Source organism: Salvia splendens, chromosome 12 (genome assembly GCF_004379255.2).
Source record: "Salvia splendens isolate huo1 chromosome 12, SspV2, whole genome shotgun sequence".
Classification (NCBI taxonomy): Eukaryota; Viridiplantae; Streptophyta; class Magnoliopsida; order Lamiales; family Lamiaceae; genus Salvia; species Salvia splendens.
The window spans coordinates 30,710,745-30,814,003 of record NC_056043.1 but is presented as its reverse complement, the minus strand read 5'-3'; the positions used below and the strand labels follow the sequence as shown (position 1 = coordinate 30,814,003).

The following is a 103,259-nucleotide window of genomic DNA, read 5'->3' as shown; positions in this document are numbered from 1 at the left end:
AACTCGTCCGGTGGACCTCAACCGGACGTACACGGAGGAAGAGAGTTCCGCCACACCGATGTCCTCCCGGCGTCCCATAGGCGTCAAGGCTGTGAAGAACAAGGGGAAGGCGGAGGCGACATCCTCCTCGCAAGCCGCCTCCCCATCGCCGATCCCCGACCCCGACCCCTACCCCAACGGCACTTGCCTACTCGGAGTTGGCAACGGCCTCGATGGCGCGGACGTTGTTGGACATGCACAACGCCCTCATGAAGTATACGGATCTGGTCAGAGCCGAATACCTCCAGGGGTTGATTCGATGAGCTGCGACGGAAGTTGGGAATTTTGTAGAGTAGAACTTTTTTTTTATTTCTAACCCGTGTAACTTTTTTTAATCAATGTAGTATTTGTCGTTTTTCATTTAATCGTTGTGTTTTTTAATTAGTTTGCATTTATATATTTGAAATTTTTTAAATTAATTAACAAAACAATAGCAAAACCTATAGGGCGCCCCACTGCACGTGGAAGGGTATGAGGATAAAATGCTGAAATGGCGGTGCATAGGGCGGGCTTTAGGCACTGCTGAAGCCATAAAGTAAAGAAAATAATATAAGAGAGAGTAAAGTAACAAAGAGAAAAAAGTTACTCCCTTCGTTCCTTGTTAATAGAAGCATTTCTTTTCGACACGGAGTTTAAGAGTAGTGTGTTAAATGGATGGTGGAAAAAGTAAGAGAGAGTAAAGTAAGAGAGATGGAGAGAGAATAACGTACAAAGGAGAATTACTTTTTGCCAAAAATAGAAATGACTCAATTAATTTGGAACTTTCCAAAATAGAAAAATGACTCTATTAACATGGAACGGATGTAGTATTATATATGGAAATGACTTAACTATGGGGGAATTTCTCGAAATGGAAAAATGACTCAACTATGAGGGAACAGAGGGAGTAGATTTGATAGAGAAAATATAAATTAGAAAAGATGGTTGTGTTGCATTTGCTAAAATATATTTTAATTTTATAGATTACCTTAAAATTAAAAGATACTACTATAATTTAAGATCATATCTATCGAATATCATTTAAGGTTAGCAATATCTGATCTGAAGCTTGAAAGACCAAGCAATCCTTTGAAGCTTGAAAGACCACAACTAACTTTTTAGCTTTGAAACTTTGATCACCATCATGCTTGGAACAAGTAAGTCTATATCTCGTGTGTGTGAGTTGATCAAGTGATAGAAAGATAATACACGAGTCCAAAAGTCTTAGATTTGAGTCCTTTGGTGGCATGCCCTTTAAATTTATATTCATTTAATCATAAAATAAAAGAAAAGAAAGTCCATATCATACTTATGGGCACCATTTGAAGCTTAAAAGATAGAAAGTCATTTCGAAGCATCATCTCATTTGGCGTTGATACGATTATATCTGTAAGTGCTTAAATCTATATGATCTAAAATTTGAATAGTACTCCATAACTGAACATCTTCTCATACATAGTTAAGACCATAACTCTAATTTTTAAGTGGTTTTACTAGTTTTTAAATGTAATCATGTCCATTTTAAGGGTTTCCTTGTAGGGATGGATTATGTTGAATCACACTTAATTTTTAAGTGGTTTTACTAGTTTTTAAATGTAATCATGTCCATTTTAAGGGTTTCCTTGTAGGGATGGATTATGTTGAATCACACTTGAAATTGTATGATCTTATATCATCTTGAACTCATACGACTAAATATCTATTATAGGGTGTACTGACTACTTAACCATGTTGGGTTTTGTAATTTGGTTGTAATTAAATGCACTTTATCCATTTCAATTGGTTTATTTTCAAAGGACCGATCAGTGGACAAAATTCATTGTAATTCTTGTGTATTGAACTTCCATGGTTAATAAAAAACAATGGTACACGATTTCATCTTATTATAATTGAACAATCTATTTCACGAAAATAAAAAGTAAAATAAGAGATATTATAATATAGAGAAGACTTCTATCTATATTATTATTTTCTACTTTACTCTTTCTCTACTTTAACTGTTGATTATCATTTTTCTAAAATGATGGCATAAAATGAAATGATTCTACTATTGTGGACGACTGGAGTAGTATTTTTCTACTTAGTACTTCATCCGCCCCGGCCTAAGCAAGACGTTTCTATTTTAACACAGGAATTTGGGTAGTGGTGTTTAGTGAATTAAATTATTAATAGTAAAGTAAGAGCATCCACAGTGGGGCGCCCTAAAGCCCGCCCGATGCATCGGCCGCGCCTTAGGGCGCCACTGCAACTCCACGCCCTATGCGATTTCTTTCCTCCGCCCTATGGGATTTCCTTCCTCCGCCCTATGCATCCTCTGCGGACGATGAACCATTTTTTGCATCCTCCGGCCTATCCTCCGCACCATTGCGGGGGTAAGGAAGATAGGTCCGGACGATGCACACATTTTCATTTTTTATATATATTTTCTTATATATATCACCAATTTGTTTTACTTCATTTCTCACCTTTCACTCCACTCTATTCTCCATCTCAATTTCTCTCTAAATTCAATAATGAATTCCGACGATTTACCATATTTACAAGCATAAAATATAAAAAATAAATAATGACAATAGGATTTGCCTTTAATTTGTGGTATTTTTATATTTATTCTTGCTAATTGATATATTTGCAAACATAAAAGATAAAAAAACAAATCAAAATAGGAGTTAAAATTATAGAGCGGGCTATATAGGGCGCCCCACTGCAGGTGGATGGATAGGAGGATAAAATGTTGACGTGGCGGAGTATAGGGCGGGCTATAGGGCGCCCCACTACTGATGCTCTAAGAGATGGTAAAGTAAGAAAGAGAAAGAAAGAAAAAAGTAAAAGAGAGGATAAAGTAAAAAAGAAAAAGAGATAATAAAGTAAGAGAGATGAAAAAGTAAGAAAGAGAAAGAGAGAATAAAGTAAGAGAGAGAAGTGAGTTGATTGTTGCCAAAAAAAGAAACGTCTCACCTAGGTTGGGACGTACCAAAAAGGAATACGTCTCACTTAGGCTGGTACCAATGGAGTAGTTTGTTTTCATTATTTGCTACTCTAGTACTTAGTACTACTGTGTTTCTGTCCAACAATAGTATGACTCTTTCCTTTTTAGTCCGTTCTACAAGAATATGCGCTTTCTAAATTTTGAAACTCTTTTCTTACTCATACTTTACTAATAATATTTTAATTATTTTTTCTTTCTATTTCTCTCTTATTTTATAAATTATGTATTAAAACTTATACCTAATAAAAAATGCATATTATTATGCGATTTGAATGGACGTATTGCACGACTACTTTAGAAGTCGTGTTATTGTAAAATCGTGTTACAAAATAAAGGGCATTATCGTCTTTCTTCCTGTTTAAAGCACGCGTCTATATAATCCTTCAACTACAAAATATAGGGTATAAAAAGCCCCAATTCTCCTCCCTCTCTTTCTCTCTCTACTTTCCATCACTCTGCATCGACGCCCTCACAGAACTCTTCTACATTATCCAAACAATCATCGATCAAAATCATCCGAAAAATCAAGTTTCTGTATGCTTGATTTTTTCTTTAATTTAATTTGGACGGTTTGCGTGTGTGAATTTGCCAGTTTCGTTAACATTAATTTTACATCTTGTGTAGGGACAGTGGTATCGTTAGGGGAAAATGGCGACTTTCGAGCTGTACAGGAGATCCACGATCGGGATGTGCTTGACGGAAACTCTGGATCAGATGGTTTCTAGTGGAGTGCTGAGCCCAGAACTCGCCATTCAAGTTCTTATCCAATTCGACAAGGTTCTTATTTTCGCTGTGATTAGTGGTTCAATTTCTGCTAATTATAATTCACCTACAATGCGTTATGCTTGTGTCTAGAGATTATTTGTATTGATTTGGAGAAACCGATGATTGTATTGTAAATTTGTGACGCGAAGTTGGAAAATATCAATGAAAGGCTGAAGTTAATAAATGACGGAGTAATAATTGGATCCCGATTTGGATTAGAGTTGTATGTTGAGAGAGTGAAGATGGAAATTATAAAAGGAAAATTTACATTAATGTGCTAGAGTGGAAAAGATCTGTTCAAACTCTGGCCTCATGGAAATTGTCACACAAATGGAACACTTTCCTACCAATCGAATCTAAGACTGGAAAAGTGTACAAATGGTATTGATTTGTGAACTTAAAATATTCAGGAATAGGCTTCAAGGTAAATGGTTGATATGTTTGGTAAAATTTTCCTCCTGCCCTCCATGATTGTATAATGGTGACATTTATTATCAGATGGTCGAGGTAAAGGGATATAAATATGTGTTTGTGACTTTGTGCACATCGACACAATGCATCCTTATGCATGTCATTGACTAAATATTTCTTTTTGTATTTTTGCCCCCATGATTGCAGTCAATGACAGACGCTCTGGAAAATGAGGTCAAGAACAAGGTTTCCATTAAGGTAGAACAGACGAGTTTCGTTAAGTCTTTCCAATATCCATCCCTTTGTTATTCTGACATTATAATTGAAGCTGGGTTATTGATGGGAGGAGTTGATTTTGTGATGTTTGTGTGTCTGTGTTTTCATCTATTTTTTAAGCTAAACTTGTTGGTTTAATTCTCGCATAGCTTTCCCTTGTGTATCTTTATTTTCAATGTGGATGTCCATGCTTGAAGGGTTTCATAAGAGTATAGTTGTTTATAAGATCATAAACATTTTGTGTCGAGAATTTGGTTAGAACATGAAATTTGAACAATGATTCTGAGTTTTGCTAATCTATCAAGATTCAAGAATGAGCTGATTCTGTGTACTCTCCCCTAGATCTAGTAGGAGCAGGAAGCTGTTCAGTTATGTTGCTCCTCTAGTTTTCTGGGTCAGGAGTGCAGGTTTTATAAACCATATCATATAACCTTATATTGAAGACTCAAACTTTGTTGAATTGTTGATCAAACTTGATTTAAAATGCTGGTCTTCTCTTTTTGGCATGATGAGGGATCAAAAGTGAGAATGGTGGATAGGAAATCAGAAGTAAGAGTTGTGTTTAACAATCTTTATTCTATATGAGTTAAACAAACTCCCGTCATTACAATCGTAAGCATAACAAGCTAACATTTATATAACACGTTAAAATAGGTCAATGACTAGGTTTTGATGGAGATAAATGTTGAATTTGGCATTACCAGTACAACCTGTTAACACAGTTGCCTACTTGTCGATTTAGTTCATTGAGTTTGTGCGTCTTTCTTGAACTATTCTTGCAGAATTAGTCCTGAGAGAACAAGTAAATAATTTTACCTCCTAGGGAGCATCACAGTTGCACCTTTGCTTGGGCTTACTTTTTCGAGTGAACTACATAAATAGTCCATGATCTTTCGGGAATGAACAAAATTAGTCCATGGACTTTAAAAATAGCATGGGACATCCCTGAAATTAGGGTGTAATCATATTTTTGGTACTTTTTCACTTTTTTGACATATTTTGCTTCTGAAATACCCTCCAAGACATGAAGGGAATTTATGTGCATTTAATGTCAGTTGTTAATGATTGAGCGCCACCCCCTTCCACGGCACTTCTTCTTTACGTTTTTTATTCTATGACTTTCTCTCTCCTTACTTCCATCTTCTTCTTCAAAACCTAAGCCTAAAATTATGCAACTGCAATTCCGTATTATTTGTGATTGATCACTTTCCTATTTTGACTTTATCACATTTTGATTGAAGAAACACACAAGCAAATTTAATTAGGACAAAATACATTTATTATTAATCCATGATTACAGGTTTTGCAAATCCCCGGGACTGATTTGGTTATGTTATTGTTTTTAAAGCAAAATTACGAATATCTCGAGTGTGTTTGACTGTTTGTTCTATAATGAGTAATTGTATTTTTCCAATTGCCATGTATATTTAGTTGCCGGCCTTATTTGTTCTATAATGAACAATTGTATTTTTCCAATTGCCATGTATTTTTTAGAATTCATAGAATGAAAAACATAAAGAAGAAGTGACGTTGAAGGGGGGGTGCTCAATTATTAAAAACTGACACAATTATAAATGTACATAAATGCCCTTCATGCCTTGTAGGGCATTTCAGTCCCAAAATATGTAAAAAAAAGTGAAAAAAATACCAAAAATGTGATTACACCCTAATTTCAGGGATATCCCATGCTATTTTTAAAATCCATGGACTAAATTAATTCATTCCCGAAAGATCAGGAACTATTTATGTAGTTCACTCTACTTTTTCTGTCTTTTGCCCCCTTTTTTTGGAGTCCGTATTTTCTCATTTTCTAGTCTCATATTTTCTTCTGATTTGCTTTACATTCTGTTATGGATATCTCAAGAATCTAACATTATCCCTGCCTATAAACTTTTGCATCAGTTTTTGTTATTTTAGGAAATTATTGTTGTTCTGAAAAGACTTGAGCTACGTAGGTTTTAAAGAAACATGTATCATAGGCTGAATCTTCTGAGAAGTGATTTTGCTTTTTGAAATTATTTGGCCAGTAGCTGTTTTTCAATTTATCCAATGACCACTGAACTTTTCTTGTCAAATTTGTCTTCAGTGATGTTTTCAGTTCTTGTATAATTTCTGTTTTTTGCTGTGTTCAGTATAAGTTGAAACCATCTGCCTGAAACCTATCCATGTTATAGTTTTCTTGTCTTCGAACTACTTTTCCTTCCAGTAGTCCTAAATTAAGTATTGTACTGAAATTGCAATTTTTTCTTATTTGGTCAGTTGTCTACAAACTCTCTATTTTGATTGATGATTTTTAGTGTTGTTGACGGCCTGGGTTCGGAATTTCTAACATATTTTCTTAGTACATTGCTATCATTGTTGTGGTCAGCAGTACAAAACTTGGCACCACCATAGATTGCAATGAATTAGGTTACTAAACTTGAGCAGTCCATCCTGACGAGCTTTATAGCTTTAACGTATAAGGGATGATTCCAGTTTTGTAGTGTGTTCCAGTTTGATGATTGTTACACCGTGGCCATATATATATGTTATATGGATTTTTGTCCAACAACTTGGTGTCTGTGTCTTCTTTCTTATGGAACTAAAAATCTAAAACTGCTGATGTTAAAGTATGGGTACATGCAGTACAGTTTTCCATTTGTGACGTTCGTCATGTTTTACAGGGGCATCTTCACACCTACAGATTCTGCGACAACGTCTGGACCTTCATCGTACAAAATGCTCAGATCAAGAGTGAGGAAGGCCAGGAAACTGTCGGGTCTGTCAAGATAGTCGCGTGTGATTCGAAGCTGCTGACTCAGTGAAAGGACACAAGGATGGAATTCTTATGAAGTTCCATTTTTATCTGCTTTTACTGATGAAATGGGCCTAAAGAAACGAGAAACTTACAAAACATGGGAGTTATTAGATGGCGATGACCGCGATGGTGGCGCCGTGCAGCCATAATAAGATGTACGCTGTAATGGCTCGTGCCTTGTTATTGACCCCTCTTTGCTTGGGGTTAGACTTCTGTTTTCTTGTGTGTGTTTGTTTTTATTTGTATATCTTGTGAATTTCAGGTGTTATCTTACTTAGATTGGGAATTAAATGCACCTTTCTACTTGATTGGAAGATATTAATGTTAATTGTGATTAATTGGTTGATTGAAAAATGTTATTGTTAATTACTTAATTGTGATGTGTATTGACACGTATAGGAAAGACAGATGAAGGGCCCTGAGTAATCGACAAAATTGTGATCTTACCTAAAAAACAATTAGGTATGTTTCTGAATTAAACATTAGGATTGACCCTTTTTCCACAACCTTAATATTAATTTATGTATGCAAAATTGCAAATACTCTTCTATAGGCTTCAAGTAGAGATTATGACTATGATTTGCCTGGTAATCAAACTTATACTATTTTTTTTATTAATTATTTGAATTTTCCTGAAAAAAACATTAATGAATGTGTGTTTTTCTATTACGTTAGGAAAAGGCTATGTGCTTATTGCTACTGTAGCTATTTGTTTTAGACTGTTCATACGCATAACAGCCTTTTTATTAAATGTCACCTCTACTTCGAATTCAATTTTGTCTGTAAACCTAAAGCAGAAATGCAGAATTATTCTACTTATTTATTTTATTTCTTTATTGTTTGTTGGTGGATAATCATATGAATGTCTCAGTCCATGGAATATTGGATCATATTTATTTGGACAGTGCATTAATTGAGTTAAGAATTTACAAATTTAAGCCTAAACTTTCGAGTTTAATGCTAGCTATCAGATTAATAAGATTAAAAGCTACATAAATTTAATAGTACTATATGTCTTTTTTATTCCTAATGGTGCTTACACTAATCTTGTAAAGTAATTACACCAAATCATTAGTACTAGTAATAAACAAACGTTCAAATAATCATATTTTTTATGGAACATGAGAACTCTAACATTAACTTAATAATTAATTACCTTACACTAAATTTAAAAGTAATTATACTTAAGCTATAACCAATGTACAATATTTGTTGAGTATAGAGTCCAGTAATACAATTGTTTATAAATTCTATGCATGAGCTATCACATTCTAATCGAAGTTATAATACTTATATCATACGACTCCCTTACTAGATGAATGCATAACTTATAAGTTCAAATTCTAAAAATGATTTTTTTATATAATTATTTTTACTGCATATACAGTTACTTTATAAATAAAATATATTGAATATAAGTGTTCTCATAATCACATAAATCACTATAGTTAATTGTCACATGCATTAGCGGTGTGGTATGGGTAGCTAACTTATAAAATTGGGAATTAGGAATAATGTAGTCAAACTACATTAAATGTATCTGCAGATATCGTTTGAAATTTTAAGACTTGACCTTCAGATCTATTCCCTTCAATTTTTATTAATTTATTGTACAGCCAAAATTTCTTGGATTTGGGATTAATAAGTTGTGCAGTATTTATTTTTATTAATTTATTGTGCAGTATTTTGACCTTTTATTTATGCTAATTTATTTATTTTATTGACGTCTAGGATTTGTAGGAATATCCCTACCAATACCGTTCGTAAAATACTCATTTTTAGTGGGAGGAATATCCTAATAAATTATACTGATGATATAATATAATGTATGGTATATCGTAAAAAAATAACATCCATAAATTTTGACTAAAATGGTCACAACTCACAAGTCACACAACAGCTCCAAATTTACTAATTTAGCAAACTAGGGTAATAAACAATTACTACATTAATTGATGAAAATTATTAATTAGATTAGATATTTAATAATACTATCACCTAGAAATATAATACGTGGATGAGTCAGAATTTTGTTTAACTTCATAAATATATGGTAATAATTAATATACATGTGTTCATTCATACAAGAAAGAATAATACATTGGAAAAGTAAATATGATCATGATAAAAGATTTTTTTTTGACCGTTGTGATTTTCTAATGATCAAATCCAACATCCAATCCAAAGTGTTTTAAATTTGTCGTTAGGGTGTACAGCGTGAAGATCAAGCTGGGCTTCTACCATTAGGGCTCGTTTGATTAGATGAGTAGAGTAGGAAAGGGATGGAAAATGCTGACGTGGACCTTTCTAACCATCGTTTGTTTGCATTTGTTGTTTTTATCAAGCCCGTTTGAAAAAGCACGGCCCGTTTGAAATTAATGTTAGCTACCCATATTCAATTGGTAACTCTAACCCCCAAAAAAGAAGGTTTAGTGAGACAGAGTTTCATTGTTTGAAAAAGACTCCCCCTCTTCTTCCCCTTTTACCCTCTCTCTCCATCCTCATTGTTGCTCGAAGGCCACTGCAAAAACGCAGCAAATACGCCATAGCTGCAAAGAAAACTCCATACAGGTCAGTAAATCCAACCATTTTTGTTGTTGCGTAGACATTCGAGCTCGACGCTCTCCGTCGTGGGTAGATGGTTGTTGTCTGCAACATCTATGAATGACCCCCAATTTGATTAGACATGCAAATGAGATTAGATTTGAATTATATGGTGTTTTATTTGGTGCAGGTTCTACAGTTCAATTGTAATTAGGATTGTTACTTTCAGCCTATAGAATGATAATTTCAGCCGATAGAATGATCCTTTCAGCCGATAGAATGATAGGTATTTTTGGTGTATAAAATGACATTTTTGTTTAATAAAATGATACTTTTACCTTATAAAATGATAATCTAAGCGGATAAAATGACAGTTAGCTTATAAAAATGATAGTTTAGCTGGAGAAATTGCATATAAGCTGAAAAATGATACTTTAAAGTGACAAAATGACATAAAACTGATAAAATGATACTTTTGCCCGATAGAATGATACTTTCAGCCTATAGAATGATACTTTCAGCCGATAGAATGATACTTTCAGCCGATAGAATGATAGGTATTTTTGGTGTATAAAATGACATTTTTGTTTAATAAAATGATACTTTTACCTTATAAAATGATAATCTAAGCGGATAAAATGACAGTTAGCTTATAAAAATGATAGTTTAGCAGGAGAAATTGCATATAAGCTGATAAAATGATACTTTAACGTGACAAAATGACATAAAACTGATAAAATGATACTTTTGCCCGATAGAATGATACTTTCAGCCTATAGAATGATACTTTCAGCCGATAGAATGATACTTTCAGCCGATAGAATGATAGGTATTTTTGGTGTATAAAATGACATTTTTGTTTAATAAAATGATACTTTTACCTTATAAAATGATAATCTAAGAAGATAAAATGACAGTTAGCTTATAAAAATGATAGTTTAGCTGGAGAAATTGCATATAAGCTGAAAAATGATACTTTAACGTGACAAAATGACATAAAACTGATAAAATGATACTTTTGCCCGATAGAATGATACTTTTAGCCCACTGGTCGTCGTTGCATTCTATCTTCCAGTCGCCGTCTGAGTTTAACCCAACACCGCTACGGTCAAGCATCATATTCAATGAATTGTAGAATTTCTTCCAAGTGTTGATCTTGGAGGAAATATGAGGTTGGGCTCTCACAGTTGTTGTAGGGATTTCTCGACGGACAAATTCTTCAACGCGAGTGAGGAATCCTGCTCGGAACCCATTATCGGCCTTCCAACGGTTAGTCACAAGGTCCTTCAATGCTAGTATGAGGACTTCCTCCTCACGAGGAGACCATGAGCGCCTAGACCTGTCGGGCTTCAGTCCACCAGATTTACCACGAATAACACCACCTTCACAACAATAAAAGGTTCATCAATTACTAATCCTTAAAGTTCATGTTAATTGCAGTGCATAAACTAACCATTTGGGTTGTGGCTTTTTGATTCCGGCAGTATGTGAGAGTCAGACATCATTCACACAAGAATATTTGATCTAAGACTACAAAATCTCCAACAAAAAACAAAAATAATGTGACAAAATTGAAGTAATAGCAGAGGGAGCACAAGGTAATCAGTAGTCGACAATGAATCATAAACGACTTTGGAAGGCGTGACGATTTATGAACATACGCTGGAGCCGACGATGACTGATTAAGCAATACAAAAATGCAACGAGAATTAGTAAGCAAATTTACCTTGGTCGTGTGCCAAGTCAAAGACGTCGGCTTGTGCTCGACGGTAATTATTTGCCGGCCAAGAGGTGTTGGGCGTCTCCTTTTGGCGGGACTGCTAAGCATATTTTAGAGAAGGCGGTAGTGAAAAATTTGGGGTAGATCCAAATTATAAATGCTACTTTTGATAAAGGGCAAATTGGAAATTAATGTAATGTGTTAGGGATAAATATGTCATGCAAACCAATAAAACATGCTTCCAACTAATCCAACCAAACACTGATGTTGCCCACGTGTTCCAACACAACTCAACGAACCAAACTCCATTATGCATAATATACACTACCACAAACATTAAGTTAGCAACACAACCCTTCAAAAAATTGTATTTGCTACTCATCTAATCAAACGAACCCTTATTGTTAAGTTACATTTAAATTAGATCAAACATAGTAGGAGTAATAATATCCGTGTTCATTAGAGCATCCACATCCGTACTCTTTGACAAGAGAATGGATGTGGGCCCGTCTCGGGCCTTCACAATGTTGAATCGGGCTTGAAGGACCCCAAAAGCTCTTTCGACGTCTTTCCGAGCAGACTCTTGACGCTGCACAAAAAGAACCCGTCTCGGGTCTTGCGGATTGCTGAACGTCTTCACGAAAGTCGACCACCTTAGGTAGATACCATCGGCGAGATAGTAACTCATGTGGTATGCATTTCCGTTGACGATGAAGTCAATCGTCGGTGCTACACCATTCAAAACATCATTGAAGAGTGGTGAAGAATAGAGCACGTTCAAGTCGTTGTTGGACCCGGCAACACCGAAATATGCATGCCAAATCCGTAGGCGGTAGTCGACGACCGCTTCAAGGATAAGCGTTGGGCCGCCGCCTTTGTGGCCGCTTAAGTATTGCCCCCTCCAAGCAGTCGGACAATTCTTCCACTTCCAATGCATGCAGTCAATACTGCCAAGCATACTGAGAAAACCCTGGACTGTTTCGTGAAGATGAAGCAACCGTTGACAAACTTCGGTGGTGGGTGCCCGAAGGAATTCCTCACCGAAAGCAGAACGAATGCTGTCCAAAAATTTTTGAGGCATATGATTCCAGTTGACTCACCCACATGCAAATACTCGTCGAAGAGGTAAGCCGATTGCCCAGTAGCAAATTGTCGGATGGCACAAGTACACTTCTACAATGCCGAGAGACTTTGCCGACCGGTTGCGTCTCTACTTGATTGAAAGTATTCAACACGGGCGGACAATGTGTTGACAATACGCATAAACAACCGTTTTAACATGCGAAAACGGTGCCAGAAGTAATCTTCCGGAAACCGCGGATGGTCGGAAAAATAGTCGGCAACGAGCCTTTCATTGGCTCCCTCCCGGTCACGAGGTATGTAGTGGCGAATTGATCTAGTTGGTCGAGGAGGAGGGACGGGGGTGGTGGCGGCGACATAGGCTTCATAGGCTGCACGATATTGTTCATAGTATTCTCGTTCTTCGCCCTCCACTTCAGCCATGATATCGGTGAAATCCATTTTTAGAGAGAGTTTGAGTAAGAAAAGAAGATGTAGATAGGTTGTATGAAAAATGGTGAATGAGAGATAATTTGATGTGAAAAATGGATGTTGAATGTGTGTATTTATAGATGATTTTGGGGTTTTAAAAAATTATAAAAAAAATCCAAAAAACGATAATAAAACTGCTATATTTTTGGGAATCTGATTTTTTTTTAATTTTTGGTATTATTTTCGGTATTATTTCAATTAAAAAAATAGAATTCCAACGGATAATCCGTTGGCCAATAGAAACGCGTCACGTCGCCTGCTCAGCGGCACGGACGCCGTCCGTCCCAGCGAGCACCGCTGCGGATGCTCTTAGACTTCCTTGAGAAGCATTTCCATTATAAATTTATAACACTTCGAAACAGTCTATTATAAATAAAAAGAAGCATATGAAAAGAGAACTTGTTAAAAAGAATAGTACAACTTGCAAATATATATGGATTTCCAAGCAATATATACTTAATTAATGAAGCATATGATAGTAAAAAATGTAAAAGAATAATCTAACTAATTCAGCTAAAGGACAATACAAATTACTACAACCGAAATAAGAATCAAATCTTCTTTCCCAAAGCTCCCATCGTCATGTCTCTTTAGTTGCATTTGTGGTCGTTTTTATGACTAGAAATACTTTCTCGTTCACAGCACTAGTAGTATTTTCTGAGCAGTCATTTATAGCTTGCCTTCTTCATTCAAATTCTGCGCATGCACATGATCAATTGCCTTTTTCATTTTTTTACTTTGTTCTCGTTTCTATCTCTTATTTTATTCTCTCTTCTAATTTATTTAACTTATTAAACACAATTTTCTTTAATCTTGTGCCGAAAAGAAATGCCTCAAATAACGTGAGACAGAGGGAGCATAAATTAAATAACGTGAGACAGAGGGAGCATAAATTTTTGAAAACTTTACTATTTAAGTGAACAATCACTCTAATATCATAGAGTATTATGAAGGCCATTTCAATAACTTATTTCACTTGGACTCTATTTTAATAGTATAAAATTAGATTAACTCATTTGATTTAAATTTCAACATTTAAAAGTGGAGTTTCTTATATGAGTGGGCTACTACTGTTGAGGTTTTTACCTTTACCTTTTCACTTTGTCCTTGCTCATAAATGAAAAAAGGGTAATTCTGGGGAAGAAAGGCTTATTCCAGCAAAACTGGTGAGCACATAGCCAGCAAAATCTTTGCTTTTGGGAGTGAGCATTTCCCAGCCCATTTCTGTAAAAAGAAAATCTCCATTTTCTTGATTCCTTTTCTTTTTTGGTGTCTGTGCTAAAAAGATTCATCTTTTCGGCCTAGAACTCAGTTTCCAGCACGCGGCCTCATTTATTTCTCCTCACATTTGCTAACCACCGCATCTTTATTCCAAAAGGAGATACTGAGTGTGCTTCACATTTTGATTTGATTCATTATTTGAGGTGGGTTTCTTGTGTTTCTACCATTGGGTTTTGTTGGGGGTTTACATGGAGAGTGCCTTTTGGGTTCTGTCTGTTGACTTCATTCTTGAAATTTATTTAATTTAGTATATTTTGGATTCTTGCATGATTTTCACACCACATGGTTGATGGCCTTCTGATTTCTTCTGTTCCTGAGATTATTCTGGTGCATTGATTTATCATTAATAGAGTAGTATTGTTCAAGAAAACCTATGTACTAAGCGATCTTCCATTTTTTATAATTACAGCCTCAGTGAAATCTATAAGGAGAGATGCTCATTGTCTACCGTTTTGGTGGTTGATTCATCTGATACCGAGATGCTGTTTTCCGTTGCAGGTTTTGAACTGTCACAGTAATTATAGTGCACATGTTTTATGTTTTTTTAAATTTCTTTATGAGATTTGGAACTTGAAGCCTTTTATGAGCACTAGGGTCCCTTGTTGTTTGTTTATGCATATTTTTGCCTGTATATCTTTATGCTGATTAAAGAAATAGGGAGAGAGAGAGAGAGGGAAAGTGAAAGATAAAGAAATAGTAGGAGGGTGGCTGGGTGGAGTTAGATTGGGTGTTAGTGGCAGCTATCTCTGGTTTTGGGGAATAATTTAGTGTGTAAGCCTGTTGGTGATGTCTCCTTTGCTGACTAGGTGCTTCCGGACTCCGTGGGCTCTGCCGCCGACCAAGGAAACAGCCTCCTGTGTAGCTCTCTTCCCATTCAAGTGATCCATTTCTTTAAAAACTCTGAATCTGTATTAAACCCCCATTCCATATCCTCTCTCTAGAAAGTGAATAAAAAGTTGCTTCTTGCCCGGTTGGTTGTCAAGATTCGGTCGCACGAAGCATTTATCTTTTTCGCCTCTTTTAGATCCCATCACTTTTTCCCCTCTAGAACTTCAAGAAATTGGCTATATTGAGAAAATTGGTCCCCACTCCTGCATTTATCCATTTCCAGGGATTCTCTCCTCGATTCAAGCCCTGTCGGATCGTTGGAAATGCTCGAAAGTCAATCCGGCCTAGTGCATTTTGCTGTATTCAGTTGAGTAGTGTGGAAGCATTGTGGTGTTCTTTCCCCGTTTTTCTTCAAGTATTTGGGTGAGAATAGATCTTCAAGTCTGGCAAGATGAAGTTTATGAAGCTTGGATCCAAGCCTGATATGTTTCAGACCGATGGGAACTGTGTCAGGTTAGATCTCTGTCCGTCTTCCTCTTATGTTCGATGTTTGTATCTTCCTTTGAATGATTTTGTATGCTTGCTGAACTTATGTGAATCTCTTATTTCTTTTCAATTGTTTGGCTTTGTATTATATGTATTTTCCTGTTATCTTTTTGCTGTCTCCACTTTCTATCTTTTAGCTTTTTGATGGAAGGTGAAAGTATGAAACATTGAGCTAATTCAGTCGCTATCACCGGATTAGTAAAATCATAATGGTTGTTGGTCAATTTCCAGCCTCTCTCTCTCCTTTTATGTGTACACAGCAATATGTTCGTCTAAGTCGGCGTTCTTGCTCCGAGAAGCTCTACTCTTTCTTTTTGATGTTTCTGTCATTTTGTGCATTTGCCAACTCGAAAAAGATTGTTTATGGGCTGTATCCCAAGGTTTTAAGCTCTATCTTCGTCCCTATTGAGTTGAATGATTTATTGGCAGGACTTATTTCATGGCTTTCGACCATTTTTTAGGACAAAAATATGTAACTTTTCAACTGAAGCTCTCGACCCATCTCTGGAAAATGCGTACACAGCTGAATTATTTGATGCATATGAAACCGAATAATGATTAAGACTATTTTAATAGTACTCCAAGGCTTCTTGAACCGTCGTGATACAGTCACTTTCCTTTTGTGAGTGTATTCGTGAAGGTGGTGATCGACTTAAGCATGTCCTAATGTTAAAACACTCTTGTCTGCAGATATGTGGCTAGTGAGTTGGCTACCGACATTATCGTTCACATTGGCGATGTTAAGTTCTACCTTCACAAGGTATGGTGATCTTACGAATATGCGAATGGAAATTATGTCTGTAATTTATTCGTTAATGCTTGTATTTATCGGCCAATCATCTATTTTACATACTACTATTACAGATAACTATGACATCAATACTGATTTTTGGCTAAAATGAAATGTGCAGTTTCCTCTTCTCTCTAAATGTGCACGGTTACAGAAGTTGGTTTCTTCGGGTAATGATGGAAATGGCGATGAGGTCAATATTGATGATATTCCAGGCGGCGCCAGTGCCTTTGAAGTATGTGCCAAGTTTTGTTACGGGATGACTGTAACCCTAAATGCTTATAACGTTGTTACAAGCCGTTGTGCTGCTGAGTATCTCGAGATGCATGAGTCGGTAGAGAAAGGCAACCTCATCTACAAGGTCGATGTTTTCCTCAACTCGGTGATTTTCAGGAGCTGGAAGGACTCCATCATAGTTGTTCAGACAGTGAAATCCACGTCCCGGTTGAGTGAGGAAGCGAAGATAATCAGCCAGTGCATCGATGCTATCGCTTCCAAGGCGTCCGTTCATGTATCTAAGGTGGACTGGTCCTACACTTACAACCGGAAGAAGATATCTGAGGAAAATGGGAACGACCCCAGCTGGGACGCCCTCAGAAACCAAATGGTCCCGAATGACTGGTGGGTCGAGGACTTGTGCGAGCTCGACATAGATTTGTTCAAGAAGATCATCATGACTATTAAGAACAAACAGGTTGTATCTTGTGAGGTGATCGGAGAGGCTTTGAAAGCGTATGCTTACCGTAAACTACCCGGCTCTGGCAAGAACGTAATCCAACAGAATGATCTGGCCAAGTATCGCAACATCTTGGACACCATCGTGTGGCTGTTGCCCGCGGAGAAGGGCAGCGTCTCGTGCAGTTTCTTGCTCAAGCTGTTGAAAGCGTCCATCTCCGCTGACTCGGGAGAGACGGTCAAGATGGAGCTGGCAAAAAGTATAGGGCGTCAGTTGGAGGAGGCTTCCGTCTCTGATCTGTTGATCCGAGCTTCTGACCGGGAAGAGACAATGTTCGATGTCCACGTGGTCACAAAAATACTCGAGGAATTCGTGACACGAGACAAGAACTCCATGGCCGAGATGGAAGATTGTGGTGAGATTCAAGATATGTCTAGTCCCGTTAGGCCCGGGATTCTCTCCGATGCTTCGAAGCTGATGGTGGCAAAGCTCGTCGACGGCTACCTTGTTGAGATTGCAAAGGATCCTAATCTACCACTAGCTACCTTCACCGGGATTGCAGAGCTCGTCTCGAGCTATCCACGACCTTCCCACGATGCTCTATATCGCGCTGTCGATACATATCTCAAGGTAAACATTAAAAAAAAACCTTCGCTTCGTTGCGATTCGATACATTAGAGCGAGTTGTTGAAATTCTTGTGTGGAACGATGGCGCAGGTGCACTCCGGGATCAGTAAGAGTGAGCGGAAGAAGCTATGCCGGTTGATGGACTGCAAGAAGCTCTCCGCGGAGGCATGCATGCATGCCGTGCAGAACGAGAGGCTCCCTCTACGCGTGGTGGTGCAGGTGCTCTTTTTCGAGCAAGTCCGGGCTTCTGCTTCCTCCGGGAGCAGCACCCCGGACCTGCCCAAGGCAATCAAGGACCTCAACTCCAGCTCCTACGGCAGCTCCCGGTCGCAGACGACCAACACAGACGAGGATTGGGACGCTGTTGCTTCATCGGAGGAGCTCAGAGCGCTGAGAGGCGAGCTGGCCTCCCTGAGGGTGGGCAACGGAGCGATGCACGAGAGGAGCAACGGGGAGAGCAAGATGAACGGGAACTCGGACAGGGCAGCCATCAGCAAGGTGAAGGGTCTGATCATGTCGAAGAGGATCTTCTCCAAGATTTGGTCGAACAAGGCGGCGCAGGCGGAGAACAGCGGGTCCGATTCATCGGAGAGTCTCGGCTCGGGCATCCACGACGAGGCGAAATCGACGCCGACGAGGAAAGGGAGGCATTCCGTGTCTTAGAGAGAGGAAGGATCTGGTTTTTTGCTTTCTTTTTAATGGATCTTTACTACTAGCATGTTACAAGATTAGTTTGGATTCTGTCTTTTAAGTCTAGTGCAGTAAATGCCGTTTATTACTACTACAACTTGTGCTCTCAAACAAGACAAAACAAAACAAGCTAGAAAGTCGTTTTTTTTATAAAAAAATTCTTGTAAAAATTTCTTCGTATAAACTCTTTGCCGACTCAAAGTAGGACATTTTATCGTGGACTAAGGAAGAATGAATTTTCAACATTCAAACTACTTTCGCAATTAAGCCGTCGTTAAATCAGTTGTAAAAATATTAAAGTAGGATCCCGAGTATTAAAAACTCATTTCGTTTAATAATAGGAGTTTTATTTTGTCATTTTAATATGGCCATAATCTCATTTTATTCAACTCATATTTTGAATCACACTTCTTCACATTTTTTAAAATCTATGCTGAATAAAGTAGGATCCCGAGTATTATCTTTATTTTATGAAATTTTGGTGACATGACTAAAGTAAAATTGGATTAAATTATCTTAACTTGGTTTACATATAAGAGCATCTCTGATTCCCCAAGGGGTGAGGTAAACTAATTTAACTATCATATTTATCTTTTTTTCATGAAAAATCATTCTTCGAAGAGAGAGATATATGAGAATGTATTATACATTTTCTCATTTTGAAGAGGTATCTTTACCTTCCCATTGAAAATTTTATAACTACCATATTTGTCTTCTTTTCATGAAAAACACTTCTCCAAGGAGAAAGGTATTTGAAAAAGTATTACAATTTATATTTTTAATGCATTTTGGACTATAGTATTATTTTATTTTAAAAAAATAATTTACCTTTCTATATATATTTTTCATTTGGAGTGTGTTATTTTTAGAAGGGTATATTTCACTTTTTAAGAAAATAAATACATAATAGTATCTTTTTATATATACCTTTCTCCCCTGAGAGATTTTTAGAATGGGAAAACTTAAGGTAGGGAAATACAATTGAAAATCACAGCGGTAAATAGTACTGCTACTATTTACTTTTACAGTTTTAGATTTACTCGCTGCGGTCAAAGTAATTGATGCTATTTTTCATGCGCAACGGTTGATGAAAACTTGCGCGAAAAAACCCCACAAATTCTTCGGCGGCTAAATTTTTTCCAGAAATCGCTGTCAATTCTTCGCATTGTGGTTCAGATTTCTATCGTAATGCACCTAAACAGATACATGCAAAACATTGTGCGGCAAATTTCGAGGTAGATCCTTTTTTGGTATTGATTCCTCACTGTGAAGCTTCGCGGTTCCAACAACACCGTTCAGGTGAATTTCCAGTTGGATTTTTTAATGTTCGTTCTATTTTGATGTTTTCTCGCTGACTGATACTGTAGATTTCGGTGATTTCCATTTTGAAGAACACATTGTGATTTTTTTCCGTGTATGTAGTGGATGATTTGATTTTGTGATATATTTAAGCACGCTTGCTCAGCTCAATGTACCATTTTATTTTCGATTGTCGCATTATGCAAAGGCTATCTATCATAGACATCCTTCTACTGACTTTAGCCAATAACAGTAGGCCTACATTTATCGATTCTGATTGCTTATTTAGTCGGTGATTCCCAAGCCATACTTGATAGTACTCGTCATATTTTGCTCTCTCTTAGATGGAAGAGACGAAAAATGGTGCAACGATTGATGCCTCTGCAATAATTTTAAGCATTGATGAGTTCAAGGTGAGGACTAGTTTGTGTTTTGAGTGTATGTGTCTTGATCACTTTTACGTGAATTGCAGCTGATTCGGCTGCTCTTCTATGTGCTTGCCTGTATAATGTAGGGTGACGTTTCATTTGATGTACTGTTCCGGAAGTTAGTAAATCAGTTCTTACCATCGTGTTTAGAAGAAATAGATGCTTCTGAAAAAGCTAGTGTAAATGATGTTATGCCACGTGGTCATACGCGAACTCATTCAGAAGCTGTGAAATTCTCGGTAGGAATATCAAGCCCGTTGTTTCCCGAAGTAGATGCTCTGTTATCTCTATTCAAGAATTCGGGTACGCAGTTGATTGATCTTAGAAAGAAGGTAAGTTTCAACAAAGTACTAGGTTATCGGTTTCTTTTACTAGTTCTCATTTCTAATATTCATGTGTGCCCAAAGATTGATGGGAAACTCAACAATCTCAAGAAGGAAGTAGCAAGTCAAGATTATAAGCACCGTAAGACACTTTCTGAGGTCAGTTGTTCTTGCTCTTTTATCGCATGTATCACGCATGTCCTTTTTTTGTAGAGTGGTGGCTCTTTAACTTTGTTGCTTAATGAAGTGTATGGCTGCACTTTTCTGTTTTTTGCTTCTTTCTTCATGCGGCACACAGCTCGAAAAACGTGTTGAGGTCCTGTTCGATAGTTTTGCAAGGTTGGATTCCCGCATATCGAGCGTTGGCCAAACTGCTGCTAAGATTGGGGACCATCTTCAGGTGAAACCATATGCAACTCTACATGTATAGATATTCGTTTATAATTTTCATTTGATGATTGCCATGTAAAGCTAATCTAACACTTGATGCTACTTCTTCTATTGCTGTTTCACTTACTTCATTACCTATATATATATATCTTGGCAAATCATGTCTGAATTTCGGAAATTGATCTTTTGAATTCTGTCATTCTTATTGTCAGAGTGCAGACACCCAGAGAGAAAATGCCACTCAAACAATAGATCTTATTAAGGTAGACTCTTTATAAGAAGGTTCAGATGTGCCTCTATGTGTCTACTACAATTGTGTAGCCATAAAAGCCTCTCTGCTTATGATGATTAGCAATGTCGACACCATCTTGAATAGCGCTAAGCGATCTTCATCCTGCAGTACCTGATGGAGTTTAACAGCAGTCCTGGTGACCTAATGGAACTCTCACCTTTATTCTCAGATGATACCCGGGTATCTGAGGCTGCATCAATTGCGCAAAAATTGAGTAAGATGAACCCCTTATAGGAATCTTAGAATTAGCAGTTTTTAAAAAAAATCTGAGAATAGAAGTTCTTGGTATTAGTCTTCTGTAAACTGAAAGCCATCTCCTGTAATTTAAATCATGTTCCTTTCTTCAGAAATGTGTCATATGATTTGAATAAATCATGTCCTGGAACTGAGATAAACCTCTTATTCATGTACTGTGATTTATATTTCCTTCTTGATTACAAAAGTTTGAAAATTCTGGTAACTGCTGTCAATATAGGATCATTTGCCGAAGAAGATCCTGGAAGACAAGCCATGACTGTCTCAGGAAATGCAACAGCAAGCAAAGGATTGGAAGTTGCAGTTGGTAATCTCCAGGAATATTGCAATGGTATGATTTTGTTTTTAGTTGACTGATCTACTTTTGGCTATATGAGCCATTTAACTTGAAATTACCGAGGACTTTTGAGCCTATGGTTGTAGCATATCCTAGCGTAACTGTGTTTCAGAATCTGGTTCGATCAACAAAGTATATAAATCTTTAAACGAAGCTCACCGCTTCAATTCTGGTTCTCGAAGCACACATTTAATTTGAATCTAATATCCCCCCTTTGCTTAGTTTTGATTATTGGTTATTGTTCTAAATTGTGTGCAGAACTGGAAAACAAATTGCTGTCCAGATTTGATGTAGCCTCGCAGAAAAAGGATCTGTGTTCAATGGCACAATGTGCAATTATTTTGTTGCAGGTGATTTGTTCAATCAGGCGGGCAGAATGTTTTGTTGCAATAGAGCATTGTCCAAGATTTGCGCTAAGGATTTTCATCATGTCTGTAAAATGACAAAGAAGCTGAAAACTTCTAAAGATCAATTAGTGCAATCTGTTATCTATTTATATTTTTACCTGTTATGTGCTATTATCACCATCACCTTCATTGTTACTATTGTCATCTGTTTCTATGTTTTTTTTAAAGGATTGGTCATTGGTCTTGTAGATTAAGATATGTGCCATTAAGCATGTCTGCATTGTAGGGTGTTATCTTTGCAACATATGCATAACTTATGTTGCTTGATTGTGTAGCTGAAATACTACTAGTGATGTCTGTATTCAGTTCAACAGGGGTACTAGTGTTATGCAACATTATGTGGGGTTACGTCCAATGTTTGATTTGGAGGTCATGAATGCTGATGTCCAAGTGGTTCTTGGTGACTCTGGATCTCAACCCATTCCTAGCAATGTTGGGCAAGGGCTCTCTTCATTGTACAAAGAAATTACTGGTATGAAAAACTCCACCTTGTCTCATGAGTTGTGTTTGACAACTCATTTTGCTTTTGTTACTACTTTCTTGCAGATACTGTAAAGAAAGAAGCAGAAACCATAACAGCAGTATTTCCTTACCCCAATGATGTCATGTCGATATTGGTTCAGGTATTCTGGTTTGATTGATTTTTCCATGCATTAACTAGACCTGGCTATAATTCTGGTTTGATTGAAGTCATTGATAATTTCAAAATATCTTGCATATATTTCTCAAATATGCATAGATCATAGGATATTTGGTATTATGTTCTACATTATTGATTTTTTTTATTTTGTTACACATGAAGCGTGTCCTGGAAGACCGAGTTCCTAATCTTCTTGAGAAGCTATTGCTGAAACCATCTCTTGTTAATCCACCTTCCAAGGAAGGAGGGCTTATATTAGTGAGTCCCTTATGCAGCTAGCAAATTCTATTATGTTATGAGTTCAGAATAAAAAATATTAACAATTTCCTTATAACCCTCAGTATCTGAGAATGCTAGCAGTGTCATATGAGAAAACGCTTGAACTTTCTAAGGACTTGCATAGCGTGGGATGTGGTGACTTGGATGTTGAAGGTACATAATATAAAGTTATCAAGAGATTTTCTACAACATCAACTATCTTCAGCCTCTGACTTGGGAACATATTTTTTCTGTTATGTGCACATATAGAATTCTATGTAAATTCAGGAAAAATAAAAAAAGGCTTGATGTTCCTTTGATTCTTTCATCATGGTATTTATGCTTGTGTTGAATCCACTCTACTAGATCACATGTAAGAAGATAATAATTCAAAGTAGAAAGCCATGTTCAGAATATTATAAGAAATCAAGCAATCTATTTATCACTGGAGACAACTGTATACTGGTATACCTTTTCTTAATGACAGAGACATAATACGATAAGATACAATGTCTAACTGAAGGAAACTTTTTATGCAGAAAATGCTAGCATAAATTAACTGTTGGAATCTCTTATCGTGTGGCATCATGAGAGATATTAATTGGAAAAAACGGTTGCTTCTGCTGAAAGATATTATCTGCTATATTAACAGATTCTGTAGATAGCACATTGATGAATTTATAATCTTCATCTTATCTTTCTGTGCAGGCTTGACTGAGTCACTTTTTCTTCCCCACAAAGATACATATATAGAATATGAAAAGGTTTCTCTTAGGCTACTCTATAAGGAAAAGGTCCGTCCTAAACTATGGATCTCCATCTTTGTCTTCCTCTCTTGCTTTAGAAAGAGAGAGCCTTCTGACCTAGTGGCTATTATCACAATTCATATACTCACTAGCTTAATGCTTTGTTTTTTCAAATGGCTGTGAAAATGAAAATGCTGCAGATGGAGGAACTAGGAATTGAGTCCTCGTCCTCTGAATCAAAGGGCACAATTGGGCGTTCCAAGGGAGCATCCATTGCATCTTCTCAACACCAGATAACTGTCACCATTGTTACCGACTTTGTACACTGGAACGAAGAAGCCATATCCAGATGTACTTTGTTTTCAACACAGGTATACCTGGTTCGACTTTTATTTATTCTGAGATCAAACATTAAGAGATAGAGAGAGAGTCCATTATGTGATTGCAAAAATTGTTCCATATCTTTAACTAATAGTAGATTATATCTTACTATCGTGCAGGAAACTACTCTTGCAGCTAACGTTCGGCTCGTTTTCACATGCCTTTTGAAGCAGGCGAGATTATCAGTTTCTTGCAGTACTCTGAATTCTTTCTGTAGGTGTCTAAGAAACTATTTTATCATCTTCTTATTCCTTTTCCTTCTTTAGGTTAGTCAATATATAACAGAAGGCCTTGAAAGAGCGAGAGAAAGCCTGACTGATGCTGCAGCATCTAGAGAACGGTTTGTTCTAGGAACTAGTGTGGGTCGAAGAGTTGCAGGATCCACATCTATAGTAAGGACTTGATACATTTAGCTTTCTTGAGTCTTTCGCTGGTTACAATATGCAAAAATGAATGTCGTATTTGCAGATCTTGTTCTTGAACTATTTTAATGTTAGAATTTACTTGGTATTATGTAGGGAGAAACTGCTGCTGCAGCTGGAGAAAGTGGTTTTAAATCTTTTATGCTTGCTCTACAGCAGTGCGGAAGTATTGTGGTTGTTCTTCAACAAGTATGTCATTTTGCTTGCAGTCGTGTTTCTTGACGTTTATTATAGAACTTGTGCCAAATCTTACTAGTAAGAACTCTGATTTTGCAGTTTTTTGCAAACTCCGTTTCTCAAATCTTACTGCCTGTGGAGGGTGCACATGCTGCTGCCTGTGAAGAAATGGCATCAGCAATGTCCAGTGCAGAAGCTGCTGCCTACAAGGGGCTCCAGCTGTGCATTGAAACAGTGATGGCTGAGGTGAGTATTAAATTCTCTCCGGAAGTATGATATTCCTGTTTTCTAAGAATTGAATTTTCTTACCTTTTTCACGTGCCTCTTTTGGTTTACTTAGATATTGTTTTATTTGACTATTGAGTTATTGTAAGGTTGATCGCCTGCAATCAGCTGAACAGAAAGCTGCAGATTTCCGATCATCTGACGATGACATTAGTCCGGAGCAGCGACCAACAAATGCTTGCACTAGGTGTGAAAGCTTAGTCATTTTTTACCTTGTGTATATGATGTTCAATTTAAAGTTTGTTCTTTAGGCGGCATACCAGGAATATATTGTATGGCAATTATTAGATTCCCATTCACGTGCTTTTTTTCTTTTTCTTGTCTTTCTGAAAGAGTATTTTTTTCAATTTCGTCACATTCTCGGTCTACTCTTGTCCGAGTTGCTTCTATACTAAGCTCTGGTTTCTCTGTCCAATTTCAGAGTTATTGCCTATCTCTCCCGGGTACTTGAGTCTGCTTTCACAACTCTTGATGGTTTGAACAAACAGGCATTCCTCACCGAACTGGTAAGGAGATTGTTTCCTTGTAAGCAGTTGAGAGTGTTCCGGTTGATGTGATGGCTTAGCTTACACTTGATTCATAGCTGCCTGGTGATTATCATGTTTTAAAACTATAGTAAATTCATTGCATGTATCTCTGATATTCTTGACATAAACAGAGCGATATTCGTGTTTGGCACTAATCAGTAAAGATGTTTACTGACAAATATATATTCTCTGAAGTGATATTGGCTTTTGTTTTGGATCGCAGGGTTGTTATATGTTACCGAACTATCGATATATTTCATTTCATTTAGCTTTCATTCCCCTAATATTGATATAACCAATTACTTAAATCAATGAAAATAATGTTTTTAGTTAAAATTCATTAACTGATGTGGTAAAATAGCATTTTAAACTGGTGATGTTACAGGGAAATCGCTTGCACAAGTTGGTAATGAGTCATTGGGAAAAGTTCACTTTCAACTGGAGGTAGTTCTTGATCTCTTTTATAATTCTTTTTATATATCTACTGAAGATTCATATGTGATGATGATTACATGCCTGAGAGTGATGGTCGGCGTAACTCGTATAGTAATAGTAGTGAAATATCTCTAAGAGGACATAAGCCACCAGGGAGAATCTCTGATAAAATGTTGGAGAATTTATCAATGGAAGAGGGAAAATTCATAATATACTATGTAAGAAGCTCAAAGTCATAGTTGAGTAGATAAGATTGATCGTGTAAATAGGAAACCTTTACCGTGAATGAGCTTGACCGGGAAAATAATACTGCCCTGAGCTCCATAGGGTCAATGCATATTGAGAGGGCTCTATATTTGGACTCATAGAGTCAATGTCTGTCACATGTTAGCCCTATGATTTAGCAACATGATGCATTCCTGACTGTATTTTATCTCGTTGTGAGACGTGAAGTTGTAACTAACTCCCACATTTTCTTCCATTCTGACTAATGTAAAAAATCATGTAGCGGAGGACTGCAGCTCAAGCGTGACATATCAGAGTATGCAGACTTTGTTCGGTGTTTCAATGCTCCTACAGTAGATGAGAAATTCGAGCTGTTGGGCATGTAAGTGAAGTTTTCTCCAACAAGTTAACGAAACAATCCCGTATTTACCATTTTCTCTTCATCCTGTCCGTCCAGCCTAGCGAACGTGTTTATTGTCGCTCCAGAAAGTCTGTCGTCGCTGTTTGAGGGAACCCCAAGTATAAAAACAGATGCAAAACGGTATAATTCAGGGTGTTGGATTCATAACATCAAACTGCATCGTCTCATCTTATTCTTATTATTATTTTGTGGATTGCAAATTCAGGTTTATTCAGCTCAGAGACGATTACAAGAGTACAAAGCTGGCAACTAAACTCAGTTCTCTGTGGTAGCTATCTCTAATCAATGCAGAAATATAGTCTATCGTTTTTCTATTTAAACCTAAGATTGTGTGATTCATTGGTGATAACAAATTGATTATTCACACATATTAACATGTTGAATACGAACTATACACGAAAGCAGAAAGGTGTTCGTGTTCATGTTGTTTTGATGAATTCCAAAGCAGAAAGGTGATCGTCTTCCAAGTAATTATATGCTAAAAATAATTATTTTGTTTCTCATTTCTATATTCAACGCATATTATATGTTTACTTGGAGACCATAACCCCTTATTTAGAGAACTACTAGTACTTAATTTTATTGACTCTAATTTTCCTAGCAACAAAATTGAACTTGTCTATAATGATAATTGTGCATTAAGTCTCATAAGTCATAATAATCTTTTAACCCTTCAAATTTAAATTGATTACAACATAGTAATTCATTATTTTCTCAGTGTGGTATTTTTTTCATTTTACACATATATTGGCAGCCTTTCTTTCTACCCTTTATAGATTTTTTGTTTGTTTGTATGTAGAGCTGGACAACTCTTGGAGATTTGTCGTCTAGTGAGTTTACTTTTGAAACAGTGTTCATGTCAATTTTTGAATTGAGTTTCTGAGATTTTCAATACTTTGTATTCCACCCATTCTCATTCTCGAAATTTGAATTCCACCCATATTAAACTACTTGATGCAAAATGAAGAGTAGCATATACAATTCGGACTAACCAAGAATTTCTTAACAACAATACAAAGTTAGGTGGTGTTCGGTTATCAAGATAAAATAATACTAAGATATAATTTAGACTGAGTTATGAGATTATTTTAGTCATAGGGAGTTAGCTAAGACTAATTATCCCATGATTATCCATCTAGGATTGAGTTGTGAAATTGAATCTCATGAACCAAACATACTATAATTTTAATCCCGGATACAATCTTGCAAACCGAACACCCCTTAGAATATTACATTTATATATATACAACACTTCTCCACATTCTCCATGAGAAACAGAGAGAGAAGTGTGCACTAGCTAGTTAGTGCACTAGCTAGTTAGTGAGACAACAGGAGAAACCAAAGTGTCACCAAAAAATACCTCCGAAGATTAGTCGTCAGTCAGTCGTCTGCCCTCTCTCGATCACCTCGGATGCTGCCTCCACTAGGTCTAAAAGCTCGACCGATGTCACAGTTAGCACGTAGAATGCGCAGTCAGATACAATCAGTAGCTCTATCTGTCTTAGAACATGCTCTTCCGTACACGGTTATTACACTGTACTAGGTGTGTTCTTAGATTACTTTCTTTAACCTGTGATGTTTAGCTCAGGAATGAATCATCAACGATTAACGATGTCCATGACTATTCTCGGGTTTAAGGGCTCATACCTGCATGGCTTCTAAAAGGGAAATGTAGTCAGTACATTGCTCAAGCAAAGCTCTCTCCTTTTTCATTACTTTCGCCAGTTCACTCACTAAACAACTCACTTCCTCGACCTGAGACCCATACGACATAAACGTGAAACTTCTTCGTCACTTCTTGAATCGCTAAAATGTCAGATTTTGAACAACGTATGAGTACTGAGATAAGGGAGTTACAGTTTGGAGAAGCAAATATGCTGAGTTTGACATTGCTTGCATGACTTCAACAGCTGAACCGATAGCTTTCTGCAAGCTTTGGATGTCGGCCTGCCAAAAAAATCATTTTGTGATTCGACTGGCCAAGCTACAATGCAAAAGTTTCGTACACAATAAATGCATAACCAAGTTACATACAGTGGCTCCTCCGCCAACTGGAAGACGAAGAGTGCTAGCCTTCAAAGCTTCAATAGCTCCAACCACAGAAATCAAGTGGTTTTCATCCAAAGATGCCCAATCCTCCAAAAAGGTCATCTAAATTGCACAAGACAAAAAAAAACCCACTTCATATATGGAAAACAAAGATGACCTACTTATTTGGTGCCCACCGTCCAAGAACAAAATACATACACGTCGATTTGGGACCGTGTAAAATGGATGATAAGTATTACTACATATAGATAATTTACCAGGCATGACATGTACACCTACACAGCTAGAATGTGGTAATGATCAATAAATGACACATAATGGGGAAACAGTAAATAGAGCTTACTTGTTTTTTCAAAATGGAAGCTAGTTTCAACTTTTGTCTAAGCAACTGCAATCTGTGTCTTCTTTTAGCGACAGTATCACGTAGATCTGAGCTCGTTATCCATGCGTTCCACAGATTCTTCTGGTGAAGTCAGAAGGCTTTAGCTAATAAATTTCGAAGGCTAAATATAATTTCAGGGAGGCAAAATCAAAATTTCTGCAGTCCTCAAAGTTGATCATCATACTCCAAGATGGGAATCCCTTACACTCATAGGTTACACTAGATTTGGTCTACCCTATAACTGAAGGAAAACACTCAAAGCCTCAAAGAAGATATGCCTCAAACTACTTGGTATTTCAACAGCATAGGATTTGTCATAACTTGGAAACAAATATAAATTGATCATTCTTCTCTAACCTAATGCCTCAAACTACTTGGTATTTCAACAGCACGATCTTTTTATGCCTTTTTCAAACTTTCGACATGTGTTTCAGTCATTTTAATTAAAGATGATGCCTCATAAGGCAGCACCATCATCCAAGCCAAGCCAGAATAAGCACATTTACACATAGCACCAATCCAAATATTTGAGATTAAAAAAAACAAGGATATAACCCACAGAGTGTAACTGATACAGATGAGATATGGTCCCAGTTAGGCAGATCTGCATAAATATCTTATGATTTAGTTGCATACTTATCTTTGTGATTTCCTTTCTTATTAAGTAGGATTTGATTTTATCTTATTTATTTCCAAGATTAGTTAATTTTCTTTTATTAGGATTAGGATTACTTTTCTGATTGCAGTAGGATTCATTATAATTTCCTATATAAAGGATGAGTCAAAACATCTTGGGAAAAGATTAGAGATAGAACGATATTAGACGTGTCCCCCTGCGTGAGGACTATTTTCTTATAGTTCTTTCAGTTCGATTAATTCCATTCAGTGCTTTACAGTTTCTGTTCGTGGACTTTCAGTCTTAAAGTTTGTTTCCAGTTTATGTTCTTGTTCGTCAGTCTCCAGCCTTTACTCTTATCAGTAAAATCCCACATTTTAAGCTATGTTCTCCATTATCTAGTCAATGTTGATTCTATGATAAACATGTATTATAAGGATTTCTAAACTAGTCTGTTATTCATTACAGCCTATGGAGGAGCATTACATGTAAATAAAGCAAGTTATACAAACAAGTATTCTCTTCCTCTTGATTTTTTACAATTCACTGTATAAGATTTTAAACCAGCAAAACAATTTTTTTCACATAGATATCATTAAGAGCACCGTGCACAGGGATTATAAGATGTTCGATGTAGGTTGTTTTGGCTGCATTCCTGATATTTGTCACAAGATAATGCAGAGCCTATTTATAATCCCTACATTGTTGGCAAGTGAATAATATACAGCACCTACAAAGAAATAACTACAAACAGTTCATTGATCTCTTATCGATCCATCCGCCTATCGAGAGCTTAAGAGACACCACCTTTTTTATCATGAATTAATCCATATCTATCATGTATTATGTCAAAAACAAAAGGAACGTCTGCTGATGAAACAAAATAGATTAATAGAGAAAAGTATAAGAAGATTCTGACCTCTGCACTGCATTTCTGTACATGCATGACCGCTTCAGTTCTAGCATTTACAAAGCGCCACTGCAAGTGCCGGTTGTACAAAAGCCTCAAAAAATGAGCATCTAAGATTTTTCTCTCCCCAACTTTCCCTCTCTGTACATCAACAGCAAAACTAAGAACCGAGGGCGTGTCAGTGAAATTGTTGTTAATGGTGCTAACAGCATTTCTGATGCGAGATGGACTATATCCCCTGGATGGAGACGTTCCCACAGGTGTCATAAGCTTGCTAGGAGATGCAGCCCTAACACTACCACGAATAGGAGTCGACATTGTTCTTGGGGATGACATAATTGAACCGTTACCACTATACTTTTTCAACTTAGGCGGCACAATCAGTTTAGAACCAGGACTTGTAGACAAAGGTGAGCCAGGATCCTGCAGTCTCCTAAGACGGCTGTTAGTTTCTTGCCAAAATTTCGCTGATGCAAAAATCCCACGAGGCCCATTTTTCCTTTGGGAACCCGGGCCACATTCTTGAACTCCTGAAGTGCTACCAGATGAGACACTATCCGAATCAGACGTGGTGAGGTCACATGGCATCAACGCCTCATTATTAACTGAATTTCCATACGGGGATCGCTGAGCCACATTTGGAAGCTCAGAGTGGCCCAAATCAAGACTCGCCCTACCACCAAGCGAAGACCTCCTCTCATCAATCATTGAGTTCTGTAGTGATCGAACAACATTCCCAGATCCACTCAGGGTACTGCTCTCCTCAACACTGCCACTACAATCCATACTCCTCGAAAGGGGATTCATCAACCGATGCCTAGCTGGCCACCTGTGCTGATCTACAACCTTACAACTCTCTACCTGACCACCTACAACATCGGCCTTCCCCCTCGAAGGAGTACTACCCCTCCTCCTCTCCGGAGTCCCCTTCCTCACACTACTCAAATTAGGGGAAGGAGGGGTCACCTTAGTCTTACTAATAGGCAACGAAAACGCCTCCCCTTGAAATGAAACAGACAAACTCCTAGTCGAGGTCACAAGAAGCTTAGTGGCAGCTGAAACACCACCATTCTTAGGGTCAAAATCAGGAATCAAAGGCCTGGCAGTCACGGACCTTCTCCTGTCTACAGAAACGGACCTCTTAGAGGCTAATGCCGGCGTATTCGCCATAGGGGTGGAGTTTCTTGACACCACAGGCGAGGGGAACCTTCTAGAAGAGGAGGAGGAGGAGGAGGAGGAGGAGGAGGAGGAGGAAAGTGAAGATGAATTGGAAGTTGAAGTGGAAGAAGTTGAAGGGGACATGTATCTAGAAGAGACAATTCTTGATTTGGGCTTTTTGAGATTATTGGAAACCCCATTGCTGTTATCTTTTTCAGAGGGCAACAATGGGGGCCTAGTGGTTTTGGGGTTTTGGGGGTCGGTTGTTGAAGCTGCTCCAGAAACAGCAGCCACCATCATCACAATTCAAGAAGCGCAAACACAGAGAGAGAGAGAGAGAGTGTAAAGACGTGAAATTTGAGGAAACCCTCACATTTTGATTCCGGTAGAAAGAAAGAGACTTACACAGAACCCTCTTGTTATCGGCATTTCAGGATCAAGAGATCCCACTGTAGCTCAAGAACGCGTTATGGGTATGCAAAAGATTCCACCTTTTTTGCTTTCTTCTTCTTCTTTGAATGTCAGACGCCGCAATACAGCAGCCCATCTAATTTAGGAACAAAAATATGAACAATGGTGCGGATGGGTTTGCTGCAAGAATTAAGAAAGAGAAAGTGTGTGTGTGTGTGTGTGAGAGAGAGAGAGAGAGAGAGAGAGAGAGAGAGAGAGATGAGGTTTGGGAGCAAGGAATTCTTGGGCAAGTTCAATCTGGCTGAATTGGATTTAGAGAAAAGTGTTGGGGAATCTTAACTAATCCAAAAATCATTCTCTAATAATACTTTTTTTGCACTTTTTTTGTATTTTAATAATTAGACCTTCTAACAATTAATGAAATTTGGATCCATTTAAACATAGTTCTTCTGTTTATAAAATTAGTTTTATTTTTAATTTATTTGCCTATCAAAATTAGTTTTTCTTTTTTTTTTGAAATTATAAATTGTTTTATAGAAGTATCTTTTTCTCTACACCCACTTATTCTCATTATTTTAACAGTTGCGTATTAAAATTTATATTGAGACTATTTTTTTCATTCTGATTTGTCACTAAATAGTCTTATTTCTATTCATGAAAATTTTTACTAGATTTTTTCTCTTCTTTTCTATTTTACATTTTATTCGTTTTTTCATTCTCTCTCCTTTACCAATTAAGCACATTATAAATTAAGAATTGTTTTATGAATCTTAGTCGAATATGAGTATAATGATATTTAGTTGAGTATGTGGTCTATTTACTTAAAAAAATAGAAGTAAATAAGATTTTTAATTATGTACCTATTAAAATGAGATTTTTATCATGGAAGGAAGGATTATTTTTTAGTGAAGGAGAATATATTTTGACCGACTTCTTTGGTCTATACCAAGTCTTCAATCATCAGCAACGCTATCTCTTATATGTCTTTTAACCGTCTCATCTCTTAACTATTCATGGGTCTCACTATATCTTTTTACTCCATCTCTTAACTAAGAGACAGCACCTGCAACCCACATCTCTTATCCGTCTCTTAACCATCTCATCTCTTAACTATTCATTCAATTTCATTTTTTATTTTTATTTCCAATAAATTCAATTAATAAAAACACACTTCATTAATAAAATAAAATTACAACTTAAATTCTAACAAAATTTAAAACCTCATTAATAAAATCCTAAAAAAATTAAAAATACATAATTTAAATAAAAAAACATATTTTTTATGATGGATTAATTTGTGGGAATGATTTGATATTTATAGAAGTGATTGGAGGCTTAAAAAATAAAATTAAATTAAAAATTTGCAAAAAACGCCTATAAACGAATAGTATATTTTTTGGAAATTTTTTTATTTTTGAATTTTTCCTGAATTTTTAAAAAAATAAAAAAAAAACATTTTTCGGATAAAAACGGCGCCCACTCGCTGGCCGGCGAGTGGGCGTCACGGACGAACCGAAGCTTGCCACGTCGCCAACGCGCGTGGCGAGGCGTCTCGCGAGCTGTCCCTCCGGGACGGGCGTCTCTCCGAGACGGGATGGAGACGGAAGGCTGCAACGCCGTCTCTTATCCGTCTCGTCTCTCTGGAACGAGATAATAGACGACCAAGGGATGCGTTGCGGATGGCGTACTGATAGATGTGTCTCAACTTAAACTTTGGAATTAAATAGATGTAACAAAACTATGCCTCCTTTATAAAATATTTAAGTATTAGTTTGTATTAAGATGGTGATAATGACATTACATTTACCCACTATAGAATTTTTTTTCTCATTTTTCAGTGTATCACTCAATATTGCCCAATTAATTATTTTAAATTTTTCTTTATTTTTTGAAAATTTAATAAGTAGTATATTACTCCTAATATTGTCAATTAAGGAGGTATATAAAATTCTATACTTATTTTTTCTATTTATAGCCATTAAGAAACTAATATATTTAATAGCATGATATGCGGGTGTACAATAAACACATATCTTTCACAGTTGAGATATATATTCATTATTTATACATCATTTAAGTGTATGTGTGAAAGAAAATAAAAAACAACAACAAATATGATGTAGATATTTCGTTATGTCCCTCAATTCTTACCCATATTGAATCATCTTAATTCTCAAGTTTGTACGTAGTCAGAAAAAAATTGTGTATGTACTATCAATAATATTAATCACATAGTAGTACTATATAAATTTACATTTTAGCCAATTGTGGATTGACACGTCTGCCCCCTCTACAACATTTTGTTACTTAGCAAATATTTCATTCACCTACGCCTAGGGAACTTAGGCATGGTCTTTAACTTTTAGTTAATGAACTCGTCGATGTATGGGACATAATAAAATTAAAAAAATAAAATTAAAGTAATGTTTTTTGCTGTAAAACTTTGACCCCAATGGTTTTCTCACATTATTTATGCAATACCTACTAATATGATGCCACTAATAGGGCACTTAACCCAAAAAAAATAATGAATATAGAGCTACGGTTAATCAAATTGCTGCCGTTACAAATAAATTAAGCCACAGGGCATGAATATATTAATCTAACCTAATAAAAACCATTACACATTAGTTTCTACAAAATATAAATACCTAAAAAATTGATTTTGATTCCAAATCTAGGTCAAAACCAATTTGGCCAATAGTTAGTAATAATATGTTTTTGTCAATATCATTTATTAGGTTAGGTTTGAAACTAAGAGTTTTTTTTTCAATATTTGACCGAAGTTATATAAACAAACATAGGGTTCTGATCTTGCAAAACTAATTTCAATACAAAACACAAAATCAACGTACAAAGGTCTTTTTGTCATTGTTAGTTGATTTTTAGGTCATTTTAGTAAGGATGGCCTAAAATGATTTAAAAATAACCTCAAACACGGATTTTATAAAACTGATTAATAATGACCTTCCATATTTTTATTAATTATTGACAAATCTCATGGTCAGGATTTGACCCGTGTTTTGTATTGAGATCAATTTTGTTTTGATAACTTTTCAATAAACATGTACTCCATATTCTTTTTTAGGGGAAATAGCAAACATAGTAACTATTCAAAAGCCACATATCAAGTGAAAATAGTAACTATTCAAATTTCAAAAGCTAAGTAACTTAGTAATTGATAGATGGATGGAGGATATTCTAACCTGATGAAATTGAAAGTTACTATATCTGAAGGAGGGTGTGTTCTTGCAAATACATTCACATTTCTGTATATTTTACACATAAAATACAAGTTTTAACCGTTATATATTTGTGTGTGTGTGTGATACATATAAGTGCCCAAAGAATGAGGGCAATCGGGATATAAATGCATTTTTATTTTGATCATCTCCCTATATATATATATATATATACACGAGTGTGTGAATGTGTGTTGTTGTATAGGATGCATCGTCACATTCAGTCTCTTTCTACCTCTTCTTTTTTTAATTTCTCCCTTGCTTTCCACGCATGCCATGGATATCCATTTCTTCTCTTACTCTTTTATTTACAATCTTTTTAATTAGACTAAATAGTCAAATGCATATTTTAAACTATTATCGATTATACAAAAAAAATAGCATTTAACTAACCATGTCTTAATTTTGTATATATGTGAAACTGTAAATCACAATTAAATTTATTTTGATATCTTCACGAAGTAATAAATTAGGATTTGATCCAACTGCCTGGTTTTCATATAGTAGTAGTAGTTAAGTCATTGATCACAAAGTTATCATCAACCAATTTATAAAATTAAAAAGGCATCACCATAATTAAAGAATTTCTTCTAAATATAAAAACGCATATGACAAATGTGTGCAATACATTTTTTACAATAGGATGTCGTAGAACTTAATTATGTACTAGTATTTTTTAAGCACTCGTGACAATCCAATAATTAATTTTGTTTGCCCTAACTTTGGATTTACTTTTTGATGCTTTATATATCTTCTAACAAAACCCTCTTTTAGATCTTCATATGATTTAATATTCCATTTTGTTATTGCACGTCACGAATATATTTACTAGTTTGTATGTACTAATATCAATATTTTTGGAAGGTATGAATGTAAAACATAATAATAAAAAAATATATTCAATTCATATAATTTAACGTTCCATTTTGTTATTGCACGTTTCGAATACTATAATTTATAAAATGTAATTGGAAAGCATGAATGTACAACGAAATAAAATTTGTATTCAATGAATGTGTGTGAGATGGGACAAAGTTTACTCTCCGTCAATCAATTAACATAAAATAATGGAGTACAATTATACTTTATTCATTTATTGTGATATAGTAAATGTAAATCGTGAGTTTTGACTAATTTTGTAAATCGATTCGATTTTTAAAATATTCAATTTAGGTATCTTACCAAACAAACCTAACTAAATAAACATTTCAATGATGTATATCCAATTAAATATAATAATAAAAAATTATATGACATGAATTACGATATTTATTTACGGTTCCTATGCATCTATCCCTGTCAAACATTTGTCTTTGTTGATAATTGCATGAATTCTTGTCTCTCTTATATACATCGCCACTTTCCATATTTCGATACATGCCACATTGCAAACCCAATAAATTATTAAAATCGATGGATATATATTTTCCTTCAGTTTATTTAAATGGTATATAAAACTAGGCCACCATTTGTTTGATCTAGAAATTTCCTCGAGATTATGAAGTTATAAACTCTAATCTAATTTGATTGTCGAATGACATCGATCTTTTTATAATATAGGACTATTTGCTACTATTAGTGAATATGGTATACAATGTAAACTATAATATACTTAATATTGATTTGCTTCGAAATACAAGAAAATTTATAAAACAAAGACAAAATATGTAAATACCAAAATTACGTGATTCTATCTATAAGACTATAACCTTTTGAATGAGATATATGTGTAATATATGATAGAATTGGAGATAATATAATAAAACTCAACTTTGGCTAAATTTTGATTTTGAATCTTCATTTAAAAAATTATTTTTACACATTAAAGTGTTAATTTTAATATTTTGATAATGAGTTGTATATATACCAACCAAATTTAATGTTTCACATTGGAAAAAGAAAACTATATATACGCAAACTCGTTAATTTATCTATATTTATTTTGTCGATCAATTAATACCAAAGAGTTAAATATATAATTAAATAAGAGTATATTAGTAAATAAGTTTTGACTAGCACTAAGAAATGAAGTGAAACAAAAGGCAAAGTCGAAAAAGTCTAATTGGACGAAATGCGAACTAGTGGAAGATTATTTCCAAATGTTGATGCTAAGTTTAGTCATATTTTAAATGTACATAACACATTAAGCAAGAGATTCATCACATGGCAAAATAAAATATCCCTATATATAGATTCATCATAACTTCTCTATCTAACTAATTTCTAGACCAACGACTTGCCAACAATATGCAATTAGTTTAGATTTCATTCCTTTCCAATCATATTAAACTAATTTATACAATTATGTACACACATATATATACATGTGTTATAGAGCTCATACACGTAGCATATGTATTCCCAAACCTCCTCCATTGCAAAATAAATAAAAAAATATGTCAAATTTCGTATTCATAATTCTATTTTTGATAAGTGTGGAACGGACAAAAATTTGATATATATTTTGCGAAATATTTGACGGTTTGCCTTAATTTCAAATTGAAAACATATATATAGACGAATATATATATATATAGTATATATATGTACTACTATAACAAATGAAAATTGATTCATAAATTTTACACTACACATGCATGCACTTCCTTGATGGGTCAAAATCTTAAAAGTGTGGTAGTTGGAAAATTCGATGGCATTTGACTTAAGTAACACTTACTAAATTAAATGTGATAGTTAAATTGTGATAGATTAGAAATCAATGAGTCAAAGTGATTTATAATTCAAGAAAATTGTGGTGTCATAACCACTCAAACTACTACCCTTTTTTTGCATTATTTGTACAGTATTTTTCTTTAAGGAATGTTTGGCGAGACAATTCTACTTTTGTTATAGAGAATTAATGGAATTCCATTTTAATGAAGGAGATTAGATTTATTCCGGATGGGGGAGTGACGCACAAGGGTTATGCGTCGTTATTATTGAACGACGCACAACCCTTATGCGTCGTTGGTTAACGACGCATAATCGTTATGCGTCGTTTAAAGACGCATAAGCATTATGCGTCTTACCCTAATGACGCATAACCCTTATGCGTCACACTGGTAAGCATTCCCGCCTATCACCCGGGTGACCCGGGTTCAATCCCCGGCAACGGCGCATTTTTACTATTATTATTACTATTGCAGCAAGGACTTTTGGAAATTATTTTATAATAAGCATTATTTTATTTTCTTATAACATAAAGACTTGGATTATTTAATTAATAGTATATAATATTATGCCCATGTATTCTATATAAGCGTAATCTATAAGTGAATAAAGTTTTGATTTTTATATTATTATACAATTAACGGCATAAACAATAGTAATTTTTAAGATATTCGAAAATAAACTTAATATATAAAATAAAATAAACAGCGGTCATAGATAATAGAAGTATAAATTAATTTGTCAATGTACATGTATTCGTTTTGGGGGACCAATTAGATTGGGCATTTATTCTTAACTTCTTTAATTAAGTCTTTTATAAGAGTAATATCTATTTGCCAAAAACAAATGTTTAGAATAACTCATTTTTATCAAATACTTATCACTTAAAAAAATGCGTCGTTGCCGGGGATCGAACCCGGGTCACCCGGGTGATAGGCGGGAATGCTTACCAGTGTGACGCATAAGGGTTATGCGTCATTAGGGTAAGACGCATAATGCTTATGCGTCTTTAAACGACGCATAACGATTATGCGTCGTTAACCAACGACGCATAAGGGTTGTGCGTCGTTCAATAATAACGACGCATAACCCTTGTGCGTCACTCCCCCATCCGGAATAAATCTAATCTCCTTCATTAAAATGGAATTCCATTAGTTCTCTATAACAAAAATAGAATTGTTCCAATGTTTGGCCGATTATATTTATGGAGTATAAATAATTGAAAATGGTGGCACTTCATTGTTTTCAGGCTATCAACTTTTTTATTAAGTTTTCCTTTAATTAGATTTCCGCTAAAGAGGGGTATGGAATCTCACTTTTGAAGTAAGATTTATGTTCAAACGAATGAATATATCATGCCAAGTAACTATCACAGGTATCTTCAACTTTTCTTAAAAAAGTATTGTGTGCAATACAATTTTCACACATAAATACTATTCAGTAAGTAAGTAGCCTCAAGAAAATTGTGTTACGTAAAGTGTACTATAATACTCTCTCCGTTCCCTCATAGTTGAGTCATTTTTCCATTTCAGAAAGTTCCCTTATAGTTGAGTCATTTCCATATATAGTAACTTTTTACTCTCTCTTACTTTATTCTTTTCTCTCTCTTACTTTTTATCTATTTATTTAACACACTCAACATCTCTCTCTTAAACTCCGCGCCAAAAAGTTTTGCCTCAACTATAAAAGAACGGAGGGAGTACATACTTTAAAATTTAAAGTTCGTGTGAAATATTAAATTACAGCCAAAGTTTGTGATTTTAGAGATCATCCATATAAAAGTTGTATTATCGTCCCACTCTAAGTGGAACAATTCTAATTTGGGACGGGATTTTATATAGTGTTGTTTATTAAGTAAAGTAGAGAGAATAAAGTAAATGAAAGGAAAAAAGTAGCGAGAGTGACATTTCCATATTTAGAAATGAGTCATTTAGAGTGGAACATACAAAAAGTAAATGGTTCACTAAGAGTGAGACAGAGGGAATATAAAATTAGAATTTTCAAATAAAACAAAAAATCTCATGGTTTACCATCTAATAAGAGTTTAAACATGGTTTATAAGAGTCATCCATTCAGAATAAATGGCTACCACTAAATAAATCAAAACGACCCTCTGCAAAGTCCATGCCCGAACAGTTTAGCGATACTGCAAAAGGAACGAAGACAGACGAGCATCAAGTGTTATAATCTTAAATAGAGAATCAAAGATACTCTATAAAGGGAAGGGAAGGGAAGGGCTGCTTGCTTATGCACGAATATAACAAGTACCTTAATAAAGCCGATTTCCTTAGCATTGCTGCGGAAGCATTGCCTGCAGCACATCAAACCATACTTCCTAATAATTCCATGAGGGTTCCCGCAAACACGGCTGTCAAAAAATAAATTACATCAGTTCAACACAAATTTGAGGTGCATTCACTCGCGCAATCTCCCTCGCTATGTGCGCTCATAAGAACCATCACTTTTATTCATAACAAAACAACTATCACTTCTCACTGATTGTGTTGTAAGGGAGATAGAGAAGGTTTTAACTACAGATTTTGCTGAAACAAAAAAAAAGGCTACATTCACTTCAAAAGGCTCAACAAAATCAAGAGTAAACCATCAGAGATAGTCAGCTCCGGTATATAATCCTATAAGGTAAGTTGAGTTTAGGGGGAAAATTTTATTCAATGAAGTGTAGTACATTTAAACTGGCAAATTGCCGGGTTGTAACTTGCAAGCTAAAAGCCATTCTACATAACAAGGTAACATCTAAACGGAACAACAATTTTGCATATACAATAGAGGAATTCTTGCTGCATTCTAATGGTGACTGCTCAATGCCAAAACAAAACCACAAATAACGACTCATGAGTTAAGAATCTCGTGCCACAGAAAAGCAAAATTGTTCAAGTCCGCCTAAATTCTGCAAATAAATCCCATTGCATTTGAGAAAGTATGCTGCACAATTTCAGCATTTTTACCACATCAATAAATAATGTTCGAAAACATTTTGGATTTTATACATTGTTCGTGTCAAAATTTCTAACAAATTCAGATTTTATTTCTCCATCTTCAATCAGTATAAATCAAACAACATTCGCAGAGATACAGCAATTAAATAAATATCATATAAACTATTCCTAGTCATGAATAATTTGGTGCACAACTCAATATACAAAGCTAGTTACTTTTCGTTTTCAAATAAAACAAAATCGAAGAATTGCATCCACGATAAATTTCCCCGATTACAAAAGCAAACCAACAAAAACAAAAAGAAATTAAGGCACAAATAAACAAAAACATATAGAAAAAGGAAATTATGCCGGTACCATGTGCGGGATCCAGGGCCATAGGTTTTTGGGTGAGAATTCCAGATGTTAGAGTGCCCCATCTTCCTCTCTCTCGGCAAGAATTAGGCTAATGAATCTGTGTTACAATTGAAAGAGATGGTTGAATTTATAATCCTGCAAACTAAAACCCTAATGTTGATTTCGAAATGGGTCGGCCCAACTCAGATAGGCCCGCCTCCAACCATATAGCTTGGGTCCTGGCCTGGCTCAGGCCCACCACCGAAGCAGGCTGGTTTTATTTCTATAAATTCAAACCCAGTACCAAGTGGTGTGGATTGTGTAGAAAAATATTTTTTATGTATTTTTTTTTTAATTTTTCATGTACTTTTAAGATGTTGATGACTTCCAAATTCACTTTTGATTATGTTTGCGATGTCCTCTTAGATCAATTTACCGTAACAGAAATACAAAAATCACAGGACTCAAAAATCACAGGACTAGCTATATACAAGACATAGGAAAGGATTGATATTTTTGCATTTCTTTGATTGACAGTAAACAATATCAATGAATAGCTTGCACCACCAATAGTGTGACAGTTACTCTTCATTGATTAAGGCTACAAAATTCAGTAGCAATATTTATCACACTCAACCTTCATGTTGCTCCATTGCTGAAATCCATGGTGGTCCCTTGCAGGTCACATGCGCGCTGCTCGCATTCTAGCTTCCCCCACCGAGCATCAACTCGTTCACATGGAAACACAACCTTGCCTAGGCTGCACCGGAGTCGAGAACTTTGTTCACAAAACTATGCCAAAGGGCACAAAAGGCAAGATGGATGCATAGATTGCTTACCTTCTATTAACAACATTATGCGCATAGCATAACCATTGGGAGAACTCATCATGCGATCCAGCCATTACAGGGTTCGCTCTGCATAAGATGTATAGAAACATTATAGATGCTCATTTCTAATATCCGTATTTGGAACGCGATTAGTCAAAACAGAAACCCATCTGCTAGAAACAGAAGACACTAGCAAGAGTTGAATTTCTTGTAATTAAAATTTGAAGGCATAAACTTAGAGAAAGCAAAGCCGTGTACACAACTACTATATGTTTTAGCAGTGTAGAAAATGGAGATCGTGACAGAGGCAAGTGGTTTAGGACATACGATGCAATGGCTAGTTTCCCATGTAGGTAGCAAATGTTGCTAAACATATGCCAAAATGAGAGAGAAAGAGAGCATGTATTTACCTTATAACTTCTTTAAAGTGATCTGCACATTCCTTACAAGGATACATGCGAGATAATATCTCCATCTGCATAAGAAAAGGAGAGCAACATAATCTACGGGGAGGTAGTGAATGGATTCATATCACTCTTGTAACATCTCAAAATGAGACATCTCATTAAGAACACAACAAGTCTTAAGCTCTGAAAACATTTTATCAAAGGGACAAAGCTTATTGACGAATTAACACAAACAGTTCAAAATAAACAAGGCCCAAACGAACATAGGCTCTGCACCAATCCTTCAAGAAACTTGAAAAAACATACCAGTTCTTTGACATCTTTCTTCTGTTGCCTGGTCGGCTTATCCGGGTACTGAAAAACCTAAGCGATAAATCAAGTAATAGACAACAAAGGTGCAGCCTTCCCCAAGAAATGCTAAAAAGAGAAACCTTGTTCAACAGCAGAAATTGAAAGGGTGGAAAGAACCTGAGCAGCTAGAGTGTGGAGAAACGTCCATGTAGCTCTTCCAAGTTCTTCTTTAGTTGTTGGGCCTGATGATTTTCCCTGTTCAAAAGCATACAAAAAATCGTTCTTGTTCAATCCAATCCGCATACAAGAAAAGCAACAAAAAAACGTAATCTATCGAGATTCGTGATTCTACAACATCACTTATAGTTGCTGCAAAAAGGTCCCATTTACACCAAACAAAAAAAATGAATTTCATTCAGTACTTTCACCGAACAGGTGGACTGCAATGCGAAGTTCGAAACTAGCTTGGAAATAGTAGAAAGGAGAGACCTTGTTGAGAATTTCGGCGGGTTGGCGAGTGTGATTTGGCGTGGAGAGCGTTAAAAGAGGGGTCTTGTTTCTGGGTTGCGAGGATGAAGGATCATCTGAGCGCGGGAAGAAGCGAGAGAGATTCGTCTGAATGCACTCCGAAACTCTGCCTACTCCTTTTAACAGAAGTTGTACCGGATTATCCGACGTAGCCATCGAATGGATTGCACAGAATGAAAGATTGCAAATTTTATATTGCTAGTATTTGAGGTTTTGGTCTTTTGGATTCAAACTTAAATTGAATGGGAATTTAGATATCCTAATCAAGAATATTCGTTTAGTAATACTCTCTTTGTCCAACAATATGAGTTACTCTTATTATAAATACATATTTTTAAAAATGTAAAAAATGGTGGGTTAGAAAAGTTAGTGGAATATGAAACCAAATTTTTATATTGGTTTTATAATAAAATGCGAGTGAAAAGTGAGTTAGTGGAAGGTAAGACCTACTTACCATTTATGTAAAAACGAAGTGTGACTCTTATTGTGAGACGTACCAAAATAGCAAAGTGTGACTCGTATTTGAGATTTGCAGCCGGATCAATTTGTTTTTATTTATTTTCATTTGATTTTAATACACTATTTTATCTATAAATAATCTCATTCTTCTTCTCATTTTACTATCTCTACTTCGTTCTCTCTTTTCTAACTTTCTCTCCCCAATGAGTTTTGACGAGAGTTGTCACCTTTTCGCGTCGACTTCGAAAATGGAAGAGGAGTACATGAATGATAATACGTGGAATATTATGAGGGAAAAACATAAGGGTCGCTTAGGCAAATCCATAATTGAGTGTGTGTACCGAGAATATGTCATTGGCGTTGAATGACTAGTTGTGGACTATTTTGCAGAGCAGCCACGGTGAGGCAGAACAATTTTTGGCTCTATCTCCAAGAGCGTCCCGAGTGTTCCGGAATATCCGGACTCTCAACTCCGTAGAATTCTCCAACTGCAATTAGGAAGTTAGGTTATGGAGGAGAGTCATGCCAATTTGATGAATATCTCCATGTCGCGTATACAATTGATTGCAAATGCACGTTGAAATTTTGTCATGGAGTTGTGGAGGCGCTTTGTGCCACATACCACCTCTATATTTTAAAAATAGAAACTTTTGAAACGGCACATGTGCTTACTACACAATTGGTAAGGTCCGAGAAATAGAAAAAAATTGTTAAAGTATTGTTAACGGAGACCCACCTCATTAGATAGTGAAAATTTTCTTAAATGGTAAAGTTTCTGATTTTAAAGGATAAACCAAAATGAAAATAGTTTCTATTATTAAAAGACGGATACAATATTTGCTACCACTGCTAATGCAAAATATTCAATTGTTTTTTGAATTTTTGGTTCGGATCCGATTGTATTTTTTAAAAAAATTCATGTCATCATCAGATATTTTAAAAGCAAAAATAATATAAATTCAAAATATATTTATTTATTATATATATAATAAAACTATATTATAATTATTAACTAACAAATACTATAAAACCTTGTGTTGAACAATTATAGTTTCTAATGGTATTTGGTACTCTTAGATTTACAGAGTTTGGTACTGGGTTTTCAAATTTACGGATTTTGGGTATAGGATTGTCACCTATTTATATATTTTTATTCAATTTCAAATTTTCATAGTTCAGATTACAGACAATTTCATAAAATTTTGGAGTATAGGATTTGACAAAAAATCTGATATGAAATTAGAATGTTCACCTATATTATGAGCAGGTACAATTGCCAACACTCGGACATCATTCTTGAAATTGTTGTTGACCAACGACTTTGAATTTGATATGCTTTATTTGGTGTGGTCGGGTTGAAATAGGACTGACCTTATTACATGTGCTCTGGCTTAAATAAAAATATTGAAGTAGCAATAAAAAATTATTTGCGACTAAAAACGAAGGTGATTTTCATGATGTTAATGCAAATGCCCTAATAGTTCTAAAAAAGTAACTTGTTGGTCCACTTTTTGTAGAGACGATCCACTATCAATAATTTTAATATAAGATTATAAAGTATATGATATAAAAAATGTTGAAATACTTAAAATTGAAATTAAATAAATAAGAAAGAAATAGAAAAAATAGAAAAGGTGAAAATTGGTGAGCAGTGTTACTAGAAATGAAAGAAGAATATTTGTAGACGAGTCAAATGTTGGAAATAAAATTCTACAGAATTCAATTTGAAATTACAGTATTCTAATTCAATCTCAGATCCTTTGTTCGAAAAAATTAAATAATCTATAATATAAAATTGCATTCTAATAATTCATAATACTTGTTTGATAAATCATACTATTAACTAAAAAAATGACATTGTACAATATTTTGTTTTAGTGTTTTTTCATAGATATTATGCATCTCTGTCGTTTTTCTATATACTTTGAGTTTTTTGTATCAAAGTATTGTGTGTGCAATATCGTGTTTGTGTGTGCGCGCGGAAGTAGTGTGTTTATATTTACAATCGATGTTGTGCGTGTAATGTGTGTGGGAGGTGCCAAATTGCACAACTATTACCAAATATTTATTTTGACCATATAAAATTGAGAGAATTTGATTCAATTTCAAATCTAAACATTGGTATAATATCAAATTATAGATTTTCAATTAAAGATATTAATTTCCAATTCACACCCAAATTCCATGGTTAAACCAATCATCTAACGCAATTGATAGAATTGGAAGACATGAATATAATTGTATTAAAATGTAGTAGTATTTCATGTAGTTGCTCCTAATGATTTTGAGGAGAAAAGTAAGAAGAAAAGCATAGGAAAATAATTGGTTAATTAAATTCATTGCAGTAGTATCACGAAATTGTGTTAGTACCACAACTTCAGCGCCACTGAGTTGAAATATTTCGATTATTAGACTTTGTTGCTAAATGTCATAACCCAAACACGGCCTTAAATTCCACGAAAGAAGAGCAGTAGTACACGATTCTGTTAGGAGTGGGGAAGCCTACATTAGTTGTACCGTGTTTGGCTTTGCTCTGTCCCTAAACTTTGATTTTTACCAACCGAAATTGAGCTCGACTTCGGCCGCCGAGCAAACAGCCAAAATCGGAACAATCAATCAACAATTCGAGCACAATTCAGCCCCATCGACGACCTCTGCTCTGCCAAATCAGGTTCAATTTCACATTCCCGTCGAAAATTCAATCCGATTTCTGGGGTTTTTCCGTCCGTCGTCGAAATGTGAACTGGATTGGGGTTCTGATTCGAGAATCGTTATTTGTTTGTAATTTGCTGACATCCTTAGCTTTTCTTTCTAGTTCAATTTGATTGGGTTAGGAATTTAATAATTTGTTTTTGTCTGTTATATCTTTATGTCAATGAGTTGGGATTGAATTGCTGATCTCAATTTTGTCTTGTTTTCATTTAATTTGATTAAAGTTAATGTTAATGTTGTAGAATAATTTGCCAAATGATACATCAAAAAGTTGGGGTTTTGGTGGGGAAATTTGAGAATCTGTAACTATTATTCGTAAAGCAGGGAAAAAATTTGATCTTGATTTTATAGCTTTACATAACTTTGATTGAGCTGATCCATATGTCAGTTGATTATGTTAGCATCTTAAAACTGTGGAAATTGATCATATTGGTTCGTTTTCTGGTATGATGTTTTTGTGTGAGATTCAATGTCTGGAAAATGGGGGGTTTTTTGGCTATGATTTTGCTACTGTTGTGTTGTGTGATAGTGATGGCGATCTGTTGTTTCTGTACAGTTTGAACTGAAAATGGTGGCGAGTTTTACTCGTGTGGACACGCTCGAGCTGAAAGATGTTATCTATCAAAAGATTGGACACGAAAGAGCGCATAAGTACTTTGATCAGCTGAAGAGATTTCTAAGTTTGAAGCTTAGCAAAGTCGAGTTTAACAGGAGCTGCGTGCAGACGATTGGGAGGGAGAACGTTTGTCTTCACAACAGGCTTATCCGATCCATTGCCCAAAACGCGTGTCAAGCTAGGATCCCACCTCAGAAAGCTCGAAAAATTGAAGGAATGAGTGTTAAGGTTGCAAATGGTTACCAGAGGAACAGTCTGCAATCGTTGTATGGTGATGCTTTCCCCCAGTCGCCTCGCAAATGCAGATCTCCTGTCAGCAGAGATCGCAAGTTGAGGGATCGCCCGAGCCCTCTGGGCCCGCTGGGTAGGAGCCCTAGTCTCACGTGTGAAGAGACAGTCACGAGGACTCAAGAACAGCAGAGTGGAACGGAGTTGCAATCCCTCTGCAGCAGACCTCCAGTCGGTGTCGTCTCAGTGGAAGACGGAGAGGAGGTTGAGCAGTGTGCTGAAAGCCCCGATGGTGGGAGGTGGTGGAGCAATGTCACTGCTCCTTTTGGCGTCTCAGTTGGTCCACGTGAGGCTGCTGGTTGTAGCTATAAGGACGGCGAGGCTTGTGAAAATCAGGGGGAGTTGCCTAATACCGTGTCTTTAAGGAGACGTTTGCAGAAGAGGCTGGCTTCGGAGGGAGTCGGGATCTCTCTGGAATGTGCAGACGTGATAAACAACAGCTTGAATGTATTCTTGAAGCAAATAATCGAGCCATGTGTGTCGATTGCTTCAAACAAGGCAGTGATGCCTGATAGATCTAAGAAGGTGAGTAGTGTGCTGGATTTCCGGGTTGCGATGGAATCAAACCCTCGTCTGCTCGGGCCGGATTGGCCCGTCCAGCTCGAGAAGATCTGCCACCACGCCTCCAAGGAGTGAAAACTCCAGTTTTGAAAATGGTGGTTGCAGAGAAGAGTGAGGTTTGATGAGGATGGAAAGCTAAGTATGTTTGCTACTGGCTTCATATACAGATAGGTTCTAACAGCATTGATCATTAGTCACTAGAGTTTGTATAATTTTTTTGGAGTTGTTGCTTGTAATTTGTATATATATTTTTGATAATGAAAAAAGCCTCCATTTGTGCTGTTGTTATTCATTCAAGATTTAGAACCAATTTCACCTTTACAAATTTATATTCCAAAAAAGTAGTTACATTACTAAATACAACAAATCATAAATACAACTAACTGCAATTTCAAGTCTACAATCAAAAATAAAAAAATCCCTCCACTATTGGAATTTTAGATCACTATTATCGGTAATGTGTGGTTTGCATGCTATTGCATAAAACTTGTGGTTTGCATGCTATTGCACGATACTTTAAATCATCGATTGTCGCTATCGGTCATGTGTGATTTGTAGGCTATTGTACCGCTATCGGTCATGTGTGATTTGTAGGCTATTGTACGAGACGGCGTCCACCGCCGCCGACTTTGTCTAGGCTTGCCATGCTAGTCATGTAAATAGTCCATAGGTAGGAGAAGGAGTTGACCACCAATGGCTACATATAGATGAAAAACTAAGTCAATTTCAGTTTATAAGCTATGGAAAATGAAGATGATAATTCAAATCACCAACCTGTAAATGAACAGGGGTGAATTTGAAGGTGACGAAGTCGCAAACTGGCCAATACATTACCCCATTCATCATCGTAGGAACCAAATCACGTCTCAATCTAGCAACAATCTCACCAACATTTTCACCTGCAAAATATCCCCATTTTTTTCCCACTCAATTTTGAAATTTCTCGGGTGAAATTGAATCTGTATTACCTTGAAGAGCAGCGTTAACAGAGAAGAAAACAACAGTCATGGCAGGTCCGTACACAGCCTGCCCCAAACCGATCTTCTTCAGCGTCGATAACACATCGCGCTTCGGGAAAACCGCCGACATCAAATTGTACCAGTAATGCAGCGACGGCCCCAATATCACCATGCCGTAACCGCCCATGCGCAGAGTTCTCACCAATTCATACCGTTGCTCCATTCCCCCCACAATCGTCTGCGCGCGATTTTGAGATTTGAAATTACACTTTTCAGAAGCTGTAATTGATCGATCGGATGAGAATTAGGGCGTTACCTGGGAGGTTATATCGGCGGCGGTGTAGATGAGGGCGGCGGTGGCGCTTTTGGTCGCGATCGGGCGTGATTTGATCGATTGGAGGTACCAGCGGACCAGGCGGAGTTGATGGAGGGAAGACGGTGCAGTTGGAGGCTCCGAGTGGTTAGGTTTCCGGTGATGGTGTTTGAAGCGGGGAAGCGTGCGGGGCGGCGGTGGAGCCAGCTGGCGGCGTTGAGCGGCGGCGATGGCTGGTCGGAGATGGTGTGGTTTAGAGTAGTTTTGGATGAGTGGTGTGAGCATTGAAGTCTGAGGATGGTGATTTTGGATAATGAGGCGGCCATTGATTCCGGCGAAGGAGCAATGGTGAATAACGGGAAACGTGTTGGAACGGAGAAGAAGGCACGGATTTTATAGCGTGTGGCGTGCACGCTCCGGTCTCAACTTTACAATAACTCAAACACAATCATAAAGAGAGTATTTATACTAGTCAGGGAAATTGCAGTTTGGTTAGTATTACACAAAATTTCTATTAATACAAAAATTATTATTTTAATTATAATTTTCTAAATGAAAATTAATGACACTATAGAGGACAAGAGAATATGTATTACTTCCTTCGCCACAGTATAAAAAATGTATTTTTCTTTTTAGAATGTCTCACTCTAAATGATACGGTATATTTTTAAATATAAAAATATCACACTCTCTATTTTTTTCTCCTTATTTTATTCTTTATATTTTACTCACAAAACAACAATCTATAAAATTTTATATTAAATTAAAAAGTGGGACAAAGGAAATATTAATTATATTTTTATACTGTTGCTTGGATGGAAATCCTAGTTAATCCAAATATTCAATAAGTATTTGTTATTATTCCGTCTATAAACAGTAGTGGTAGTCTCATTTATGAAATATACACATTTTAATTTATAATTGGTAAAATATAGTTAAAAACATAGTTTCATATTCACTCCGTCCATTAAGTTAGTGAAATATTACTCCGTCTACAAAGGTTGTTCATATCTAATTTCATGCAGATTTTAAGAAATATTACTCCGCATGAAACAAAAATGTTGAAAAAAGTTTGTGAAATTAAAAAAAAATGTGGATAATACTTTATAGACGGAGACTCGGAGAGGATATACTAATACTATAGCATTTTTTACTCTACAAATTTGTTAAATTAATTTAATTGTATAAAAAGTGAGCGCGTGCGATTTTCATATGGTGCGACGCGTGGATGAAATAATTCCAGTAAGACAACGGTGTACGGAGCCAGAGCCCACACTTCTACGACACGTGTACCGGAACTAACACGTAAGTTAAAAAAAATTGATATCCCAGCCCTCGACACGGGCCCCACTCTCTCATTCCACCAATTAGAAATTTACTAAAAATGATTAATATGATTTTAGTCAAATGTAAGAATTTAATTTCACTTTCAATTGCGCATATTTACTTATATTAAAATAACTAAAACTAATAGGGCCACCTACGATCCCATATTTTTTAGAATTGTAATCAGCGGTTCTTGAACCGGCTACATTATTAGATAAGATAGTTTCTCTATTCAGTAATTCCTTGAATAATTGCAGGTTTTGGGTTTACTACAAATTTATTACGAATGTATTCTCTTTGGTTACGAATTTAATACTGTGTATGTATAGCCAAATTTATTATAGTTTGTATAACAATGTTCGACTGAACACTCAAATTATTTTTTTATGTAAATCTAGAAGCGGATAAAGAAAAAAATTTATTATGGTATTTTTTAAATCTCATGTTTGAAATTTTTTGGAATACAATTTTCATACGAGCAAAATTTGATGATATGACCTTTGAACAAAATTCACACAAAAAACCGATAATTTGTCTGAGGTTTTTATGTTGATTGCAATTTGCAAAGTTACAACCAGCACACTGTTAATATATTCATGATGTATAAATCATAACTTAAGCTGTAATATGTATATAGTAATGTTACAATAGGCAATGCATGTATAGCAGCAACATTATCTTAAAAAAACATCCACTTTTTTTGTTCTCCTATAATCATCCTTAGTTTAGACAAACTTATGTTTGAGCCTCTACCTTTATCAGCATCCAAAGTCATAAGCCGCCAATCCTTTCAACTCGGGGCCGTTGAGTCTGTTGTTAGCAAAGCTGCAAATTTCATAAATTTCACTTAGAAATATTCAACTTCGAATGCAGATGTAACAGAATGCAATTCAATCCATTTCTATCAATTAGACATATTGGATTAGTTGTGTGTTCTAGAAAGCATAGATCATTGCACTTTCTTTTAGATGAACAAATGTAACGAGACGTGCAACAAGAACCGGATCATGACATTTTACAATCCATGCTACAACAATCGAGGAAATGATATCAACAACTATCTTCGTTACTATATGATTGCATCAACAAAAATGTTGTTAAAAAAAATTAAGTTTTTTGGATCTTTGCAAGTTCCAAATGGTAGATTATGATTCAAAATCAGTTTGATTAGGCTGTTTTTTAGTACTATCAATGGCAAGATTTGGATTCATTAAATGTTCGTTCTAAATTAATCATACAACGAGGAAGTATGTGTATCAAATCATGAGCACTACCCTTCATACGGAAGGGATCAACAAAAAAGAAATGGTGAATCTAGTACCTTTCCATTGGAAAACTTCCAAACGGGCCATCAACCGGGATTGTTCCACAAATATCATTATTCGAGATATCACTGCACACAGTCAAGAATCAAACATAAGGCAAATGCCCAAGTCATTTCTCATCATCAAAGGGCACGAGAAGGTGTACTCACAAAACTTTAAGGTCAGACAGAGTGGTGAGTTCCCGCGGTATTGATCCTGTAAGCTTGTTATCATTCAGCCGTCTGCGAATTCACAAGAAAATCAAACAACTACACTCTTTAATCCATACTAATACTACAATCTACACTTTTTATACTCACAAGAAGCGTAGAGACTTCAAGTCGGCAAAGGACTTTGGTATCTCCCCTTCAAATTTATTCCCATAGAGGTCCATGCTTATGAGATTTCCCAAATTTCCCAACTCCTTGGGGATTTCCCCTACTATGTTGTTTGTGTACAGTTCCCTGCAATTAGTGTCAAAATCTCTCCCTTTATCATGTTATCAACACACAATCAATAACAACTAAACAATCTTTCAAGTTTTCAAGAAATCATTAAAAGTAGGATCTTGAGTGACAAACAAGAATTTCATTATAATCACTCAACTACTACTCAATTCTATAATTTGATGAATGAAAGCATAATTCAACAGAGTATAATTAAAAGGTTTGAGATTATTACAAATATTTCAGGTGCTTGAGTTCACCTAGCTCAGGTCCCAAACTCCCAGAAATCTTGGAATTACCCAAGTCCCTACAATCAAGAAACCGGATTCATCACAAACCGTTAATCCTAAAAAGAATCGGAAAGAGAAGATCTTACAAGCGGACAACGTGGTTGTCGGAATCGCAGGTGACATGAAACCAGGTGCAAGGATTGACAAGAGTTGGATCCCAGCTTTGAAGAACGTTTGTGGGGTCAGAAAGCCTGCTTCTCAAAGCATAAAGCGCGTTTCCTGCGAAATTTAACTGAATTAGGAAAGCCCATCAAGAAAAGCAACGACTTTTGTTGATGAATTCAATCGAATTCCAAAAACTCAAAATTGATTAACAAAAAAGAGAGAATTGGAGTTGAATTACCTTCAGAGTTGGTGGAGAGCGCGGGAGAGAGGGAGAGGAGGATGGGGAGGACGAGAGAGAGGAAACAGTGAAAAGCAGCCATGAGAGAGAGAGGCGGTGGGATCAAGAGGTGGGAATGGAAAAGGAGGAGCAAGAGAAGGAGTGGAGTTGTAGGGTCAAGGGAGTCAATGTCGGTTGGTTGAAAGGTTCAAAATTTGAGAAATTGGGAATTTCCATTTCCATTTCTATGGAGTAAAAGTGACGATTGGGTTGGATTGGAGGCGAGGACGAGGAAGGAGTGGTGTGGGGGTCCCACATTGACGGCGATTCCACTTTCATGATTGGTCTCACCTCTACAGCAAGTCAGTGATGGTGGGCTCCCCTTCTCATCCAAATTAGATTACTGTCATTAATTACTAAATTCATATAAAAATTAATGAAAAATTTAAAATTAGTTCAACCGTTAAATTCATTCATTAAAAAGTAATCGACTTGTTTTTTCTGATTTTTTTTAAAAGATAATCAATAATAATGGTTTACATCTATCTTGTGAATTGATTCGAATTTGATGACTCGAAATTTTGGACATAGAAAAAGTGTCTTACCAACTAAGGTACTCTTTTCGTCATTAAGATGATCTACAAATGATTTTATGAAATGTTTTATATGTACACTAAATATAAAATAATGTAAAAAAGATAATAAAATTAAATAATGCTAGTACTGAAAATAAGTTATTTTATGAAAATGATCATATTTGTTGAAAGACAGAGTAGTTGATATTTGGAACTTGGAATATTTTGTACGTCAAAATACTTGAGTAGTTCATTTGAGTACTGTCGTTCAACCCTTTTATTGTACCCATTATTCTGACGACATATTCATCAACTTTTCCTCTCACAGCTTGTTTCCGAAATTCATTTGGAAGGAACTTGCTTATTCGACCTTTTTTTGTGATGTATGAAATGAAAACCACAACGGTGAAACTAATAGCCCCCTTCACAAATGATCAATTAGATACACTGAAAACACACAGAACACAATGGGGATGGTCTTAAGAAAAAAATTTCAATATTGACACCCATATAAAGAATTAGGAGTACATAATAACTTGATGCTTGCCTATGAGAAATATTAGGTAGCAATTGGTGCAAACAAATATACCAATGAGTCTAGCACAAAGTTGAGGAAGACTGCACCTCAATATTCTTCTCCTCTTCTTCAGCTTCAAGCCAAGCAGCCTTAACATGTGGATAAAAGAGCCAAATTAGTAAATCAATAAGAGAAAACTACAAACCAATGTAAAACGGAGATTTAACTACCTTGTCTCTTTGAAGCCTTGAGACATGAGGGCGCATAGAGTTTCCTAGGCTCATGCCTCCCCATGTTGCTTGCAGCTCTCGCTCCCTAGCTTCTTCACGACGAGTCACTGAATGCCTGATGCTGTTATTCTCTTCTTGTTGCTGCTCAGCAGCCATTTTTGCCATTTCCAGCTTTGACTTATGCTTCACTAGAACTTGGTCCAAACTGCTTTCCATTTCTCTACCACTGTCCTTGCGCTTCGGTTTCATTTGCATGCTTTCATCTGCACAAAATTCTAGTTTCTCCTTTTCCAGTCTTGAGACATGCTTTACTAGAACTTTGTCTAGGCTCTCATAATTTGCGCCGTTTTCTTGGCTTTTTCTTTGGAGCTTTTGAACTCTAACTGTGTTTCGTTCCTCTTTCTGCACCAAGTGATCTGATTCTGAACCAGTTTGTGTTTCTTTCCTCTTAACAGTATTTCGGTTCTCAATCATGTTAAGGTCTATATTCTCTTTGCCTTGGGAATCCTCATTGGTACCAATAGGGATATCTTCTGAACTTTTAGCATCTGATGGATGACTGCTTGTCTTTTCCGTTGGCTTCAATCTGTTTCTGTTCCGAGCTTCTTGAACCTCCATTTCAAGCCTTGTCAAACGCTTCACCAAATATTTATCCAGGCTAGGAATATCTGTGGCATCTTGTTTTGCACGGGGTGCTCCTCTTGATGATCTACCATTCCTCCTTGCTTCTTCGATCTCCTTCTCAAGTTTTGATTTATGCTTCGTCAGTACACTTCCCAAGTCTAGAACCGCTGCGCCATCATCCTTGATATTCGCTTTAGACCTCGAACTTGAATCATTGGTAGAAAGAAGCTTCTCGTCATCAGTCCCTTTACTTCCATCACTAGCTTCGTTTTTTCTAGCATTTTTGGCTTCTTCGATCTCTTTCTCGAGTTTTGATTTATGCTTCGTCAGTACACTTCCCAAGTCTGGAACCGCTGTGCCATCATCCTTGATGTTCTTCACTTTAGATCTCAAACTTGAATCATTGGCAGAAAGAAGCTTCTCATCATCAGTCCCTTGACTTCCATCACTAGCTTCGTTTTTTCTGGCATTTTTGGCTTCTAATATCTCTCTTTCAAGCCTTGTCAAGCGTTTAACTAGAAACTGGCCCAGGCCAGGAATTTCATCCTCGACAGCGCCCCTAGAACTCTTCGTTGCTCTCCCACATACAGACGACCTCCTTGAGACTTTGGGACAAGGATTCTCCGTGTTTTGAACGGCCGAGCTGTATTCTGTTTCAGCCAGTGCAGCATTTAGGCCACTTGTTGCAACTATGGTTGCAAGAGAAGCCAGTTCCTCTTCTTTTAAGCATTGAAGTCGACCAAGCATCATTTCGACAATATTAGTCATATTAAACTTATCCGACTCTGGCCTTTTTCTCAGCTTTGAACTATCCTTACAGGATCCTGCTTCCGCATCTGAACCGGCATCATTAGAATCATATTCTGAAGTGATTGCTGACAAGTCATCCAAATCAGGGTTCTCGCTGATTTTGTGCAACAATTCCTTAAACTCATCTTTGTTGATAGAGTGGCAATTTGCAAGCTTGACGAAAGCAGCTTTAACTGCAGCAGCTACTTGATTATCAACAGAAAATGCACTTTCAAAGATTGCTGAGACCTTATGGGTGGTTGATCCTCCTGTACCAGAATCCGGTGTACCATTCATGATCACACCAACTACCTGTGCAGCTTCAAAAGCTTCGGCAGCAGAAAGTTCTGCTTTCGATAGCTGCTCTTCTGCTTCTTTACTTTCAATCCTTTTTTAAGAAAACGATATATTTTAGATCCAAAGATACACACAATACATACTCGATACAAATCCATCGTAAAAGGGATATACTCCATACCTGGCTGCCTTAAGTATACGGCACCATGATGCTTCCACCATTGCTGCCTTTCTTGCCTCCATTGCTTTCTGTGCAGCTTCTCTTATTGCAATCTTTTCCCTCAACACTCTCGAGTAATGGGGATTTGAATCCCCTAGAGTTTCAACGAGAGTCAGATGCATACCATCTACCTCCTGTGATAAGAATTAGCCTCAAATCATCTTTATCTGTGAAAAAAACCTTGGTGGAAAATAGATAAGTCAATGCAGCATACCTGAAGCATTTTCAGTTTCCTCTTCAGGTAAGGCTCCACCTTCTTCCGTGGGAACCAATTAAGGGGAGAAGTTTTACGACGAGGAGGCTTAGATATTTGAGATGTGAGTTTGTTCAGTGCATTTGAGCTAGACCTTATCGCATCCTTCACTTTATTCTGAAACACGCCAGTGCACGGTTAGACAGATGCATATGTTCTAGTCTTTACGAGCGAAAACTAATCGAATTAGCATTCCATTCGTTCATAGTAGTTTGCAAATTTATGAAGCTAACTAGCTAAGGCATGCGAGATTGCGTGAAGAGCCAAACTTATACTAATTCATCACTTTTTTGCATAATTTCAAACAAGAATATACAAATGCATATGTTTATAAACATTACTTCTGCTAATTCTAGTTCCTATGATATGACTATATGAGTATCAATACTACAAAAAAAAGATTTGCTAAACTGAGGATCTTCCACACAAATCAAACAAAGTTATCCAAAGATATGCCATTACATAAATCCCCACACTCAATTCAATAAAGTCGGAATAAATTACAATTTAAATGAAAGAAAAATCAAGCATGCCAAAACAAGAGAAATTAATTAACAATTTATCAATAGAATTGGGGAAATAAAACCTTTCCAAGGTTAGAAGCAGACGTGGTCGACTCCTTCGGACTGCTATCTTTCTCAACACAACCCATGTCAATACATCCAAGATCCATTTCTTTTTCCCCCAAATCACCAATTCAGTGATAAACCGAACGAATTTTCACAGCGATCGGCGTTGTTGAGTATCAAAATAAAAATTGGCGGCGGAAAGAAACGTAATTGCGGAGATGATGGAAAAGGCAGGAACGATGACAGTTGCTTGGGTTTTGTAGTGAAGAATTTGATGAGCAAAAGGGTTTTTTTTTCTTATTTTTTTGCTGCGTGATTATGACCTGTGAAGAAGAAACTAGCCGTTTGAATATATTTTTGCAACGGTCGAGAGTGGGTAGGATATACAATACGGAATCCGCAGAAAATAAAATTTAAAAAAACTAAAGGCCAATTTTGGTCCTTAACATATTGCGATTTTACGATTTTGGTCTAAAACATTATCTTTTGAATTATTCGGTCCCTCACAAATAAAAACGGGTCATATTTAGTCCGAATTGGACAGTACTGTTAAAATTTAACAGTGAACGAATCTTAATTGGATGTTGACCGGATTAAGTTAATAATTAGGGTTTATTAATGTCTAATATCTAATTAACCCAAACAAGAACTAGGGCCGCCCGCTTCATCCCCACGCTCTCTTTCTCTTTCCCTCTCTCTCTCATTCAGTTCATCCAATTCCTCTTTCTCTCTTTTATCCCATTCCCGAACCGGGACTCCAGAACTTCCATTGCCTTCTCCTTTCTCCCTCTTGAGGTTGCCGACTGTCGCTTGTAATTCTCTTCCACCTGCTCCTCTTCGGGTTGCCGCCGTCAGCAACTCGTGTTTTCCAGTGAGCGTCGGCTCTTGTCTTCGTCGCTGAAGTTCTTCTTCGCCATCGCTGCCGAACCGCCGCGTCGGGAGTCGTGCAGCGTTGTCATCAGCTTCATCAGCCGGCGTTGAGGGGGACGAGGCCTCGAGCGCGGCATACGTATCGTCCTCAATCATCGGGGAGAGGGCGGGGGAGTTGGAGAAGTGGGCGTGGGGAGTATTGTGAGACTTGGCCTTCTTCATCGCGGGGAGAATTGGAGATGCGGCGGCGGAATGAGGGGAGGAGGAGGAGCGCTTGCTGGGGTTGGAGGTGCAGGTTGGGTGAGACATAAGAGAAAGAGTGATGAATCTGCTCAAGGGAAGCTTGAGCTCTTCCTCATTGCAGGAGAGAAGGTCTTTTTTGTGTTTTTGATTTTGCAAAGAATTGCAATCAATGATCTTTTTGTTTTGGGTTAAAAATAAATGACAAACAATTCCTTTTGTTAAAAATAATTTCAAATAAAATTAGAATTTTTTTTTAAAAAAAAATTAAAAATTGAATTTATTAACTTAATCCGGTCAACATCCAATTAAGATTCGTTGACTGTTAAATTTTAACAGGACCGTCCAATTCGGACTAAATGTGGCCCGTTTTTATTTGTGAGCGACCAAATAATTCAAAAGATAATGTTTTGGACAAAAATCGTAAAAACGCAATATGTTAAGGACCAAAATGAGTCTTTACTCATTTAAAAAATGTTAACATGCTATAATATCCCCAATAACATTTTAATACAGAACTATGGCAAAAAAAACGAGTACTATTCCCCTCCGTCCCTGAAAGTTTGTCTCATTTTTCCATTTTTGGTAGTGGACCTCATATTCCACTTACTCATTCATATTCACATTTTATTATAAAACTAATATATAAATGTAGGACTCATATTCCACTTAATTTTTCATTATAATTTTTAAAACTCGTGTCGAGTCAAAGTGAGACAATATTTGGGGACGAAGGGAGTATTAGATTTGGAAATCAGAGGCTGTGATTAACAATTTAACACCATGTCACAATCGATGATTATAGGCAAGGGTAATTTTGTCAATTAATATAAAATCGGAAATAGTATGCTCATGTAAATTTAATACTAAGTATTATCATGGAATATATTTTCAAATTTGTAATAACACATTTCACTTTCAATAACAATTGCGATCCACTTTCTTTCTTTTAAAATATCTCAAAACTTAAAATTGTATTGTATATCTCGATTCAAATTATTTTTTAACAAATTTAATTTTGTATGTTCACGTTAGAAATTTGCATGAAAAATATGTAAATATTTATGGTATTTATGCATGCTTGCTTTATCATGGGGGTTAAATATAGTTGTGTGTTTTCAAATTTGCTAATGCCGTGAATGATGACCGTCAATCAACTTTCACTGCAGTCGATTAATATTCCATCCGTTCTACAATATGAGTCACATTTGGTGTAGACATGAGTTTTATGAAATGTAAATAACAGTGGGTTGAAAAAGTTGGTGAAATATAAAACCCATTTTTTTAATATTATTTTTATAATAAAATGTGAGTGAAGTGAATGAATGAAATATGAAATAAATGGTAAAATGAAATTTGACTCTTATTATGAAACAGACCGAAATGACAAAATGCGACTCTTGTTATAGAACGAAGGGAGTGTGATTTTAGAAAATTTTAACTATATGACAATGTTAATAATGAATATATAATCAATACTAAAAAAATTGAATCATTGAATAAGCATCTTGGACTTGGAGATTGATTATAAAAAAATTGAATAGTTGAAGAAGCATCTTGGACTTGGATATTGTTAAAGTTAATAGACTTTTTATTTAGCGCAACACTTAAGTTAATAAACATCGTCTCATGAGAGAGGAACCATTCCAAATATCATTTGCATCAAACTCATGAAAATTACAAAGAAAGTGTGAAATAGTTTGGTTAGCAGCAAATCACTAAGATGAACCTTTTGCTTCGTCTCTGATCCATTTCGTAGCCACCCACTTTTCCCCCTTCACAACAGGGCAGCTTCCGTGAAGCGAGGTCTGCAAGTCGCCACAGAAAACTACGAGTGAGATAAAACCATATATACAATCAAACCGGATTTATACAATGTGTAAACATCAACTTCCAATCACATCAACGTAGAGAGAGCTTATGTTCTCCAGCCAAGAATAGATACGAGGAAGCATGGCCTTACCGGATCTATTGTTCCGTTTGGGTATAAGGAATAGAACAGAAGGCCATCTCCTCGTCTTGGTCTCACCTTCAAACCTATGCAACCCTGGTAATCATATCCTTGATTCATGTTTGACCCATTCTGTAATCAGGAATCATCTCATCAGCTATATCAGAAGTACAGATTTTTCAAAAAATAAAAAAAATGAGAAAGAGGGAAGAATGACTTTCGTTGCTATACCTCAAACGGGAACATGGTTTCTCCGCCTTCTTCTACATCACTCAAGTATAATAGAAAGGAAGCAACCTGAAGAAAAAGTGAACTGGTTGCTAGAGCAAATGTACCATGTATATATGTCCTACCTATCACATAGCAACTTGTGTCCATTTGCATACAGAACTCATCTTATTTAAAACTGTTCCGCTGCATTTCTTTCTTTCTCTCGATTGAATATAAAGATGGAATTTGAAGAGATGACTCCAACTTACAAGAGTCTAAAGTCGATGAAATCTTTTTAAGAAAACAAATTCTACCAAAATGATCTCATAAAAGTCCTGAGTAAAACATTTCAATAATGAACCTACTCTTTTTATTTGAAGCGATTTTGACAAATCAGTGTTGTCACGACTCCATTTCAAGGACAAAATTTGTCCCTGGAAAAAAATCAAGGGCATCGAAACTTACTTAAAAGTTTTGAAAGTGGTGTCAAAATTGCAGATTAGGTCAATTGCTATCTCTTTGCAAAATGCAAGACTTAGTTCAGCTGACAATTAAATGGAATTCTAAAACATAGCTTGTATTTGACAAAACATCTTGTCACTACTGGGAAGTTACAAAGTTCCTTCCCAAAAATTATATGATGATCCATCTGAATGTCTAGAGTCACCTACTGATGACTCGCTAATGAGCATAAAGTGATCACTCGGGTTAGACAATACTTACCCGTTGGCTCTTCAGTGGGCCATACTCTGCTGGGTTAAATGAGTCATAGTGAGATACATATCTTTGGTCCACTTCATACCGCAGAACATTGAAAGCCTGCAATATGGTGATATGCGACTATCTCAGATATGACCTGTAATAGAAACCTTTTACTTTCAAATTTAAGGTCAAAGAAATTAGGCATACATAATGCTGCAGTTCTTAGCCAAACATCATAATTTATGATTGCAGATTCTCTTTTTTAAAATGTGCTGGAATAGTGTCATATTACTTCGACAATTTTCTCATGGATCAAGAATCGAGATTAGAGTAATTAATGATTTGTAAGGGACTGAGAGACTTTTCATGCTTTTGAAATTAAGAGCATTAGAAAACTGCTTAGCATAATGAAAACTAGGTAACCTGCCTCTCCGTGACTCCTCGGTAATATAGTTGCTCTAGCAATCTTCTCCTCAACAAACTCCAAAGTTCCTGTACTATCTTCTGATGCACTAAGGAATGCGCCAGAGCTGTGAAAAGGATAAGCACATATAAGTACTAATAGTTGTAACTTGCGTGAATAAGTAGATTCCGTTATTAAGACAGGACATGCAATACAGCTATAAATGAAGTGGATCTCAAGTACAGTCACAAGTGAAGTAAATCTTGTTTGTGAAAAGTGCAGAGACTGGTACTCAGATAAATGAAGATCGAAATGCTGATGCTCCTAAAATTGATTTCTAAGAACACACATGAAAACTGTGCAGATTTGTGAGGTAAGACGATAGTATGCAGTAAGCGGAAGCAGTAGGCTGTTTCTTTTTCATTTACATTGATGGATTGGTCAATTTGAACTTGTTTGATCATTGAATCTCTCAAATACTCAATCATATGTTTTCTCAATCTAATCTATTTCACAAAATAAACACCCCCTATATGTTTAAAGACAGATACCTTGTCCGAACACCCTTTGTGCTCTCAGCGGTCTCTCCCTCACGCAGGGCAAGAGACGATGGTTTGAGCTTTTTCTTAGCCCGTTCAATTATATTTTGGCACTGCTCATCCGAGGCAAAATTAGGAAAATAGACAGCCCGTGGTCTCCAACTCAGGACCTGCACTAGCATAGGAACTTCATTTAGGAGAATATCCCTATAATCTCATCTTCAATACCAAATTACCAAAACTCCATTTCTCATTCTTCCACAACCACAGCCATTAAACTAATTGCTGTAAGAAAAAAAAACAAACAGAAGCAATGGACTTTATTCCCACAGTAGTTCACACACCTTCTAACTAGAAGTGAAGTTTATCAACATTTGGGAGCAATTTTCCCTATCATAAGGAATAGATCAAAGATCCCAAGCAAGGTAAACGTAATCGAACATTCTCGAATGCAAATATTTGAGTAATTGCCACTTAAATTGAACCTGAAATGGAATAGAATTGATGGAAGAGTCCCCACTTTCACCATGAACCATAGAATCCCCTTCATCATATCCAATGTCTTCAAGCAATTTATGCCTGGATCCACCCTTATTGACATCCTGCACACAATAATTAAACAATTCAAGCATCCATGAACACAATTACGCAGCGAAATGCGGTTTTACCTGAGATATGATGATCGATCCGAAGAGACCAGCAAGGAAGAAACATAAGCAAAGAAGGAAAACAATCGGCAATGTTAGGTTTGACTCCAACCCCAAAACCCTTTTCCCTCTGTATTTCATGGTTGAATTGGGGATTGGCCTCCAACTAGTTGCTATACGTGCATAGGATTTAAGGGTTTTGGCTAAAGCTTTATTGGAGATTGAATAAAGGCAAAGTCTTTATTTGTTTTAGCTTTGTTAATGGCGGGAGAATTTGCTTGTTTCTGCATCAAAATCTTTGTGACTTAACAAGATTTGAGGAAATTTCATGATTGAATAATTGTGATCAACGTCATCACGTCGAGAAAAAAAAACAAAAAACAAGAAGACAAATTGCCAAAATTCAACATTTTGACTTTTTTTTTAATGTACGAGCTAACTTAAAATGATATTCCTCTGCTGCATAATATTTTATGTAATTTTATTTTAAAAGAATAAAATAAAGATATAAATATTTTCATTGTTTAGTAACAAGTCATTTTACTTGAAAAAAAAAAGCAAAAATGAAAATGAGTTATTCAGTAAGATCATTCTTGCTTCTATAGTTAAGGTGCTGCTAATAAATTGAGTGGACTATATGTTTAGACCCTATACTTGTAGAGATGTATATTTGCAATCTCTATACTAAGTATAATTTTATGCACGTTTGAAGATTTTTTTTCATTTTTTGGCACCTTTATTATAAAACTAACCTCCCTCGTCTCATAATAGATGATACATTTAGATAATGACATGAGATTTAAGAAATATTGTTTTGTGTATTAAGTGGAGAGAAAAATAACACTTCATTCGTTCTACAATAGTGGAGACGTTTTTTTCGGCACTTAATTTAAGAAAAATTGTGTTTGGTGAGTTTAATAAATGGAGAATAACGCAGAATATGAGAAATGTAGAGAGATGAATAGAGAATAAAGTAAGAGAGTAAAGTAAGCGAGAAAAATGCTCTAACTTTTAAACAAAAGGAAATTACTCAACTACTATGGAACATATAAAGTATATTTATATGAATATAAGAGCATCCACAACCGTGCTCTTGCCAGCGCCACGGTTGTGGGCCCGGCCCCACTTTTTCTGTCTGCTATCTGGCAAGAGCACAACACCCACAGCTGTGCTCTTCCGCAAGGACGAGCACAATTAATTTAAAATTCAATTAAACAATAACATTTCCATAATAATAAAATTCATTAAAAAAACTTAAATAAAATTACAAATGACAAATAAAAGAAAACGACATAATTAAAAGCCTAAAAATTAAAAATTACATAATTAAAATACTAAAAATTAAAAAAACCACTACTCGTTGCCGAATATGGGTGAAATCCATTCGTTGAGGAGGAGGAGCGGGGGTATTCGCCGCGACATATGCTTCGTAAGCGGCACGATGTTGTTCGTAGTATTCTTGTTCTTCGCGCTCCGCTTCCTTCATAATATGGGTGAAATCCATTTGAAGTTTTGAGTGAGGGATGAATGTGTTGATAGTTTGTATGAGAATTATGAACGAGAGATGAATGAGAGATGATTTGATGTGATAAATGGATGATGAATGTGTGTATTTATAGATGATTTTGGGGGAAAAAATAAAAAAAAATCAAAAAAATTCAGAAAAACGGGCAAAAAAATGGCCATATTTTTGGGATTTGGAAAATAATATTTTTTCTTTTTTTATCATTATTTAAATTAATTAACGATTTTTTTAAAAAAAAATTATTCAAAGGCAACGGCTATGCCGTTGCCCAATCGTGTGTCGCCACGTCGACTGCTCGCTGGCACGGCGCGAGCGCAGCGGCGGCGAGCCTCGTCCTCGCCGCTGGCACGGACGACGGCCTTCTTCCCCACCACCGTTGCGGATGCTCTAAGAGAACTTTGTTCAAAAAAGTAAATATAATATGGTGTGATATTTATTATGAGATAGATAAAATAAATAAAAATATTATACATATTTCATTACTTTCATCTAACTTTCTTTTACTCTCTCCGTCCCAAGATATTAGACTCATATACCACTTTGGGGTGTCCTAATTTACTTGAGTCATTTCTATTTATAGTAAAAATTTACTTTATTACTAACTCTACTAATACCACTAAACAACAATTCTTAAATTCTTATCCAAAAAAATATGAGTCTAATATCTTGAGATGGAGAGAGTTATCTAGGAACCCAATTTGAACTCCTAAAATGTAACTAAGGCAGTTGAGACTGAAGAAATATAAAATAAAATAAAAATAGTACATCGCTTTGATATAAATAGACAGAAACCCTAGAGGCCAAAACTCATATAGAATATAGCCCCCTTTCTTTTCAAGCATTTTCTGAATCTCTACCTCTCTCTCCACCACAAAGCTGCTGCTTCTTCCTCATTGGTATTTCTCTCCATTCTCTTTGCTTTTGAGTAGTCTGTTATTTAGTTATTATTAATAGACAATCAAGTTTTATATTTTAGGTGATTTAATCACCTTATAAGTACATTTTATATTAGATGCAGAGGTTATAAAAAACGACAATATTATTATAGATTATCTGCAGAGATAAACATCTATCTAGTATATATTGTTGATCCCCTTATATTTCTTAAATGTTAATTATTTATCAGCTAAATCCTAATTTGTCACATCTATAGGAGGGACGTGACTGCACGCTCGGCCACCCCTGCCACGCGCCGCTCATCTCTCCGCAGCGGTGTTCGATCCACCACCTCCGAGCAATTCGTTGGTATGTTCTAATTTTTAGAAACATTTTAATTTAGATATTACTGGCTTGTTGCATATCAATTGTTTGGGAAGCACTACATGTAATAGTAAAATTTGAAGGCTTCCTAATCGAGAACAACTGACTTGCTTCAACATATTAGGTGAAACAGCGGCTTCGACGCATACTCTATCTTCTTCAATTCGCTACTTCAGAGATAATGGTAACATCTTTGATTTTGGGTTCGCTCGATTGGGATGGAGGACAAGTGGGATGATCATTTATTCTTTTGGTATGAGAGGTATTGGAAAATGCATTGGGCCTTGGACCCAATTCAATGACTACAACAAGCATTCCGTTCCAGCTCCGACACAAGGATGACTATTGCACGCCTTTTGGATCATGCTGTGGAGCCATAGTGGGTGCAATTACGCGTCTTTTGGGGGTCAACACAAGGGCTTCCAACAAGTTCAAGGTGCCACCTTGCTAGATATCGAGTCCATCCGGCGAACTCACGCTATTGGAGTGGTGTGGGGTCGCCGTGCCTACTTCCTTCAAAGAGCGCATGATCACTTTTCTCTTCCGGACCCCATCAATACATACATCAGTGGGTCCACTGATAAGAGGAATTGGAAGATGAACTCCCCGACCACCAAGCCACTGTGGCTGTCCACCCGACCGATAGATTCTATGATATGAGCCCGGACCCATATGTTCACATTGAGCATGTGTAGTTTCCCGAGCACTTGGTGATGGAGCAACCGGAACACGGAATAGGAGATGAGGATGAGCATGATGAGGAGGCCGATGAAGAAATCCCACAGCAGGGTGGCGATGGAGCAGGGACGAGCACCTAAAGGACACGGAGCCGCCAAGAGCGCGAGAAGGAGGACTATGGTTCCCTCAACGAGAGGATGGCGTGGATGGAGGTCCGCCAAGAGGAATGCTAGGCCCAGAATGAAGCACGGTGGAACCAATTCACCGAGTTCAACAACACACAGTGGGCCAACCTCAATGCCCGGCTCGATGAGTTCAGAGGCTACTGGCAGCATCTGCCCCCTCTTCCGCAGTGAAGGTCCATGCCAAATGGCGGAGCTATATCCTGCCATCCTCTCACGGTGAGAGTTGTAGTCCTGCTCCTCACGGAGATCATTGCTAGGATCAGAAGCTTTCAGCTCGGATAGGTCTCTAAGTGGAAACAGATGCAACAATGGCGAGAGGATAACCTCCTATGGAGGGCCCAGTAGGAGTCCCAATTGGACTATTATGGGACTCTGATACAGCAGCTGCAGACTTAGGGCGATACTAGATGGGAGGAGCACCTACTATGCGGGGTTCTTGCCATGACTCATTTTTCTTATTTGAGGACAAACAAGAGTTTAAGTTTGGCGGAGTTGACAAACTCATGTTTTAACCAGTATAATTAGTGTGTTGAGTTATCACTTGAAATTGTCTATGTCTAGCCAATTACTCTATATTTTGGAGTTTATTCGTCAAATGTTATGGACCAAATATAGTGAACTATATAAATGTTACTTTAATTATGAGGTTTGCTCATAAATGATCTCTGAACTTTAAAATTATCATTGATAATCCCTAGACTTGGGGGAAATTTCATCCATGATACTTTTTTCACATTTTGGCCTATTTTTCCACCGAAACTATTCCTAGTGCATGAAGGGCATTTTTGGACTGTTATAAAATTGAGATACTTGGTAATATGTATGACATTTTTTCTTTCTCTCTCTATCATTAGATATGACGTTTTCCTATAGCCCGAGTGTTTGAAGTGAATTTTTTTGCTTCACTTTTTCAATCCTTTATGTCAAATCGTTTCATACAAAAATCTTACACCCTTCGTCCCTCAAAATTGTATGAATTATATTTTTTTTAGTTCGTCCCTAAAAACTTTGTATTCCCTCCGTCCTCAGGAAGTTGAGTCTGTATTCCTTTTTGGAATGTCCCAACTAAGTTGAGCCTATCTCTGAGCTCATCTCATTTCCATATCATTACTATTTATTTCACTTTAATTGTTGATGTAAATTAAAGACAACGTAATATATGACAAAAAACACATTTCATTTTAAAAACTAAATAAAGCATAAATGTCTAAATAATATAAATAAAATTACATAATAAATTCATTTTTCGATATATTACAATATTGGAAAATAGAATACAACGAGAAGCGAATTTAAATAAAATTACAATAAAACATCAGTGTCTCCGACGGAAAACTGCCACGGATAGTGTGGCTCCTCAGCAAAGTAATCCGCGAACAGCTGATCGTGAGCTTCGGCGTGGATACGGTGAACCGTCTGACGATGCCGGATTGGCCTAGGGATTGCCGCATGTACCTGTTCCCAACGTTGTTGTTCTGCAATCTCCGCTACGCGTTCCCACATCCCGACAGTGAATGAGTTGCTCTCGCCGACGTCGGAATCGGAATTGGAATCCAAAATGGGAGTGAAATTAAAAGACATTTCTAGTGAGAAAAAAATGTGAAGAAGAGAAGGATATGAGTGTGTGAAATGAAGGAGAGGAGATTGAGGTATTTATAATAAGAGAACAAAATTAAAAAAAAAAATTTAAAAAAAATATGAAAATTGGCTCCGTCATCGGCCCGAGCCTCCGCAATGGAGGCACATCGCAGGGCCGGTGCGGAGCTGATATGCCATCGGCTGGGGCGATTGATCGGGCATGGGGCGGAGGCGTTGGGGAAGGGCGATCGGTTCCCTCCCCACAATGGGAGCCGATCGGAGGCGATCCGGTGGCCGATCGCTCGGCCCTTGTAATCGGTCACCACTGTTGATGCTCTTACTCTTTCTTTATACTTCATTTCCTACTTTATTATTCTCTCCTACTTTCAACACAATTTCTTAATCTCTGTACATAAAAATTTTGACTTAACTTAGCTGGGATGGAGGGAGTACTACTTTTTAATTTTTGAAATCTAACTTCATTAGTAGTGTGAATCTCATTTTCCACTAACACTATTTTCACTATATTTTTTCCACCTCTTTCTTATTTATCACATAAGATACGGATAAAAATAAATTTGTTTGGAGTGGATAGTAGTTGAAGAATTATGAATAGCCACGTCATACTCTTAACATATAGTCTTAATTTTTTGGGATTACTTAGTGATGCGAAGCATATTTCTTATACTTTTCCCCCTAAACTAAACACTTTTATGTTAATTATAACTCATCAAGTTGTATTTGTATTGAAGTTTAGGAGGGATGGAAGCTGGAAGTTCGCCGGGTGAAATTGGCAAAGCATGCAAAGATCAGAAACTTCGCCCGGTTGGGCAATTATGAGCTTCAAAACGCCCGGTCGGGCGTTTCGTGTAAAGCATGAGGAGGACTCGAGAAAGTTCGCCCGATCGGGCGATTCTCAGTTGCCAAAACGCCCGGTCGGGCGAAATGTGTACGACAGGACCCAGAAGCTAACGCCAGATCGGGCGATTTAGTCTTTTAAAAACGCCCGGTCGGGCGTTTGATGTTTCAACCGTCAATTCAGCAGTTTTCGCGGCGGTTTTGAGGAATAAAGGAGAAAAAGGACGACATTTTTGGGGGAGACGAAAAGAGAGATGGGAGAAAGGCGGAGAAGTGACGTGAGAGAAGAAAAAGGCTGTAAAAGAGAAGAGAGAGAGGAGCATTGGGAGAAGAAAGTCAAAAGAAAGTGACAGAGGAATTGATTAAAAATTTGAGAGAGAAAGTGACGTTTTTGGGGAGAAGAATTGTTAATTTCAAGCTTATTCCATGAATCAAAGGGTTCTTCCATTGTCAATTACTCCTAGTTTAATTATGCTTGGCTAAAAATTCCATTGTTGCTCCAAACATGTTGTAGACAAGTAAATTTCGTGATTTATCCAATGTTCGTTTCTATTTCATGATTGTCTCTACTACTTGTTCATTGAATGAAATTATCCCTCAAGGTGCATCTTTTGTGATAGTTTAATAATCTTATTTTGACGCCTCTTTAGCTTGAAATAAGATAGATTAAAGTAGTATTGGATTATCAATTGGATTTGTTCAGATGACAAATTGGTAATGGACGTTGAGCATAATCGAAACTATTCTTTGAATCTAGCGCTTCCGTAGGATTTTTAGAGTGGTGGAATTTGGTTTTAGGTATATGTGTTTAGCTATCCTCTAACCATTGATGATTAGCATGTTTAGTGTTTTCATCTTATTTAGCTTGTAATTGTCCCGCATGTTATGAGATAGAATTGAATATATAAGATAAATCATCTTGTTGTCTATGACTGTTTGGAGTGACTGTTTCTTCTCTTCATTCGTCTCAGTCGTTTAATTCCTTGTAATTGTTTTTGCATGGTCTTTAATCAAAATCATCAAACCAAAATATCTTTTATTATGTCTTTTCTGTGTTTTGGAATTAAATAATCGTTTCCTTCCCTGTGGATCGACACCTTAATTTACTACACACGACCCTGTAGTCTTGCAGCGAAGTAGTAATTTTTGGGTTAATTAATTGAACTTGAGTGTTATATTATCTTATTATAATAAACCTGAATTTACACATCAAGTTTTGGCGCCGTTGCCGGGGAGGGCAATAGATTGTTTAACTTCTAGTTTGTGTTTTGTTTTTTTTTATTTTGATCTTTCTCTTATTTTTGTAGGTACTCATTTCGTGTTCTTGGAGGTGATAGCCATCTACCGCGTCTGGACTTGAAGACGAAGGAGTATATTTTCTAGGTGACATCTTTTAACTCTTAGTTTAGGTAGTCTAGTTTTTCACTTAAGCACACACATTTTATAGTACTTACCCCGAAGTTGTCGAGAGGTCTCGCTTTCGGTAATAGGAAATATATTGTGCTTGTGTTTGGTGTATTTTCTGTTGTGTAGGTAAAAAAAAAAATAAATAAAAAAAGAAAGAAAAGTGAATGCACACGCGATCACAGGGTACACCACCGTTTGGACTACTCTGTTATCAAAGAAGAAGGGTTAGAGGTTCAGAGTTTGAGATCTTCCCGGACTATTCGAGTCCATTCAGAAATAACCGAGAAGAAAGGGATCAGGATTCAGACGGTGAATCAATGGCTGAGAATAATGAGATTCCACCACCCGTGGTACGGTTTGGCGACACTCTTAGGTCGGGAATTGAGCACCCGGGGGAGTTCGCTTATGCAAACGACAACGTCAACATTCCACCTCACTACATTAGTTTGGTGAATGGAGGAAATCTTTTCCACGGACGGGATGAAGAAGATCCGGTGAGCCACCTCAATGCCTTTTATGAGCTGACAAACTCGCATAGACCTCCAAATGTGGAGCATCATCGGATTAAGAGGGCCCTATTTCCGTTCTCGTTGAGGGAGAACGCAAGAGCGTGGTATGACTCACTCCCGGGCTACAACATAGCAACGTTCCAAGAGTTGAAGACGTTGTTCCTCTTGGAATACAATTCTCCTATGAAGATTGAGAAGTTGAGAGAGGAGATCACCTCTTTCCGACAGAAGTATGACGAGTCCTTCGCGGAAGCATGGAAGAGATTCACGGAATTGATAAGGAAATGCCCAAGTCACGGACTAGCTCCGGGGCATGACCTTTTGAAATTCTACAAGGGACTCAACAGTGAAGGCACGGGATTGGTGACTGCAGGTTCGAATGGGAACCTAGATGATCTAACTCACGATGAGGTGAGGGCTTTGTTTCAAAGGCTAGCCAACAATCAACGGAATTGGCACAATCCAAGGCGAGGGGCTGATAGAGCAGAAGATACATTTGGTGCTACAAAGGATGCGGAAAGAGTGACCGCAATTGAGGCTCAACTGGCGGACATTAGCACTCAAATGTCGTCGATGACAAAGGCAGTTAAATCTCTTCAACTGACTCCTCAACCCCAAGCTGTGACGGTGATGAGATGCGGGTTGTGCCAAGGCGGGCATCATACTGATCAGTGCCCAAGTCTTCAAGGACCTCCCGTGGAGGATGTGAACTATATTGGCAACAATCGCCAAGGGTTCAATCAAGGCAACCAATATAACAATCAGCAAAATTGGAGGCCTCAACAAACGGGATGGAATCAAGCTGGTCCTAGCAACAACTCGGGTAATCAATGGAGGAACAATACTCAACCCCCGGGTTATGAGAAGAAGCCATCAGTCGAAGATCAGTTGGGACAGATTCTCTCTTTTATGTCTAAGAGTCAAAAGGAGAACGAAAATTTCAAGGACAAGACAGTGGAAAAGTTTGGGCAGATGGAGGCTACTATGAGGAATCTCGAGACTCAGATTGGACAGCTGGCTACGGCATCACATACGAGGATTCCTAACACTATCCCAAGTAATACTGTACCCAACCCGAGAGGCAATGAACAGTGTAAGGTAGTGACGTTGAGAAGTGGTCGTGAGTTGGATTCTACACCATTAATGGACGGCCAAGGTACTTCCGGCATCTCACACACATGGGCGGATGAGATGTTAGGCTTGCATTCCTCGCACGCAGGGGCGGACGAGGCATGTAAGGGAAGTCCCGCGTTGGTGCATGGTGCCCAACATGGTCAAGAACAGGCTGCATCCGGCAGCAAGGGACATGGTGTAGAATCCGAAGTAAGTGAAAGGTTGTCAGCAGAAGAGAAAGGAAAGCAGAAAGCAGAAATGGAATCAAAGAGACAGATGATGACAAGTCCAGCACTAGATCCGAAAAGCAAGTTCAACTTCCCCGATCATATTCCTCCTCCACCATATCCACCCAAGAGGAAGAAGAGGGTCCCTAAAGAGAAAAGCTTTGAGTGGATGATGAATGTGATCCGGAAAGTGAATGTGGATGTCTCATTAGTGGATCTCTTCACTAATTTCCCCAAGTTCTCCAAGTTCTTCAAGGACATGATGGCAAATAAGGAGAAACTTCAAGATGAGGGGATAGTGGCCTTGAGCATGAATTGCTCACAACTGATTTCGGGAATGATGCCAATGAAGAAGAGGGATCCGGGAAGTTGTGTGATTCCTTGTGAGATCGGTAACACAATCTTCACGAAATGCTTATTAGATCAAGGATCGGGGATCTCACTGATGGCATTGAAAACTGCACGTGCCATTGGACTGGAGAACAGAATGGAGCCCATCGACATTGCTCTACAGTTGGCTGATCATTCCATCGTGAAGCCCACTGGAATAGTAGAGGATGTCTTGGTCAAAGTCGACAAATTTATCATCCCCGTTGACTTCATAGTCTTGGACATGCCCGAGGACAAAGAGGTACCAATTCTGTTTGGTAGACCATTTCTCGCCACGAGAGATGTGTTGCTTGGAGCAAAGGACAACTCAGTCACGTTCAGAATTAATGGTGAGCAAGTGACCATTAATGTTGAGAAAGCGATGAAGCATCCTAGTGATGCAAAAGTGTGTTTTAGAGTTGATGTCCTCGACAAGTGCATTTTTGACAAGATGTGTTGCTCGGCAAGAATAGAAGGAAGCGTGTATGATAAAGGAAGTTTGGAGAGAGACTATGGTGCAACACTTAAAGTCGATTTTGATGAAATAGAAGATTCTCAAGTTGATGAACCAAGTCTCGAGAATGAATGTGTGGTGGATACTTTCACGGCAGATGTGAAACCTTCAATCGAAGTACCACCAAAGCTAGAATTGAAGCCACTCCCGACAAATCTGAAATACGCATTCCTTGGTGAGGGTGAATCTTTACCGGTTGTGATATCGGCGATGTTGAATGATGAAGAAGAATTGAAGTTGATAGAGCTACTGAAGTCACACAAGAAGGCTCTAGGATGGTCCATTGCTGACATCAAAGGGATTAGCCCTGCAATTTGTATGCATAAAATTTTGATGGAAGATGGAGCTAAACCGATAAGAGAAAGACAAAGAAGGTTGAACCCACTTATGCAAGAAGTGGTGGAAAAAGAGGTGAAAAAATTGTTGAAATTTGGGATGATCTATCCCATTTTCGATAGTGAGTGGGTCAGCCCGGTGCAATGTGTACCGAAGAAAGGAGGAATAACCGTGACCGTCAATGAAGAGAATGAAGTCTTAGCAACTCGATTGGTAAACTCATGGAGAGTTTGCATGGACTATAGAAGATTGAACAAGGCGACAAGAAAAGATGACTTTCCGCTGCCATTTCTCGATCAGTTGCTAGATAGAATTGCGGGTTATTCTCATTATTGCTTCTTGGATGGATACTCGGGGTATAATCAGATTGCAATTGCCCCGGAAGATCAAGAAAAGACGACATTCACATGTCCTATTGGTACGTATGCCTTCCGCCGGATGCCTTTTGGGTTGTGCAATGCACCGGCTACATTCCAACGTTGCATGATGGCAATTTTTTCCGATATGAATGAAGACATTATAGAGATCTTCATGGATGATTTCTCTGTCTTTGGATCCTCATTTGATCTTTGCTTAGAAAATTTGAGACGGGTCTTACAAAGATGTGAAGAATCGAATCTCGTGCTCAATTGGGAAAAATGTCAATTCATGGTCAAAGAGGGCATAGTGTTGGGACACAAGGTGTCGGAGTTGGGGTTGGAGATGGATAAGGCGAAGATTGATGTGATCTCGAAGTTACCTCCCCCAACGAATGTGAAGGGCATCCGTAGTTTCCTTGGTCATGCGGGATTCTACCGACGTTTTATCAAAGATTTTTCAAAGATTGCAAAGCCACTTTGCAACTTGCTTGAAAAAGATGCCAAGTTCGTCTTTGATGGGAAATGCCTTGAGGCATTTGAATTGTTGAAGAAAAAGCTAGTCGAAGCTCCTATTATTATCACACCCGATTGGTCAAAGCCGTTTGAGTTGATGTGTGATGCTTCAGACTATGCTGTGGGGGCCGTTCTAGGCCAAAGGAGAGACAAGGTCCTACACGCCGTCTACTATGCTAGCAAAGTACTCAATGAAGCTCAACTGAATTACACCACGACAGAGAAGGAAATGTTAGCAGTTGTGTATGCTTTCGAGAAGTTTCGTGCTTACTTACTTGGCACGAAAGTGGTAGTGTTCACGGACCATTCAGCTATCAAATATTTGATGAATAAGAAAGATGCAAAGCCTCGGTTGGTAAGGTGGATCCTCTTACTACAAGAGTTTGATGTGGAGATTAAAGACAAAAAGGGGACCGAGAACTTGGTAGCTGATTATCTCTCTAGACTAGAGGGATTGGAAGAGACGGAAGATGAAAGAAAGAAAAGGATAAATGAGAAATTTCCCGACGAGCAAGTGTTGCAAGTGGAGGCTCGGGAAACATATGTGCCGTGGTTTGCCAATTTGGCAAACTACCTTGTTACGGGCATTATACCAGAAGGGTTGTCATCTAACCAAAAGAAGAAGTTTTTGAGTGACACCCGCACATATGTTTGGGAAGATCCGTTTCTCTTCCGGATTTGTAGTGATGGAGTGATTCGAAGGTGCGTTGGAGAGCATGAGCACCTTCAGATTTTGTCTGCATGCCATGATTCTGTGTATGGCGGCCACTTTGGAGCACGTCGAACCGCATTTAAGGTGCTTCAGTCCGGATTCTATTGGCCATCAATCTTCAAGGACGCAAAAGCCTATGTAGAGAGATGTGACAGTTGCCAAAGAACCGGCAATATCTCGTGGAGAAATGAAATGCCAATGAACAACATTCACGAGGTAGAACTCTTTGATGTTTGGGGAATAGACTTCATGGGACCGTTTTCCAAGTCTAATGGACAACAATACATTCTCGTAGCTGTCGATTATGTCTCCAAGTGGGTGGAGGCAGTGGCCTCGGCAACCAATGATGCCAAAGTGGTGTTGAAGTTTATCAAGAATCACATCTTTAACCGCTTTGGGACACCTCGAGCTATTATCAGTGATGGAGGAACTCATTTTTGCAACAAGTTGTTTGAAAACCTCCTAGGAAAATATGGTGTCCAACACAAGGTTGCTACCCCCTATCATCCCCAAACTAGTGGTCAAGTTGAAGTCTCCAATCGTGAGATAAAACGGGTGCTTGAGAAAGTGGTGAAGCCGTCTCGAAAGGATTGGGCTCAAAAGTTAGATGATGCTTTGTGGTAGGGCTGGCAAATCGTGCGGATTGGGTCGTTATCGGGTCAACCTGATAATGACCCAACCCAATAAGGTCTAACCTGAACCCGACCTGTTAAGGAAACTGTAAATCCGAACACGAACCCGACCTGCTACCTTCAAATCCGAACACGACCCGCACCCGACACGAACCTGTTATCGACACGATATAATATGGGTTGACACGACACGATAACAACCCGAACCTGGTATTACACGATTAAAACCTAATATTACACGATTAAACCTTGATTTTTAACCTAATTTACACAATTAAAATTCATTTTATACTATTTAAATCTAATTTATAAGAAATTAAAAAATTAAAGTAATATAGATTTTTTTAAATAATAATAAAAATAATAATATTATTTCTTAATGGGTTACCCGCATCCGACCCGAACCCAACCCAACCCAAAATTATCGGGTTCTTAATGGGTCAACCCGATAAGGACACGGATCCAATAAGACTTGACCCCAACCCAATAATTTCGTGCGGATTCGTGTCGGATTATCGTGTCGTGTCGAAAATTGCCAGCCCTACTTTGTGGGCATATCGAACGGCATATAAGACCCCGATTGGAACTTCGCCATACAAGTTGGTCTTTGGAAAAGCTTGTCATTTGCCAGTAGAACTGGAGCATAAAGCTTATTGGGCTTTGCAAAAGCTCAACTTGGACTATGATGCTGCAGCCGAGAAGAGAATGTTTGACATGAATGAAATGGACGAGTTTAGGCTTCATGCTTATGAGAGCGTTGATCTCTACAAGGAGCGGGCTAAGAAGATACATGATGCAGCCATTAAGCCTCGTCATTTCCATGAAGGACAACTGGTCCTTTTATACAATTCTCGGCTCAAACTGTTTCCGGGCAAGCTCAAGTCAAGATGGTGGGGTCCTTATGTGGTGCACAAGGTGTACCCCTATGGTGCTGTGGACATTCGAGATTAGAAGAGTGATTCTATTTGGAAGGTGAATGGCCAACGCTTGAAGGCTTATGTTGGAGTTGAAAGTGGCATGGAGGCAAGAGAAGTGGCTTCTCTGGTGGAGCCAAAAGTGTAGATCAAGGATGAAGAAAGTCGAGCCAACGACTATAAACAAAGGCGCTGATTGGGAGGCAACCCAAGTTTTTATTTTTCTTTTATTTTTGTTTTCTTATGTTGGAGGTTTTGTTTGCTCAATTCTTTCCTCTAACATTTATTTTGAATTGAGTGTTTCTTTTTGTAGGTTTTGTTTCTTTTTGTAGGAGCAACATGGAGATGTGACATTTATTAGAGCTTAAGAGGAAGCACACCCACAAAGAGATATACACCCACCCTCCCACCCGAATGCACTATGGACTTCATGCCAAGTTTGGGGGAGTTATCTTTCCCTTTACTTTATAATTGTTCTTTTATGCATGCATTGAGGACAATGACGCATTCAAGTTTGGGGGGGGTTGTCAATGATTTTTATGCTTGATGCATGTTTATTGGGTGTATTATTTGATAAAGGTGTTTTGAATCAATGTATTTGACGGGTGCATGCTTTATCTTCGGCTTTCTGGTTGGGAATTCGTGCTTGATTTTACTTGATCTTTGAAGCCTAGGATGAATGGAATGGGTGCATGAATCTATTTGAAAAAGCATGTCGTGATTACATCCGATTTCTTGAGTTGAGGAGAGTGTGAAAATCGCATGACTTGTGGAAATTATGTTGGATTGATTTGCTTTATCGAGTGAAGTGCTTGCGTTCGTTTGTGTTAACGATTTGGGAGGATAAGGCACTAGGATGAACTCTATGGCCAAATGATCACATGCCTAGTCCATCAAATGATCCCCTAGAAGCCACCTTGAGCTTAATTCCCTATTCTTTGTGTAAACACTTAGCCAAACACTTAGCTACTTAAATAAGCCTAATTTTAGCCTCATCAATAGACCTTGCTACTATTTGGGTGCTAAATACAAGTTGAGCTTTGTGTTTTGAGTTGTGAGTGTGAGGTGGTGGATTGTAAAGAATAGACATTTCTAGACTTGATAGAAGGTGAAAAGAAAGAAGTTCTAAAAAAAAAAAAAAGACGACCTCCAAATTCACAAAAGTCGAGGTCTTTACAAAAACAGAAAAAAAAGAATAAGTTGATGAAATAAAGATAGAGCTTCTATGTTTGTTTGTGTAATCTCGTCTGGAATAGATCTCAAGTTTGGGGGAGTGTGGGTTTGGTTGTAATTTTTCGTTGGTTAATCTTTGGAAGGAAGTTGTAGGATGGAAGATTTTGGCACTCAAATGTGTAGCCTTTGAGCTCACTATCCATATTGATCCAACCTCGTCCCTAGCCCCATTACAACCTTGAAACAAGACCTTGGACCTTATCATTGATGCTTGTGGATGTTGTGTAAATAACTTGGTAGAGTTAAAGAAGTTCGGTTTGAAATCCGTGTGTCTATGTGATTAGTAGTGCTTGATGAGTCGATGATGACGGTTTGAGTTGTTTGATCGTATGTTTGGACCTACTTTGAAGTGCACCTTGACTTGAAGTTCTAGGGGGATGAGTGATTGTTCTTGAGAGTGGGAAATTTCGATTGGAAATGTTGGGGGTTTAGATTTTGTCACTCACATCCTTACATGATTCTTTTTGATGAAAATCTCTTTGCAGGTGAAGTTTGGGTGAGTTTTCGTGCTTAAAATGTACCTTGCTCGGGGCGAGCAAGAGCTCAAGTTTGGGGGTATTTGATGCGAAGCATATTTCTTATACTTTTCCCCCTAAACTACACACTTTTATGTTAATTATAACTCATCAAGTTGTATTTGTATTGAAGTTTAGGAGGGATGGAAGCTGGAAGTTCGCCGGGTGAAATTGGCAAAGCATGCAAAGATCAGAAACTTCGCCCGGTCGGGCAATTATGAGCTTCAAAACGCTCGGTCGGGCGTTTCGTGTAAAGCATGAGGAGGACTCCAGAAAGTTCGCCCGATCGGGCGATTCTCAGTTGCCAAAACGCCCGGTCGGGCGAAATGTGTACGACAGGACCCAGAAGCTAACGCCCGGTCGGGCGATTTAGTCTTTTAAAAACGCCCGGTCGGGCGTTTGATGTTTCAACCGTCAATTCAGCAGTTTTCGCGGCGGTTTTGAGGAATAAAGGAGAAAAAGGACGACATTTTTGGGGGAGACGAAAAGAGAGATGGGAGAAAGGCGGAGAAGTGACGTGAGAGAAGAAAAAGGCTGTAAAAGAGAAGAGAGAGAGGAGCATTGGGAGAAGAAAGTCAAAAGAAAGTGACAGAGGAATTGATTAAAAATTTGAGAGAGAAAGTGACGTTTTTGGGGAGAAGAATTGTTAATTTCAAGCTTATTCCATGAATCAAAGGGTTCTTCCATTGTCAATTGCTCCTAGTTTAATTATGCTTGGCTAAAAATTCCATTGTTGCTCCAAACATGTTGTAGACAAGTAAATTTCGTGATTTATCCAATGTTCGTTTCTATTTCATGATCGTCTCTACTACTTGTTCATTGAATGAAATTATCCCTCAAGGTGCATCTTTTGTGATAGTTTAATAATCTTATTTTGACGCCTCTTTAGCTTGAAATAAGATAGATTAAAGTAGTATTGGATTATCAATTGGATTTGTTCAGATGACAAATTGGTAATGGACGTTGAGCATAATCGAAACTATTCTTTGAATCTAGCGCTTCCGTAGGATTTTTAGAGTGGTGGAATTTGGTTTTAGGTATATGTGTTTAGCTATCCTCTAACCATTGATGATTAGCATGTTTAGTGTTTTCATCTTATTTAGCTTGTAATTGTCCCGCATGTTATGAGATAGAATTGAATATATAAGATAAATCATCTTGTTGTCTATGACTGTTTGGAGTGACTGTTTCTTCTCTTCATTCGTCTCAGTCGTTTAATTCCTTGTAATTGTTTTTGCATGGTCTTTAATCAAAATCATCAAACCAAAATATCTTTTATTATGTCTTTTCTGTGTTTTGGAATTAAATAATCGTTTCCTTCCATGTGGATCGACACCTTAATTTACTACACATGACCCTGTAGTCTTGCAGCGAAGTAGTAATTTTTGGGTTAATTAATTGAACTTGAGTGTTATATTATCTTATTATAATAAACCTGAATTTACACATTACTTAGCTTGATTAATTTCCTCTCAAATCTACTTATCTTACATCAAAATTTCACTGAAACTTCTCAAATCTCAATCGAAGCTCAGATATCTGTTCTGTCAATCTTCGATTACGGTAGCTGCTTTTGCAGGATAGAGATTGGAAAGGTGCTGCTGAAGCTGCTAATTGGAGTTGCATGACGACTGCTTCGGAGCTGTTCTACCAACGGAGGACGCGAATTGGGCGTAAATCGGATTCGTATGGCGTCGGGTCGGATTTGAGCTCTCCACCGCCGCCTCCGTCGATCAATCGCCGCCACCGCCACAACCACAGTGCCGGAGGCAATCACAGTCGCCGAGATCGACTCGATCCCGACGGCTGCAATCCGTTGCGGCGCTCTCTTCATCACCCGCGCCAGACCTCGCTCAATCGCTCTTCTCATCTTCCTCAGGTGATTTTTGTCGTGCTGATTGCAATTTATGTAACAATAAGGGCTGAATTTATTGAGTATGTTGCGGTTCGAGTTAGTTACTAGCTTCCAGCTGTGAGATTTAGTACTGCTATGATGGAACTTGATGCTCTATCTGTTCTCTTTTTATCACCTTTCTTCATAATTCCGTTTAGCTGAAAAATGTTAGTAGTAGTTTTGAACCGGTGGCAGCATGTGATATATCATTGAAATCCTATTCTCTGAAAGCTACGTGCTTTAGATTTAGGATTCTTCTCCATATCCAAATGTTTATCTTCATGCAAACCTCTATGCTGAAGAGATATTATCAGTGCATCCTAGAGTTGTTTTATTATTTATTGTTTAAATATTTCTGAGCAATTGGCTGCCGTATCCTTTCATTATGAACAGGAATGTGAAACGGTTAGACGCGAAGAAGGCAGCCACCAGTTTTCTCCCGGGAATGTTATCCATCCTGAGACTCAAGTTAATGCACAAGATTGGCTGATGTTAAGTGGGAATGACAGGCTTCCTGGAGCCGTTCTGCTTGCTAGAGAAAGACTTTTGCAAAGACTGAGAGGTGTTACGCTCTCTGATAGCAGGTTGGTTCAGATGTTTGAAATCCCTCCCACCCACCATCCAGTATAATTGCGTCGGCTGAAGTAAAGTGTAAAACACATTATGGCAGTCAGTTGTAGATTCGGCATGAACCAGTAGTCCAGTATAAATATGATCTTCATGACTTTCTGCACACTAGTCATTAAACCTTGCTTTTACATAATTATGTTCTCGGACTTTTTCTCTGTATAATTTTCTTATTCCTTCTACTCCACGACTCTGCTGAACATATTTGTTTGTAAGGATAATGACTTTGATCTATGGTTTTGAGATTCTAGCACATTCACATCTTAGTCGTAGTCTTCTTGAGAGCCTTCCATGTCATTTAATTTAGTAACCCAACACTATTACGCAACTTACTTTTCTTTTGTATTTTTGGCTTTCTAAATGGTTTGTGTGTCTCTGTATAGGCGGAGTCACAGGAACTCAGCTGGTAGCCAACATAGGGGCTTTGCAATGGGCGATGACTTCAGGCTCGTGGATGCTGGGGATTGGGAAACAGAAATATCTAGGGAGTGGCTTGCAGCAGCATCTCCCTCAACCAATTCAGTTGGCCAACGTCTGAACATGAGGCCTCCAGGACTTACTCAAGAGGCACTGAGCTGTTTGCCAGTTGAGGTATTCTGTGTCGCGCAGGAAAGTGACGAACAGCTCGTGCCCAGGGCATCAAGAGAGTGTAGCATATGCCTAGAGAGTTTCTTAGTGGGAGATCAGCTGATATGTCTACCGTGTGGGCACAGGTATCATTTTTCTTGCTTGGATCCTTGGGTTCGGACTTGTGCAGACTGCCCATATTGCCGTAGGAGTATTGATGTAACAACCTCTGACAGAGTTAAAAAGGAACCAGAATTTTGATCTGTTAGAAGGTCTTTTCCAATGTTGTATACTAGTTTTTCTGCCTTAGCGTGTTGTATAAAGAAATCTCGTCTAGTAATTTTGTGTTTCTGCTGTAACGTGCTGTCGTCTAATGTAACTTGAACTAAGTTGTAAACTGGCTTTGAGTGTAGAATAAAAGACAGAAGAAACTTGACTACACTTGTTCTACTGCATTATGCCTTGCTGGTTTCTGTTCATCTTTTGTCCCCTGCAGACTAAAAATACCCCTAAACGTGACATTGAATTCATATATTCGGGGGACTCTCTGACGTGGCTGGTCTGATCATCTGACTTCTGCAGGTATATCATCTACATTATGAAATGAACATAATGCTTTCACATTAGAATCACTTAGTACCGTGCTTATAGCTCATTGTATTTCTAAAAGATCAACTCCCAGATTTTTTTTGGGCAGCCCTATGAGTTCAAGAGAAAAATATTTGTTCAACTCAGAACTTTATGTTGAAATATTTTGTAAATGCAGGTCTCGAATCTGGAAGCAGCAGGTTGTTTGGGAGAAATTCAGCTCAGTTCCCACCCAGTTTGTTGTGTTTCATGTCCTAACGAGGTAGATTCGGACAGGTATTATCTGAAAATTCTAGAATTTTAATGGCTTATAAAGTAAACAACAGGTAGACCACTACACCAGTTGAATGATTCAACATTTGCTAGTAACTATTTGCACCCTGAAAATGAAATTAATTAAAAAAAGTGTATCATGAAAGCACCCTCAAACCACTTGTGGAAGTCTTGCCTACCTTGTAAAATTATTACAGTCCTTGCTTTATTACAGACCAGTCAACTGAATTAGTTTTTTCATAGCGATTCTCTGTTCCAATCACTCAACCCATTTTACTTGTTCTTATGTGTGTGTGAGAGAGAGATATGATCATCGATGATTGATTGATTAACGAATTAATTCCTAAATATTGCGGAAGACTTGATAGAATTAGATAGATAATCAGATAGATCGAATAGATCTTTGTCCAACTTGAACGAATTCAAGAAAATAATGTCACAATATTCTAATTGAAGGTTCAATGATTAAAAAGTTAAAAACACTTGATGTTTGATTGATTAACGAATTAATTCTTAAATATTAGTGAACTCAAGAATGTGGACTGAACGAATTCTTAAATATGGTTTGATAAGTCGATAGGTTTTCTAAATGAAAATTGAAGGTTCGAGAGAGAATAAAACTTACAAAATATTAGTATTAGTCAAAGATAAATTATTTTAATTATGATTAAAAGAAAATTCCTAAACCTACAAAGAAAGATAAAGTTAAAAGAAAAGTCTAATTCGTAGAGTTAAAGCTATACAAAGCCAATGAATATTGGTCAATAACTTTTCATTGCTTATTCTATTGAAAAGAAACTTTAAGAAATAGAAATAAAACAATCAAAGCTAGTGTATGTGGGTTGTCCTACCGTAGAGTGATAATAATTAATATCTAAGTTATATATTTTAGGTTTGATAATAATTAATATCTAAGTTATATATTTTAGGTTTGAATCCACGTGGGTGTGGCTTTTAAAATTTATGTTCATTTACTTTTAATAAAATTAAAGCTAGTTTATATTAATCAAATCTTTTTATCAATTTATAAAAATTTATAAAATTAACTAGGAAAACAAATAACTACCGAAACAACTTAAAGAAACTTATAACAACGAGAATTTCATGTTACACATGGCTACATCAGGTATTATACTACTTTGTTTCAACCTTTTATGGTTGGATTATTGATATGAGAGAAAGAATTTCCGTTTTGGAGGTTTAGTATGAATAAGCATGCGATAACTACCATTGTAATACCTTTATTGACCAAAGTAGAATAAATTTAGGTAGAACGATTTTAAGAATGGAATTACTAACAAGTGTTCCTTTTGTTTCGACCACATAGTTTATGTTGCTTTCCCATCTTAATGTGTGTGTTCTTCATTTAGTGAATTATGTAGACTTTTATGTAGAAGACTTGCCTTTTTCTATTAATATCTCTGTCATTAGATTAATACACACACATTTTATCATCTCTCTTTATTTCTATTCACATACTCTAATAAATTCACATACTCTAATAGATGAATTGACTCAGAAGGAATTTCGTTGATTGTTACCGGTAAATTGTGTATTTAGTATAGAGTGAACTACATAAATGGTACCTGATATTTCACTTTCGCACATAAATGGTACATAATCTTTATTTTATATTGTTTTTGGTACCTATAAATCATATTTTTGGTACCTGATGCAATTTTCATCCCAAAATACCATCTAAACAAATTCATTTTTCCATTTGTGTCATAAATGATATTTTGGGCATTGACAAAACTAGTACCAAAAGTGATATTATAATATCTTCTCTCATTCTCCTCACTCTTTACACTATTATTATTAATCAATATTAATATTATTATTTTGATGTTATAAATTAATAATTAATTTATTTTTAATATTATTTAAATATACTTAATCATAATTAAGTTATAATTATATTTAATTATTATAATAATATTATTGTTATAATAGTAAAAACTAGTAGTAATTAATAATTATTATTTTATATTAAATTAATAACTAATCAATATAGTCTTAATCAAAAATTGAAATTGTGAATTGTATTCATAATGATAAAGAGTTGAATATTTTTAGTTAGGTGTTTCAATCCTAAAATGAGTATAAATAATTTAATTAAAAATATTAAATTGATTTAATTATTTTAAATAATTAATTTAATTAGGTGTTTTGTTATTGTTTATATTATAAATGCAATTAGATGTATGTATAAAACATTAAAAAGAAAGAAGAAAAAGAAGAGAAAAGAAAAAAAGAGGAAACATAAACTAAGGAGAAAAAAGAAAGAAGAAAGGAAGATAAAATACTAAAAAGAATGAAGAAAATGAAGAAAAAAGAAAGAAGAATAAACTAAAGAAAAAAAAGAAATAAGAAAGAAAGAAAAAAAATCACATATTTGGTTCTATTTAATTGAAATTTTTAAAAATATCCTCCATAACAAAAAACCACATGTTTGGTACCTAAAATTATTTTTGTCATGGGGTACCAAAAACGATATAAAATAAAGATCAGGTATTATTTATATAATTCACTCTTTAATATAAATTTTCTTGTATTCGATAGTAGATAGCATAATAATTACTTAAAGCACACATAAGACAACTATGGAAAAAAAATTAAATATGAGAGCTAAAGATGATAAGAATCAAAAATCCACAAATTTAGTGACCTTTTCAAGCATTGTTAGGTTACAATCCTCAAATAGTAATAGATTTGCAATCCAATATTTATGTGTCTGAGTCATATCCATGTAGCCTCTAAGTCCATCCCCATCCAAAACAATTTTTTAAAGAGAAATCAATTATTCACACTACATATTTACCAAAGTCTACCCAAATTTAAATATATTTTCATCATTAGCTTTGTATGCAAGTCAAGATTTAAATAACTTTTCTACTTTAGTCGTAACGTGTTATATGGATATGGGTAATGACATATATAAGAGGTGGAACATAAGTTTGACTATATTATTCATGGAGTAGAATTATAAATTTAATGGTGGCATTCAGTATATGAGTATGAACAGAAATATAAAATGAAATCTCATTTGATACCAACTTGTACTATGAAATAAGATTTCATGAATTTAATTTAAGGTACTTTTATTATTATTGTATAAAATTTCAGTATCATATTTAGTGGAAGAGAATATACTATAAAAAATTATCTACAGTATAATATGTCATACTTTTAAAAAATTGTTTGGCTTTATTAATAAAATTTTATTAAAAAAAATAGTGGAATATAGATATAATTTGTAGTACTATTTTAATTTCCACTTATAAAAAAGTAAGCTTTTAAATTGTGGATGTCAAAAAATGACAAAATGGGTCGTTATTTTGTGGATAGAGATTATAATTACATTATACTATAGTAGGAAAATTATATTAGGGTTGTCTAAGTCACTTGAGTCTTTTGTTTCTTTTTCTCCATTTATTTCATTTAAGATAAATAACACGATATTTTTGATGGAGTTATTAAAAGTATTAAAATAGAGAAAAATATATAAAAATTAAAAATGAAATATGTTTAATTAAAAAAGAAAAGATGATATTTTAGCTGAAACAAGTGGTAAAAAATAAAAGGTTGACAATACATATCAATATCATGTTAGACTCTAAAGTACTATAAACTTACCCACTATAAAAAATGGAATTTTTAAATAACTTATCCAATTGTGAAATTTCATTAAAAAATTTGTGTATTATACCAAACTTAGTCTTTCTGTATCTCCTCTCTTAAAAATATCATTTAGTCCCAAATTCTTCCATTCCTGTCCCACCATTTCTAAACTCTCCTACTGTTGAAGATATTTCTACTGCATTAGGTCATGTTGCGATCCTGCTGTTTACGGCGCCGAATTGGCGATGGCTTGCTCTGGCACTCTGCATTGAAGCCCCACGCTTCTGGAGAATTCTCGATCGCGGTCGTGCAGGCCAATTCTAACCTAGAGGATCAGAGCCAGGTCTATGATGCAGAATTGGGGCTGCCGGGGCTAAGAGCGGCCACCGGAATCGCACCTACACAGATAGAGCTATGCGAGGGAGAAGATAGAGTGAGAGAAGAGGGACTTTGCATTAATTCCTGAATGATTTACAAAAATGGAATGAGATCAGCTTATATAGCTGCATTTGTAACTAACAACGGCTAACAAACTCTAACCGCTCTAACTAACTCTCGTTTAACCTCTCAACACACAAACCGCGTGTGCATGTACCCATGCACACTCTTATTTCTTGAAAACACGTTAGCCTTTATTTAGTTGACATATATCATGCATCAAACGTCCCCCCTCAAGTAACCTTGCCCTCAAGGTTGGAATTGCGGAAATCTCTCTTGAATATCATGCAGAAATTCCCACGTCGCTTCCTCGGGGAAAGAGTTTGCCCAATGGATCAACCTGTGTTGCTGGTTGGTTTCCGCGCTTGACTAAACGTCGATCCAAGATCTGGACTGGCTCCAAGAAGGTAGAGTTGCCGATAATAGGAAGAGTGCCGTGGAGCTGAGAGAGTGGCCCGACCTTTTTCTTTAACTGAGATACATGGAAGACTGGATGAATTTTGGCATCAGCCGGCAGAGCAAGTTTATACGCAACTTCCCCGAGCTTGTCTATCACTTTGAAGGGTCCAGAGAAACGTGGGCTGAGCTTGTGGAATTGCCTATCACGCAGGGTGTTCTGGCGGTAGGGTTGTAGCTTCAAATAAACCCAATCTCCAATACTAAAGCTGCGGTCCGAGCGATGCTTGTCATGTTGCTGCTTCATGCGGCGTTGAGCGCGGCCGAGATGGAATTTTAACACATCCATCATAGCCTCCCTAGCTAAGAGGCTCTCATCAACATCATGCATGGTTGAATCTCCCCTGAAATAAGGAATATGAAGGGGAGAGGGATACCCATGCAGAGCCTCAAAGGGAGTGGTCCCTTTTGCCGTGTGAAAGGAGGTATTGTACCAAAATTCTGCAAGACTAAGCCATTTACTCCAATTGGCAGGCTGATCTCCACACATACAACGAAGATAAGTTTCCAAACACCGATTCACAACCTCAGTTTGGCCATCCGATTGAGGATGGTAAGCAGTAGACATATGGAGCTCCACACCTTGCAGCTTAAAGAAGTCTGACCAAAATTGGCTGAGAAACACCTTGTCCCTGTCACTGATGAGGATAGTAGGAAGTCCATGGAGCTTAAAAACGTGATCAAGGAAGGCCTGGGCTACAGTAAGAGCAGAATATGGATGAGTAAGACACATGAAATGAGAATATTTAGTCAATCTGTCCACCACCACTAGTATGGTTGATTTCCCATGAGATAGAGGAAGTCTTTCAATAAAATCAAGACTAACTTGTGACCAGGCAGCTTCAGGGATAGGTAAGGGTTGAAGCAGCCCAGGTGAAGCACTATTGTCATACTTAAAACGTTGACAAATATCACACTCCCGTATGAAATTTCTGATCTATTTCTCCATGTTAGCCCAGTAGAAAAGAGAAGATAATCTCTTGTAGGTAGCAAGAACACTAGAATGTCCACCAGAGCTTGAGTTATGGAATAAGTAATAACTGAATGATTCTTAAACGCAAAGCCTCATCATTTCCCACCACTAAACGGCCTTTCCTTATTAACTGATTCCCCAGCCAAGAGAATTTGGATGTAGAAGTGGGATTCTGCTTAAGCTCATTGATCACCAGTTTAAGTGCTGGATCAGATTCCCATAAAGCTTGAATTAAGGGGTAAAGATCAGTAGCAACCGTAATTATAGCCATACAAAGCACCTCAGATGAATGCACTCTAGATAATGCATCAGCAACAACATTTTCTACACCCTTCTTATAGGTAATCTCAAAATCAAAAGCCATCAATTTGGAGAGCCAATTGAGTTGCCCTGGAGTAGTGAGCTTCTGCTTCATCAAATGACTCAATATTTTGTGATCAGTCCTAACTTCAAAAGGCATGTTGCTCAAGTAATGGCTCCAATATGTTACATCAAACACAATAGCCAAGAGTTCTTTATCATAGACAGATAGCCCTCTATTTTTAGGGGAAAGAGCCTTGCTTATAAAAGCAATGTGATGGTTATTTTGCATAAGTACAGCTCCAATTCCATAACTGCAAGCATCAGTTTCCACAACAAAAGGCACAGAGAAGTCAGGAAATGTAAGCATAGGTGGAGAAATAATGGCCGGCCTGCTTCAGTGCTAAGAAAGCCTTATCAGCTTCAGTATCCCAATGAAATGCATCTTTTCGAAGGAGATCAGTAAGGGGTTTGCAAATGATTCTATAATTCCTCACAAATTTCCTATAGTAGCCAGTGAGGCCAATGAAGCCTCTCAGTTTAGAGACATCAGTAGGGGTAGGCCAAGCTTGCATAGCTTGCACCTTCTTAGGATCAGTAGAGACCCCGGCTTTTGAGATTATCTGGCCCAGATATTCTATCTGATTTTTAGCAAATTCACATTTGCTAGCTTTAGCAAACAAGGAGTTCTCATGGAGTTTCTGGAAGACTAATTTAAGGTGAAGCAGGTGAGACTCTAAATCTTTGCTATACACCAAAATATCATCAAAAAAGACCAGCACAAATTTCCTTAAGAATGGCCTGAAGATATCATTCATTAAGCTCTGAAATATGGCAGGAGCATTTGTGAGACCAAAGGTCATAACAGCAAATTCATAGTGGCCATCATGAGTTTTGAAATCAGTTTTAGGAATATCTTGAACCTCCATTCTGATTTGATGGTAACCAGCTCTCAAATCAATTTTAGAAAAAATGATGGCACCTCTGAGTTCTTCCAGAAGCTCATCAATAAGAGGAATGAGATACTTATCCTTAATAGTGAGTTTATTTAGCCTCCTATAGTCAACACACATTCTCCAAGTTCCATCATTTTTCTTTACTAGCACTATTGGAGAAGAGAATGGACTTGAGCTAGGTTGCATAAAGCCTTGATGTAATAGATCAACAACTTGTTTCTCAATGATGTTTTTTTATAAGGCAGAGTGCTTATAAGGTCTGGAATTAACTGGGGAAGCACCAGGGATCAAAGAGATTTTGTGATTGTGTGACCTCATAGGGGGCAAGGTAGTAGGCTCAGCAAACACAAACTGATGCTCATCTAAGAACCCTTGAATATAGTGAGGGATTTGCTGCTGCTCATTAGTAGTGCCTTGCACAGCAAATAGCTCAGAATGACCCTCACTATTCATCTGAATACAGCACAACTGGATTCCTTCACTATGGCCAAGAATTTTATACATTTCTCTCTCTGATACAGTATGTACCAATTGCTCATTGTGACCTCCCCTAAGCATATGTCTTTTGCCATTCAAGGTTAAGTCCATAGTCAAGTTTTTGAAATTCCATTGAATATCACCAAGTGTTTCTAACCATTGAATGCCTAGCACCATATCACAACTGCCCAGGGGCAGAAGAAGCACATCAGTGACAAATGTGGTGCCTCTCAAGGACCATTTCAATCCTTTACACATAGAGTTCATTCTAATCGATTTCCATCAGCCACATCCACATACACAGGGTTCACTCCAGTGAGTAATATGCCTAGCTTTTTGGCTGTTTGTAGATCAAGAAAGTTGTGAGTGCTACCTGAATCAATAAGAATATGAAGAGCTCTCCTTCCAATCCTTCCAGTAACTCTTATAGTCCTAAAGCCTCTTGCAGAAGATCCACTAATAGCATGAATTGAGATCAAAGGATTCTCATCGTCACCTAGTTCTTCAGTGACTAGATCAGTCTCAATTTCAACAGTATGCATTCCTTCATCTATCTCAAGCAAATAAAGTTGTTTCCTAGCACAACGGTGACCTCTTTCAAACTTCTCATCACAACCAAACACACACCTCTAGTTCTCTTATCAGCCATTTCTTCTTCAGTGAGGAGTCATTCAGTTTTAAAAGTAGGAGTGATAGGAGTAGGGCACATGGGAGTAGAGTTGTGTGAGTGTGAGGATCTAGCATCAAAAGTATTGAATAGTCTAGTATTCTGAGTAATCCCCTCTTTTACTGTAGTAGACATATCTTGCAAACAAGCTAAGGCATAAGCATGCACAAGAGTTTGAGGCATAAACATTCTCACATCTTTTTGAACAAAAGGTTTCAATCCATTGATGAAGTGGCTAACCGCATAAGATTCAGAGATAGACACAAGGCCTAAGAGTAATTCAAAGCGGTCATGATATTCAGAGAAGGAACCTGTTTGTTTCAACGCAAGTAGCTCGGTCATAGGATCGCCAAGTAGTTGATCTCCAAATCTGCCTTCAAGCGCCTACAGAAATCACGGCCAAGGTGTCGCCATAGCTCGATCCCGATACTTGGACCAATTTTGGAACCATTGTAGTGCACGACCTTCAAAATTGATCACGGCCAAGCGAACCTTAGATTCCTCTGGAGTTAGATCGACCGTGAAGAAGTGATCGCATCTGAGGATACAACCGGCCAAATCCTCGCCGGAGAAGATAGGAAAACGACCTTCAATTGGCGAGTAGCGAAGTATGGTTGACGCTGAGGAGAATTCCCGGCGAATTGACCGTGAGGAAGACCTCCGGTGAAGTGACCTCCAGTAGCGGCATTAGGATTCGATGCAAAGCGATTGAGAATCTCGTTATGCTGAAGTTGAAGAGCGAGGATCGCTTCACGCAGTTCCTTCATAGCTAGATCTCGTGCGCTATCAGCATTATCGCGAAGTGATTCAAGTTCCTCACGTTTCCTATCAGATTCGGAAACTTTCGCAGAGAAATCAGCCAAGGCGGCCGAGAGCATCTCCTCCAAGCGACACATGTCGCCGGAGCGAGTCTCTACCATCACAGGAGCTGGATCGGAAAGTCTGATACCACTTGGTGCAGAATTGGGGCTGCCGGAGCTAAGAACGGCCACCGGAATCGCACCTACACAGATAGAGCTATGCGAGGGAGAAGATAGAGTGAGAGAAGAGGGACTTTGCATTAATTCCGGAATGATTTACAAAAATGGAATGAGATGAGCTTATATAGCTGCATTTGTAACTAACAACGGCTAACAAATTCTAACCGCTCTAACTAACTCTCGTTTAACCTCTCAACACACAAACTGCGTGTGCATGTACCCATGCACACTCTTATTTCTTGAAAACACGTCAGCCTTTATTTAGTTGACATATATCATGCATCAGTCTAAACCTCGCCCTCCGCCACCTATGTCGGAGTTTACGACGGCCACGGCGGTCCCGTAGCCTCTCGATTCGTCAACCACCACCTCTTCCTTCATCTCCAAAGTGATTTTCTTTAATCCCCTCTTTTTTCGCCTTTTTTAATTTCTTATGTTGTTGTTAAAGGAGATCTCGCCGTATATTTGTTTTGTTTGTGCATTCATTGAGCTTTGATTTTGTGAAATTAGGTATCTGATCTGATCTATTGCTTGTGAACGTCTGTTTCAAATGATTCAAATTTGAACTAGGAGAAGCTTTTGATAGAATAGTATTTAATTGGTTTCAACTGTGGATGAATCAGTGTTTTGATTTGATTAGCAATCAATTCTGATTTGTGATTAACAGAATTTTCCAAGGAGCAAGGAGGATTGTCGACAGATGTAATAAAGAGGGCTTTCAACGCAGCTGAAGAGGATTTTACTCGTTTAGTGAAGATATCATTGCCAACCAATCCGAAGATTGCTTCAGTTGGGTCGTGCTGCTTGCAATTTCAGAATTATTTGATTGAACCCAATCTTGATACGGGATATTGTAAACTGACCAAATGATTTAGGTTTTAACTAAAGGTACATGGGATTCATCAGCCTGGTGTATCAAGTTAGAACTCTTGGCTGCTTTTCTTTCAACCCAATCCTACTGATCTGCTTAAAAGAGCATTTCATGGGAGATGATTTTAGCACCTTTTTTCTGTTCAAAATTTATTTTTCTTCCCATTTTGATATCTTTTCTCTTATTTTGGTGAGAGGCAGCAACGAGAGTGCACATTTAGTTCATTTGCTAAAGGGTGTATTGGTTACTCTTCCAGGATTCACATGCTCTGTGTTAAGGGTAGCCTTCCTTAAGGTCAGAATTCCACCAAAAACAAGAAACACAAACCGGAGTTGTCGAGCGCCCAAGAGATTTGGGTCGGCGATTACTCCCAGCGAAGGGGTTTGCTGAACGCGAGAGAGACTGCATACGAAACCTCTCAGAGACTAACATCTGACGGTGTAAATTTGCAGGGAATAGCCAAGAGATTGGTTGCAGCTGCCATTCAGGAAGCAGCTAAGAAGAGAGAAGTGAGGTACAAGGATATCAAGAAGATGGAGAGGGGAATCAGGAGGCATTTTCATGATGACATTACTGTAATTGTGATTTACCTTGATCACCAAAAGCATAAGCAAGGTGCAGTTGGCTCTACTACTCCACCTATTGATATCTATTCCCATAACTCAGATGAAGCCATGGGAAGTTCCGGCGACAAGATTTTTCCCAATGAGGAATTGCAAGCAAAGGTATTATACTGATTACTGACAAAAAGAAGTTTATGTTGTATAGAGGTTTGGTGTTAGATAAATTAGTGCACACAAGGATTATAGCTAATTTTGAAGCGTGGGTTGTAATCTCAATGCACACTTTCTTTCTTTCTTTCTTTCTTTCTTTCTTTCTTTTTTGGTCTGAAATCAGTTATGGTTATTGTTTTTGCTGTCAGTGAACTGATGGTTGAGTTTACTACTAGCCTTGTGCTTTGTTATGTTCTGTGCCTTGTTCACTTTTTCATTATCGCTTATGGTGGGACGGATAGAGTATTTCTCCATTTGAGTTTTTTAATCATGACTAGTAACGGACACATAAACAATCCCCAGACTATTTGCATTATACATTCAATTTCGGTTAGTCCCATGCTATTTGTACTACTACTATTTGGCCAAAAAATTATTTTGTGATCAATTTCTTAAAAGAAATGATACAAGTAGCTTGAGATAGAGGGGGTATTAAACAAAAATACAGAAACTTGAACTTTAATAAAAAAAAATGGAATAAAACTGAAGAAAAATGCATGAATTACCCAAGTGTGACTGTCAAAAATAAGAGTAGAGGATTTAATGCCTTCATTACAGAGTCCAACCGCAAATAACATCTTCTCAGAGTTCAAATTAATAGATAAATGTAGGATTCATCAAGAAACAAAAGATACTGAAATTACAAGGACAAAATACACAAGGAAATGACATGAGAGACATCAACCATCTATGAGAATTTCGACAATGCAAACATTATTTTCTCATATTGAAATCAATCTTATAAAACAAATTATTTTGTTTCATTGAAACCAAGGAAACAAACTCATTCACAAAGCACAGAGCAGACATGTACACAAAATTTATGGAACAATCTTGTAAGCTTTCACCTTATCAATCCAAGAAAGGAATGAATTCTTTGAATTTCTGAATCCAAGAAATCCATGCTCCTTGCTTTTGTTCATTGTGTCCAATGGGACTGCACTCTGAAGCATAAGATCAGCAAACCACCAGTTCCCAATATCCTCCAACTTGTTGGGCAACAACCCATTCTTCCTCACGATTTCGTCCCAAATCGGACCTTTATCCTTCATCAACTCCTGCAGTTTCACACCCTTCCCTTCCTCGTACCCCCCACACTCCACCTCGAACTGCTCCGCCAACGCCTTCCAGAAATGCTTCCATTTGAAAACATCCCCATTGCTCACATTAAACGCCTCATTCTTTGCGTAAGGCTCCACAGCCGCCCATATCTGATGCTCCGCAATCAAGTCTGCATCCGAGCAATCCGAGTATCCATCCCAAGCAGCCTTGCAACCAGGAAACCACAATACTGAGCCCTCATGCTTGCAGATAGCCGCATACACAGAAAGTGTCCCAACCAAATTCATCATGCTATACGGAGAGAAGCCGAATATGATCCCAGGCCTATGCACAGACCAAGTCAAGCCTGCCTTCTTCCCAACCTCCTCAAACAGAATGTCCTCTAGGGTATAATAGAAATTCGGGCAATCCAATCGAGGCAAATCCTCAGTAAGCGGTGGATCATGAGCTTGAGTATTCCATAGCCTCTCAAATGGACCAACATAATGCTTCCTACCAGTCAGCAAACAGATATGCTTCAAATTGGGGCAATTAGGGATCACAACACTCAGCACATTCCTCAACATTTTGCCATTAGCTTCACAATTCTCCTTCTCAGTGGATCTGTTGGTCCAAGTAACATAGAAAATGTTGGTGATATCGGTGAGAGGGGATAGCTTCGCTTCGACATCGTCGGAATCGGACACATCGCAGCTGATGTAGTTGATTGGGTGATCCTCGTTCCAGGAGGGGCGGGGGCGCCGCGCCACCCCATAAACCTTCCACGGGCCGCCCGGAGTGTCGGCGAGCGGAAGGATCTCCGCCATGCTGTTCCCCACGATTCCGGTCACCCCCACCACCAGAGCGACGCTCTGGTAATTCGGTGGTACTTCATTTTCATCCAATTTTTTCTATTTTTGACCGTTTACACATATCAGTTCTCATGAAATCGGATGCTCAATCGCAAATCAGGAATCAGATCGCACAAATTTGGAAGATACGGATATGGAAACACGAATCGAATTACGCAGATGACGGTTATGGAAACGCAAATCAAATTGGCGTAGAAAATTGAAGATTGAGCGATTGATAATTATGTACCTTTGCAGCGCCGATAGCTCCAGCCCACCACCAGCTCATCTTCAGTCTGGGAGAAATAGAGTTTGTGGGTGAGTTTGGATCGTGAAATTGTGCGAGTAGGAAGAATATGTGGGGAAGAGATTGTGACAGAGAAGCTTAGCTCATGGATCTCTGTCTTTTATATAAAATTAATTAATTTTTGACAGCCATTTTTTATATCCATTACACAATTTATTATTTATGGGGCATTGTATATCCATTACACAATTTTAATTACTTTTTTTTCTATTTTATTTTACCAATTACGTATTAAAAATCGGGTCAATACCAAATGACCTATTTTTATGGAACGGAGGGAGTAGTATTTTTTTAGTATACCACCTCTAACAAAATCAAAACTATATAAAACACGAGTGCATTAACGTTGGGAGGCAACAGACAATCAGAATGGTCGGAAGGGAGGCGACGAATACGAGACAAGAACACAGAGGTCGGCGACATGGCTAAGCGAGGCATCGAACAAGCAAATTGCTAGGGTTTGAGATTTGTCTCTCAAAGCTAGGAGGGAAACAAAAGGTGGCGAGATGAATTCTATTCAAAAGGGAAAATGAATAAGTAGGTTTAGATGGTGAGGAGCGCCGATTAATGAACAGGCAAATGCAATTAATTAAACTAATAAATTGTAGATTAGTAATTTTGTTAGTACTAGTAGTATTTCTAAAATTGAAGCATATATTAGGCGGGACGAAAGGAATATGAAAGACAAAGACAAATTTGAACACGCAGAGTTTTCTACTACTCCTACTTTTCTTCAAATATGAAAATGATCCATGAGCTAAGCTTGACTATCATAATCTCTTCCTCACATACTCACAATTTCTCCGAGACTGAAGATGAGCTGGTGGTGGGCTGGAGCTATTGGCGCTGCAAACGTAAATAATTATCAATCGCTCTATCTTCAAATATCTAGGCTTAGCTGCCAATTTAATTTGTATTCCCAATCCGTATCTTCCAAAATTTGTGCGATTTAATTTGCGATTGAGCATCCGATTTCATGAGAACTCATATTTGAACGGTCGAAATTAGAATAAATTGGATGAAAATGAAGTACCACCGAATTACCAGAGCGTCGCTCTGGTGGTGGGGATGACCGGAATCGTGGGGAACAGCATGGCGGAGATCCTTCTGCTCGCCGACACTCCAGGCGGGCCGTGGAAGGTTTTGTTGATAAACACTAGCCGGACGTAATACAACTCAAAAGAAGGAATAAAGATAACTAAACTAAAACGAAATTACAAATAAGAATTCGAAACAATAAACCGTAAAATAGTGGAAATAAGCTGAGTCGAGGAGGCCTTTTTCCGCAAGACGAGATACGCCACGGTAGTGCCCTTGAATTGGCGTGTCGTCCCCAAAGATAAAACGGCTTACGTCTCTGATGAAGCAGCACCGCAATAAACAGAGCTCCGGCAAACTGGATAAAGGTGAGAGCAGAGTTTCGACAAAAGAACAATGCAAGAGAGGGAGAGAGCTTTGTATGCTTGTGAATTAGTGTGTAGAATGCAAGAGTATGCATGCCTATTTATAGGCCAAGTCCTCTCATTTGAATTGATGGAGTCAACACCCATTATGTGTGTCATGATGGATTGATTGTAACCGCCGGGGGTTACAAGCCGTTACGAATGTTACAAACGTCAACCATGGAGCATGAACCTGAACGGATATATCTAGACACCTCTCACGTAGTTGTTCATTCCAGAGATGTATCTGGATGACCCGATCAATGTGCACGCATTCTACGAAGCTTTCTCCTTATGCTCATTTGCCACATTGTTTTGTCTACGTGCCCAAAATAGATTAATTAATTAATTAATTAATTAATTAATTTCATATCTCCATATATCGTGACATATTTTAATATATTACTTCTCACTCACCAGACATTAGTTTGGAGAAAATGAATATACCACAATCATCTACTCGGAGCGTAGATCGATTATAAATTATCTAATTATTTCAAAATTAAATAATCCGTCACTTGTATGATCCGGTCCAATTGTGTTGACCGGATTACGATTCCAACAGGTTTATGGGGTGGCGCGGCGCCCCTGCCCCTCCTGGAACGATGATCACCCAATTAACTACATCAGCTGCGATGTATCCGATTCCGACGATGTCGAAGCGAAGCTATCCTCTCTCACTGATATCACCAACATTTTCTATGTCACTTGGACTAACAGATCCACTGAGAAGGAGAATTGTGAAGCTAATGGCAAAATGTTGAAGAATGTGCTGAATGTTGTGATCCCTAATTGCCCCAATTTGAAGCATATCTGTTTGTTTACTGGTAGGAAGCATTATGTTGGTCCATTTGAGAGGCTATGGAATACTCAAGCTCACGATTCACCGCTTACTGAGGATTTGCCACGATTGGATTGCCCAAATTTCTATTATACCCTAGAGGACATTCTGTTTGAGGAGGTTGGGAAGAAGGCAGGCTTGACTTGGTCTGTGCATCGGCCTGGGAATATATTCAGATTCTCTCCGTATGCCCTGATGAATCTGGTAGGGACGCTTTGCGTGTATGCAGCTATCTGCAAGCATGAGGGTGCAGTGTTGAGGTTTCCCGGTTGCAAGGCTGCTTGGGATGGATACTCGGATGCAGACTTGATTGCGGAGCATCAGATATGGGCGGCTGTGGAGCCTTACGCGAAGAATGAGGCGTTTAATGTGAGCAATGGGGATGTTTTCAAATGGAAGCATCTCTGGAAGGTGTTGGCGGATCAGTTTGAGGTGGAGTGTGGGGAGTTCGAGGAAGGGAAGGGTGTGAGACTGCAGGAGTTGATGAAGGATAAAGGTCCGGTTTGGGACGACATCGTGAGGGAGAACGGGTTGTTGTCCAACAAGTTGGAGGATACTGGGAAGTGGTGGTTTGTTGATCTTATACTAGAGAATGCAGTCCCATTGGACACAATGAACAAGAGCAAAGGAGCATGGATTTTTTGGATTCAGAAATTCAAAGAATTCATTCCTTTCTTGGATTGATAAGGTGAAAGCTTACAAGATTGTTCCTTAAAATGTATGCATGTCTACTCTGTGCTTTGTGAATAAGTTTGTTTCCTTGGTTATTAGTTTCTTTATTGAATGAAATAGAATAATGTTGTTATAAAATTGATTTCAATTGGGATGAGAAAATGATGCTGCATTGTGCAAGTCTATATAGTTGGTTGATGTCTCATGTCATTTCCTGGTGGATATGGTGCTTGTAAATTTCAATATCTCTTGCTTTTGAGTATATTAAAATTTCAGCCTCCGCATTAAATTTTTTGTTCTGAATTTAATTAGGAACCATACCCTCATGTGGAAATTAGGAACCCATTATTGTCTTAAAACACTTTAAATCAATTACTCCTTTAATTTAGTTGATAAAATAGTTTAACCTAATAAAAGATTTAAGTAGGGTTATATAGGTAGTAGTTGTGATTGATTAATTGACATTTTTAGGGTACTTAATTTTGTAACTATTTGTCAAAACATGATAAATTCATAAAAGCCTCTTCAATTATATAGCATCACAAACATAAAAATTAGAGAAGCACAATAACAAAATCAAGCATATCATCTTACCAGATTGAGCAAAAGAGCTTTTAAATTGTCATCATCTTTCATTACAGCTGCAATTTCCCGCCTCAAAATGGCCAGTAAATCAATCCACCTCAAGTAAAGCATTCTATCTTAGAGAAGATGGCAGACTAGAGACAATGAACGTGTGTGAACCATACTGCTCGCAAAACTCAAATTAGAATAGAATGAGAGCACGCAGTTGCAGTCAACTAAAGCCTATAAGTTGATCCAGAAAGCAAAACTGTTCATCTTGCAGATGAGCTTCGAGGGTCATCTCGTTGCAAAGCAGAGATATCGCACGTCCTAAAGACTCGTACTAAACTTCATTTACAACAACAAAAAACTCTAATATCCTCCCAAAATGTGAAACCAAACACACCTTATGGGTTGATTGCTTCTGCCTTAAAGAAAGTGTGGATTGAGCAACCCGGCAATCTCAAGGAATCCGACACGATCCTTCCCTCCAAAGATCTTCTTGAGCTTCTCATCACAGACTATCACCTTCTTGTCTGCAGGATCCTGTAGTTAGGAGAAGTAAACATAAATTCATCTGATATTTGATGAAATGTTATACTACGAGATTATACCATTATGAAGCTAATCAAGTATGCCCAAAATCCATCAATTGAAGAGTGGAAACCAAAAAATATGTAGCATGGAGTAGTTGTAGTTCAACCAATCATTAATTCAATGAGCAATGAAAAAAATACAGCATATTTTGATCTTAATATGCAGCAATTGTAACTTGTAAGCTATTTTCTGGTAGTTGGAAATTTGGAATAAAGCATCGATATTGATACAGATAATGATAAATTTGCAATACCTTCAATTTTCACCAATAGCAATACAAAATAAACAGTGAATTGCTGCAAACGATATGATTCTAAAATATCAGCATCAATTCATAAATCAGAATCTCCGAATTCCAAAACATCGAATTAACCACACACTCGTACGTTATACAAACATAATTCGATGAAATTGGGATATGAGAAGCAAACTCGCGAGAAATTAGGGTTTCGCAGTTCAGATTATGAATATACCTGAAGATTGTGTTGTTTGATATACGCCCAAATCTCTTTGAGCACCTGAGTGCGGGGGAACTCCGTCGCACCGCCGAGGAACGCCTGCATATCCGGCGACACGCGTCGCGGCTTCATTATCCCCCGAGGCTCGCGCTTCTTCGTCTCCGTGGCCGGCTTGGCAGCGGCGGTTATGGAAACCGAGCGCGAAACGCGCAGGTTAGCAGGAGCTAGCTTGAGGGAGAGAGGAGAAGACGATTTTCCAAACGCCACCGTTTCTCGAGGCAGGAAAGTTGAGAATACACCAATAGACAGCGCCATTTTTGAGGTTTTCAGCAAAAAAAAATGCAGAGAGTGAAGAAGATAAGACTTCTGCAACAGAGCAAGAGCGGCAAAAATGTTTCTTTCCCGTTTATTTTTAAAACATTTTTTCGATAAAATTTTATGGGCTTTAAGCTTGATGTGGTGGATAGTCTCGGGCCCAAATAGTTGGAGCCCTCTGTCTAGGTTATGTTACTTGTTTAGTTTTGAAAAACAATTTTCTTATTTAATTATATTATGGTTGGCCATAAAATAATTCACTCTCTATTAATTTAAAATTTAACCTTTGAATTTTTTTCTCTAATATTGAACGTACTTTTTATTTTATTAAATATTACTCGTATAAATATATTTTCAGATGAAAATTAACATGTGGGGATTATTCCCTCTGTGCTTTCCCTCCCCCACCTCATGTTGTCGTCTCAATTGTTGTCCTCACTCCTCCGATGCCCTAGCATTCCTTTCCTTGTCACCTTGTCGTCGCATGTACTGCTCTTGAAATTTAGTAATAATGTGTTCGGACCTCTAAATTTTACTTGTTTTAGTAGTTGAAACATATTGTCACATTGTGTGTCCAGTCAATCACAATTGCAGAAATATTTATTTTCATCCTCCTTTCTCTCCTTTAGAATTTGTGATCGACTGTCATATGACAATGTGCTTGAGCCACTAAATTTGTACTCGCTTTTATTAGTAAAAATTAGTAATCCGAACATTTTATCACGTGATATCTCAGTGCATAAAGATTTTCTCTTTTATTTTTCTTACTTTCTTAAATTGTGATTGGGTCTAAACTCAATACGGCAAAATGTCCAGATTACTACAGTTTTAACCTAACTTTCACTTTTTTTTTTCTTTCTTTTAAAAGAAATAAAAAGAAATTTGAATAAATAATGAGTCCAAACGACTAAATTTTTATAGTCCACGTTACACCACATTAAGTGGGATAAAGAAACGCATTAATTAACAATTAAGAGTGTAATTATAGAAGAGGAGGAAGAGTGAAATGGAAATGTTGGTGGGTGTAATTAATTATTAATGATGCTGCAGAATAATAATCATTCCTACTTTTGACACATGAATTGATGGACCTTCACCTAATTCTAATTCATCTTCTCTTTTAATCTACGCCACTTGCCCTTTGCACACTGTGTCTCTTCTTTTTCTTTATTTCGATTTTATCTTGTAAATCAATTAGGACGAAAATTGATGATTCGTATACCGCTCAACTCCATTCAAAATTTCCTCATAAATTATTAAATTCGATTTGGATTTTTAATATTAAGGTTGTCGAATTTTTTATTCGTTTTGGATTAGTTTTGAAAGGTTTGTTTTAAACTGAAAAATAATCTGAAATATTCTTGTATATAAATATTTTATTTAAATATGACTAACCTAATATATGTAACAATTAATTAAACTTTTGAATTAGGATTTTTACATTTTTATTTTAAAATTAGTATGTTTGAAATTTTCAGTTAAAACCGGATTTAGTTATAAAAATTTTAGATTTTTCAGTTAAAACCGGATTTACAATTCGATCTGAATACTCGTCTTAGGTGATTTTTTTTAGTTTAAGAAGTACTCCTATGATGGGGTGATTTATGCTTAGAATGTATCTAGTGTAAATTATGGGGTATTGAAAGCAAAATGACTGCTATTTTTATATTTGAGTTAACTTCATAACTATTTTCTGAAAATAAGATTTGCATCTTTTAAATTTCTAAAAAATGAAAAATAACATTACATAATATACATTACGCTTAGATCATTATACATGCACATCAATCATTACAATTATTCATATATATAAATTTTTAGAAAATGACATTTTTTTCGTTTACATCATTACAAATTAAAAAATCATACTTAAGTATTACTAGTATATTTTTCAACATTATACGCCTTGAACTTAAACCAATTTGTACAATCAAAGTTTGGTCATTTTAACAATACAGGGAACAACATTATAATGCAAAGTCGGCATAAATATATATAAATTGGAGTATATTTTATCATGCAAATTTCATATGAATATATGCACTTAAGATTTCGTTAAAATACTCATAAAATCAACTTTATGTGAAAAATAATTTAAACCAAAAATATTATATAAGTTTGTTAAATATATTAAGTTTGAAAATGACATGTAAAATCAAAGATTCAAAGTTTTTTTATAGTACTAATAATTCAAATTCATTATAATCCTTGCATCTATAATTTATAACAATGTCTAAACTGTTATGGATTACGTATTTCATAGACCTATAAAAATATTAATTCCCTAATTTATTTTTATTACATAAAAGTAATTATTTTAAAGATTTGTAGCATAGCATAATCCATGTAATCCTGATAAGTAGCTATAATTTGATATTTGTTTTAGTATAAAATGTGATTTTTATGGGTATTGGTCATAAAATAATAAATTTTGGGCGAATTTTAATATTTCCAACGACTTTAAAAGTGCTCTTAAAAATAACAAACTTTAAAGATTTGTGTCAATTTTCCACGCCAAGTCATTCGTCAAACCTGGTAGATCTACGAGACATAGTTTATCTAATTAGACACATACTATTCAGTGTCAAATTAAAGAATTAGGGTGTCGAAACTAAGTCATATAGATTTCACGGCTAGCCATGTATGTGGGATCAAAATTTAAAGAAATTTTTTTACTTAGGGCAGTTGGGAAAATCGTACACTTTGAAAAAAAATTAATTTTTAAAACCACTTTCAAAATTCTTAAATGTACCAAAATTCATCTAAATTTTATTATTTTTAATACCAATATCCTTTTTAATCACTTCATCTTTATATAGGGACTAATATAGATAGAAGATAAACAATTATTCATAGTCCCACAATGGAGTTGGGTGTGATATATGTTTCATTCCATCAATCATGCATGTTAGTTTTTCTGTCACTTCAAATCTGTACAGCTGGAAGTTGGAACAAAATTAGCTTTATTCATTACAACAAATTAAACTTTTCACGAAAAATTACAGAGAATAGGAGTAATATTTAGTCAAAAAACCAAATTAATTGAAACGTTGAATGGAATCGATTAGAAAAAGGTGTCGTTAATTGAGGTCACAATCATCAATTATCTACAAAATGATTGCACAAGCTGGTAAATTGCTGTGTAAGCATTGTACTCTTTTTTCACAATATTTTTAATTATGATTTTTATAGAAATCCATGGGTTTCATCTTAAAATCAATTGGCGATAAGAGGAGAGGCCCATGAGACTTATATAGTGGATTAAACTATTTGTGTACACCGATGTGAGATATTATTATATTCATTTTTATGTTTCAATTGCCAACACTCTCCCTCAAACCCTTCAAGGTGAATCTTGGAGGGGTTGAACTTTTTTATGATCGATTGGACAATAGGCCCAATTTTTTTTTCAATCGGTTGGACCACTGGCCCAAATTTTCAGCCCAGTTATACTGCTGGGTCAGTTAAATATAACCCACAGTCGGAGACCCGCTCTG

At 37.0% G+C, this 103,259-nt stretch overlaps 16 protein-coding genes, 1 long non-coding RNA gene and 1 other non-coding gene across 29 annotated transcripts; 8 read left to right on the top strand and 10 right to left on the bottom strand.

Annotated features, from left to right (window-relative positions):
• Positions 1–3,421: 3,421 nt before the first annotated feature.
• Positions 3,422–7,610, top strand: LOC121756929 (transcription initiation factor IIA subunit 2-like). Of its 2 annotated transcripts, none has more exons than XM_042152365.1 (4): positions 3,422–3,541; positions 3,632–3,784; positions 4,391–4,441; positions 7,123–7,610. In XM_042152365.1, exons 2-4 carry the CDS (start codon positions 3,656–3,658, stop codon positions 7,261–7,263), a joined length of 321 nt encoding a protein of 106 aa, XP_042008299.1. In that variant the 5' UTR covers positions 3,422–3,541; positions 3,632–3,655; the 3' UTR covers positions 7,264–7,610. The 2 variants fall into 2 exon arrangements, with proteins under 2 accessions (XP_042008299.1, XP_042008298.1); XM_042152364.1 differs by having other exon boundaries at positions 3,429–3,541; positions 3,638–3,784.
• Positions 7,611–9,738: 2,128 nt separating this feature from the next.
• LOC121757864 lies at positions 9,739–11,532 on the bottom strand. The gene is made up of 3 exons (XM_042153333.1): positions 11,254–11,532; positions 10,849–11,182; positions 9,739–9,805 (listed from the first exon to the last, which is right to left on the bottom strand). The coding sequence occupies exons 1-3, from the start codon at positions 11,303–11,305 to the stop codon at positions 9,739–9,741; spliced, it is 453 nt and encodes a 150-aa protein (XP_042009267.1). The 5' UTR covers positions 11,306–11,532.
• A 2,659-nt stretch (positions 11,533–14,191) lies between these two features.
• Positions 14,192–18,606, top strand: LOC121757243 (BTB/POZ domain-containing protein NPY2-like). 5 transcript variants are annotated; one of them, XM_042152762.1, is made up of 6 exons: positions 14,192–14,237; positions 14,762–14,850; positions 15,159–15,693; positions 16,417–16,486; positions 16,638–17,822; positions 17,910–18,606. In XM_042152762.1, the coding sequence occupies exons 3-6, from the start codon at positions 15,632–15,634 to the stop codon at positions 18,480–18,482; spliced, it is 1,890 nt and encodes a 629-aa protein (XP_042008696.1). In that variant the 5' UTR covers positions 14,192–14,237; positions 14,762–14,850; positions 15,159–15,631; the 3' UTR covers positions 18,483–18,606. The 5 variants fall into 5 exon arrangements, with proteins under 5 accessions (XP_042008696.1, XP_042008697.1, XP_042008694.1 ...); XM_042152763.1 differs by having other exon boundaries at positions 14,198–14,237; positions 15,464–15,693; XM_042152760.1 differs by lacking the exon at positions 14,192–14,237 and adding an exon at positions 14,244–14,495 and having other exon boundaries at positions 15,464–15,693.
• A 975-nt stretch (positions 18,607–19,581) lies between these two features.
• LOC121758935 (exocyst complex component SEC10b-like) lies at positions 19,582–27,210 on the top strand. 2 transcript variants are annotated; one of them, XM_042154371.1, is made up of 25 exons: positions 19,582–19,808; positions 20,153–20,221; positions 20,323–20,568; positions 20,644–20,718; positions 20,858–20,959; positions 21,162–21,212; positions 21,350–21,455; positions 21,717–21,827; positions 22,092–22,183; positions 22,547–22,712; positions 22,787–22,863; positions 23,043–23,138; positions 23,222–23,312; positions 23,847–23,932; positions 24,085–24,255; positions 24,385–24,438; positions 24,532–24,657; positions 24,784–24,876; positions 24,964–25,110; positions 25,239–25,336; positions 25,571–25,655; positions 26,062–26,120; positions 26,620–26,718; positions 26,794–26,877; positions 26,963–27,210. In XM_042154371.1, the coding sequence occupies exons 2-25, from the start codon at positions 20,153–20,155 to the stop codon at positions 27,027–27,029; spliced, it is 2,451 nt and encodes an 816-aa protein (XP_042010305.1). In that variant the 5' UTR covers positions 19,582–19,808; the 3' UTR covers positions 27,030–27,210. The 2 variants fall into 2 exon arrangements, with proteins under 2 accessions (XP_042010305.1, XP_042010306.1); XM_042154372.1 differs by lacking the exons at positions 25,571–25,655; positions 26,062–26,120; positions 26,620–26,718; positions 26,794–26,877; positions 26,963–27,210 and having other exon boundaries at positions 25,229–25,331.
• Positions 26,301–32,579, bottom strand: LOC121758936 (QWRF motif-containing protein 2-like). Of its 2 annotated transcripts, XR_006041584.1 has the most exons (8): positions 30,724–32,579; positions 29,150–29,269; positions 28,792–28,908; positions 28,615–28,704; positions 28,405–28,512; positions 28,118–28,327; positions 26,767–26,836; positions 26,301–26,684 (listed from the first exon to the last, which is right to left on the bottom strand). XR_006041584.1 is itself a non-coding variant. In XM_042154373.1 (6 exons), the coding sequence occupies exons 1-6, from the start codon at positions 32,170–32,172 to the stop codon at positions 28,259–28,261; spliced, it is 1,953 nt and encodes a 650-aa protein (XP_042010307.1). In that variant the 5' UTR covers positions 32,173–32,579; the 3' UTR covers positions 27,713–28,258. The 2 variants fall into 2 exon arrangements, 1 of the variants encoding a protein (XP_042010307.1); XM_042154373.1 differs by lacking the exons at positions 26,301–26,684; positions 26,767–26,836 and having other exon boundaries at positions 27,713–28,327.
• A 7,966-nt stretch (positions 32,580–40,545) lies between these two features.
• Positions 40,546–43,814, bottom strand: LOC121758145 (FAD-linked sulfhydryl oxidase ERV1-like). Of its 3 annotated transcripts, XR_006041351.1 has the most exons (8): positions 43,506–43,814; positions 43,194–43,271; positions 43,032–43,088; positions 42,729–42,793; positions 42,328–42,405; positions 42,126–42,248; positions 41,510–41,606; positions 40,546–40,563 (listed from the first exon to the last, which is right to left on the bottom strand). XR_006041351.1 is itself a non-coding variant. In XM_042153577.1 (6 exons), the coding sequence occupies exons 1-6, from the start codon at positions 43,698–43,700 to the stop codon at positions 42,128–42,130; spliced, it is 594 nt and encodes a 197-aa protein (XP_042009511.1). In that variant the 5' UTR covers positions 43,701–43,814; the 3' UTR covers positions 41,986–42,127. The 3 variants fall into 3 exon arrangements, 2 of the variants coding, with proteins under 2 accessions (XP_042009511.1, XP_042009512.1); XM_042153577.1 differs by lacking the exons at positions 40,546–40,563; positions 41,510–41,606 and having other exon boundaries at positions 41,986–42,248; XM_042153578.1 differs by lacking the exons at positions 40,546–40,563; positions 41,510–41,606 and having other exon boundaries at positions 41,986–42,248; positions 43,032–43,079.
• Positions 43,815–46,426: 2,612 nt separating this feature from the next.
• Positions 46,427–48,468, top strand: LOC121758421. The gene is made up of 2 exons (XM_042153829.1): positions 46,427–46,674; positions 47,272–48,468. Exon 2 carries the CDS (start codon positions 47,284–47,286, stop codon positions 48,253–48,255), a length of 972 nt encoding a protein of 323 aa, XP_042009763.1. The 5' UTR covers positions 46,427–46,674; positions 47,272–47,283; the 3' UTR covers positions 48,256–48,468.
• A 43-nt stretch (positions 48,469–48,511) lies between these two features.
• LOC121758422 (PXMP2/4 family protein 4-like) lies at positions 48,512–49,866 on the bottom strand. The gene is made up of 4 exons (XM_042153830.1): positions 49,456–49,866; positions 49,149–49,377; positions 48,955–49,079; positions 48,512–48,877 (listed from the first exon to the last, which is right to left on the bottom strand). Exons 1-4 carry the CDS (start codon positions 49,735–49,737, stop codon positions 48,776–48,778), a joined length of 738 nt encoding a protein of 245 aa, XP_042009764.1. The 5' UTR covers positions 49,738–49,866; the 3' UTR covers positions 48,512–48,775.
• Positions 49,867–51,369: 1,503 nt separating this feature from the next.
• LOC121756801 (leucine-rich repeat protein 1-like) lies at positions 51,370–53,395 on the bottom strand. Its single transcript, XM_042152195.1, has 7 exons — positions 53,162–53,395; positions 52,905–53,037; positions 52,764–52,835; positions 52,403–52,546; positions 52,253–52,324; positions 52,100–52,171; positions 51,370–51,603 (listed from the first exon to the last, which is right to left on the bottom strand). Exons 1-7 carry the CDS (start codon positions 53,241–53,243, stop codon positions 51,537–51,539), a joined length of 642 nt encoding a protein of 213 aa, XP_042008129.1. The 5' UTR covers positions 53,244–53,395; the 3' UTR covers positions 51,370–51,536.
• Positions 53,396–53,409: 14 nt separating this feature from the next.
• On the bottom strand, positions 53,410–57,523 carry LOC121756800. 3 transcript variants are annotated; one of them, XM_042152192.1, is made up of 6 exons: positions 57,232–57,523; positions 56,607–56,762; positions 56,354–56,526; positions 54,463–56,263; positions 54,340–54,381; positions 53,410–53,543 (listed from the first exon to the last, which is right to left on the bottom strand). In XM_042152192.1, the coding sequence occupies exons 1-6, from the start codon at positions 57,316–57,318 to the stop codon at positions 53,541–53,543; spliced, it is 2,262 nt and encodes a 753-aa protein (XP_042008126.1). In that variant the 5' UTR covers positions 57,319–57,523; the 3' UTR covers positions 53,410–53,540. The 3 variants fall into 3 exon arrangements, with proteins under 3 accessions (XP_042008126.1, XP_042008127.1, XP_042008125.1); XM_042152193.1 differs by having other exon boundaries at positions 53,478–53,556; XM_042152191.1 differs by lacking the exon at positions 53,410–53,543 and having other exon boundaries at positions 54,139–54,381.
• A 2,371-nt stretch (positions 57,524–59,894) lies between these two features.
• Positions 59,895–63,137, bottom strand: LOC121756807 (probable prolyl 4-hydroxylase 9). The gene is made up of 8 exons (XM_042152203.1): positions 62,798–63,137; positions 62,615–62,731; positions 62,142–62,299; positions 61,615–61,717; positions 61,209–61,304; positions 60,507–60,572; positions 60,288–60,407; positions 59,895–60,132 (listed from the first exon to the last, which is right to left on the bottom strand). Exons 1-8 carry the CDS (start codon positions 62,915–62,917, stop codon positions 60,043–60,045), a joined length of 870 nt encoding a protein of 289 aa, XP_042008137.1. The 5' UTR covers positions 62,918–63,137; the 3' UTR covers positions 59,895–60,042.
• Positions 63,138–70,971: 7,834 nt separating this feature from the next.
• On the bottom strand, positions 70,972–71,078 carry LOC121759780. Its single transcript, XR_006041725.1, has one exon. It is a non-coding gene; the product is annotated as a small nucleolar RNA R71 (small nucleolar RNA).
• Positions 71,079–77,416: 6,338 nt separating this feature from the next.
• On the top strand, positions 77,417–79,007 carry LOC121758428. The gene is made up of 2 exons (XR_006041451.1): positions 77,417–78,253; positions 78,352–79,007. It is a non-coding gene; the product is annotated as an uncharacterized LOC121758428 (long non-coding RNA).
• Positions 79,008–79,657: 650 nt separating this feature from the next.
• On the top strand, positions 79,658–81,740 carry LOC121756998 (probable E3 ubiquitin-protein ligase RHY1A). Its single transcript, XM_042152454.1, has 3 exons — positions 79,658–80,092; positions 80,501–80,691; positions 81,118–81,740. Exons 1-3 carry the CDS (start codon positions 79,838–79,840, stop codon positions 81,560–81,562), a joined length of 891 nt encoding a protein of 296 aa, XP_042008388.1. The 5' UTR covers positions 79,658–79,837; the 3' UTR covers positions 81,563–81,740.
• A 4,251-nt stretch (positions 81,741–85,991) lies between these two features.
• Positions 85,992–92,843, top strand: LOC121757863 (probable protein phosphatase 2C 63). Its single transcript, XM_042153332.1, has 4 exons — positions 85,992–86,143; positions 91,333–91,418; positions 91,698–91,883; positions 92,196–92,843. Exons 1-4 carry the CDS (start codon positions 85,992–85,994, stop codon positions 92,636–92,638), a joined length of 867 nt encoding a protein of 288 aa, XP_042009266.1. The 3' UTR covers positions 92,639–92,843.
• A 425-nt stretch (positions 92,844–93,268) lies between these two features.
• On the bottom strand, positions 93,269–94,975 carry LOC121759028 ((S)-8-oxocitronellyl enol synthase ISY1-like). The gene is made up of 2 exons (XM_042154518.1): positions 94,817–94,975; positions 93,269–94,626 (listed from the first exon to the last, which is right to left on the bottom strand). Exons 1-2 carry the CDS (start codon positions 94,853–94,855, stop codon positions 93,496–93,498), a joined length of 1,170 nt encoding a protein of 389 aa, XP_042010452.1. The 5' UTR covers positions 94,856–94,975; the 3' UTR covers positions 93,269–93,495.
• Positions 94,976–95,688: 713 nt separating this feature from the next.
• Positions 95,689–97,840, top strand: LOC121758211 ((S)-8-oxocitronellyl enol synthase ISY1-like). Its single transcript, XM_042153630.1, has 3 exons — positions 95,689–95,727; positions 95,882–96,013; positions 96,881–97,840. Exons 1-3 carry the CDS (start codon positions 95,689–95,691, stop codon positions 97,838–97,840), a joined length of 1,131 nt encoding a protein of 376 aa, XP_042009564.1.
• A 498-nt stretch (positions 97,841–98,338) lies between these two features.
• Positions 98,339–99,854, bottom strand: LOC121758011 (protein TRI1-like). Its single transcript, XM_042153450.1, has 2 exons — positions 99,463–99,854; positions 98,339–98,938 (listed from the first exon to the last, which is right to left on the bottom strand). The coding sequence occupies exons 1-2, from the start codon at positions 99,760–99,762 to the stop codon at positions 98,822–98,824; spliced, it is 417 nt and encodes a 138-aa protein (XP_042009384.1). The 5' UTR covers positions 99,763–99,854; the 3' UTR covers positions 98,339–98,821.
• Between the last annotated feature and the right edge of the window lie 3,405 nt (positions 99,855–103,259).

Coding starts and splice junctions, on each gene's coding strand:
- LOC121758211 (XM_042153630.1), top strand. CDS start 95,689: ATGAGCTGGTGGTGGGCTGGAGCTATTGGCGCTGCAAAC. Junction 95,728..95,881: donor GAGCTATTGGCGCTGCAAAC/GTAAATAATTAT, acceptor GGTCGAAATTAG/AATAAATTGGATGAAAATGA. Junction 96,014..96,880: donor CTCCAGGCGGGCCGTGGAAG/GTTTTGTTGATA, acceptor CGATTCCAACAG/GTTTATGGGGTGGCGCGGCG.
- LOC121757243 (XM_042152762.1), top strand. CDS start 15,632: ATGAAGTTTATGAAGCTTGGATCCAAGCCTGATATGTTTCAGACCGAT. Junction 15,694..16,416: donor ACCGATGGGAACTGTGTCAG/GTTAGATCTCTG, acceptor TCTTGTCTGCAG/ATATGTGGCTAGTGAGTTGG. Junction 16,487..16,637: donor TTAAGTTCTACCTTCACAAG/GTATGGTGATCT, acceptor TGAAATGTGCAG/TTTCCTCTTCTCTCTAAATG.
- LOC121758935 (XM_042154371.1), top strand. CDS start 20,153: ATGGAAGAGACGAAAAATGGTGCAACGATTGATGCCTCTGCAATAATT. Junction 21,456..21,716: donor ATCAATTGCGCAAAAATTGA/GTAAGATGAACC, acceptor CTGTCAATATAG/GATCATTTGCCGAAGAAGAT. Junction 25,111..25,238: donor TTGAAACAGTGATGGCTGAG/GTGAGTATTAAA, acceptor AGTTATTGTAAG/GTTGATCGCCTGCAATCAGC.
- LOC121756807 (XM_042152203.1), bottom strand. CDS start 62,917: ATGAAATACAGAGGGAAAAGGGTTTTGGGGTTGGAGTCAAACCTAACA. Junction 60,573..61,208: donor GCCCACTGAAGAGCCAACGG/GTAAGTATTGTC, acceptor CTTTTTCTTCAG/GTTGCTTCCTTTCTATTATA. Junction 60,408..60,506: donor AAACCATGTTCCCGTTTGAG/GTATAGCAACGA, acceptor TCCTGATTACAG/AATGGGTCAAACATGAATCA.
- LOC121756929 (XM_042152365.1), top strand. CDS start 3,656: ATGGCGACTTTCGAGCTGTACAGGAGATCCACGATCGGGATGTGCTTG. Junction 3,785..4,390: donor TTCTTATCCAATTCGACAAG/GTTCTTATTTTC, acceptor CCATGATTGCAG/TCAATGACAGACGCTCTGGA. Junction 4,442..7,122: donor AGAACAAGGTTTCCATTAAG/GTAGAACAGACG, acceptor CATGTTTTACAG/GGGCATCTTCACACCTACAG.
- LOC121758145 (XM_042153577.1), bottom strand. CDS start 43,700: ATGGCTACGTCGGATAATCCGGTACAACTTCTGTTAAAAGGAGTAGGC. Junction 42,406..42,728: donor CACTTTAAAGAAGTTATAAG/GTAAATACATGC, acceptor CATCTTATGCAG/AGCGAACCCTGTAATGGCTG. Junction 42,249..42,327: donor CATAATGTTGTTAATAGAAG/GTAAGCAATCTA, acceptor ACTCCGGTGCAG/CCTAGGCAAGGTTGTGTTTC.
- LOC121757864 (XM_042153333.1), bottom strand. CDS start 11,305: ATGATGTCTGACTCTCACATACTGCCGGAATCAAAAAGCCACAACCCA. Junction 11,183..11,253: donor AAAAAGCCACAACCCAAATG/GTTAGTTTATGC, acceptor ATTGTTGTGAAG/GTGGTGTTATTCGTGGTAAA. Junction 9,806..10,848: donor ATAGAATGCAACGACGACCA/GTGGGCTAAAAG, acceptor TTTTCTTTGCAG/CTATGGCGTATTTGCTGCGT.
- LOC121758422 (XM_042153830.1), bottom strand. CDS start 49,737: ATGCTCACACCACTCATCCAAAACTACTCTAAACCACACCATCTCCGA. Junction 49,378..49,455: donor CCGCCGATATAACCTCCCAG/GTAACGCCCTAA, acceptor AATCGCGCGCAG/ACGATTGTGGGGGGAATGGA. Junction 49,080..49,148: donor TGTTAACGCTGCTCTTCAAG/GTAATACAGATT, acceptor GATATTTTGCAG/GTGAAAATGTTGGTGAGATT.
- LOC121759028 (XM_042154518.1), bottom strand. CDS start 94,855: ATGAGCTGGTGGTGGGCTGGAGCTATCGGCGCTGCAAAG. Junction 94,627..94,816: donor GAGCTATCGGCGCTGCAAAG/GTACATAATTAT, acceptor GGTCAAAAATAG/AAAAAATTGGATGAAAATGA.
- LOC121757863 (XM_042153332.1), top strand. CDS start 85,992: ATGTTGCGATCCTGCTGTTTACGGCGCCGAATTGGCGATGGCTTGCTC. Junction 86,144..91,332: donor CAGGTCTATGATGCAGAATT/GGGGCTGCCGGG, acceptor AACCTCGCCCTC/CGCCACCTATGTCGGAGTTT. Junction 91,419..91,697: donor CCTCTTCCTTCATCTCCAAA/GTGATTTTCTTT, acceptor TGTGATTAACAG/AATTTTCCAAGGAGCAAGGA.
- LOC121756800 (XM_042152191.1), bottom strand. CDS start 57,318: ATGGATCTTGGATGTATTGACATGGGTTGTGTTGAGAAAGATAGCAGT. Junction 56,763..57,231: donor CTGCTTCTAACCTTGGAAAG/GTTTTATTTCCC, acceptor GGCGTGTTTCAG/AATAAAGTGAAGGATGCGAT. Junction 56,527..56,606: donor GGAAACTGAAAATGCTTCAG/GTATGCTGCATT, acceptor TTCTTATCACAG/GAGGTAGATGGTATGCATCT.
- LOC121756998 (XM_042152454.1), top strand. CDS start 79,838: ATGACGACTGCTTCGGAGCTGTTCTACCAACGGAGGACGCGAATTGGG. Junction 80,093..80,500: donor GCTCTTCTCATCTTCCTCAG/GTGATTTTTGTC, acceptor CATTATGAACAG/GAATGTGAAACGGTTAGACG. Junction 80,692..81,117: donor GTTACGCTCTCTGATAGCAG/GTTGGTTCAGAT, acceptor GTCTCTGTATAG/GCGGAGTCACAGGAACTCAG.
- LOC121758011 (XM_042153450.1), bottom strand. CDS start 99,762: ATGGCGCTGTCTATTGGTGTATTCTCAACTTTCCTGCCTCGAGAAACG. Junction 98,939..99,462: donor TCAAACAACACAATCTTCAG/GTATATTCATAA, acceptor TCCTAACTACAG/GATCCTGCAGACAAGAAGGT.
- LOC121756801 (XM_042152195.1), bottom strand. CDS start 53,243: ATGGCTGCTTTTCACTGTTTCCTCTCTCTCGTCCTCCCCATCCTCCTC. Junction 52,325..52,402: donor TTGAAGTCTCTACGCTTCTT/GTGAGTATAAAA, acceptor GTGAATTCGCAG/ACGGCTGAATGATAACAAGC. Junction 51,604..52,099: donor GGAAGTTTTCCAATGGAAAG/GTACTAGATTCA, acceptor TGAAATTTGCAG/CTTTGCTAACAACAGACTCA.
- LOC121758936 (XM_042154373.1), bottom strand. CDS start 32,172: ATGATGGTGGCTGCTGTTTCTGGAGCAGCTTCAACAACCGACCCCCAA. Junction 28,909..29,149: donor CTTCCATTTTGAAAAAACAA/GTAAGCTCTATT, acceptor TGTGCAATTTAG/ATGACCTTTTTGGAGGATTG. Junction 28,328..28,404: donor CCCTTTTAGAAGCCATGCAG/GTATGAGCCCTT, acceptor TAAACATCACAG/GTTAAAGAAAGTAATCTAAG.
- LOC121758421 (XM_042153829.1), top strand. CDS start 47,284: ATGGTGGCGAGTTTTACTCGTGTGGACACGCTCGAGCTGAAAGATGTT.